The sequence below is a fragment of the Leucoraja erinacea genome, chromosome 14 (genome assembly GCF_028641065.1).
Source record: "Leucoraja erinacea ecotype New England chromosome 14, Leri_hhj_1, whole genome shotgun sequence".
In the NCBI taxonomy this organism is placed as follows: Eukaryota; Metazoa; Chordata; class Chondrichthyes; order Rajiformes; family Rajidae; genus Leucoraja; species Leucoraja erinaceus.
The window spans coordinates 39,421,401-39,534,062 of record NC_073390.1 but is presented as its reverse complement, the minus strand read 5'-3'; the positions used below and the strand labels follow the sequence as shown (position 1 = coordinate 39,534,062).

The window sequence follows — 112,662 nt, the reverse complement described above, 5'->3', positions numbered from 1 at the left end:
TTATGCGATAAGAGTTGGATCAATGGACTAGAGTCTCTCTGTAAACCAGACAGAGAATGGCCAAAGCTTGGGCTGGGATTTGAAATCTCTGCTAATGATCCGGAAATTAAATCAAACGTAACGGTGAACTTTATCGCTAACAATCCTGTTATTCTCTCAAAGGATTTTCGCACTGCAACATTATTACTACAGCACATCCATGAGTTGATCAGACATGGAGGAAGAAGTTTCATGCTATCAAAACTTTGGACTTTTATGTTTGGACTACATTCTGGGTAAAATGCCTGATGTTAAGGGTTTGGAACGCACGGTACGGCTTTAAACTAAAAACGGTGTTTTAATAAGACCAATAATCAAGTTATACTTGCTTCTAGAAGGCGAAGGTGAAAATGGAAGAGTTGCTGAAGAATTCTGAATGCGGATATATAATGCATGCTATTTTTTGCTTTTGGTATATGTTAAGCCTTCATGGCTACTTTTTTGATGTTTATTAGTAATTGCCGTGTTATATACTCAGAACAATTAGGTGCGATATGTAGTGGCCATTTGGCTTTATTTTGTGTGTCATTAATTATAACATTTGTCTTTAAATTTTAGTCTGCCCGCAATGATATGGGTGGGATTTATTACGTAGTTGGGGGCATGTTTGCTGCTGGGTTCTCTTGCGCAGAAGCTGTTAGCTTGTTAGTTTAGTTTTGGAGCTCAACATGGTTAGAAGGATCTTTGGTGTAAACTACCCAAGTGAAATATGAGGTGCTGTTCCACCAATTTGCGGTGGGACTCACTCTGGCCAAGGAGGAGGGCCAAGACAGAAAGGGCGGATTCGGAATGGGAGGGGGAGTTGAAGTGTTGCGCCACCGGGAGATCAGGTCGGTTATTGCGATCTGAGTGTAGGTGTTGTGCGAAGCGATCGCCAAGCCTGCGCTTGGTCTCACCGAGGTTAATCATACGCGGAATAAACCAACCACATTTTTGTTTGGAAGTGGAAAGAAATAAAGTGTAAAAAGAGTTGAGGTACTTATTATAATTTTGCTGCATGTCATTGTGGTATATATCATGTCTTGATTGGTGAGTATGTTTAGTTTGTGACTTTATTTGAAGCAGAAATAATATGTGAATGCTTCATTGAGCATAATTCCGACTGGTAACTATGCACTTCGTCCGAGCACATTATCACACGCGTCATGCAAGCCGTCTTAAATGACCACCTAAACTGTCATTTGGCAACCTAAAAAGCTGCATAGGTTGCCCGGCTGGAAGCATAGAAAAAAAGTTAATTGAGAGCACTGATTCAATTCCTTCCATTTGGCATAGAAATTCATGACAAAGTGAGATTTAAAAATCATGTTATATTGTGAATTGGGGCAGTTTGTTATTTGGATACTTGGGCTATTTAAAAAAATATTTTTAGCCTTTTCTTAAGAATGGGATATATGTTTAGATTTAGATTAATTTAATTGATCGATGACACTGATATGATTTTTTTTGTTGGATATTTACTATTTGTTTTAACGTTACAATAATATTAAAGTTCTGATCTTGACAATATCACATTTTTGAATTTTCAAGGCAATCTGGGTGTTTATTACTATTTCCGTCTCAACGGTTAATTTTGTAATTAGGTACTTACCACCAGGGGCACCAGGGAGATGGCAGCCCTGCCGGCAGTCTGTTCTTCTTTTCACTCTTTTTGTTATTTTTTAGTTTGTTAAAAGTTTTTTGTTTTAATGTTCTTCGGTTTGTTTGTGGTGGGGGGGGGGGGGGGGGGGGGGGGGGGGGGGGGGGGGAGGGGTTCAGGGGAAACTTTTTTTCAAGCTCCTACCTTCCCAGAGATGTGATCAATTTTCAGATCACATTCTCCGCGCTCTGCGGCCTACCATCGATGGAGCTGGAAGCTTCCTCGAACAGTCGTGAACCCTACCGCGGGGCATGGACTTACATTGGAGCTGATCCATTGCCTGGGATCGCTCTCTCCGCGACCACCGTGGACTTACCATCAAGAGCTCGCAGTCCCGGGAGAGGCCAGTCGGGAAGCTCCAACGTCACGGAAGGTTCAACCAGCCCCGACGTGTAGTTCGATCACCCGGCGTGGGGGAACTGACATCCCCTCGATGCATGAGCAGATCGCCTCGATGCGGAGGGCCAAAATCCCGCCAGCTACGGGAGTCAAGATCGTCCAGTCAACGATGACCACGACCGAGGAGGAACTAAGGGAAGGACTTGAACTTTATTTTGCCTTCCATCACAGTGAGGAATGTGTAGGAGTCACTGTGGTGGATGGTCATGTTAAAATGTGTTTTTGAGTGATCTGTTACTTTTAATTGTATGACTGACCTGGCCAATGTTGCAAAACATACTTGGCGAATAAAGTGTGATTCTGATTAATTAGGTAATTAACTAATTATATACTTTAATTTCAGGCCATCCAAGTAAGATGTTTTACATTTGTTTCAGAATGCTTCAATCTATAATAACTGAAAATTTCATTCAATTTCTTAATTTTTAAGAAATTCATGAGATTTTATGTCAATTGACTGCCCTCGATCACAGCTTTTGTGTTGTCAATGGAAAACCAATAAGGAACAAGATGCTCATTTCCAAGTATGAAAGTGACCGTAACCTTTTTAATACTGAAGATATGAAAGTGAATTAGGCATCGAATTAAAATTCTTGTCATGCTTTATCTGATGGGATAAATTACAGGTTTCATTTTTTAAATCTTAAAATTTTGTAACGTTTCTAATCTCTGGCGAAAAGGACCCAAAATGTCACCCATTCCTTCTATCCAGAGATGCTGCCTGTCCTGCTGAGTTACTCCAGCGTTTTGTGTCTATCTTTGGTTTAAACCAGCATCTGCAGTTCCTTCCTACATAGTTGTCTGAAATCCTTGTTCTGTTGTGAACTCGGCAATGTTGCCAGGCCGAGCCCCACAACACAATAAATTAGTTCTCATTGACCGTTCCATGCTGAAGTCTTCCAGTCACATTATTATCTATAAACACACACACATATATATATATTGTGTATGTATGCGTGTGTACGTGTGTGTGTACGCGTGTGTGTGTATGCGTGTGTGTGTGTACCATACATACATCCACTCAACTGCAGATGTCGGTGTAGATGCTGTCACTGTTGTAATGTAGTCACTGTTCTGTCCGTGTTGTAGTACGAGCTGCTAACACCACCATCAGTGAGAGTGAATGCTGACCATGAGGGGGGTAGGGTAGATTTGACCCAGAAACAGGGAAATCAAGAACCAGAGGACACAGGTTTAAGGTGAGAGGGGCAATTTTTTCCAGAGGGTGAGGATATATGGATCGAGCTGCCAGCGTTAGTTGAGACAGGTACAAAAGAACATTTAAAAGGCACTTGGACAGGTACATGGTAGAGTTGCTGCCTTACAGTTGAGTGGTAGAGTTGCTGCCTTACAGCACATACAACGCTAGAGACCCGGGTTCAATCCTGACTACGGGTGATGTCTGTACGGAATTTGTACGTTCTCCCCGTGACCTGCGTGGGTTTTCTCCGAGATCTTCGATTTCCTCCCACACGCCAAAGACATGCAGGTTTGTTGGTTAATTGGCTTGGTATAAGTGTAAATTGTCCCTAGTGTATATGGTAGTGTTAGTGTGCGGGGATCGCTGGTTGGTGCTGACTCGGTGAACCGAAGGGCCTGTTTCCGTACTGTATCTCTAAAACTAAAAAAAAATAAAGTCCTAACGTGTCCAACCTTTCCATACAGCTCAGGCCCTCGAGTCCTGATAACATCCTTGTACATCTTCTCTGCACCCTTTCCAGCTGAATGACACATTTCCTAAAGCAAGGTGATCAAGACTAAAACCAATACTCCAAGTGCAGCCTCACCAACATCATGTACAACTGTAACACAATGTCCTCCTTAACACCCTATCTATCTCTGACACGACTTTCAGGGAACTATGGACCAATACTCCTTGAGCCCTCTGATCTACAACACCCCAGAACCTTTGCATTCACTGTAAAGCTCCTGTCCAATTTAACTGAATTAATTGCCATTTGTCAGCCCACTTGCTTAGCTGATCAAGATCTTGGAGTAATTCTTGATATCCATCTTCACTGTCTACAATACCACCTATTTTAGTGTCACCTGTAAACTGACTAATTATGCCTTGTACATTCTCATCCAAATCGTTGATACAGATGTCAAACAGCAATGTTGGAATTGTTTAAATTTAAATATATTCACAGATAATGCTTGGTCATTCATTGCCAATCTGGATAAGGGCTGTATCCTATCCTTGAAAGATCATTTAAGTTGATCATTTTTCAAAATTTTATGATCAGAGCAAGTTTGAGCATGGGATTAAGTAATCAGTATGTACAGAAATAAAAGGTCAACTCTTTATCTGAACTAATTCAATGCTGGTAAAAGATTTATAATTTGGAAATGTAGTCATAAAAGGTTGATTTTCAATGAAGTATCATTTTTCACCAAATGTTCTGCTGACAATGTGAGTTCTCCCACTCCGCACAATTCACAGGCTGACCAACAAATACATTTTAGATTTGTTAAAAAAAATGTATTCTTACAATAAATGATAAATAGCAGAATTTACAGGCCTACTATCATGATAACAATGGAATTCTTAAGAGCATTATTTTGTTAATTAATGCTCGTTAATTAAATTACTATCAAATATCTACATAAAGACATAGCTACATCGAATATTTTATACATCAACTTTTCAAGTAAATCAAAATAAGTAGTATAAATTAGATAGAAAATTTCAAGTGTATGTACAAAAATTGTAAAAGATCACAATGCTCAAAATGTGAAACATGTTGGAAGGGTAGAATTGGTTTTATTTGACAAAGTGATTTGGGCATTATTTGCAATTTATAGTTTTGAGCCTGGATGGCATCCAAATTATTACACATCTAAAATTAAAAAAATCCCTGAGGGACAAGGTTAGCTGAAATATCTATTCTCAACATTGTGGCAATTGATCATTTTCATTATTTATAACATTGTTTCTGCTGTAAATTTGTAGATTATTGAATTTCTTTGCTCCCATTATCCTCCAAATAAACAGAGTAAGCCCAATAATTAATTGCCCAGGAGACACAGTTCTTATTCAATATACTTCTTATTTATCAAAAAATACAATTTCCCAAAATTCTAGTATAAAGTGAAAGAGCAATTTTTTGAACAGAGCAGCTGGCATTGAACTGGTTTGTAAAAGTAAAATACATCACTTAAAACTGAAAAACTACGTTGATGGTGTTCAAGTGCGGACACTGACATTTAATACAAAAGGTCAAAAACATAACAAGGGGGAATTGGTCTGAATTTTAAATAACATTTCAGAAATGCTTCTGTACTGTAAGGATATCCAGTTGCATTTAAGATTCAAGCCAAAATATACGATCATCTTTCACAACAGTACTGAAGTTATTCCAATTGTTGGGATCAAGTCTTGATGCTTAAACCATTAAACACATTTATTGATGTGGGGTGGAAAAGATGAAAAAATACCCTGTTGTCATCTGGGGGTGCACTTACTCTCTCTTCCATCACCAGGTGATGAGTAATATCAGAACACTTTGACCAGCTGAAACCACTCAATGCCATTCTTTTAATTAGTGATAACATTTTAGCACAAGAATTGTGAGTTATTCCAACTACTTAACTTCTGAACACTTAGACCTCTTAATTAAGAGCTAGCATCAAAATATCGTTTCAACAGTTTCACATGAGACTAGCAATCTCTACCGACATAAACAGCAAACCTCTCACCAATTTACTGGAGCCTCAGGGAAACTTTAAAGACAATTCAACAGGAAGGCATGAGAGGCAGCAAGTCGGATCAATGAAGGCCCGGTCACAAAGTCAGCGTGAAGGACGTTTCACAGGAGAGATGCACAAAATGGTATGTAGGCAGTTGAAGGCACAGTCTTCATTGGGGCAAGAAAATATTCAACATAGGAGGGCAAAGTGATAGATGGACAGTAAAACACACAACTTACTGGCACAAAGCTCAATATCAGTCATTCAGCACTCAGACAGCAGATGTTTGGATTCGGTTCAAAGGTGGAAGTTTGGCCAAAGACATCAGAATAGCTAAATATGAAGGTATTCATGGTTTAGATAATAACTTCGGTAGAAGATGAGTTGAGGAAAAGGTATGATGTTACAAAGATGGATCAAGAGTTTTATTGTCATGTGTCCCAGATAGAACAATGTAATTCTTACTTGCAGCAGCACAACACAATATGTAAACTCACTGTTGCCTCTCACTGCTGGGAGTGGGTCAGTTGTTGCAGAATGAGTGGGAGGGAACAGAATGTGTGGTGGCTCCCGATAGACATTGGAGCAAGTTCACATCCTCACTGCTACCACAAAAACTTGCTGTTTGGTCTGAACTCACCAAGTAAATCAATTCACATTCAACCTATTAAACCACTTTAAAATTAGCACTTCTCTCTTTCCTATGGGATATGGGGAGAAAGCAGGAACTGATTATGGATGATCAGCCATGATCATATTGAATGGTGGTGCTGGCTCGAAGGGCTGAATGGCCTCCTCCTGCACCTATTTTCTATGTTTCCTCCCGATTTTTAGATAAATGCCTAAACAACAAATATTTTTGCATCTGTTAACAGTCACAAATACTTCTGCAATTTGCTGGCGTACCATAAGTATGTCCACACACGCTGTCCCTGCCCTGTTCAATGCTGGCTGCAGGGGGGGCAACTTTACTTTGCGGCACTAATTACCCAATCTGTCCATTTCATCACAAGACTCGCTCACAGGAATAACATTGAAAAACTGATCATGCCCACCTTAATCTTCCACTAATGAAGGTTGATAGACGACAAAGTATGGATTGCACACTGTGAGAGTTGCATAATTGCTAGCACCATTCACCCTGTGCACCTGCTAGATGACAGTACAACGCTGGTGGATCGAACAGGCTTTGGTAAAGATAATCACTGTGAAACTCCTGCTTGTGTGTCAACTCTTGCATGGGAAGCACTATATTCCAAAAAAGGACAGCACAAAATAATGTTGTATTATTCCCAGTGACTGAAAACTAGCCTCGGCTTTCTATTTGTAGAAATTGAACTGGTATTCAGAGTTTAGTCGACTGTCTGCTGCCCTGGAACTTTCTCTGCTTCTCTGACTTTCAGCACTCGTTACTCTTAAAGTATTCCGATCTGCTATCATTTTTCAGCCTGAACACTACTGAATGAGGGGAAAAAAAGACACAAATTGCTGGAGTAACTCAGGCAGTATCTCTGGAGATCATGGGTAGCTGACGTTTTGGGTCAAGACCCTTTTTCAGACTGGGGAAGGGTCCTGACCTGAGATGTCACTTCTCCAGAGATGGTGCTTCACCAGCTGCGTTACTCCAGTACTTTGTGTTTTTTTTTTGTTAACCTTTTTTGTCTCCACATTAATGGAGAAATCTTGTTATGGATGTTATTCCAAACTACAGCTTATGCCGTCCATGATTAATTTACCCCCCCCCCCCCCCTAGATATTACACAGTGCTATAGTTTAACTATCGTGTCAGCAAATTTACTGAGTCTCAAGAGGATGCAGGAAGTGACTGCAGGAAGGCAGTTGGTGAAATACCAAGTGGGAAAGCAGTTTGTATCAGCATTGCTAGCCCCCCCCCCCAATATTATAGACTACAGCTACAATATCTGCCCATACGCTCTCCACACACTGACATCTGCCCTGCCTGTACACTACCACGCCGGGCACTCATCTGAACCTTGCCCTCCCCACTGACAGTGTTCCTGACCCCACTGACACAGTCCCTGTCCCCATTCCCCCTCCAGCCACGATGCTGTGTGTGGAGAGGGTAGTCATCTCTGGGCCCACGTTGTACGAACCACTCGCGCCGAGATGGAAACGCATTGACCGTCGGACCGTAGACTTGAACTGATAGATGATGATTTCTGATATATACACCAGTGTTATCTGCACAATCCTCTTCTCCCTACACCACCCTCCCCCCAATTAATCCCAAATAGCTAGTGTTGCCGGTATGAAGCGCAGTTATTTGGAAGTACTTAGTGTTACGTTATTGTAAGGATTTGACATGCGCTATTTTCAGTGGAGGGTTTATTTGCTTCTGTGGTGGTCTTGGGTTTGGGAGGCCAGTTGGGGTCGACTAGCAGCTCCCGCGCCAGGTACCGATATCTGGCCTTTGGCTTTCGGCTCCCACCACCGAGGACAGATGAGAAGCAGCTCTTGTTCCCTTGCTCCAGCACCTCCTTCAAAAAGACAGAGAATAGGTGAAAATTACGATGCTGATCTTTAGTAAAAGAGTCACGTTTCAGCTAAATGTAGACACGAGGAATTACAGGTGCTGGTTTGCAAAAGACAAAGAGTGCTGGAGCAACTCAGCGGGTCAGGCAGCATCTCTGGAGAACATGGATAGGTGACGTTTCACAGAGCGCTGGAGTAACTCAGCAGGTCAGGCAGCATCTGTGGAGAACATGGATAGGTGACATTTTACACAGTGCTGGAGTAACTCAGCGGGTCAGGCAGCATCTGTGAAGAACATGGATAGGTGACGTTTCACAGATTGCTGTAGTAACTCAGCGGGTCAGGCAGCATCTGTGGAGAACATGGATAGGTGACGTTTTAGAGTGCTGGCGTAACTCAGCGGGTCAGGCAGCATCTGTGGAGAACATGGATAGGTGACGTTTCCAGAGGGCCTTATGGCAGCAGGTTTAAACTAATTTTCTGTATGGTGATAAAATAGTAGATCAAACTATATTTGTAAAATTAAATTAATAGGATTAAGATTAGCAATTAAATGCAGCTAATATAACTAAAACCAATTCCTTTTGACTATGAAAAATATTTGGTTTGATAAACAAAGTTTCCCTGCATATCCATAAGCCTATCTAAACGCCTCTATGGTATCGGCCTCCACCACCACCCCTGGCAGCGCGTTCCAGGCACCCACCACCCTCTGTGTAAAGAAAAATCTGCCCACACATTTCCTTTAAGCTTTGCCCCTCTCACGTTAAAGCTATGCTCTCTAATCTTTGACTTTTCCACCCTGTCTCATCCACGCCTGCATCATCTTTCTCAACCAACTTCACTTCCAGGGCAAAACAGAGAGCTGCCCTTTTATATTTCGTGACAATATATTAAACACAGATATACTGAGCTTCTACACGTTATAAAATGCACAAATGGAAATGATGCTAATGCAGAAGTACAGCCTGTAAAAGGTGAAAGCCTGGTCATTTCCTTGCTTTAACTCTGCACCTGACAACCAAGATCAAACAGAACTCACATTCCGTGGGGCTGTGTAATGTGGGGGCCATCACCAATGCACAGTAGGGGGGAAATCATCCTTTGTTTGCACAACAATTTAACAAATTAAATCAAACCATGAGAAAAAGGAGAAGAGCAACCTGCTGATTATTGGCCGTGTGCTGGTTCAATCCCAGCTCCTTCCTCTTGAACAGGAACTTCCACGGGGCCAGATCCAGCAGGACAACCTGAGTGGTACAAACGGCAAGTAAAACGGAGAATTAAAACATTATCTTCCTGAAGTAGCCCAACGTGTTATTACAGGAATAGGGCACATTTGGCAAATGTCTGCAGTCATGTCTTTGGTGAGATTTTGCATTTTAATTTGGGGTATTAAATCTTTTCAAAAGAGAAGTATTGCCAATTAACTTTGGTATTGAGCTGTAAAGAGTCAAGCACCAGAAGCTGCTGCCCATGGAGGCAAACTGCTGGCAACATTGACTTTAGAAACTATCTGATAATTAGAGTTAAGATTCATCAAAGATACATGACTTTAATGAAACAAAACGGAAAAGAGTGTTAAAAAATTGCAGACAATTTTTCCTTCAAAAATTCATTTGGGAAAGCCTCCACATTTAAAAGACATTTGGTGCATAGATGGGAACAATATGGGCCAAACGCAGGCAGGTTGGGCTAGTGCAGATGGGACATCTTGGTTGGCTTCAACAAGTTGGGCCGAAGGGCCTGTTTCCGTGCTGTATGCCTCTATGGTTAAAAATGTAGTGAATGCCAGGAAGAATCACACATGGGTCTCCTTGTTCCATCATTTTTATAGTCAGCAGAGTTTTACAGAGAAAATTAACTGCATCAAAGATCAACCAAAACAAAGGATATGCATGGGTAAACTAGATTAGCAGTAGGGCATGAGGTGCTCTATGAGTTTATGGTGGCTCTCATTCTGCCGCAAGTGGTGTCCATTGTCAGTTATTTAGATAATAATAACAGACCATGTCATTATTATCCCTAGACTGAATTTCCACACAAAGTTAAGTAGAGAAATAATAATATTTTAAATCTTGCAAAATTCTTATACATTTTGTGGTGCAGTATTAAAGCAAATAAAAACATAATTCATGCAAAAATGGAATGGAGCTTAAAGGAAATGGCCAAAAAATATCTCCATTTTATATAGATTTCCACTTTGTACTAACTGAAAAAGATGATAATTAGATCTCACATTATTTAAAATAGATGACAGCACCATAATTTAATGAACTATTTTAGAAACATAGAAAATAGGTGCAGGAGTAGGCCATTCGGCCCTTCAAGCCAGCACTGCCATTCATTGTGATCATAGCTGATCATCCACAATCAGTAACCCGTGCCTGCATTCTCCCCATATCCCTTGATTCCGCTAGCCCCAAGAACTCTATCTAAATTCATCCAGTGAATTGGCCTCCACTGCCTTCTGTGGCAGAGAATTCCACAAATTCACAACTCTCTAGGTGATAAGGTTTTTTTTCTCACCTCAGTTTTAAATGGCCTTCCCTTTGTTAGACTGTGGTCCCTGGTTCTGGACTTCCCCCAACATTGGGAACATTTTTACTACATCTAGCTCGTCCAGTCCTTTTATATTTTTATAAGATACCCTCTCATCCTTCTAAATTCCAGTAAATACAAGCCCAGTCTTTCCAATTTTTCCACATATGACAGTCCCACCATCCCGGGGATTAACCTGGAGAACCTGTGCTACATTCCCTCAATAGCAAGGATATCCTTCCTCAAATTAGGGCACCAAAACTTACCTCAGTGACAAATGACACAACGGCATTTATTATGATTATTATGAGCATTCGAATTCTCCACTTGTACGGGACACACACCAGCTGAAAGATAATTCGATTCATTTTAGTTTTACTTTCCATAAACCATTTCCATTTACTCCCAATTCATTTCTACTTCATCAAATACCTTTGTTTATTGATTAGAATTTGTAGATTAAGAGTTAAGTAAAAATGCCAATCACATATATTTACATATATTGCATAAAATTAAAGATGAGATAAGTGTTGTGATGTGTATCCTGTTCCCCTACGCTCAATACATTGTTGATATCACTTTGGAAATGGAGTTAGCTCATTTATAATGAATGAATGAATGAATGAATAAGTTATTGACCAAGTATTCACAAACAAGGAATTTGCCTTGTGCTTTGCCCGCAAGTGACAACATGACACAATTGTGTTGGTATCATTGTGTAAATGCCCTGCTGCTGCAGTAGGGATATGAATGGGGGTACATAACAAGCGAATAAGAGTCACTCGTTACAATTTCAATGGCCAAGACACTTCTTGAAATAATCACCATTTTAAATAGTTTTACCCTTGATAAACCTAAAGAGCCTGTCCCACTTGGCGATTTTTTCAGCGACTGCTGGCATCATTGACTGACCTATCAGGTCACTGAAGAATTTGCGGCGTGACAACGTTTGACGCGCGTGTTTTTACAAGTGTCACAACATTTTTTTGTCGTAGCTGGATTTTGAAATGTTCAAAATCTTTTGGCGACACTGATATGATGCCGGAAGTCGCTGAAAAAATCCAAAACTCTCCAAGTGATCTCCCCACCTTCCCCCAGAGCTAGATTTGGTCCTTCGAGCCAGCACCGCCATTCAATATGGTCATGGCTGATCATCTAAAATAAGTTCCCCGTTCCTGCTTTTCCCCTTCTCCCTAGATTCTAGCCCCAAAGAGCTAAATCCAACTCTCTCTTGAAAACATCCAGTGAATTGGCCTCTGTGGCAGAGAATGCCACAGATTCACAACTCTCTGGAAACATCGTTTTCACTTGCTTAATGATGAGGGGGGAAAAACCATACTAGCGAGTTCTGAGGCCAATATTCTCATTAAAGCAATTGAGAAAATACTATTATTTCAAGGGAGGAATTGCATGCAAATAATTTTGGACTGGTTTAAGTCAGCTGTATTCTCAAATAAAACTAAATCCAGCTTTCATCCTTACCTCAAGAATCCAATCAATGACTTCAACGGGATACAGCATTATGAACAGCATAAAGATATAAAGAACCATCACCGTCACCACAAAAGGATCTGTTACAACAAAGAAAAGCTGCATGGAGTTCAGCCGGCAACTGCAACCTTTAAAACGTGAAGCCAATCAAAGAAAACAATACAAGTGAGTGAAACCATACTCTTCAAAGAAAAGCACGGCAGAAGGGTGGAGATCAGGTGCGTCCATAGTGGGGTGAAACATGTGTTACACAGAGGTGGGAGGGAAAGCTCTCTCCAAAGTGTAAAATGGCTGGAAGTGAGGTTGAGATGAAGCTATAACTTAAAAACTAACAGTAGCTACAAGAATACTCTGGTATAACAATGACACCAAGTCTGATGGGCTGACATGACTTCAAGCAAGAGCATCAGTTCTGGGTGGGTTTGCAATATCGCAGCCAACAGCTTTTAATCACGTAATCCCATCTACTAATAGATTTGCAGGAATAAAACTGGAAAAGGTTTGGAAAACAAGTGTGAAAAATTAAAAATCTCGGAGCTGCTTGAGCATGTGACTTGGCAGATCAGTTCAGTTGAGTTTACTTTATTGTCACGTGTACTGAGGTACAGGTAAAAGCTTTGTGAAAGGCAGGTCAGTCAGCTCAGGGGCAATGAGTGAAGAGAATCTGGTCAAGGTTAGGACATGGAGGTAAGAGTTTTCATCAGTTTTATTAATGTTATGCATTTCTTCATTTACCAACATTAACAAATGGTTCACTTTATCCATCAACAGAAAACAGGCATTCTTTTGGTGAGTTTAACCAGGAGAAACTTATACCATTACAAAAGATCTCTAGCTTAATTTAAGAGCTAAATCAATCATGCTACTTACAGTTTTCATAAGAAGGCTGCCGGAATGGTTTTCCTTTGGAAAACACAATGGCCACTATGAGGTACTGAAAACAGGAAATGAAAAACACAGTGGTATTTTCATAGTTCTTAATATTCCTTGCATCTTCAATATCTGTGCTATTGTACGTTAGCGTGATATTCAGCTTTGATGAACTGCAAGTACTGTAATTAAACAAAATACATTTCAATGTTAACACCATGAGGTTGAAAATGACACCACTGAATGAGATAAGTGAACTGTATGTGATCACCAACAAACCTTTTTGGTTCAACATAAAGCAAAGGAAATTATTTACCAAGATCCTATTCTGAATCACTTAATCTGATCTTATGTTAACCATGAAATATTAAAGAATGTGTAGGAAGGAACTGCAGATGCTGGTTTAAATCGAAGATAGACACAAAGTACTAGAGTAACTCGCGAGGACAGGCAGCATCTCTGGAGAGAAAGGAATGGGTGACGTTTCGGGTTGAAACTCTCTCGAGATGCTACCTGACCCGCTGAGATACTCCAGCATTTTGTGTCTATCTTCACTTTAAACCAGTGTCTGCAGTTCTTACACACCTGCACTATGAACCTCATTTCACAAATACAGCTCTACTCCAATGTAATCATTTTGGACTTACTCTGAATTTGGTGTCCAGACCTCATACCAGGTTTGTTGTTTGACTGCAAGGAATGATGTTACCTGGAACACCGCGCTGATAACAATTTGGGACAGTACTGAAAATAACAGTGACGCAGAGATAAGGCCAGACGGAAGCTTTTGTGGAACCAGCTCTTTCCAGGCCGCATTCAAACTCACTACATCAAAAGGGAAGATTAAAATTAGTTTTCTCCACTGCTCAAAACATGGCAATTAAATACAAGATATCAAACATCTTTCAGTCCAGTTCCTTTCCTGATTCTTGGATAGTCGTCTAAGTAAATACTAAAAATATTTTATAATAGGTTGAATTTAAGTTTTCCAATGAAGAAGAAACTACAGGTGCTGGTTTACAAAACAAAGACACAAACTGCTGGAGAAATTCAGCAGGTCAGGCTGATCCACTGAGTTACTGCAGCACTTTGTGTCTTTATAAGTTCTCCAATGGTTATTTAATTGAAAATAAGTATTATTTAACGTGATAAACTCCAGACAGGAAGATCCCAGGAATGAGTAGGTTAACCTATGATGAGCTTTTGTCGGCACTGGACCTGTACTCGCTGGAGTTTAGATGAATGAGGGGTCCTCACTGAAACATACAGAATAGTGAAATGCTTGGATAGAGTGGATGTTTCCACTAGAGTCAGAGAGTCAACCAGTATGGAAACAGGCCCTTTGGCCCAACTCGCCCACACCGGCCAACAATATTTCAGATCAGTCACTAGTGGGAGAGTCTAGGACTAGAAATCACAGCCTCCAAATTAAAGGATGTTCTTTTAGGAAGGAGATGAGGAGGAATTTCTTTGGTCAGAGGGTGGTGAATCTGTGGAATTATTTGCCACGGAAGGCTGTGGAGGTCAAGTCAATAGATATATTTAATGCATAGATATATTCTTGATTAATACAGGTGTCAAGGGTTATGGGGAAAAGGCAGGAGAATGGGGTTACGAGGGAGAGATAGATCAGTCATGATTGAATGGCGGAGTAGACTCGATGGGGCCTAATGGCCTAAATTCTGCTCCGATCACATAATCTTATGATAATCTCTGATTATCTGTGTAGATTTTATTCCTTCACCAGGCCTGGTGTCATTGGCAAGTCTAGTAGTTATTACTCTAACTGGCCAGTGGTACTGGCCACCATCTGGAGATGCCATTGCCACAGTTCTATTGAGAATAGAGTGCCTGAGTCAACCACAATGCAGATATAACTAAGTGTTTGCATGTTGGGATGATGTGTGAGTGAGGGGCAGTACTGGCGGTGGTATTTACATGAACACCACATCCTCGCTCTGACAGGTATCTGTGCATTGGCGAGCATCTATTTTACTGTATTTACAGCCATTAGAGTGATACACTGTGGAAACAGGCCCTTCGGCCCAACTTACCCACACTGGCCAACATGTCTCAGCTACACTAGTCATAGAGTGATACAGTGTGAAAACAGGCCCTTTGGCCCAACTTGCCCACACCCGCCAACATGTCTCAGCTACACTAGTCCCACCAGCCTGCGTTTGGCCCATATCCCTCCAAACCTGTCCTATTCATGTACCTGTCAGTTAGTACATGGCCACTATAAAGTAAGAGAGTATTAGGTGAATGCAGCCACTGGAATGACACTCAGTGTATCCTGAATAGTGCCAGCATCTGGTGGCTGCCCTACACATCCCCCTCACTCACACATCATCCCAACATGCAAACACTTAGTTATATCTGCATTGTGATTAATTCAGGCAAAGTATCTGCACTGGGCTCTTAAGATTCACAATGTTTGGAAAGATCTTACACTGAGCCATGATGTTATGAATTGTTGCCAGATATCTAATTTCACCCTCTCACTTTATCAAAAGACACAAATTATTTGTCATAATATCATGTGATAGGAGCAGAATTAGGCCACTCAGCATGGCTGGTCTATCTCTCCCTCCTAAACCCATAGATAGGGCTCTTGAAGATAGCTAGCTAGGGCTAGATAGGGCTCATGAAGATAGCTAGAGAGAGCTCTTGAAGATAGCGGAGGGGATATGGGGGAAGGCAGGAATGGGGTACTGATTGTGGATGATCAGCCATGATCACATTGAATGGCGGTGCTGGCTTGAAGGGCCAAATGGCCTACTCCTGCACCTATTGTCTATTCTCCTACCTTCTCCCCATCACCCCTGATTCCTGTACTACTAATACTTGTACATGCTTTATGACTAAATAAAAACAAAGCTGGGAGTAATATATCCATCAAAATAATGAATATACCACCGAGTTCTGACAAAATCATTGACTATGTCATCTATTAAAAGAATCAACAAACTATGTAGTTTGATAAATGTAGCAGTTTTACCATACTCACTAGTAAACACAATGACCAGAATGATAGCCAGGTCGATGAAAAGGAACTGCAAATCTCCAAGGTTACTCAGCTCCTGGTTGAGGTAGAGAGAGCAATTAAACAACCTGACTCCAGACAAACATACTAGTATGTATTCTTTATTTAACAATTCTCTAGCATGTTAGCTTTCATCTAAAATCAATACTTACAGAATAGAGTAAGGTTACGCTGAGATATTGAATGATACTGTACAAGGCCATGAACTTAAACACACAGAAAGATGTCATCAAAGCTGCACGTCCTTCCCTGCTGGACATAAAATAAAGAGTTATCTTCATCTAAATACAGGCAGCAGAACAAGCAAACTGTCAACGTGAAATACTGTATATGCTGCAAATCCTTGGCTAGTCAGGCAGCAAATGTGCACAGAAGTGCTCCCCAAAACTGAAATAGCACAATAGTCATACTACAAACTTATTGAATGCAGTAGAAGCTGTTAATGTGTAAAGTGGTCACTAAATGTTTCCACGATGCTTCTGTCCACAGGTGAACAAGCTGGAAGCTTGTACTTCAATCCTATCCTGGAAACTGGGGATTTTAGATAAATCTATAATAAACACATATTCCCATTCACCATGGCCTTGAGACTGCTAGATTACACAAGATAACTCGCTCACTGATAGTCCTTTATGAAAACAGTTCAGCTAGCCACACCATGAATGGTCTGTCGGCAAACATATGAAAAGGGAGCGACAATAGACCATTTGTTCTTGCGATAAAATTTAATTGACGATCTTAAAAATGACATTTTCAGAGCCCATTGCCACAAGATCAGGGGTGATGGTGGAGACAAAGAACAGTACAGGAGCAGACCCTTCGGCTGACAATGCCTGTGCTGAACATGATGCCTCTGCCTGCCACTACATTCCCTGCATATCCACGTGCCTATCTAAAAAAAAAATTTGCCCCGCTCATCTCCTTTAAACTCCTAAAAGGTGGAGTAAAAAGTAGTAGAAAACCTACTTGACTTTAGCAGTCATACGTGATAGTAGAATTAAGCCATTCGGCCCATCAAGTCTATTCCGCCATTCAATCATGCCTGATCTATCTCTCCCTCCTAACCCCATTCTCCGGCCTTCTCCCCATAACCTCTGACACCTTTAGTGCAGTGAGTGGAAAAAAACTCAACTCAACCAAGAAGAACAACATATCAAGTCTAGGTGGATCTATCCAGGGAACTCTTGGGCGCAGAAAGTTACCTGATGAGATTAGGGACGCAGGCAATGTTTGCAAACTTCGATGTGAATGGAGATGCTGCAGAAGCTTCCAGTTCTGACAGCGAGATTCCACCGTGGGCTTGTTTGAGGGCCTGGAAAACACACGACGTAAGCATTGTTAGACATTGCAGCAAATGCAGGTAGACAGAGTGATAATGCAAAGCCTGATGAAGCCACTTACCCCACAGTCATTGGCACCATCTCCACACATGCCCACATAGTAGCTGGTGGGATCAAGGCAGATAACAAAGGTCAACATTCACAGTTTACTAGATATACATTTTGCTGATGAAGCATTGAAAATATTTGGATCACACAAAACAAATACTTTAAAATAGTCAATAACCTTTTCCAATTGGGTAATGGACTATTGATGGGATTTGCATCAAAACTGATGGTTTATCTAGAAAAACCCAGTTAACGTTTACATTTGTATACAGAACCAGGAAAAAAATAAAAAGACACACAGAAGACTTAAGATTGAAAAGGAAATTAATTCCAAAGGATCTAGAGACAATAATGCTATAGGCTTAATGTATATATGGTAACGGAATGGTGAACCAGTAAAACACGATCCCTGTATGTTTAGTTTTAGTTTAGTTGAGATACATCGCGGAAACAGGCCCTTTATCCCAAGTCCGCACCGGCCAACGATCCCCGCACATTAACACTATCCTACCTACACTATGGATAATTTATATTTATACCAAGCCACTTGACCTACAAACCTGCACGTCTTTGGAGTGTGGGTGCAATGTACAAACTCCGCACAAACAAGCACCCCTAGTTGGGATCAAACCAGGGTCTCTGGTGCTGTAAGCTTTCTAAGACAGCACTCTACCGCTGTGCCACCGTGCCGCCCTGTGCAATGTGAAAATGCCCTGTGCGTTACTTACTCCATGTTCTGGAACTCTTCCACCAGCTGTGTCTTTTGATTGGGAGCCATGCGAGCAAATACTGTGCCATGTAGTAATAACTGCAATTAAGAAGACTTCATTTAGGTGCATAAGGCGAATGTTATCCCTCGTTACAATGACCCTGAAAACATTGTTTCTCAATGACTTACCTTTGAAAGTAGATCCTGAAAATGCTCAGTGACAACAGAGAAAGATTTGCCGTCCATAGCAAAATGGTAATGGTTCTTCTGATGAGGCCCATCGCCTGAACCCTTATTTTCCATTTTAATATCAATGATCTGGAAAGGAAAGGTATTGGAAATGAACATCGATTTATAACCTATTTTATTATATTCTATTTAATATATGAATACACCTTTCTAAGGTATTCATTAGGAGGCAGTTCACTTCACCAGTTGATTTTTTGATTGATGAGACATTTATTCTACAACATGTCCCTATCATATTTGACATCTTCCTTTTGTCATTAATGTGGCTGTTCATCAGGGTCAAAGGGAAATTCCATCTCCATGCAGCAGCCTGGGGCTCGGCTGGACCAAGCGCTGCTCCAAGAGTCCCAGCACGTGGACCGAACGCTGCTCAAACAAGCCCAGCACATGGAGTCAGCGTCACATTTAACGCATCAAAACTCAAATATTGGGAACTAGTTTGATATCTGCGGCGCAACATCTATACCCACAGCTCGTCTCAAGCTGTCCACTGAAATAGGGTGATTCAGTGATGTGTGGCAAGATTTCAACAGTGGAAACACTACGTCTTTGACCAGATTTGAGGAAAATCAAATAAAATATTATTACACAAAAAACAAGTGTTCAGATTGCTTTTGCTGAGACTAATCCTGGTCGTGACACGCAGGATGATAATGGTGTGGTAAAGGTATTGAAACCCTTGTCCATATCTTTGCAGTCCACATTGTTACATTTGATAAAGCATTCACTGATCTATAACTATAAAGAGTTTAGTTCCTTCCTTTGAATTAATTTATACATTTATTGTGAAGGTTAGTATTTTGGCCCAGTTGTCACACCTCTGTAGCCGACTCTAGATGTTTGGAAGCATTGTCCGTGTACAGCCAATGGATCTGTGCAACTTGTCCATCTTTAGGAGGTAGAGCCTCTGCGATGATCACTTCATCCTGTGGTAAAATCATCCCGCAGTTCCTGGCCACAGAGACAGCTGTTAACATGTTGTCCCCTGGAAAAATATAGAGCGGTGTTAGAACAAGTGTACTCCCGCACCATTCACTCAGACAATACAAGGCAACAGAATCCTTCATTTTTTAATCTTTAAATACACCTCATTTTTATTTTGTTTCACATTTAAAATGTATTTTTGGTGCTGCCGAACAATCCTTATACGAGGCATTTCCCTAATATAAACGCAGGAAAGAGCTGAACAGTCCCGTGGACTATCGCAATGTCTCCTCGAGGCTTTTGAATAAAACATCAAGGTCTTTGCTGACTGGCCATCTGGGTTCCTCCAACACTTTGTAGGTCTTTAGTCATTATTATCTTTGAGTTTGGTCTTCGTTCCTCTTCACTGGTCTTCACTCCTCAGCTCCCACCTGCTAGTTGTCGTTAGGGTGAAGCAGGTCAGGCCATTTATTCCACTAAATGCACCTTGTTTGACACAGCAAGACACCATTTAGCTGAGGACCCACAGCCACTACCAAGGAGCATTCTCACCAGTCCCAATACACCCGCTGTATTTCACAGCTGTCCCTTTCCAATGCCCATCCACTCCCCTTGAATTACTTTAGCCACTGACCTACACAAAGGGACAATGCTTACAGCGGCCAGTTAACCTGCCAGCATATATTTGGGATGAGGGAGGAGACACAGTGTGTCTGACAGAAACCCATGCTAATACAGGAACGTGCAAACTTCAGATAGATAGTGCCTAAGGTTAGCATTAGACCCAGGCCCCTGGAGTAATAAAGCAGCTGTTGTAGCTGTGTGCCACCAGGTTCCTGTAGCGTGGCATTTATATATATAGCAATGTTACACACTGGTCACTGTGAGGGACACGGTCGTTATCGAGGTTCTGTACCTGAGGGGAGAAGGCAGGAGAACGGGCTAAGGAGAGAGAGAGGTAGATCAGCCATGATTGAATGGCGGAGTAGACTTGACGGGACGAATGGCCTCATTCTGCTCCTATCACATGATCATATAATAAAGCATGGAGTACATTACCTGTCACCATAACAGTACGAATGTTAGCTCTTCTGAGTTCTTTGAGCACTCTCGGTGTATCAGGCTTGAGTTTATTTTGCATAATAATGAGTCCCATGAACTCCATGTTGCTTTCAATGGCGTCCCTGTTGAAAACACAGCCTTGAGTGAGATCTCCATGTAAGTTACTGGAGAGTATTATGAGGGATAGGATATACAGGCATTTGGATGGGCAAGGGCTGATTAGGGATTGTCAGCATGGTTTTGTACGTGGGTGGTCGTGTCTCACAAAACCAATAGATTTGTTTGAAGACGTGACCAAAAAGGTTGATGAGAGCAGAGCCAGAAAAACCAACACTATTACCTGCTGACATTCTGTACTTTATGCCACGTTAGCCTCGATCCTAATTTCTTGTGGGCAAGTGCTATGACTCTAAATCCTTGTTTTGTATATATCTTCAGCACCTCAGTAAAACATTCAGGAACTGAAAAAATAAACAAAGCCACCATCAGAATATTAATAATCAATCTATTTGCAAGCACAATATAAACAAGTCTACATACAATGCCTGCTTAAATGAGGAATTAACTAATTTGAAACAAAATAGATCAACGTCTTCATTATGGTGCAGTCAAATGGAACATATTAAGGATATGTAAAGTAACCTTTATTCTAGTAAACAGTGCGTTTTTTGTGACGATACGTTTAGTTTAGTTTAGTTTAGTTTAGTTTATTGTCACGTGTACCGAGGTATAGTGAAACATGTTTTCTTGCCTGCTATCCAGTCAGCGGAAAGACATGATTACAATCGAGCTGACAAGAGTACAGATACAGGATAAGGAAACTAACATATAGTGCAATATAGTCAATTCAAGTCAGATTAAAGACAGTCCAAGTGTATCCAACGACACAGATGGCAGCTCAGGATCGCTCAGCACGGTTTTGGCACAGCGCACTAACCGCTCCAAATTACCAAGAGATTTTCCATTTTTTACCATTTTTAATATTACAAAAAGATGAAAGGTCAAAAAATAAAATGTATATTAGGCGGTCAAGCCCATAAGCACCTAACGGGATGACATCCCCACAGATACCAGCAGCAAAGGAATGTTATGCTGACCATCTACTAAACAACCACTGCTTGGAACTAGCAGCAAAATGAAATACCAATACATTTGTGTAAGTTTAGTATCATTTACAGTGCTTAGTAATAGTTAAAAGGAGTTGGCAATTAACAGTTTGAACGTTACCTGTCTCTGCTTTGCATAAGTTGGCAATGACTTCAGGAGCACCTTTTAAGTAGGCGTCCATTTGTTTTCCACCCAGTACCCTGGCTACAACACTCATTCGTTGCAGAGAGGAGGAGAATGGAAACTGCCTTACTATACCTATTTCATACGTTGTCTGAAACAAAAATAGTTCAAATATTCAACATCATTACTGCTTAGAAATAAAAATAACATCTGATAATTCTTTCAGTGTTATACTTACTGGGAGATCAAACATTTCCTGGAAAAACAAAGAACGTTGGTAAATATATTGCATTTCCAATTTCCACTTAACACACCTTTGAAGAAATGCTGGTTAAATTTATTGTTGAGTTTAGTTTATTGTCACATTGTCACAGGTACAGTGAAAAGCTTTTGCAGCGTGCTAACCAGTCAGCGGAAAGACTACACATGATTACAATAGATTTATATTCTGAATGTGGAACAGAAGAAACATATTCAGAGTATGGGTTATAATGGTAAAAACCTTCAGGCTGTTTTGTGCAGTCTACACTTTATGTTTAATCGGGTAGATTAATAGTTGAATTATTAACAAGCTCAAAAAGTACAAGAATACATTTTTCAGGGATACACAAGAAACTAGATGCTAGAACCTTGCACAAAAATAAAAGGCTGGAGTAACTCGGCGGATCAGGCAGCATCAGTAGCGAGACTGGACAGATGATGTTTCTGGTCTGAACTCTTCTTCAGAACGTTTTTTTTAATGTTAAATCAATGTTAAAAATATTTTAAGCGTATCGATCATCAAACAATGCTTTAATCATTAAAGATAAAATGCCCGGCATTCGGAATATATGTTTATTGTGGTATTAGAGGGAAGATGCTCGATGTAGACAGTGGAACAATACGAGTAACATCACTGCTCTACACAGACCACTGGTAACATTAGTGGGCTAGAAAGCAAATAGAACTCAAAACAATGAGCACATGCTAAACATAGCCAGTATGCAACATTCATAGAAAAATTAATGAAGGGCACAAATAGAAATGAGTGAACGCAATGCAGTCGCCATTACAGAGACATGCCTGTAATTGACAAAGGCTGGGAATTTGCAGACATGTGTACTCGCTTAGAACATATGTCCACTGATATGACAATGGACTAGTGATAAACAGAAAAACAGATGAGGTATGAAAAACCAAAAAGATTAGCTAATGTGGGACCCTTACAAGATGAAACCAGGTAAATGACAATACTGGGGAATGGTGGAGAAATGGGGAAAAATAACTTGTTTGGGCAACACAGAAGATGACATAGAAAAAGGCCCAGCAATACATCAATGGGGCTAACACACATGAGAGTTCATAGAAGTTAGTAATTGGCAAAGATTGGTATGGGAGGAATGAATGGAACTGAAAGGTGACCCCAGGACCCGGTGACTTGCATTACATGGATGCAGCTACGGAGATGGGTGGATGCATGGCATTGTGATGAGAAATTCCAGAGATTCTGCTACGGTTCCAGAAGAAAGGGAGACAACTAATGTAGACCCACTATTTAAGAATAGAGAGATCAAAACAGGAAGCTATGGACAGCAGTGCAGGTTGTGCTAACAAAGCGCTACGTTTTTATGGGCAGCTTGGTGGCTCAAAGAGGTGGAGTTGCTGCTTTACACCATTTACAGCACCAGAGACCTGGGTTCGATCCCGGCTACGGGTGCTCTCTGTACGGAGTTTGTACGTTCTCCCCGTGACCTGCGTGGGTTTTCTCCGAGGTCTTCGGTTTCCTCCCACACTCCAAAGACGGACAGGTTTATAGCTTAATTGGTTTGAAATATGTTTTAAAAAAGTGTCCCTATTGTAGGATGGTGTTAATGTGCGGGAATCGCTGGTCGGCGTAGATTCGGTGGGCCGAAGGGCCTGTTTCGGCACTGTATCTCTAAACTAAACAAAATCACTTGGCACACGGTATGACTATTCTCCTCAACTCTTGTCTGTTAAATCTTTCCGTTCACATTGATGATCCTCATGCTTCAGTCCATCTTCTGCAGCTTTCCGATGATTCTGTCGATGCAGCCAGCGAGACAGGGAATGACATGCATATGAAAACGCTTCATGATTTGCAAGTGGACATTAGGTCATCTAAGGAGTTAGAAAGATCTTCACAGCACCTCAGGATTTGTCAAATGACTGCCCTTTGCTTGGCTCCAGTTTACAAATGCAACATAGCTCTTGCATATTATGGGAGTTAACAGATGCTGGAATCCATTATCAGAGAAGAATTTACAAAGTACAGGCACCATGTTCTACGTATGTTTGAGTTATGTATTTTGAAATAACTCCTTTGTTCCTTTCATCTGGAAGTTTGATTTATGTGCATTTAGAATGACGTGCTCAAATTTACAGCTGGCAGCATAGTCGTGTAGATGCTCCCCGATTTACGATGGCACAACTGCTGGGCAACGGCAGCGAGCCGCAGCTCACGTCCGGTCACATGATCAAATCGTATTACATGCATTTTTGACTTGCGATATTTTCGATTTACGCTGGGCTTATCGGAACATAACCCCATGGTCGATCGAGGAGCAGCTGTATATGTTTGATTTGCGTGTTTTTGAATTACGCACTGTTTTTCAAACGCGTAAACCCCGGCGTAAAACGCAAGGTGCCCTTCCTTGGCAAAAAAAGCAGGACTGGGCAGAGTTGAAGGCAACATGGATCTCGGAAAGGAAACTTATTGGAAACAAAATTCAGTGTGAATTTGTAACTAGCAGAGTTAATAAACTGTTAATGAAAGAATTGAAAAAGGGTGCTAGTTAGTCTGGCATTTATAAAACATTACATAATTTCAACAAACACGATCATAAACACTGTAATCAATTGGCCATATGACTCCTAAAGCTCCATCAAAAACGTACCATTTCACGATCCATGCCTGCCTCAGCTGCAGGGAGAGGTTGTTTCGAGGGTCGAACCACGGTGGGCATGATCTGATTGTGTAAAGCAGTCTCTTCTTCAGTAGCTTCCTCAAGAACCTTGAATGGAAAGTGTCAGGAACAATATTAACATTGGGCTCACATACATAAACAGTTCGGTGTTACAGCCAGTATCGCCAGCATTGCCACATCTTGGTGCTAGGCTCCTGTATCTGATGACGTGCAAAGCCGTCTCTCTCCCACCCTCCCAACAGAGCAGAGGCTGTGTGAGCTCAGCAAGCAGCTGTGTGGATACTCCACTGTGGAAACTGTACAGACACACAGACTCTTACCATGCATGTTAGAATATTTAGACGAGAGAGAAAAAGATGGCATTAAGCGAGAGAAGTAAAAAAGAGAAGTAAAAACGAGATTCTGGTAGGATACATTTTCCAGCCAGAGGATTTTAGCCAGCAATTTAGTCTTGCCAATCTATTTAAAATTAAGTTTGATTTGAAGTAAAAGTTGCCATTTTGCAAGAGTTGTCAGCCTCTCTACATCGATGAGACCAAGCATAGCCTTGGCGATCGCTTTGCGCAATACCTCCGCTCGGTTCGCAATAACCAATCTGATCTCCCGGTGGCTCAGAACTTCAACTATCCCTCCCATTCTGAATCCGACTTTCTGTCCTGGGCCTCCTCCATGGCCAGAGTGAGGCCCACCGTAAATTGCAGCACCTCATATTTTGCTTGGGCAGTTTACACCCCAACGGTATGAAAATTGACCTCCAATTCCAGGTAGTCCCTGCTTTCTCCTCCGCTTCCCAGCTCTCTCTCAGCCCACTGTCTCCGCTGGTTTATAACACAGACACAAAATGCTGGAGTAACTCAGCAGATCAGGCAGATAATTGTGCTCGATCATAGATGCTGAGGTTATAACTCGTCTCCCCATTCCCACAATGATCTTTCTGTCCAGGGTCTCCTCCAGTGAGGGCACTGGCAAACTGCAGGAAGTACACCTCATATACCGCTTGGGTAACTTACAACCCAGCAGTATGTACATTGAGTTCAAGTTTAAGGTAACTACAACCCCCCACCCTTCTCTCCCCTGCACCCCACCTAGACTCACTCCTAACTCTCTCCTACCTGTCCATCCTCTTCCACCTGCATTCCTTCCTCAATAGCTTCACAATTTGCAACCATTCAAATCTTTTTGTCTCACACCTTGTCTTTTCACCTCTGACCTTTGTCTAAACATTTGTCTCTCCTAACCTCATCTCACCTGCACCGAGCTGTTACTTGCCAGGCTTTGCTGTGCCCTTCCCCTATTCCAGCTTTCTTCCCTCCCCCACCACAATCCCTCTGAAAGGTCCTGTCCTTTAATACTCTGGAGTTTAGAAGGATGAGAGCGGAACTTATTGAAATTTGGCTGATTTTGTTTCAATTCCAGAACAAAGGGTCACAGTTTAAGGATAAGGGGGAAATCTTTCTGGACCGAGATGAGGAAAACATTTTTCACACAGAGAGTGCTGAATCTCTGGAATTCTCTGCCACAGAAGGTAGTTGAGGCCAGTTCATTGGCTATATTTAAGAGGGAATTAGATGTGGCCCTTGTGGCTAAAGGGATCAGGGGGTATGGAGAGAAGGCAAGTACGGGATACCGAGTTAGATGATCAGCCGTGATCATATTGAATGGCGGTGCCGGCTCGAAGGGCCGAATGGCCTACTCCTGCACGTATTTTCTATGTTTCTATAAGATTACTAGACTAAGTGGGACCCGTTGGGTTCCATGTTCACCCGGGAGGGCTGGTCCCCCGACGCAATATTCCACCTCTCCACCAATTCCAATATTGGTGGCCAGTGGGGGGGGGGCTTTCTGGAGCACAGGTATGGGTGTTGTTGGCTGCAGGGACTACTGGTCTTCAGAGGGCTAGTATGGACATTGTGGGCCAAATTGATTATTGGGGTGGCAGCTCAGTCCCACAAGCCTGATGTGCTGGCAACTCACTCATGGCTGGTGGGCTGGCAGTTGACTCATGGCTATTCCTTGAAATTTCATTTCAAGCAGGGTGCAGGGCCACCAAATTCAAATCCATTTCCCTACCATTTCAAGCAAGATGCAAGGCCACCGAATTCAAGTGCAGTTTCCAACCACTTCAAGCAGGGCGCAAGGCCACCAAATTCAAATGCAGTTTCATACCATTTCATGCAGGGTGCAACGACACCACATTCAAATGCAGTTTCATACCATTTCATGTAGGGTGCAAGGACACCACATTCAAATGCAGTTTCATACCATTTCAAGCAAGGTGAAACCACCATAAAACCACACAAAACACTACACTCACAGTTCAGTAGACATTCAGTGTATTCAGTTGATTCACAGCTCAGACAGAGTTGTGACCTCTCCCTCCCCCATCATGCAGAGACTGAGCCACACCTACACTTCCGGGTTTTATAATCCCTCCCCCTCCCATCGGAAAAGGTGTGGACCTCATGGCATGATTGACAGGAGAGAGATTCTCAACACTTTTTAAACACCAATAACACTTTTATTTTTCATTGATGAGAAGAATCCTCTGCGCCTGATCAGCAGAGGGGGACTAAGATGGGCAAAAATTACAGCCGTAAGTGGTAGCGTTTTACCTAAAATCAATATAGTGCAAACAGGAAGTTGTCAAGTTCAGACAAACAACCCTTTGCAGCGCATTTTCACTTCAACCCAAACAACCATTTGCAGTGCATTTTTACTTCAACGCAAACAACCATTTGCAGTGCATTTTTACTTCAACCCAAACAACCATTTGCAGTGCATTTTTACTTCAACCCAAACAACCATTTGCAGTGCATTTTTACTTCAACCCAAACAATCATTTGCAGTGCATTTTTACTTCAACCCAAACAACCATTTGCAGTGCATTTTTACTTCAACCCAAACAACTATTTGCAGTGCATTTTTACTTCAACCCAAACAACCCTTTGCAGTGCATTTTTACTTCAAACCAACCATATTTTCATTTTCAAACCACTAAGGGCACTCACAGTTGAGTAGACATGTGTTCAGTGTTATTCAGAGCTCAGAGAGACTTGACCCTCTGGCTTCCTCCATCTTGCAGAGACTGAGTGAGGTACACCACTTCCTGGTTTTATAGTCCCTCCCCCTCCCTCCAGCAGGGGCAGCAGAGAGAATGGCGATTTAAAAAAAAACATTAATATTTCTCTGATTTTTCATTGATGGGAAAAAGCCTCTGGTCCAGGAAGGCGGAGGGGGACTCTGAGCGAGGTGGCCAAACGTGACGGCCATAGGTGGCGGCGTTCTCTCGGAAATCACAGCACAGTGAGACAAAAGCGGTCAAGATCAGACTTTTAGTAATATAGAAGATTAAGGGTTTGGGCACGTTGGAGGCAGGAAACATGTTCTCGATGTTGGGGTCCAGAACTAGGGGCCACAGTTTAAGAAAAAGGGATAAACCATTTAGAACAGAGCCAAAGAAACACTTTTTTACACAGAGAGTTGTGAGTGTGGAATTCTCTGCCTCAGAGGGTGGTGGAGGCTGTTTCTCTGGATACTTTCAAGAGAGAGCTAGATAGGGCTCTTAAAGATAATGGAGTCAGGGGATACGGGGAGAAGGCAGGAACGGGGTACTGATTGGGGATGATCAGCCATGATCACATTGAATGGCGGTAAAGGGCCGAATGGCCTACTCCTGCACCTATTGTCTTTTGTCTAGTGACCCGAAATGTCACATATCCATGTTCTGACCCGCTGAGTTACTCCAGCACTTTCCTTCTTTAACTTCATCAGCAAATATGTATTCCCCGTTCCAAATGTAGTAAACACTCTGTGTACAGGTCAGTTATTTGTGGTTAATAAATGCAAGACTCACCCAACCAGTTTCTTCAAAAATCTTTAAATCCAATGGGTCACCAGATAACTTGCCCTCGATTCTGGTAAGTGTGTGGCAGACAGCCATGCAAGCCACAAACTGCGACTTCACCAGGCTCTCCCTACAAATGTTATGTTCCGATGGCAAGAAACTGAACACAAAATGAAAACCGGTTCAAACTTCCATCTTCTGCTTTTAAATGCATTCAAATGGACAGATTTCAAAAGTCAAATCCCAAAATAAATATGCATAACACCAACAAATTGATGAGCATTGAATGCTGCTAAATTCAAATTTGTAAAACCCACTTTTCTCTCAATGAAACTCTCAGCTACTGAGAGTAGTCATAGACCAAGCCCACGTCAATCGTTGAGTAATTTCGAGCATTGTAAATAGTGAGGGAGCACGACGATATGTTCGGTTTCCTCTCATCAGAGTAAATGAGAAGATAAGCTGTGAAAAGCAAAACGTCACGTACCAACGCTCAACTCCACAAAGGTAAGCAACTACCAGGTGGTTGGTTCAACAAGCAATGTCCCAGTTTCCATTCACATGCAACAGACACATTTACACCGCCCAACTTTCACCCAAACTCACAAACTCTCACAACTGTATGCAATTCATGACGGTTTTGTGATTGAAGGAGTCTTGACATCTAACTTTCAGACCTATTATCTTCCACTCTTTGAATTCCCCAAATGTTCAGACCTTCTTCGGTAAGCGTTCCAGTCTAGAGCCAAAGAAAGGACAAATTATTTTAGAAACAGGTGCTCTAAACCCAAAATTTAAAAAAGTAAACGCTGGAATTGGTGAGAAAGTCTAGCTTTCCACAGATGCTGCCTGACCTGATATTTCCAGTGTAGGAAGGAACTGCAGATGATGGTTTAAACCGAAGACAGACACAAAATGCTGGAGTAACACAGCGGGACAGGCAGCATATCTGGATTTTGGGTTGAGACCCTTCTTCGGACTTAGCCCACTCCTTCTCTCCAGAGATGCTGCCTGTCCCACTGAGTTACTCCAGCATTTTGTGTCTATCTTTCTATACCCAGCCAGGTTCCTGCTATCCCTTTATAACACCTCATTTCACTCTTTCTTTGTTATCATCTAAAACTTTTGACTTGGATGCCAATTATTTCTCTTGTTCGAAATAAGATACTAGATTGGAAGTAATTCATCTTTTTAACCTCTTTTAAAGCTAGAGTTTCATTTTGTTCCTCTCTAATAACCATCAGTAAAGGATAACTGGAAAATGTTAGATGTATTCATTTATATTTGTTGAACAAGGTGCGGTGCCTGCATGTTTTACCCATACTAAATCTACTGTTGAAACCCGATGCCTTCCCCATCAGCATTTCAATCGTTTTAACAGAGTGCATGAAATTCTAACCTTGTCAAAACAAATGAGATTAAGTTGCCCGCAGATATTTATTCTTTGAGGGCTGATGCAGGAAATGCCCAGTTTCTTCAGTCGTCTTTGTGCAAAGACAATGCCAGCAGTCATGGCCGCAGGAAGGGCAGGGGGAACTGTGATGGTGATGATATCAAGTGATTTAATGATGATTGTGGCAATTATCACCTGCAGAATAACAGAACAACATCAACAGGTCATTTATTATGAGTTCAGCAATAAACAAAGACAAATAACAATGTGCTGAAGTGCCCGTTGAGCAACATTTTAAATTTATTTCTTATCACTGAGGTTATAATTAGGTTTTAATAAAACTGTCACAACCAAGTTCCAGATTCTTCCCAGCAACGATCAGACTCTTGAACAATGCACAGTGGACTATGGACTTCAGTTCTGTCACTATTATAGATACCAAGTATTGCAGTTATTCATTGATTGCACTCTTTATAATTATACACAGTCTCTTTGTTATTGAGATAACAGGCTTGGTAAGCTGCGGTAAGTAGGAATGGCATTGTTCCCTTGTTGGTTCACATGACAATTAAAATCTCTTGAACTTGAAAAAGAACCAAGACATACCTTATTTAAAATACTGTGGATAATAGTGTAGAGGAAGCCTATTGCTGCCACACCCACGAGGCAGAGCAGAAAGAGGTAGGCATCTCTGTACAGTTTAAAATCAGTCGGCTTTGGATACAGGATTGAACGCACCAGTCTCCCCTTTGTGGTGCTGAAACCTTAGTTTAAAACAAACATGGTCATTGCATCCCCACCCTCATGCATTACACACTTTGCACCAACATTCTCATAAACATATACTTTCTGAACATTGTGGTACAAGTACTAAAGTAGAATGTAATATATGCAACGGACATTAAATATAAACAGTAGAACTGCATCGTCTTCAACATGTTTGGGTGCAATCCCACTGCAGGTTCCCATGTTCCTGGGAGCTGGCGATTATACCTCAGCCATGAACGTCCTTGCCCAGAATCCCACTGTGTTAAACTTGCGTCAGTATTGTTCTTCAGATCTCACAGTAACGTTGATCTCCAATGTTGTAATGTGAGCAATGGTCAGTGTGTGGTGAGTTAGCAGATTGAGCTTGGATAGTGTAATAATGTAAGTGTGCAATCATCAATGGCTTTGTCAAACAGCCTGCTGTCTACACCCACTCTGTGCTCACAAAGATCAGCCAATGAAAGCACACCTGTAGCCACAAGGATTCAAGGTAAAGGTGCAAGGTGTAGATTAAAGGACTGGGCAAAGAGCCCACTTCACCGCCACTTCGAGGCTGCACATCCAGCCATGAACAGTGGTCTGGACGCATTATGTGCAAATCACACAATCATTCTGGAAAGTTTCAACTCTGAACTTATGCGTGGTGACGGTACACACTAAAGCAGGTTTATAACAAGTCTATTTTGGAGACACACTCTACCTGTTCTCACTACAAGAGCTTTAACACGTTCTCCAGAATAAAACCGTGTCTGGATGACCGTGGTGCCACAGAAGAGCGTGTGCCGTTTATGGTTTTCCGGGCAGTAGATTTCATCATCTTCTAGACCTTTTGAAGTCTTCATAGGATTTGGCAAACTGATTTTTGTTTGAGGAACACTTTCACCTTAATTAAAAACAAAAGCAGAATCAGCAATTTGGCACATTTCAAGCCACCTCCAAATGGAGTTAGTAATGTAACGATAGATGAGCTTTTCACTGTACCCGTGACAATAAGCTAAACTCAAATACCTAATTATAATTGAAAGATACAGCATAGAGTGATAGTGTGGAAACAGGCCCTTCAGCCCAACTTGCCCACACTGGCCAACATGTCCCATCCACACTAGTCATAGTGATACTGACCTGGTGATACTTCAACATAGTGTGGAAACAGGCTCTTCGGCCCAACTTGTCCACATGTCCCAGCTACACTAGTCATAGAGTGATACAGTGTGGAAATAGGCCGTTTGGCCCAACTTGCCAACATGTCCCAGCTACACTAATCCCAACTGCCTGCGTTTGGCCCATAGATTAATGAATAAATTACGTTAAAGAAAGATTGATGAATCAATAATGGGCAGCGTCAAGATAAATCTGGCGGATGCTCTGTTTGCATCCTGTAGTATGGTGGTTGTCTGGATCAAACATGCATGGCTGTAGCTACGGCAGCAGCTCCACTCCTTGTGCCACTGTGCATGGGAGATGAAAGAGGGCAATGACAAGTGACGTGGCAACCACACCAAGCTTCACCTGTACAATTCCTCTAAATACACCCACACTACGACACCATCTATCACAGCCGCCGGACCTGGACATGTACCCGATGTTGGGGGAGTTCAGAACCAGGGGCCACAGTTTAAGAATAAGGAGAAAGCCATTTAGAACAGAGATGGGGAAACACTTTATCACCCTGAGAGTTGTGAGTCTGTGGAATTCTCTTTGATGACCTTCTTGGTCAGCATGGACAGGTTGGGCCGAAGGGCCTTTTTCTCCACTCCATGACTTTAATGAAATAACACTCTTTGTCAAAGTTGAGGAATGTTCCTGATACTTAAAACACGGGGGGAAAAATGAATAAACCAATACAAAGATTAGAAATGTTCAAAGCAGTAAAAAACAAACCCGATTGTTTAATATTTAAAGCATTGAAGTTAACACTAAATAAAAGTTGAATATACTCTTACTTGCCCGAGACCCCCCCAATACCCAGTCAGTAAATAGGCTCGACCAGACCAGACCCTCAGCTGGTGCACCCGGTCCACCAGCTGAGGGTCTCCAGCAAGGGACGGCATGGTGGCGCAGTGGTACATTTGCTACCTCATAGCACCACAGATCAGTTTCCATCCTGACTACGGGTGCTGTCTGTGTGGAGTTTGCACGTTCTCCCCGTGGCCACGTGGGTTTTCTCCCCGAGCTCTGGTTTCTTCCCACCCTCCAAAGACGTACAGGTTTGTAGGCTAATTGATTTTCATTTGATTTTGATTCAATTTATTGTCATTGTCTTAAGTAAGAGACAACAAAATGCTATTTCCCATAGTCCTATGAATATTTAAAAAAACACAGAACACAGTGGTCCACAACACAAACATCCCCACAGCAGCACCAACGTTCCCCACTGTGAGGGAAGGAACCAAAGTCCAGTCAACCTCCTCGCCGATGTTCCCCAATGTTCACCCGTGGTCGTGGCCTCCCGCACCCCCCGCAGTCGCCGCTACGGACGGCCTGATGTTCAGGCCCTCTCGACGGGCTTGGTACAAATTGTAAACGATCCCTCATGGGTGTAGGATAGTGTTAGTATACGGGGATTGATGGTCGGCGCGGACTTGGTGGGCTGAAAGGCCTGCTTCCACACTTTATTTCTAAACTAAACTAAGCTTACACAGCAAGGTCCAGTGCATTACTGATCTCCAACACAGCTTTGATCAACGTCACATCCAGGAAGATCAGAACTTTAAGCATGAGTTTAGAAGTCACTTGTACTTGGTTAAATGCCCGCAGTAGCAGGGGAAATGCCACTACAACAAAATGCTCGCCATTTACCTCAACTGTGTTGTCGCTCAACTGAATATGATTTTCCTCAGGTGTTTATTTTCATCAGAGAATTTTACTGAATGAGTCTCTGATGAAGGCCACAGGATGAACGACAACAGATTAAATGATACCATCTTCTTTAATCCACTGTATCTAATTACCTGTTAACATGCTTTCATTAACAATGCAAGTGCCGCTCAGCAGTACGGAATCACAGGGCATTATAGTCCCATTCGATGGAATGACTAATATATCACCAGGCACCAGATCTGTAGACAAAGCTTCTTCTATTTCTAAAAAAGACAAGGGATACAAAAGAGATTATTTGTTTGACAAGAGGCCAACATTTTCCATGAAATTTGAAATGCCAAACAAACCACAGCAGATGAAACACCAGATGCGGCCCAGGCAGTCACCATTCACTCTCTGTGTAAAAGACTTGCCCTGCGTACATCTCCATGAAACTTCACCCCTCACCTTAAAGCTGTGCCCTCCAGTGTTGGACATTTCCACCCTGGGAAAGAAGGTTCTGACTGTCTATCCTATCTGTGCCTCTCATGATTGTATGCACTTCAGTTACATCTCTCCTCAACTTTTGATATTCCAGAGGAAAGATTCTAAGGGGAGTAAGAGGTGACCGTGGCTGACAAGGGAAGTCAGGGACAGTATTGAAATAAAAGGGAAGACGTATAACATAGCAAAGATGAGCGGGAAGACAGGTGATTAGGAAACTTTTAAAGATCAACAGAAGGTAACTAAAAAGGCAATATGGGGAGAAAAGATGAAGGATGAAGGTAAGCTAGCCAAGAATATAAAGGAGGATAGTAAAAGCTTCATTAGGTATGTGAAGAGAAAACAATTAGTTATGACAAATGTGGATCCCTTGAAGACTGAAATAGGTGAATTTATTATGGGGAACAAGGAAATGGTAGACGAGTTGAACAGCTATTTTGGTTCTGTCTTCACTAAGGACACAAACAATCTCCCAGATGTACTAGTAACCAGAGGACTTAGGGTGACAGGACCAGATAGACTGATGGGACTGAAGGCTGATGAATTCTCAAGGCCTGATGGTCTGCATCCCAGGGTACTCAAGGAGGTGGCTCTATAAATCGTGGACACATTGGTGATCATTTTCCAATGTTTTACAGATTCTGGATCAGTTCCTGTGGATTGTAGGGTAGCTAATGTTATCCCACTTTTCAAGAAACGAGTGAGAGAGAAAGCAAGGAATTATAGACCAGTTAGCCTGACATCGGTGGTGGGGAAGATGCTGGAGTCGATTATCAAAGATGTAATTTGGATAGCAGTAACAGGATCGGTCCAAGTTAGCATGGATTTACGAAGGGGAAATTATGCTTGACAAATCTTCTGGAATTTTTTGAGGATGTAACAAGTAAAATGGGCAAGGGAATAGCCAGTGGATGTAGTGTACCTGTATTTTCAGAACACCTTTGATGAGGTCCCACACAAGAGATTAGTGGGCAAAATTAGAGCACATGGTATTGGGAGTTGGGGATTGACATGGATAGAAAATTGGTTGACAGACAGGAAACAAAGAGTAGGGATTAACGGGTCCCTTTCAGAATGGCAGGCAGTGACTAGTGGGGTGCCGCAAGGCTTGGTGCTGGGACCACAGCTATTTACAATATACATTAATGATTTTGATGAAGGAATTAAAAGTAACATTAGCAAATTTGCAGATGACACAAAGCTGGGTGGCAGTGTGAACTGTGATGATGCAGGGTGACTTGGACAGGTTGGGTGAGTGTGCAGATGCATGGCACATGAAGTTTAATGTGGATAAATGTGAGGTTATCCACTTTGGTATCAAAAACAGGAAGGCAGATTATTCTTTGAATGGTGTCAGGTTAGGAAATGGGGAAGTACAATGAGACCTGGGTGTCCTAGTACATCAGTCACTGAAAGTAAGCATGCAGGTATAGCAGGCAGTGAAGAAAGCAAATGGCATGTTGGCCTTCATAAAGAGAGGAGTATAGGATCAAAGAGGTCGTTCTGCAGTTGTACCGAGCCCCAGTGAGACCATACCTGGAGTATTGTGTGCAGTTTTGGTCCCCTGATTTGAGGAAGGACATTCTTGCTATTGAGGGAGTGCAGTGTAGGTTCACCAGGTTAATTCCCAGGATGGCGGGACTGTCATATGATGAAAGAATGGATCGACTGGGCTTGTATTCACCGGAATTTAGAAGGATAAGAGGAGATCTTATAGAAACCTGTAGAATTATTAAGGGATTGGACACGCTAGATGCAGGAAACATGTGCCCGATGTTGGGGGAGTCCAGAACCAGGGGCCACAGTTTAAGTATAAGGGGTAGGCCATTTAGAACTGAGACGAGGAATAACCTTTTCACACAGAGTTGTGAATTTGTGGAATTCTCTGCCTCAGAAAGCAGTGGAGCCCGATTCACTGGATGCATTCAAGAGAGAGTTAGATAGAGCTCTTAGAGCTAGCGAAATCAAGGAATATGTGGAGAAGGCAGGAACGGGATACTAATTGTGGATGATCAGCCATGATCACATTGAATGGCGGTGCTGGCTGGAAGGGTCGAATTGCCTACTCCTGCATCTATTGTTATGTAACTATGTAAGTTTGGCCAACCTCCCCTGAAAGCTTCCAGCCTCTGGCATTCTAGTACAATTCCTTCTACAAAGACTGGAGGGAGATTTATTACCAAAGCACTTAATCCGTTAAACTGGAAATGGACATGTTCTGGCATGATCAAAAGATTTGTTCAATTATTTAGTTTAAAGGGTGAAAGTTTAAAACAGAGTACCGTCTCAAATTAATCATCAACAAATGTAGTTCAAGTTTCAGGGTTACTAAAGAATACTCATGCCTCTCACAGAGAGTGGCGAGTCTGTGGAATTCTCTGCCTCAGAGGGCGGTGGAGGCAGGTTCTCTGGATGCTTTCAAGAGAGAGCTAGATAGGGTTCTTAAAAATAGCGGAGTCAGGGGATATGGGGAGAAGGCAGGAACGGGGTACTGATTGGGGATGATCAGCCATGATCACATTGAATGGCGGTGCTGGCTCGAAAGGCCAAATGGCCTACTCCTGCATCTATTGTCTATTGTCAAAACTTAAACATTCACTTACCATTGTCTGCTCTGCAAACTGAAACTCTGACAGTACTGTGGGCCGCTACCATGTCATGTAACATCACGTATTGCTGAAAGAATAAGCAAATCAATTCATTAAAATGCACTGTATCAAATATTTATAAATATATTACAAACACACGGATTGTGAGCAATCTGCTGTGGTGGATGCTTATGATAACGTTTATGTAGTTGTGTGTCTTGTCACTTTTTTTTTTTCATATGGCTGTATGGTAATTCACATATCACTGTACCTTAATTGGTACACATGAGAATAAAGGACCTTTGAAACCTTTAGTTTAGAGATACAGCCTGGAAAAAGGCCCTTCAGCCCAACAGGTCCACATCAACCAGGGATATCCACACTAAAACTATCCTACACACACAGGACAATTTTACATTGATACAAAGCCAATTAACCTACAAACCTGTACGCCTTTGGAGTGTGGGAGGACACAGAAGATCTCAGAGGAAAACCACGCAGGTCACGGGGAGAACGTACAAACTCCGCAAACAGCACCCATAGTCAGGATCGAACATGAATCTCTGGCGCTGTAAGGCAGTATCTCTACCGCTGCGCCACAGTGAGTGATATTGAGTTGGAAAGGGTGCAAAAGAGATGAATCAGAGTGTTAGCTGAGCAATTGGGCTTACTTTACCGGGAGAGGTGTGATAGGGAGGAGTGTAGGAGGCTGAGGGGTGACCTTATTGAGGTGTACAAGATCATGAGGGGCACGGATAAAGTGAACGCTCACTGTCTCAAACTCAAACTCAGCTACAACTCTTCCTGCCAAGGCTCAACAATTACTTGGAGAAGCCAAAGGCATGTCACAACCTTGGTCCTTCTCAGGAAGTTTAAATGTAAACCAGACAGCTCCAAATGATTTGGACGACAATTTTATATCATGTCACTTGCAATGCATTCCTCCTCTATTACAACGTTGTTTTATGTAATTTAACATGTCAATACCTATATGTCTTTCTTGAGGAGACTTGTAATATAAATCACGCCTGTTGAGGGCTTTGCTAATCTGGACATGTCCCGCCTACAATAAATCACTGAAATAATAGCTCCCGTTCATTCTTAAAACAAATTCATATACGACGATAGACACAGAGTGCTGGAGTAACTCAGCGGGTCAGGCAGCATCTGTGGAGAACATGGATAGGTGACGTTTCACAGAGTGCTGGAGTAACTCAGCGGGTCAGGCAGCATCTGTGGAGAACATGGATAGGTGACGTTTCACAGAGTGCTGGAGTAACTCAGCAGGTCAGGCAGCATCTGTGGAGAACATGGATAGGTGACGTTTTGGGTTGGGACCACGGATAATGCTGCAGACAGATGTTTACCAATGCGTTAACCTCTTACCTTTCTAACAGTATGTAGCGTGGTCACAATCGATATAATTGACATTATGATAATTGCCACACCGTAATAATAATAGCCATTAAAACTCCAAACAGTTATACTAAATATTTGAAATATGTAGAAAGGATTGAGCACCTAAAAATGAAACAAAATGTGTATGTAAGTTACACGCAGTCCATAACACATCTCTGGATTTAACAGTCTTAAATGGACAAAACCTCAGATTTACATATATACGGCCACATCATTAACACATATCTGATCGTGACCAAATTAGTTTAAGATAGATACAAAAATCTCAAGTAACTCAGCGGGACAGGCGGCATCTCTGGGAGGCGTTTCAGGCCGAGGCGTCTGAAACAGGCCCTTCGGCCCACCGACCAGCGATCCCCGCACACTAACACTATCCTACACATACTAGGGACAATTAACACTTATACCAAGCTAATTAATCCACAAACCTGCACGTCTTTGGAATGTGGGAGGAACCGAAGATCTCGGAGAAAACTCAGCCACAGTCAAACTCCATGCAGACAGCACCCATAGTGGGGATGGTATCCGGGTCTCTAGCACTGTGAGGCAGCAACTCTACCGCTGCGTCACCGTGCCACCCGTGACAAAGTTAAATGGGAATCTTGACCTGTGAAGAATGTAGAACCTCCAAAATGATGGAGCGTTGAATTGTGTTCAATTGTTTCCTCCCCCCCCAGTAATCAGTCATGAGAGACAGGGTAATACCTCACTGGAATACAAGGGGTTTTTCTTGTGAACCTCAATCTGTTCTCCTTCATTGCCACAGATAGTCATAGAGTGATACAGTGTGGAAACAGGCCCTTCGGCCCAACTCGCCCACACCGGCCCAACTGTCCCAGCTACCCTAGTCCCACTTGGCTGCGCTTGGTCCATAACCTTCCAAACCTGTCCTATCCATGTACCTGTCTAACTGTTTCTTAAATGGTGGGATAGTCACAGCCTCAACCACCTCCTCTGGCAGCTTATTCCATACACCCACCACCATCACCCTCTGGGTCAATAAGTTACATTAGAAATGTGCATACAATTGAATACGTTTGCAATTTTTGTCCACTTGGTGTAACCTGGCGACTCTGTGCATACTTGTGAATTGTATGCAAAACAAATACTTTCACTGTAGCAAGAACATGTGACAATAAATTATCAATGCACTAGCAGAAATTCCCCAGAGACATGGAAGAGTCATTGAGATTCAGGTGATGATTAAAGTGGAGGAGCATTCACAGACAGACGTGTGGATGAACATGTGTGGCCAAACAGAACGCAAGTGGCCAAGGGTCGTCCAGTTCCAACCACTAACAGATGTCGGTGCAAGTGCATCATCTGCAGTCTGCAGGGTGGTGGTTCACACAAGGAGAATGCTTCCAAGGAGCTATAGATAGAGGCCACCCATGTACTCCAAGCCCCTGTGGAGTCTCAGTCACGTCCATTGACAGCTCTGCTTGACGTCAAGGGGAATGCTGCTGTCTCAAGAGCTCAAATGTGATAGGAGCAGAATTATGCCATTCGGCCCATGAAGTCCACGCCAACATTCAATCATGGCTGATCTATCTTTCCCTTTTAACACCATTCTCCTACCTTTGCCCCATAACCCCCAACACCCTTAAATGAGAGGCAAGAGTGTTGAATTGTCATATGTCCCGAAAAAAACACAATGCAATCCGGCCTTGCAGCAGCACAACAGTAACTGGATCCAGACTGTTGAGGAATTAGACCACGGGTCTCCAGTCTCTGATGACAGGTCCCTGCCCAAAGGGGATATCCAGAAGATGGAGAAAGTTTAATAAAGAATAGTCAGCAAGAACCAAAGGCAATGGGACTGAGTTTTTAAAAGGTTGGGTAAACTTGCATTAAATTGTGTGCAGTGATAAAGGGCATTAAAAATAACCGAGCCATTTAGAATAAGGGACGTCACGGAACACAAACTAATTAAATGACCATCCAAAAAAAAACAACTTCACATGGAGAGGCATGAACACAGATTGCATTGCCCTGAAGAACTCAAATATAGTCTTCCAGGTGTTAGAAGAGAGGATGGTAATTTAATTTAAAAAGATTATGGAGAAAGGCAGGGATTGTGTTCAATTCTAATGTGTATTGTGCAATCTTTTTTTAAGTGTATCGCTGCTGGCAAATTCATTTCACTGCACCTTCGGGTGCATGTGACGAACAAATTTGACTTTGACTTTGATTACTTTAAACAGATAGATCTGCCACAATCTATGGAGATGGTGCAGCGGGTTAGTGAGCAGATTGACCTGTTCTTGATGCCACAACTTAAACCCCAGCTACCAGTCTAACCTCTGCACCTTAACATGACAGGCAATGGGGAGACGGAAGAAACCGATCAATGGATATCAGCATTACACTACCATTTTCTCCTCATTAAGTACCCACCTCATTAATTAATAGCTTAAAAACAGAAGGAACTTCGACTTCAACTTCATTTGCTCCGAAAAACAGCTTGCTGCACAGAAATAAAATCAAAAAATATATTTAGTACAAGGAATGTAGAAAATGATAAATTAAAACGATTGTCCATAAATATTTCAAACTCACAGTGGCAATAGTCTGTGGTCATGATGTATTCCTTTTCAAGAGGGAACAACCATTTTATATTCAAAATTATCTTGGATATTAAAAGGATTTTTAAAAATATTCAATTGTACTTAATTAAGACAAGCTACTGTGCCATTCCATGAGTTACATAGTCACACATGTAAACTGGAGAGCATGAATCAATCTCTGGGAACTGCCAGAAAGTTAGGAGCGAACCTTACAATCCTTATACATCTGTTAATACAGAAAGGATGATTTCAATATGGGGAAATGTCATTTATAACAAAAGAATGCGTTTTGTTTAAGATATCGGATAGTGACACAGTACATCCCAAAGCATTTTAAGTGATTCTTGGACAGGATCTTGGCTGGCCGGAGAGGAAGTCTCCAATCTTTCAATGTTATCAGAAATCAATTGAACAAAACTCATCGCAACACAGCAACAGTGAAAACTCCACATTCAGAAATGGTTCTGTTCTTCCACCATGATCTGTTTATGATACACTAAACGTTATCCCCTTATCATAAAACATTGTACACTGTAAATGGATTGATTGTAATCATGTATTGTCTTTCTGCGGACTGGTTAACACGCAACAAAAGCTTTTCACTGTACCTCGTTACACGTGACAACAAACTGAACTGAACCAGCAGCTAAGCATTGTTGCTTTCCGTTTTGACCCCCCATTCCACAACTATTGCAGTTCCCTGTTGTGTGGAGGACGTGATATCATTGCAGTCGGCTTCTGATTGAGAAGCAGAGGTGCTGCCAGATAGCTCACCTGGCAAGATCAGTGGTCTGCCCGTGCAAGACAGGAATTACTCGGGGAAGTACACTCTTTCACAGTCCCTACGCCCACACGTTAGATGGCTTCTAGATAATACATCAACCATTGTGAAACACACTTAGCTCAATAAATATAAAACCATGTGGAATGTGAAGAAAAACAAATGGCCATCCCAAGATAACAATCTGAAGCGATCACTGTCGTTCCTGCAAAGATAGGCAATTGTGGCAAAATGCAGACATTGTTTATGCAGGAGGTGGGTGCCTGGAGTAGGGGTGGAGACAGATATGATAGTGACATGTAAGAGGCTTTTAGATAGGCTCATGTTTGCAGGGAATAGAGAGTCAGGCAGCATCTGTGGAGAACATGGATAGGTGACGTTTCATAAAGTGCTGGAGTAACTCAGTAGGTCAGGCAGCATCTGTGGAGAACATGAATAGGTGACGTTTTGGGTTGGGATCCTTCTCTGCAAGATATGCCTACTTTGAAGAAAATCAACTCCTTTCTCTGGGTCTGAAGAAGTGTCCCAACCCAAATCGTCACCGATCTTTTTCTCCAGAGATGCTGCCTGTCCCGCTGAGTTATTCCAGCACTTTGTGCCTATCTTCGTTATAACCCAGCATCTGTACAATACTTTACCGATACTCCTCCAGATCTTTACTCAGCCCGTTACTGTAATGCGTGTGTATAGCTGACCATGAAATGCCCTCAGTCAGACCCCTGGGAAATCAAAAGAGACAATCTCACAGTTTTCAATAAAAACAAAATCACATGCAATCGTGATATCGCAGGGTAAATATTTATGCAGTTATTCCTAAACTATTCAATTTGGTAAAAAAAAATCAGATTATAATTTACACAAATAATTAAGATTCTTGTAATCTGTGTAAATGATGTTGCCCATTTCTTTAGCCAGATGCTGAATATGTGGAATTCAGTGCCACAGATGGTGGTGGAGGCCAAGTCATTGGGTATTTTTAAAGTAGAGATTGATAGTAAGGGCTTCAAAGTTTACAGAGAGTCTGGCCGGTGTGGGCAAATTAGGCCAAAGGGCCTGTTTCCACACTGCATAACTCTATAACTCAATGAGAGAAGGCAGGAGAATGGGGTTGAGAATCAATGACAGTCATGAGCGAATGGCAGAATAGACTCGATCGGTCAAAGGGCTTAATGTCTACCGCTTATGATCTTATCATTTAAATGGTAAACTTACTTTAAATCTTTAAAGTTTTGTAAGTTATTGTTCCAAAAGTACGTTACACTACGGTGTTCAAAATAACGAACCTAAAAACAAAATAAGAATATTGTTATACATTGTGTATTCAAGTAAAGAATTTCACAGTGCCTAGTCACATGACAATAAAGCATTCCTATTCCTAATTAAATTCAACCAAGTATCAAAGTGAATAATGCCATTATTCTGTTGCGAGTGTGGAATTCTCTGCCTCAGAGGGCGGTGGAGGCCGGTTCTCTGGATGCTTTCAAGAGAGAGCTAGATAGCGGAGTCAGGGGATATGGGGAGAAGGCAGGAACAGGGTACTGATTGTGGATGATCAACCATGATCACATTGAATTGGCTCGAAGGGCCGAATGGCCTACTCCTGCACCTATTGTCTATTATTGGCTGGTACGGATCTTCCCTCCATTGACGAACTGTACACTGCAAGGGCCAGGAAGCGAGCGGGTGAGATAATCTCTGGCCCCTCTCACCTGGCCACAATCTCTTTGAATCACTTCCCTCCGGAAGGCGACTCCGGACTGTCAAAGCTGCCACAGCTAGACATAAAAACAGCTTTTTTCCACGAGTAGTAGCTCGCAACAACCAAAATCTGTAGCCTCCTGCTCTGGTATTATATTTCATTATAATGTTTTATTTTCAATTGTCCACTGTATATCATGTTGTTACTTGCGAGCAAAGCATCAAGGCAAATTCCTTGTATGTATACATACTTGGCTCATAACATTTATTCAAATCAATCAGTAAAGGCATGAAGGAAAGGAAACCAAGTTTTCTAATTGGACGCACAAGGATAAAATTCATAAAGAAGGAATAAATGTCTAAAACTCTTTACTACTAGCTGGCAAATCAAGAGGGCACAGACTCAGGAGTTCTATGTGAATAAAAACAAAGATGAATAGTAGATATCCCCCACTTCCCCAGCACCCAAAAGGATTATTACAATACCAATTATAATATAAACCAGCATTTGCACTTCCTTGCATCAACCAACATTATAATGCGACTGAAGCAGATAATATACCATTATGTAATGTAGAACTATGCAAGCATAGAATAGGGTAGTTAAGGGCCTGTCCCATTTAGGCAGTTTTTCAGTGCTCTGGCGGCGACTGTAAAGTCCGTGGCACTCGCCTGAAAAACTGGAACGGCGAGTGTCAGTAGTAAAGTAAAGTAAAGTAAATATATTTATATAGCACGTTTAAATCAATTAGAATCAATTGAAGACATCACAAACGCCATTGATAATAAATTATATGCAGCTGGGATATTTATTGACATGAAGAAAGCATTTGATACAATTAATCACAATATTTTATTAAAAAAATTGGAAAGGTATGGAATCAGAGGAATAGTACTGGACTGGAAAAAAAGCTACTTAAGTAACAGGCAACAGTTTGTGAATCTGGGTAGTCATAATTCTACATGTTTGGATATTGTTTGTGGTGTACCACGGGGTCAGTTCATTAATCTTACCCTACTTAAATCATTGTGCAGAAGTCTGGGGCAATAACTATAAAAATTCGATACACTCATTAACCATGATGCAAAAAAGAGCAATTCGTATTATACATAATGCCACGTATCTGGGTCATACGAATCCATTATTTTTAGTCAAAATTATTAAAATTAGAAGATTTGGTTACATTCAAAACAGCTCAGATAATGTCTAGGGCCAAAAATAAAAATTTACCTGGAAACATTCAAAAATTATTTAACGAGCGTGTGGGGGGTTACAATTTAAGAGGAATATTTAATTTTAAGAAACAAAGAGTCCGTACGACTAGAAAAACTTTTTGTATTTCGGTTTGTGGAGTAGGAGTGTGGAACAAATTGAACGAGGAATTAAAGCAATGTACAAACATGAATCATTTTAAAATGATATATAAAAAAATAATTTTCAAGGGGTACCGGGATGGAGGGGATGGTTGACAAGTGGGGGTTAATGTTTATCTATTGCTTTACAATTGTTTACTTATGTTTGGTTACTTCATATATGAAGTTTGTATGTGTATAATAGTTGTATGTATATATATGTCTGTAGGTATTATGGGAAATTGCCTGGGGTAGTATTATTATTAATTAATTGATTTTTAAATATGGTAGAAGTGTTGGGGAAAAGGGGTGAGATTTAATAAGTTATTCTTCTTCTCACTCCTTTTCGAGCTTATACAGACACAGAGTTGGACATTGGAAATTTGCTTTTTGTTCTTTTCATTGCTTGTAAATATTGATTGTAATGTCCAATTGTTTGATAATTTCGATTTTGTTACTATTAATGTCTTTAATGTCTTTACTTGTTCGGAATAAATAAAATAAATAAATAAAATCAACTTGCGTTGAGACCAAAGTGCTTTACATAGAAAAAAATAATTAAGTTTCCGTACATCCATAGAAAAATTAAAATTAAGAAAAATTACACAACATACTGTATAATTCAACACAAACGTCCCCCCACAACAGAATAAAGAATTTCCACTGTGGGGAAAGGCATCAGAAAGTTCAGTCCTCTCCCTCTGTGATCACCCGAGGTCGGGGCCTATTTGTGGCCTCTGCAGCCAGTCCGATGTTTTCAGGCCCTCTTGCCAGAAAGCTGGAATGCCGGCATCGGGTGAACACTCCTCGGCGGCTTGGAAATGTCTGGAGCGGCCGCTTCCTCCCCGGAGACCGCGGCACCCGAAGTCTTCAGATCGCGCTGGTTGGAGCTCCGACTCTGGTGATCTCGAATCCCAGGCTCCGCGGTGTTTAAATCCAGCGCCGCCGCCTGCGACTGGACGCTCCGCAGCCACAGCTCCTCGGATGTTGGTCGGCGGTCACAGTACTCCGGAGCTTACCGCACGGTGACCCGGTAATCCATCACCCACTCCGTGTTGGTGTCCCAGCGCTGCACCGCTGCCGAAGCTGTAGTCCCGGTCGATCCCGACAGGAAACGCTGCAACAGTCTGATGGTAGGCCGCAAGGAAGGGGCGAAGAAGCAGCTCGGAGGGAAACTGTCTCTCCGACCAGGTAGGGACCAGGAAAAGTTTCCCCCCACCCACCACATAAAAGACCTCCAACAAACATTTTGTAGTAACAGGACTAAAAATAAAAATTAAAAAGGGTGAAAGGACGGACTGCAGGTGGAGCAGCCATACACGATGGCGCCCCACTCCTGCAGTCCGCCATCTTCCATTTCATGAAGAGTGGAAAACACACACACCCCCCAAAGGCGGGGACCAGGGAAAGCGGGGGAGCGCTGTCTGAAATCCACACGGTAAATTTTCCCCAAATAGCTATTCTAAACTTTGGACAAAGTCAAGGTGATACAGACACACACCGCGATAAACAGGAAGGTTAAGACGGTTAGCACACTGTACGGTAAGTCCTTTAAAAGAGGGGGGTGGGGGGGGAGAGAAGTGAGGAGAAGGGGTGTGGGGGGGGGGGGGGGGGGGGGGGGGAAAGAGAGAAGGAGTGGAGACACTTTTAAGAAGCCAGACAATTTTTAATAAGCCAGAGATACACAGCTGTGAAGTTCGGCGAGCATTTAACATTACCGGTTGGTTATCCTTGGTTCTGAAAACTCGTGCTTATGTTTTTTTCCCCCAATGAGCCAATGAAACTGCCCAGTCAGCAAAGGCGATGAACTAAAACCACCTATGACAACCTCGACTACCTATAACTACATGGCGGCCCCACTATAACTGCACCTATGCCTACAGGTTTATCGATTTTCACCATGGTGACCAACATGTGAAAAATTTGCGTTGACCATACTGAGGCCGCGACTAGTTCCCAGAATGCTGGAACTCCTTGCGACCATGAAGGAGACTCACCAGAGACCACCAGCGAACATGTGGCCACCATGTGGCGAGCGCAGAGTCTCTCCCACTCGCCTAAGTGAGACAGGCCCTTTAATCTGTGGAACTCATTGCCACAGAGGGCTGTGGTGGCCAAGTCAGTGGATATTTTTAAGGCGGAGATAGATGGATTCTTGATTAGAACGGGTGTCAAGCGTTATGGGGAGAAGGCAGGAAAATGGGATTAGGAGGCAGAGATCAGTCATGATTGAATGGCGTAGTGGAATCGATGGGCCGAATGGCCTAATTTTAATCCAATAACTTGTAAATTTATGAGTACAAGGGATTTATGATTAGAGCAGATATTCATTAAATAGTTAGCAGCAGCGTGTTCCCTAGGGGAACTGGCTCTTTTAAGTTTGAAGTTGGTGATTCTACAACTTCTTACCATCAGTGCTTGATTTTCTGATATTTTCCTGAGAAGCCTCTTCTTGCTGTGTTCAACATGATGCTGACCGGTGCACAACTCTTCATCGTTTTTCACTGACTTACTGATTTGGGATTCGGAATTTTCCATTGGGTCCATTCCGGTGGTCAATAACGTGTAAACCTTTGCACGGAACCAAGTCCTAAATTCATCCTGAAACAAAATAAGTAAATTTTCCCCAAATAGCTATTCTAAACTTTGGGCAAACATTAACGTTCGCAATCTTCAATGTTAAAAGAAATGCATCTGAAAAAAACATCATATTTCATACGGGGTTGTGCAACAGTAGAGTTGCTGCCGCTCTGCTTCAGAGACTCCAGTTCGATCCTGACTACGGGTGCCATCTGTACAGAGTTTGTACATTCTCCCTGCGACTTGCGTGAGTTTTCTTGAAGTGCTTTGGTCTCCTCCCACACTCCAGACATACAGGTTTGTAAGTTAATTGGCTTGGTATAACTGTAAATTGTCCCTAGTGTGTGTAGTGTGTGGGGATAGATGGTTGGCGCGGACATGGTGGGCAGAAGGGCTTGTTTCTATATTGTATTTGTAAACTAATTTCAAGCACAACAGACCAGTAACTTGAAGAGGAAGAGACGACCGACCCATGAATCACAAGGTTGCTGGCAGCTTCTGGCTAAAAGGCACCACTTCATTATTAGCTTCATGGATAAATCAATTGACTGCGATTGTATATTAAGTTGTTGAGTAAAGTCATTGAAGAACGATTCATCATTTCAATACTTACAGTGGTTCTCAGTAGCACTATTTGAGCCTCTTTGAGGGCTGTTTTGGTGCAGGTTGCTTTCACACTCCACTCAGGCATCCAGTAAAGTAGGAGCAGAAGGGAACCACCAGAGCAGACGACCCCAACAACAATCAGAAGCAACTTCCACACACATCGTTTATAACCGTAGATCTCCTGCAACAAACATACAGCATCATTATTTGGGAATAAGACTCTTTGTTGCCCAGATAGTGCAATGTATTTAAACAAACAAAAATAAAATGCTGGAGGAACTCAGCAGGTCAGGCAGCATCTGTGCAGGAGATTGGAGGAGAGCAGATCTTTTTTTAGAGAAAGTGGTTCATGTCACTCATTGTGAAATTCCCAGCTTCACTCTGAAGACATTTGTTTTCTCCTCGAGTGCTTTCATTTTAACCTTTATTACACAGAATGTTCCTTCCAACATTTCTAAATTAGAGGCATAAAGAATTGATGAGAGGCCAAACGAAAAGGCCCATCAGTTTCCATGGCACTGCTTTCTAAACAAGTTATTTCCAGGATCCTGAACAATACTATCTTTCAGCCAGATTCCGCATTGATATCTCACTGTTATTATACAGCTACTTACAGGAGCTTGTTGTGTACAGTCAGTGCTTTGTTTTCATTATGGGAACTCGATTAAGCTGCAACACACTATGAGCTGGCAATAAGGTTGTGCAAGAGTTTCTATAAACACATCACACCTAAAAGCCTGGAAGACTTTGATGTCAGGAAATGAATTGCTTCAGTAAATGAACAGATTGACACTATGTCGTCTTCTCGACTGTGGGGCCGCAGCTGTGGACTGGGAACGCGGCCGGAGGCCTTTATCAAGGCGCCACGGTCTCGATGCCTCCCGCATCGCCGCGTAGAAGCCCGGGTCAGGGCCTCACGGGCCGGTGGAGCGGACGACGGAGCCCACGGCTGGGGCCCGGGTCGGTACCACGGAGGCATGAAGTGCAGCATCGACAGCAGTGAAGCCACGCGAACATGGGGCCTTGGCGGTGGCAAAGCCTCGCAGGTCGACCCATGGTCGATGGCTGATGATAGTTTGGAGGACTGCCGTGAGGGGGGAGGGGAAGAACAATGGAGGGCCCAGTGTGGGGCGACTGCTTTGGGGGGGGGGGGAGAACAAAGGAGGAGCCGGCGTGCTTTGTAACTCTATCTCTGAAGCAGAGGCTAGTACAGAATGTCTAGTTTAGCTATTTCAAGCTCCTCAAATATATAAAAGAAACAATAATCCACAATATCCACACCCTTCAAAATGACACTACTAAAGAAATCAAGAGAAAAACTAGTTCAAGATTCAAAATGTGCATACATTTTAAATAGTTTTACAACAAAAATGCAATGTATCGCCCGACAGATTTATATAAAAGGTGTTGAAAGGTAGATGGGGTAAAGAAAAGAAAGCAGAATCAGAAAGGTGGCAATCTGGCACGTTATTTTACCATCTCATCTTCACTTTCCTTGTTGACATAATTCTTCTCTTCTTTTCCCATTTTGTCCAACAAATCCAGCTTCTCTCATTTGATAACTGCTGGAAGAAAAATAATATTCAGCAAATTGTCAATGCAAGTTTAGCACGATACAACATTATAACTGTACCACAGTAATAGCCTTGTCTATGATAATTTTATGATATTTTACACCAGCTTTAAGAACCATCGTATAAGCACCAAAACTGTAGTTCAATATTTTATATTCAAAATATTTCACTGGAGACTGTAAAACCACCATCCAAACCGGTTGCAATTATGCAAATGAGGATATAATTCTCCAGTAGTCTCCAGGCGCTTCTACAGTGAAATGTAAAATCAATTGGGGTTTTTTTTTTAATTGGTAAATTATCTTCAAAGCAATCGAGCCATAGAATTCTCGGGTTACAGCATGAGATTCAGCCATTCGGCCCATCGTGCCCATGCTGAATGTCTACTAGCACAACTCTCTGTTGTACTCATTGGAACCATCTTCATTGCTAGAGTGAAGCCACACACAAGCTGGAGGGGCATTTTGAAACAATATGGCCCCACTCCGTCTTGGTTTTGGTAACATTGGCGGTAGGTGGACGGAGCAAGCTGCCAGAGGACAGAACAGGAACTGTCCCAACATTCAAGAAACAGTTAGACAGGCACATGGGTAACACAGGTTGGAGGGATATGGACCAAATGCGGGCAGATGGGACAAATGTAGCTGGGACATGTTGGTCGGTGTGGGCAAGTTGGGCCGAAGGACCAACTCTATAACTCTGACTCTCTTTGAAGAACCCTTTCATGATCTTGGTTGCTTCCCACCAATGCATTGGGGAGTAAAAAAGGATTTCCTTAATGTTCTCTGGGGTCTTTACGTACAATTTCCACATCCTCTGTCTGTGTGCTGTTCTTACTATAGGTAACAGCCAGCCCAAAAGAAGCATTCTCACTGAAGAATGCCAGTGTGGGTACCTGAGACACAAAGAGGATGCCCATCCAAGATCACAATGAGCCATCCTGTCCCAACCATGTGAATTGTTGCCATCTGAAGACGGATCCTGACCGGAAACGTCACCTATCCATGTTCTCCACAGATGCTGTCTGACCCGCTGAGTTACTCCAGCATTCTGTGAAACGTCACCTATCCATTTTCTCCACAGATGGTGCCTGATCCGCTGAGTTACTCCAACACTCTGTGAAACGTCACCTATCCATGTTCTCCACAGCCTGATGCTGCCTGTCCCGCTGAGTTACTCCAGCACTCTGTGAAAAGTCACCTATCCATGTTCTCCACAGATGCTGCATGACCCGCTGAGTTACTCCAGCACTCTGTGTCATTGAATTGCTGCCGTGCTCCTGATCTGGCCAGATACCACAACATAAGCCAACAAATATCATACGTAGTCAGAACTGCCTTTTTGATCACTCTCTCCCCCCTGCTGACTTTGGTCTATTTTATCATGAACCTCTGAGATCTCTAACCTCATCCTTTATAATGGTTAATTTGCATTTGGAGTATTGCGTGCAGTTCTGGTCATCTCATTACAGGAAGGATGTGCAGGCTTTGGAAAGGGCGCAGAGGATGCCTGGATTATGGGGCGTCAGCTACAAGGACGGGTCGGACAGACTTGGATTGTTTTCTCTGGAACGCTGGAGGGTGTGGATCTGCTTGTGCATTCTAATATTCTGCCACCGAGTGCTTACAGCAATTGAACAAGACTGTGGTTGTACAACCTTGTATCGCTTCTTAAAAACCATTTATATCTTATTTCAATAAAACAGAAATTAGCATTGGCTTTTATTGTTGCCAGTCACAATGGTGCTACAATTAGTAGGTTGGTCCGTTCCCTTTGACTTGCTGTCATACAACTTCGGATTTTTAAATCATTACTGACGTCTATAAACAGATTTCAAATGCCACTTTCACCAAATACGGTCATATTTGTGTTGGCACCACATCTTTTCAGACAAATTCTCGTACCAAAGAACATATGTACTCAGCATCTTCCGTGCCCCCAATACGACACGCTTTAAAAATCAATTATTTCTGATTCTCCATTGCAGTAGCTAATTCGCAGCCTGGGTAAGTGGTGAGGCCAGGCACACTCAAAATCCATCCCATGAATCACCCACACGTGGAAGCCTACATACCTGGTGCTGGTAAATGGATTAGTATCTATCTATTGATGGTCAGCATGAAGAGGGTGGGCTGAAGGGCCCGGATATGTTCATAAGTTCGTACGTGATGGAGCAGAATTAGGCCATTCGGCCCATCAAGTCTACTCCTCCATTCAATCATGGCCAATCTATCTCTCCCTCCTAACCCCATTCTCCTGCCTTCTCCCCATAACCCCTGACACCTGTACTAATCAATAATCTATCTATCTCTGCCTTAAAAATATCCATTGACTTGGCCTCCATGGCCGTCTGTGGCAATGATTCCACAGATTCACCACCCTCTGACTAAAGAAATTCCACCTCATCTCCTTCCTAAAGGAACGACCTTTAACTCTGAGGCTGTGGCCTCTGATCCTAGACTCTCCCACGAGTGAAACAAGCTTTTCACTATTCAGTAATATCATTTACATAGCTTCTTCCCAGCTACCGTTACCACTCTCCACAACACTAACCTCAGCAAATGGACTGTGTCTATGGTTGCACCAAAGATAGACATAAAATGCTGGAGTAACCCAGCGGGTGTATGGAACAAGCTGCCAGAGGAGGTAGTTGAGGCAGGGACTATCCCATCGTTTAAGGAACAGACAGGTACATGGATAGGACAGATTTGGAGGGATATGGACCAAATGCAGGCATGTGAGACTAGTGTAGCTAGGACACGTTGGCCTGTGTGGGCAAGTTGAGACAAACAGACACTAAGACAATGACTCTAGGACAATTTAAGACTGGTCACCTGGTCACAGACAGGTGCAGAGTGCCCAGTTACAGCGGTATCTGCGGCAACTTCCCGCTTCATCCACTGTCTCACTGCCGTGCATTTCTCCAGAGGTGCTGCCGGACATGCTGAGCTACTCCATTTCTTTGTGTCTCTCTGTTTCTTTGAGGAGAGCAAGTCTAGGGAGGCGGGTGCAGAGGGGAATGGGCCCAATGCGTGCAGGTGGGACTAGCAGAGATGGGGCATGTTGGACGGTGTGGGCAAGTTGGGCTGAAGGGCCTGTTTCCATGTTGGAAGGAACTGCAGATGCTGGTTCAAACCGAAGATAGACACAAAATGCTGGAGTAACTCAGCGGGACAGGCAGCATTCCCGGAGAGAAGGAATGGGTGATGTTTCAGGTCGAGACCTTTCTTCAGACTCAGACTTCGATTTTGCATTATTATAGTTACCTGGTAATACGGCGATTCATTGATTATATTGTTGTATAATTATTATCTCTGCGTTATTGTGCTTACGGGCCTGCCAGGCTGCAGCAAGTTAGAGTTTCATTATTTTGTTGTGGGCACACATGACAGAACAAGAGCAATGAATCATTTGTAACCTGTCAATGATTAGCCACAATAAAAGTATGCTGACATAAAGGCTTCTGTGATCACCATTAACACAGCTGAAGTGCTCATTCAAGAAAAGACACAACATTCATCATCTTTGAAAACATTAGCGACACAGTGGTGCTGGTTTCCAACAGGAACGGTGACACACATCTCTGTCCTCCAGTTCCTGCGGACTTCCGCTGCTGGAAGTACAGGGTATAGGGTTTTGGTGTATGTGCTTTTATCGTCATACCTTACAATGCTATGTATGACAGTGAACGCAATTTCTACTGAAGTGTGGATGACTGTTGGCTCGCTAGAAGCCCATCCGCCCTTTGACAGGTCTTGTTTTTGGTCCTGCTGGGGGTCCACAGCTCCCTCCTCACCTGGCAAACCAGGTGGGGGAGACGGTTTAGTCTTTAGTCATTGACAATGCAGCAGGTAGCACAGGATTACATGGTACCCGTGGCAGGCGAGAACTCCCCCCGACCTAACCTGGAAAAGTGCTGGAGTAACTCGGGGGAACATGGATAGGTGACTTTTCGGGTCAAGACCCTTCCTCAGGCAGGGTCCCGACGGAAGTGATGATTCCTTGCTTCATCCTGAATCCCAAACTCCAGCTGGGGGGGGGGGGGGAAGAGAAGAGTGGGACAGGGGGGGGGGGGGGGGAGAGTGGGGGTGGAGGGGTGGGGATGGGGCAGAGGGAGCGTTGGGGAGGAGTGGGTGGGTGGGGGAGGGAATGGTGCGGGAGTGTAGGGGTGTGTGGGGGGGGTAGTGTGGGGGTGGGGTAGAGTGTGGGGAGGGGGGGTAGTGTGTGGGGGGTGGGTGTGTGTGGGGGGGAGGGAGGTAGTGTGGGGATGGAGAAGAGTGTGGGGAGGGGGGGTAGTGTGGGGGGTGGGGGGGTGTGAGGTGGGGGGGGGGAGAGTGTGTGGGGGGGGGGGGTAGTGTAGTGTGGGGGGTGGGGAAGAGAGTGTGGGGAGGGGGGGTAGTGTGGGGGTGGGGGGAGAGAGAGTGTGGGGGGGGGGGGAGAGTGGTGGGGGGGGGGGGCAGTGTGGGGGTGGGGAAGTGTGTGTGGGGGAGGGGGGGTGCATCCTCATGGACAGTGCGGGCACCTGACCCTGCGGTGAGCTGTGTGCGTGTGTGTGTGAGCGGCGGCTCCTGGCTGATCCGTCCCCATTGTCCCCATCGCCTCACCCACCCGCACTGCTCAACAATCCGTGTGTGTCTGTGCCATAAATACACCCACTGACGTGGCCGCCACGGCCGGAGATTCACCCCGACCCCGGCCCTGGGCTGTGTGAAGGGCCGGCACCGACCCGGCCCTGAACCCCCGCGATGTGAGGCCGCCGGGCTCCGGCCCCTGGTCACCGGCCACCCCACCCCGTGTGTCCATCCCTCCTCCCGGCCCGGCCCGGCCCCCCTCTCACTCACCGCGGCCCTGCAGTCCTCCCGCTCCCGCCGCAGCCACCGCCGTTATCCGCTGCCCACCATGTTCATGGCCACGTGCGCGACCCCGACACCATGCGTTCGCGTCACCGCCTGGAACGTAGACAAAAGCAAAGATCCTATAGCAGCGCAAGATGGGTTACTCTCACGCAGACGCGAGGTACGCTCATGGGCGGATTCATGGGTGATTATAGGACACATTTTAGCAACCTGACTCCGCTTTCTTGCTCCGGCCTTCTTGCTTCCGGTCAAAGATTGGATCCGCAGCGGGCAGAAGCAAAGATTATAGAGGAGCTCCTCTAGGATCTTTGGCCAGAAGGAGTGCGGGGCCCGGGGCAGCGGGGAGAGAGAGTGCGGGGCCCGGGGCAGCGGGGAGAGAGAGTGCGGGGCCCGGGGCGGCGAGGAGAGGGGACATTGTAGTAAGGGGGCAGGCCAGAGAGTGCCGGGGGGGGGGGGAATAAGGCCTAGTGTGTGTGAAGTTGCAGGGAGGTTTACAATGTTTCTTATTTACAATGTTTCTTATTTAATGTCCCTTGTCTAGTCTGAAATAAAGTTCATTATTGGATTAGAAGAAATATAATTGTGTGTGTTATATACATTTATATAATTTTCATGTATGTGTGTTTATAAACATTTTATTCTTTAACAAGAATCAACAGAATTATGAACTAACAGAATTATGAATCTAACCCTATAATCACGCACAAAAAGTCCCCCCCCTGTCAATCACCCTGCGAGTCGGGTCGGTTCCGGTTACTACAAAATCAACTCAAACACTGTGAGCCATTTAAAAAGAAATGATTTAAAAAACATTAAAAAAAGACAATTACCAGAATCAAATGTTATTCTTGACAAGAAGTTTGAACTGACAGACTTATGAATCTGACCCACACAAACTGTTGCCCCGCAACATTGATTACAGTGCGAGTCGGGTCGGGTTAGGTAGGCTCAGGTTGCTAAAATGCCCATGATCCCCTCCATAGCGTACTACACGTCAGTCCATTGCATTTAGCAGGAGTAGCCTATCTTGCTCTGCTATAGGATCTTTGGACAAAAGTAAAGATACTCTAAAAGCAAAGGCTCCTCTAGTATTTCTGGACTAAAGTGCTGGAGAAACTCAGTGGGTGAGGCAGCATCTATGGAGCGAAGGAAATAGGTGACGTTTCAGGCCGAAACCCTTCTTCAGACCAAAGATTATGGAGCTCATCTATAATCTTTGCTTCAGACTGATGTGACCAGGGGGAGGGGGGCGGGGAGAAGGAAGAGGAGGAAACAGTGGGCTGTGGAAGAGCTTCATACCGCTGGGGTGTAAACTGCCCAAGCGAAATATGAGGTGCTGCTCCTCCAATTTGCGGTGGGACTCACTCTGGCCATGGAGGAGGCCGAGGACAGAAAGGTCAGATTCGGAATGGGAGGGGAAGTTGAAGTGCTCTGCAGTTGTATAGGGCTCTGGTGAGACCACATCTGGAGAATTGTGTACAGTTTTGGTCTCCTAATTTGAGGAAGGACATTCTTGTGATTGAGGCAGTGCAGCGTAGGTTCACGAGATTGATCCCTGGGATGGCGGGACTGTCATGACGAAAGATTGAAAAGACTAGGCTTGTATTCACTGGAGTTTAGACGGATGAGGGGAGATCTTATAGAAACATATAACATTATAAAAGGACTGGACAAGCTAAATGCAGGTAAAATGTTTACCGAGTCACCAAACCAGGCCGTGATGTAACCAGTCAATCTAGTGTACACCTTTGGAAATCAAAATGAGTATTTGTTGGCTTACCAAATCTCCTCCGTTTTCTCAGGAGAGGTGTTGATGAGCTTTCTTTACGATTGCATTGATGTGCTAGGTCCAGGACAGATCTTCACAGATATCCATGTCCAGGAACCTGAAGATGTTCACTCTCTCCACTGTCAAACAATCAATGAAGACAGGTTTATGGATGCTTGGCTTTGTTTTGCTGGTTTCCAATCAGCCCCTTGGTCTTGCCAATGTTGAGAGCAAGGTTGTTCTTGTGGCAGTACACAGTCAGCGTTTCAATCCTCCTCCTGTACTCATCATTACCACTCAGAGGTCCAGTGGGTGAACACATCACAGTCGCTAATGCACAATACATTTCCACTGTCACTTGATTTCAGCAAGTTTTCCATTGTTTATGTAAAAACAAGTGTTATTTTCATTCAGGATGGAAAATATTTTGATTTCCCAATGTACATTTGGGGTGGAAGATTGCAACCTTCACGTGGCAATCTGCCCTGTTTCGACTAATGCAATCAACTCGACGTGCACAGACGGAAGATCAAATAGAACAAGTTGTCCAACAACTTTAGGCTATGTACGCCACATGAAAGAAGAAGATGTACATTTGAAGCACGTTTCACCGAGTAATGATAGGATCAGTATTTAGTTTTTGCATTCAAATCTAACCCATGCTAACTGTGAAAGACAGATGCGAATTTACATAACGCCTGTGACTCGAGTCTTTGACTGCTTGGCCGAGTGCAGCTCGATGTTTACGTCAGATATTAGCAGAGCTGGCCAGATCAGCAGCAATGCTGAGACGGAGTAGGGTAACACATGGGGACTGAGTGTCACCATCACCTTGGCTCCAGCACCATGAGAGACTTGCTCTCCCTGCACCATCACTGTTTGTCATTGGCATCCAATTGGTCCACTTGCCTTGGATCCCATGGCTCCATTCACTGGACCAGCCTTCATATGGGATCCCATCATTGGGCCGTATTGAACAGCCATGTAGACGACTGCAGCCCCACTGTCCACTTCAAGATATTTTGTGCACTTCAGGATCTCCCACTCATAAGGTCATTCGTGATAGGAGTAGAATTAGGCCATTCAGCCCATCAAGTCATGACTGATCTATCTCTCCCTCCTAACCCCATTCTCCTGCCTTCTCCCCATAACCCCTGTCACCCGATCTTCTGTTCTCCACTTGTCCCCCTCCCCACCTCTGGCACCATCTCCACCCTTCCCTCCCCCACCCGACTTATCTGCCAATCCACCCCTCCCCACCTGTCACTTGCTAGCTCTTGCTGCACCCCTCCCCTCCTGCACTCTATTCTGATGGTCTCGACCCAAAACATCCAGCAGCCTCCTGCTTCTGCTGCAGATTGCAGCCTCTGGTGCACCACTGACACTAACACAGGAGGGCAGGGCAGAGAGGGCAGAGACAGAGAGAGGGCAGCCATGTTGACTATCTCTGATCACTCCGACAGTCCACGTGCACAGAAATCCTGTCCTTCAGATTTATTTCCAATACAGTCCCTCACACTGATGTTAGACTCACTGGGCCTTAAAACCCGGCAAATCCCTGCTGCTGATGGGACTACACGAGATCCTGCTTTCATCTGGGACCTCGGCAACTCTGCCTCAGTGATCTATGGGAAGTCTAACCGGGACCTAAGCAGTGAATGCAAAGCCTTAGTAAGTCATAGTCAGAGAGTGGAAACAGGCCCTTCAGCCCAACTTGCCCACACCAATCAACATGTCCCATCTACACTAGTCTCACCTGCTTGCATTTGACCCATATCCCTCGAAACCTTTCCTATCCATGTAGCTGTCCAAATGTTTCTTAAACATTGTGATAGTACCTGCTTAAACGTTGCCATAGTATCTGTGTTGTAGAGCTTGCAGGTACATAGTTCCCTGAAAGTGGCGTCACGGGTAGATAGGGTGGTCAAGAAGGCTTTTGGCAAATTGACCAGGTATCAATCAGGGTGCTGAATGCAGGAGGTCATGTTCAGTGGTACAGGACATTTAGTCAGGGACAAGCAAAGGATGGTGGGTAAATGTAATGAGCTGCCAGTGTAAGTAGTTGAGGCAGGTATTATCATAACCTTTCACAAACACTTGGGCAAGCACATGGATAAGACAGGTTTGGAGGGACATGGACCAAACGCAGGCAGGTGGGACTAGTGTAGATGGAGCATGTTGATCGGCGGAGGCAAGTTGGGCCGAAGGGTCCGTTTCCACACTGTATGAATATGACTAAGACCTAGTCTTAGCTCACTGTCAGATTCTCCCATGCACAACTTTCCTATCCCTGCTACTCTGTATAATCCCAACAAATATCACATTCAACTTCTCCAACTGGTTGGCTTATCAGCCGAACGTTCAAGATACCTTTTGAAGATATTTTTCTCTCAATATTTTTACAGTAATTACAAATTCCAAAAGTTTCAGATTTATCACAAGAGCATGAGTTTAGTAACAATCTATCTTTGAAATCATTAATTTCTTTGAATGCGGCCTTCAGAAGTCTAGGCTTGCATTGACCACTGCTGCACTGCCCACTGCAGGCAGCTGTGACCACTGCACTGCCCACTGTTGACTAATGGCCATTGCTGCTCTGGCCACTGCAAGGTTACTCCTGTGAGACTGGGAACCAAACACTCCCATAACTACACCTGAAAGATAATTATTTCACTTTCTTTACCGTTTTTCACAATTATAAACAAAAACAAGAGAAGTAATTTCCAAAACATTTCTGTGACTATTTTTGAAAGCAGATGATTGTGCAGCTGAGCGTTGATACAATGAATATTAACGGCCAAGGAATGAAAGTACTCAGAGTGCAGGAAGCATTGCAAAGTACAGCGTTAACTGGTGTGAAATTGTTCGCTCGCTACAGATCAGTAACCAAAACTATTTAGTGCACATAAACGCTTCTTGCAAAACATTATTGCTGAGGGTTCAGAGTCTTCCTGACGACCTGCTGGTGTTATAGGTAAACCCAGTGTAGATTAACCCTTACTAATCCATGCCGTATATAATCTCCACTACACGTACGTGCATGCCACCCTTTACATGGTATTACGGTACTACAAGGTCAGCCAAATCTCAGTAGCCACACCAAGCTGGGTATGAATGGCTGGCAGTTTTAATGTTCCAGATTACTTATGGAATAAAGATGAACTTTTCAGCATGTATATTGTCGTGGATCATTCACAAATACCCCGTTACAAAAATAAACACATAAAAGACAGGAGCAAACTGAAAATAAAATATGTGGAGGATTTAAGATTTATTTGCTTCCCTTGTCAGGAATGAGACTATGAAGAGATACCCAAATATATTAAATGTAGGAAGGAACTGCAGATGCTGGTTTAAACCGAAGATAGGCACAAAGAGCTGGAGTAACTCAGCGGACAGGCAGCATCTCTGGTGAGAAGGAATAGGTGACGTTTCGGGTGTGAAGAAGGGTCTCAACGTCACCTATTCTTTTTCTCCAGAGATGCAGTCTGACCTGCTGAGTCACCCCAGCTTTTTGTGCTCAACTATATTAACGTTGGTCAGTGGACAACAGGAAAGCAAAAAATAAATCGGCAAACATTTAAAGATGCACATTTTTATCAAAAAAGGTCATTTATTTACATTAAAGTAATCAAGATCTTTTTTTTCTTTGTCCAGTCCCGTTTACCTCTTCTTCATATTGCGCCAAAATTGCTGAGGTTCTCTCTTCAGTGATGATTCCTGTGTTCAAGAGGCAGAAGATTGTAGATATGAACAGCAATGAACAGAGAGAATTCATGTACTGATTGCAGGTGCGTGATCGTGACAACCAATGTACTGATTGTGGGTGTGATCGCGGGTGTGATCGCGGGTGCGCTGATCACGGGTGCGTTGCCTGACTTACCAGCACTCCCTGGGCTGTGTCGTAAGGAATTCTCTTCTGTCTCCTTACTCATCCTCCAACGTTCCGGCATGTCTTCAAAATCCCACTATAAAAATAAAACACAGCGATGTAATGGGAAGCTTCCTTTATTAAAAGTGGTTCCATTCTTTGGCATTAAAACCTACAAATATGCCACACATTTGAGAGATTTAAATAGTGACAGTTCTCATACAGTCCAAGACATTCGGCTTTAAGAAGCAGCTGCTAACTTGAGTGGACAAACCCCATGTGAAGGCTGATGGCTGCCAGGTGCAGAGCTGAGGAATGTGTGCGGGGGGGGGGGGGGGGGGGGGGGGGGGGGGGGGGGGGGTACTAGCCAGGTGCAGCCACTGGGGAAGCACTGCAGTCTAAGGCTCACTCACCTGGCCACTGAGAGCGGGGCGCTGTGTAAAACACTGCAGACACCCGACGAGGGACATTGTCTCAGGTGGCCACAAATGACAGAGATGTCTTGTACATGGAACGTGTTCATGAATTGGCCACACCTCAAACATAATGTGCAGGAAGGAACTGCAGGTGCTGGTAGACACCTGGCATTTTGTGTCTCACCTGTCAAGGATTACACTGTGAAAGCAGAAACTGGGTGATCTGTGAATGTAATGGGGACCATATACTGTTTTGTATTCCGTATGTGCATATTTTATGATTTAAGTTTGTTTAAAATAATTGAAATAATTTAATATACAAATATTTATAAACCATGAAAAATACTCACACTGAAACAGCTTTGGATAAATGGAGTTTTTAAATATCGCACGTGTAAAATAAAATTATGAAAATGAAAAACTTCTCTCAAGCATTTTCTTCATGCTTGAAAAAGTCCAGAATCTCATAAAATGAAATGTTATAAATCCGTTTATCGTAAGCAGACAAGCAGGTGCAGTATTAGCTGAGGCAGTGTGAATCTAGTCCGCGATCTGGTTTGAAACATTTATAGGTGCCAGTGGACAGTACCAGCACATACGGTCACAAAGAAAGCACTGGCATCAACTGATGGGCATCATCTTTACAAACAGCCGGTGTCATTGACTGACGTATCAGGGTCGCCGAAAGATTTTCAAAATCCAGCGGCGACAAAAAAATGTCGAGGAAACACCGCGTGTCAATACGCCGTCACGCCGCGACTTTTTCGGTGACCTGATACGTCAGTCAAAGATGCCGGCAGTTGTCGAATAAAAATCATCGTGGGACTGGCCTTTTATTTCTTGTGCATTGCTGTTATTTGTGTAGAAATGGCTCCAAGCAATTTCCCATGGATGGACATTGAACAGTCACAGTAGTTTCTCACTCGCCGAGACTGTATAAAGTTTTTTGTTTTGACAATCAACCTTATTTCTTAAAAAAAAAATGAATGAAGCTTATTCATAAAGAGCAGCAAAGCTTTCTCGTACACAATCGGGAGGGGAAAGCTGCCCCTTTGTTAGGTTAGTATCGAGTGCAGTTGTATCGGTTCATACCTGTTCTGAATTTAGGGCCTCCAAGTACTTTTGCTGCAGAGTAAAACACATCAACAGAACTCAACAACTGTGGTCAGCACCTTCAACGCAGATTCACAGCCAGATGACATTTCAGTGACATTAAACACAGCTGGAACTCAGCATAACAGTAGCTGCACCCTAGTTTATCCCAGAACCCCAGAAACCCCACTGTGAACTCACAATCTCAATTGAATATTTTCCAAAGTGCTTGTCCATGAGGAATTCCGATTAGTCAACGCAGACAGAATGTTCCCCACATTCGGAGTCATAGAGCCGAGCTTGCCCACGCACAGCTTGCCCACACCCAGCTTGCCCACGCCCAGCTTGCCCACGCCAACCAAGATGTCCCATCTAAGCTAGTCCCATTTGCTCATGTTTGGTCCAAATCCACTAAACCCTTCCTATCCATGTACCTGTCTAAATGTCATTAAAATGTTTGATAGTCCCTGCCTCAACTACCTCCTCTGGCAGCTCGTCTTATACACCCACCACCCTGTGTGTGGAAAAGTTGTATTTGGGTGTTGTCCTGATCTAGGTGGTGATTATGTGAGTAACTGCGTTCCATGTAAGAACCACACTCGGGATCCAGGTCAAACATATAAATCACCACATTTCATTCTGTTTGGCCAGTGGGAATTGCACGAGATTGAGATGATCAGAAGTCAACATTAAATATTTGTTGTTTATGAAACAACACAGATTAAAAATCCAAATATTTGTGAACTGTATGTTTGGCAATTTAGAAAATTAATATCATCACTAGATTTTATAAATAAAAACTAATTAAATTTGAAAATTAAACATGCTATCAGCACAAATCCGGAAGTGGCGGCGCTGGTGAACGGCTGCGGCTCGCCTGCAGTCCGTTTGTTTTTTTTTTTTTTTTGTGTTGTTTTTTTTCGTTTTGTCTAGCTAAGTTTTTGTTTTTTTTTAGGCTGTGTTTATGTGTGGGGGGGGGGGGGGGGGGTTGAAACAGGGCTTGCTGTCTCTCCCTTCGGGGGAATGCGACTTTTTTGTTGTATCCCCCTTCTCTGCCTCCGTCTGCGCTGAGGCCTAATGGCGGAGGTGGCGACCTCGAGGTTCCGGAGGCAGCCTGTCAGGACTCGCCCTGGGCTCACTCCCGTGAAGGCAGCCCAGCTCGGGGCTGGAACGGCGCTCCCGTGAAGGGCTGTGACGCTCCCGTGAGGGCGGTCTGGCGAGAGGCTGAGACGCTCCCGTGTGGGCGGCCCAGCCCGAGGGTAACGGCGATCCCGTCGGGGCGGCCCAGCTCGAGGGAAACGGCGCTCCCACGAGGGAAACGGCGCTCCCACGAGGGCGGCCTGGCGCAGGGCTGAGACGTTCACGTGAGGGCGACCCGGCTCGGGGCTGGAACGGTGCTCCGGTGGCTGAGACGGCATTCTGGTGGCGGCGGCCTGAGTCTGGGGTTCGGCCGCGGGCCAGTGGTCGACGTCGTCAACAGCTGTGTCCGCTGGACTGGAGGGCGGCAGCTTCAACCACCCCGGGCCGCGGTGTTTGAACCGGCCCGTTCGCGGAGCTCAGTGAGCCGCGGGACTGATTTACCATCGCCCGGTGGGGAATCGCCTCAGCGCAGAGGGAGAAGAGGAGGGAAGAGACTGCAGCCCTAAGATTTTTGCCTCCATCACAGTGAGGAGGTGCTTGGTGGACTCACTGTGGTGGATGTTAATTTGTGTTTACTGTCTGTTCTGTTGCCTATTATTGTATGTATGACTGCAGGCACGAAATTTCGTTCAGACTGAAAGGTCTGAAAGACAATAAAGGAAATTCAATTCAATTCAATTCAAATTTGCATTTGGGAATATATTATTTGTTCAAACAGAAATGAAGTCAAAACTAAATGAATTTAATATAAAACAACACAACACAAAGATGATGAAATAGCCGTCCATGGAGATGAAACTTACAATCTTCAAAATGGTAATCCAAAAGATTTGTTCAAACAGGAAGTGTTCCTCAAACAGGAATCGTTACATAATTCTGCCCCTTAACTAACAACGTTGATAATAGCAAAAAAACATACTTAATTTTGGAAAAATACAACTATACCAACGCTCAAAATGTGGATTATAAATATGTTGGACACAGCACATCTTGAAGAAATACGACTCCTCCTAATAGATAAACAAGATCAATTCTTAACGAGTTGGTCTCCATTTATTGATTTCTTGGATTCATGTGGTGCAACTATCGTAAAAAACAATTGTTTCAGGTCTGGGTGAAAGATGATCAACAATATAAAAACTCATCTCCTATCTCCTATTTGCTAATCTCTCTCCTGCTCCTTCTTCTTTCTTCTCTTCCTCACTATCTCTTTCTTTTTTTTTATACACACTACACGTTTTTCTACTCTCTATTATCTTTCTCTCGCATTTCTTTCTTTAAAAAAAAAAAAAAAATGAAGTTGTACAGAGAATGTATCATGTCAACATATATTTGGCACCTGAAAAAAGGTACCACTGTATTGTACTTACCTCTAATAAATAAAATAAAAAAAAAAAAAAAAAAAAAAAAACGCCAAACGATGCAACCGTTACAAATCCAATCCAATTCAATTCTCAAATTCAGCCCAACCTCATAGCCAGCAAACTTCAACTAAAACTGAAAACCTTCAGTCCGAAGAAGGGTCTCAACCCGAAACACCACCCATTCATTCTCTCCAGAGAAGCTGCCTGGCCCGCTGAGTTACTCCAGCATTTTGTGTCTACCTGAAAACCCACAAACTGATGTCATTCACATATCCCACTGCCCCATCTTTAACACTGCAGCCTCCAGCATTGCATAAAGGTGGGCAGACTGAACTGAGACCCCAGGACAAAGTATGGCAGTAGTGGAATGGTGCAAGATGACACTCAAGGACAATCTGTTTCTTGTAGAATGAACACACAGTACTTACTTCAAGTTCGGAGCTGATGGAAGTGTCATCGGATGAGCTGCAGGAAGACGGCACATTTGCGTGGATGACGTGTTGTGGAGGGAATGTTGGAGGCTCATGGACAAGCAAGCCGTCCATTTTAGACTTTCTCCCAATACATATCTGCCCATCTCCGGGTAATCTCTTAATACCAAATCCAATCTACAAGTATAAACAGCAACAGCTCACACAGCTAACGACTGCCGATTGTCAAGATCAGGATTGCAATCAAACTGAATTTGAAACAAATAAAAATGAACAAACAAATGTTCATTTTAAGTGTTTGTGATCCAATTTCACTTCCCCATTTACTAATTTTTAATAATACATGAATTAAATGGATTAATTATTGGGATTGAAATAATATCTACAACAACATCAAAGATGCAGAGTAACAAAGCCTTTTCTATAAGTGTGTCCGAAGTCTTGTGCCACTTTTTTTTTCCATTCAGTGATATCTTGGTTATAGCAACGTTGGTTCAAATTGGCATTTAATGAATAAAGGTTAAATAAAGCAGAAGCAACAATCTACAAGGAAGTCCCTGGGCTTGTGGTCTTGAGTTACAGGGAGAGGGTGGATAGGCTGGGAATGTGTTCATTGGAACGTTGGAGGCTGAGGGGTGACCTTATTTAGGTGAACAAGATCATGACGGGCACGGATAAAGTTTGGGTCAGGACATGTTTCCGATGTTGGGGGAGTCCAGAACGAGGGGCCACAGTTTAAGAATAAGGGGTAAGCCATTTAGAACAGAGATTTTCACACAGAGAGTTGTGAGTCTGTGGAATTCTCTGCCTCAGAGGGCGGTGGAGGCCGGTTCTCTGGATACTTTCAAGAGAGAGTTAGATAGAGCTCTTAGGGATAGCAGAGTTAAGGGATATGGAGAGAAGGCAGGAACGGGGTACTGATTGGGGATGATCACATTGAATGGAGGTGCTGGCTCGAAGGGCCGAATGGCCTACTCCTGCACCTATTGTCTATTGACCTAGTCTGGCTTTGTTCCATCGTCTGCCCATTCCCCCACAGACGCCGCCTGACACACAGATTTCCTCCAGCACTTCGTATTTTGCTCAAGATTCCAACACCTGCACTTTCCTGTATCCCCATCGTAACCTAAAGCAAAATGAAATAATGACAATAAAAGCTTCCCCCCCCCCCCCCCCCCCCCCCCCCCTGAAGATGTGGTTGGGGTTGAGATTGACTCCGAGATCATTACTCTGGCATTCCGCTCTGCATAAATACTTCCCCATTGGTAACACAGTTGGAACATTGAAAGATAGTGGTGACAAGTTTTCCGACACCCCTTGTTCTACACACTCGCCGGTCTGTAGCTTCACAAAAGTCCCCGGTATTACAGGTGCATTTAGCATGCAGGAAAGTACAGGCAGGCGTGGCAACAATCTACAACAGCATTACAAGTTCAGTCCACCAACATTTTTCAGTGCAGGAGTCAGTGTGTGTATTTAGCTGCAGGAACACCACCTCCTATTGCACGGGCAGTTTACAACCCGGCAGTATAAATACGATGTCTCTAACTTCAAGTAACCCGTGCTTTCCCCACCCTAGTTCTCCGACTAGTTTCACTGTGGTACCTGTACTGACTACATTTCACAGATTGTAGGCCTCCTTGTCACATTCCCCTCAACCAACAATGATCCATTCTACACTTTCCTTGAGCAGAGTCTGCTTTGATCTGTCGTCTTCACACCTCACCCTTCCATTTCTCTGGTAGACAAAAATGCTGGAGAAAATCAGCGGGTGAGGCAGCATCTATGGGGTGAAGGAATAGGCGACATTTCGGTTCGAGACCCTTCTCCATATCTCTAGTCTCCCTCTCCCCTGACTCTGTCTGAAGAAGTGTCTCGACCCGAAACATCACCTATTCCTTCTCTCCAGAGATGCTGCCTGTCCCGCTGAGTTACTGCAGCATTGTGTGACTATCCGACGTAAACCAGCATCTGCAGTTCCTTCCGACACGTTATTTTCTCACCTCTTGAACGGGCTCAATGCTCAGATCCAGGTAGTGGCCTATTTCTGCCATCTTGCGTAGGTATCTGTTGTTCTGAGGTATGTTGAGCGGCACCCAGTCCGTGCTCTGCAGGGAATCACAAACAATTATCTCACGTCTATTCTACTCTCAGCTGTAACCAACAAGGGAGCTCAATTATATTTACAATGGCAAGATGAATACATCTCATTTAAAATTGGACTAGGAATGAAAATCCCCCAAAGAAATGAAATTACTTTATTTAAATCATAATATTTACCACTTCAAGTGACTCTTTGTGAAGAGTCTGGAGTGTTTTATTGCCATGTGTACATGGAACAAGCACACTGACAATGAAGCTATTATACTCGTACTTGCTGCAGCTTAACACGCCCACTAACTCAATAACACACAGATATAAATATATATACAATAATCAACAACACACCTAATTAATAACTAGTTCATTGTAATAAATAATTTGGTGGGCGAAGTCTGGCCCACCCTGTCCGCACTGACCAACAAGCCAATCTAAATGAAGAAGGGTCTCGACCTGAATCGTCACCCATTCCTTCTCTCCAGAGATGCTGTCTGTCTCAGTCTCTACTATACTCCATGTACACTCACAGCTACATGGCCAAATTTGGCCCTAACTACATCTACAAGTTTGCAGACGACACCACTGCGGTAGGCCAGATAATGACCAGTGGATAACAAGCAAAACAAAGCATTTTCCTTCCCTCTCTAATGAAATTATCCATCGGGCATCTTATCCGACACGAATAAAGTCAACTGCCGGGAAGTGTCAGTCGCAACTCAGCTTTAGACTTTACCTTTAGATTTTAGAGATACAACACGGAAACAGGCCATTCGGCCCACTGAGTCCGCACCGACCAGCGATCCCTGCACACTAACACTATCAGACACACAAGGGACAATTTACAATTTTTATCAAAACTCATTAACCTACAAACCTGCACGTCTTTCGAGTGCAGGAGGATTGGATGTCAGCATGGATTTACGATGGGGAAATCATGCTTGACTAATCTTCTGGAATTTTTTATAGATGTAACTAGGAAAATGGACAAGGGAGAGCCAGTGGATGTAGTGTACCTGGTCTTTCAGAAAGCATTTGATAAGGTCCCACATAGGAGACTAGTGAGCAAAACTAGGGCACATGGCATTGGGGGTAGAGTGCTGACATGGATAGAGAAGTGGTTGGCAGACAGGAAACAAAGATTAGGGATTAACGGGTCCCTTTCCGAATGGCAAAGCTGGGTGGCAGTGTGAACTGTGAGGAGGATGCTATGAGAATGCAGGATGACTTGGACAGGTTGGAGGAGTGGGCAGATGCATGGCAGATGACGTTTACTGTGGATAAATGTGAGGTTATCCACTTTGGTAGCAAAAACAGGAAGGCAGATTACTATCTAAATGGCGTCAAATGGGGAAAAGGGGAAGTGCAACGGGATCCGAGGGTCCTTGTACATCAGTCTATGAAATTAAGCATGCAGGTACAGCAGGCAGTGAAGAAAGTAAATGGCATGTGGGCCTTTATAACACGAGGAATCGAATATAGGAGCAAAGAGGTCCTTCTGCAGTTGTGCAGAGCCCACCTGGAGTATTGTGTGCAGTTTTGGTCCCCTAATTTGAGGAAGGACATTCTTGCTATTGAGGGAGTACAGCGTAGGTTTACAAGGTTAATTCCCGGGATGGCGGGACTATCATATGCTGAGAGAATGGAGCAGCTGGGCTTGTACACTCTGGAGTTTAGAAGGGTGTGAGGGGATCTCATTGAAACATATAAGATTGTTAAGGGCTTGGACACACTAGAGGCAGGAAACATGTTCCTGATGTTGGGGGAATCCAGAACCAGGGTCCATAGTTTAAGAATAAGGAGTAAGCCATTTAGAACAGAGATGAGGAAACACTTTTTCTCATAGTGGTGAGTCTGTGGAATTCTCTGCCTCAGAGGGCGGCGGAAGTAGGTTCTCTGGGTGCTTTTAAGAGAGAGCTAGATAGGGCTCTTAAAAATAGCGGTCAGGGGATATGGGGAGAAGGCAGGAAAGGGGTACTTATTGGGGATGATCAGCCATGATCACATTGAATGGTGCTGCTGGCTCGAAGGGCCAAATGGTCTACTCCTGCACCTATTGTCCATTGTCTATTGAAACCGGAGAAAACCCACGCAGGTCACGGGGAGAACGTACAAACTCCGTACAGGCAGCACCCGCAGTCAGGATGGAACCTGGGTCTCTGGCGCTGTGAGGCAGCAACTCTACCGCTGTGCCACCGTGCCACTGCTAACATTCCTGCTGCCACGTCGTTAAGCAGAAGGTAATTGATGTGATAAATGAAGAATGATCGGGGGGGAGGGGGAGGCCAGTTTATTATTTATTTAGACAGTAGACAATCATACATTATATGCAATGTATTTTATGTAATGTCATCTCTTGCCTGGACCTTGATTCTGAAATAAAGTTTAATAATAAAATGATAACGTTTTGGGTCGAGACTCTTCTTCAGAGTGCCCATAATATATATAATAATAAGACATGATTTATTCACCTACCTGTGTCTCAGTCTGCAGCTCATCGTCTGCCCCCTGCTGGCCAGGTGGTGCCAGCAGGGAGGCGGTGTCTGATTCCACCATCATCTCTAATCCCCACTTCTGCCGAGTGCCTTTATCCCTCAGCAGGCACAGCAGGTACAGCACCTTGCAGGATTGGTGAAGGAAATCTGCAACTGTTCACCAACTCAAAGAATCTTAAACCAATATGTAGAGGAACCGACCAGAGGGCAGGCCATCCTAGACTGGGCATTGTGTAATGAGGAAGGATTAGTTTGTGATCTTGCTGTGCAAAGCCCCTTGGGCAACAGTGACCATAATATGGTGGAATTCTGCATTAGGATGTAGAGTGACACGGTTAATTCAGAGACTAGGGTCCTGAACTTAATGAAAGGGGACTTTGAAGTTATGAGATGGAATTGGATAGGATAGACGGGCAAATTATACTTAAAGGGTTGAGGTGGAGATGCAATGGCAAAGATTTAAACTACAAAAATTGTTCATCTCTATCTGGCGACAAAATAAAACAGAGAAGACAGCTCAACCGTGGCTGACGAGGGAAATCAAGGGGAGTGTTAAATCCAAGGAAGAGGCAGAGGAATTGGCCAGAGGAAGCAGCAAACCGGAGGACTGGGAGACAATTAGAACTCAACATAGGAAGAAAAAGGGGTTAATTCAGAGGGGGGAAAGGAGCATGAAAGAAAGCTTGCGGCGAATATAAAAACCGACTAAAAGTTTATTTAGATATGTTAAAAAAAAAAGTAGTGAAGACAAATATAGGTCCCTTACAGTCAGAGACAGGTGAATTTATAATGGGAAACAAGGAAATGGCAGAACAGTTAAACGAGTACTTTGGTTTTGTCTTCACTAAGGAAGACACAATCTCCCGGAAATCTAGTGGGAGGGAGGAACTGAAGGGAATCCACATTAGTCAGGAAATGGTGTTAGGTAAACTGTTGGGACTGAAGGTAGATACATCCCCAGGGCCTGATGGTCTGTATCCCCGAGTACTCAAGGAGGTGGCCCTAGAAATTGTGGATGCATTGGTGATCATTTTCCAACCGGAAGAGATGTATCAGCAGAGCCATCTCCATCATTAAAGACCCTTACCACCCATCGCATGACATTTTCTCCATCCTGCCATCTGGGAAGAGGTACAGGAGCATTAGCTGCAAAACCAGCAGGATGCTCCTCAGCTTCTTCCCACAGGCTATAAGACTGCTAAATGGACTTTGCCCCCTGCCAAGTATCGCGCACAAACCCCCAACCTGGACACACTGCAGCAGAGCCACTGTTGTGCCGCTGCCGGTCGGAACGCCTGTTGAATGTTTAGTAGAGTGTTAAATTTGTTCATGATACATGTATTTTTTATTTCTATTTATTTTTCATGCACACTGAATGGACACTGGTTGAGAAACGTTTTTTTGTTTCCTCTGGGTATGCGAATACTCAGGAAATGACAATAAAGATATACAATACAATACAATGTTCTCTCGACTCTGGATCAGTCCCTGTGGACTGGAGGGTAGCCAATGTAACTCCACTCTTTAAGAAAGGAGGGAGAGAGAAAATGGGGAATTATAGACCAGTTAGCCTTTCATCGATAGTGGGGAAGATGCTGGAGTCGATTATTAAAGATGTTATAGCAGCGCATTTGGAAAGCAGTGACAGGATCGGTCAGTCAGCATGGACTTATGAAGGTGAAATCATGCTTGACTAATCTTCTGAAATGTTGTGAGGATGTAACAAGTAGAATGGATAAGGGATATGGAGAGAAAGCAGGAACGGCGTACTGATTTTGGAGCCATGATCATATTGAATGGCAGTGCTGGCTTGAAGGGCCGAATGGCCTACTCCTGCACCTATTTTTCTATGATTTTCTAATGTTTACTCCATGCTCCAGAGCTGCTGTATGAAGGTTTGGAGGGACATGGGCCAAACGCAGGCAGGACAAGTGTAGCTGGGACATGTTGGCTGGTGTGGGTAAGTTGGGCTGAAGGGCCTGTTTTCACACTGTATCACTCTATGACTCTATAACAGATTATAGACACAAAGAAAGACTGAGATGGATTTTGATAGAGAGCTGCTGTGGAGAAGTTGTTTTCATCTAAAGCAGAACGAAGGATTATGAACAAATCATCTCTACTGAATCCAATATATAATTAATCTCTGCCTTGTGTACAGAGTGCTACCTTCCCACCCATCTCTGAAACCTGTTTGCTGAGAGACAGGTTGGGATGTGGCACCCTCCATACCACAAGGATCAATGAAGCATAAACAAAAGTGTCAGACCAGTAAGAGGGTCTATTTTCAGTGTAAACCAGCATCTGCAGTTCCTCCCAGCACAGGGAATAAAGGGAAATGTTGATGGGCTTTGAGGAAGAGCAGTGCTGTTCCTCGATTCACAGTGCTGTGATCACAATCACAATCACAGTCTACCCCATGACAGAAGGGGGAGGAGTTGTAGCAAAGGATCTCATGTGACTTTCTCTCTCTCTCCCCATCCCGCCTCGATCCGAGTTCACCGAGATGCTGCCTGTCCCGCTGAGTTACTCCAGCACTCTGTGAAACGTCACCTATCCATGTTCTCCACAGATGCTGCCTGTCCTGCTGAGTTATTCCAGCACTATGTGAAATGTCACCTATCCATGTTCTCCACAGATGCTGCCTGACCCACTGAGTTACTCCAGCACTCAAGTCAAGTTAAGTTTATTTGTCACATACACATACGAGATGTGCAGTGAAATGAAAGGCACTCTGTGTCTATATCTGCAGTTCTTTAACGTTCCTACATTTTTAAAGTACATCTTTCACTGTTGAATCAAAAATGTCAAAACACATTGTTCCAACATATCAATTTTCAACTATGCCCAATAAGGGGTAGGCCATTTAGGACTGAGATGAAGAAAAACTTTTTTCCAGAGTTGTGAATCTGTGGAATTCTCTGCCACTGAAGGATTCACTGGATGTATTCAAGAGAGAATGTTTCAACAGAATCAAGGGATGTGGGGAAAAGGCAGGGACGGGGTACTGATTTTGGATGATCAGTCATGATCATCTTGAATGGCCGGTACTCCTGCACCTATTTTCTATGTTTCTATAAGGAATAGGAGTAGATTAGGCCATTCGGCCCATCAAGTCTACTCTGCCATTCAATCATGGCTGATCTATCTCTTCCTCCTAACCCCATTCTCCTGCCTTCTCCCCATAACCTTTGACACCCGTACTAATCAAGAATCTATCTAACTCTGCCTTAAAAATATCCACTGACTTGGCCTCCACAGCCTTGTGTGACAAAGAATCCCACCTCCTGTTCCATTTGTGTACAGATGGTGTCTGAAGGATACAGAGATGTCCACAGCGGCCCCTCCTAGGTAGATGAGCAGCCAGGGCACAGCTCGCATGATGTATGCAGGCGTTTTATCCCAACTGAGAATGGCCACTGCGTAGAACACGCTGGCCAACATCGTCATGATCAGAGAACTCTTTTGGACGCAGTCGGTAATCTGCCCCTTTGACTGATATTCAGTGGGAAGAAAAAAATCATTTCAAATGTTAATATCATAAAAAAAAACATTTGATATATAATAAATGGGAAAAGCTGTTGGTCAGAATGTGAACTGTAGAAAGTTTCCAACATAATAATGATCAATATCATCACAGACCCTCTCCACCCTGGCCACTCTCTTATCACACTGCTACCGTCGGGAAGAAGGTACAGGAGCCTGAAAACCGTGACCTCCAGGTTCAAGAACAGCTTCTTCCCAACAACCATCAGCCTCTTGAACACCGCACAACACTAACCCCAGCAACTGTGATCGTCTATCATAGCAAGGAATGGAGGGGCTATGGATCGCATGCAAGCCAAGGAGATGAGTTTAACTTGGCATCATGTACAGTGGCTTGTAAAATTATTCATACCCCTTGAACTTTTCCACATTTTGTCACGTTACAACCACAAACATAAAAGTATTTTATTGGGATTTTATGTGATAGACCAACACAAAGTGGCGCATAATTGTGAAGTGGAAGGAAAATGATACATGGTTTTCAAATTTTTTTACAAATAAAAAACTGAAAAGTGTGGCGTGCAAAAGTATTCAGCCCCCTTTACTCTGATACCCCTAAATAAAATCCAGTGCAACCAATTGCCTTCAGAAGTCACCTAATTAGTAAATAGAGTCTACTTGTGTGTAATCTAATCTCAGTATAAATACAGCTGTTCTGTGAAGGCCTCAGAGGTTTGTTAGAGAACATTAGTGACAAACAGCATCATGAAGCCCAAGGAACACACCAGACAGTTCAGGGATAAAGTTGTGGAGAAGTTTAAAGCAGGGTTAGGTTACAAAAAAATATCCCAAGCTTTGAACATCTCACGGAGCACTGTTCAATCCATCATCCGAAAATGGAAAGAGTATGGCACAACTGCAAACCTACCAAGACATGGCCGTCCACCTAAACTGACAGGCCAGGCAAGGAGAGCATTGATCAGAGAAGCAGTCAAGAGGCTCATGATAACTCTGGAGGAGCTGCAGAGATCCACAGCTCAGGTGGGAGAATCTGTCCACAGGACAGCTATTAGTCGTGCACTCCACAAATCGGGCCTTTATGGAAGTGGCAAGAAGAAAGCCATTGTTGAAAAAAAGCCATAAGAAGTCCCGTTTGCAGTTTGCCACAAGCCATGTGGGGGACACAGCAAACATGTGGAGGAAGGTGCTCTGGTCAGATGAGACCAAAATTGAAGTTTTTGGCCTAAATGCAAAACGCTATGTGTGGCGGAAAACTAACACTGCACATCATCCTGAACACACCATCCCCACTGTGAAACATGGTGGTGGCAGCATCATGCTGTGGGGATGCTTTTCTTCAGCAGGGACAGGGAAGCTGGTCAGAGTTGATGGGAAGATGGATGGAGCCAAATACAGGGCAATCTTGGAAGAAAACCTGTTAGAGTCTGCAAAAGACTTGAGACTGCGGAGGTTCACCTTCCAGCAGGACAACGGCCCTAAACATACAGCCAGAGCTACAATGGAATGGTTTAGATCAAAGCATATTCATGTGTTAGAATGGCCCAGTCAAAGTCCAGACCTAAATCCAATTGAGAATCTCTGGCAAGACTTGAAAATTGCTGTTCACAGACGCTCTCCATCCAATCTGACTGAGCTTGAGCTATTTTGCAAAGAAGAATGGGCAAAAATTTCAGTCTCTTGATGTGCAAAGCTGGTAGAGACATACCCCAAAAGACTTGCAGCTGTAATTGCAGCGAAAGGTGGTTCTACAAAGTATTGACTTGGGGGGGGGGGGGGGGGATGAATACTTTTGCACGCCACACTTTTCAGTTTTCTATAGTAAAAACATTTGAAAACCATGTATCATTTTTCTACCACATCACAATTATGCACCACTTTGTGTTGGTCTATCACATAAAATCCCAATAAAATACATTTACGTTTGTGGTTGTAACGTGACAAAATATGGAAAAGTTCAAGGAATATGAAAACTTTTGCAAGCAACTGTACAGCACAGGCATTGTGGACTGAAGTGCCTGTTCCTGGGCTGTACTGTTGCATGTATGCTCTATGGACTGTGTCGTTGGTTACACTATGGACTCCCAAGCCTTTCCTGACGTCCACTGAGCGAGGGCTATATGTATATATGTATGTAGTTTGTTTGTTTATACTATTCTTATAACAAATGTAAAGCACTTTGGCCAACGAGAGTTGTTTTTTAAATGTGCTATATAAATGTGACTTGACTTCATTGTTACCCAATATTATTTATTCATTCAGCATCGTTTTGATGATCATATATATATATATATATTTATTTGTGTGTGATTGCATTAATGGGCCTGTAAAGCTCCAGCTTGTAAGAACATCATTGTTCTCTTGCCAGTACACATGACCATTAAACACACTTGACCAAGTGGGCAAGTTACTGCAGAAGACCAGAGACAATCTCAACTATTGTCCACTCCCCATCACGGGGACAGAGACTTCATTCGCCTGCAGTTAGATCATGTGATAGGAGCAGAATTAGGCCATTCGGCTCATCTAGTCTACTCCGCCATTCAATCATGGCTGATCTATCTCTCCCTCCTAACCCCATTCTCCTGACTTCTCCCCAAAACCTCTGACACCCGTAAAGTGTCTGACACTAGATAAAGTCAGATTAACCTTATCTAGTTTAGTTTAGTTTAGCTTAGAGATACAGCGCAGAAACAGGCCTCACCCACCAGCGATCCCCGCACACTAACACTATCCTACACACACTAGGGACAATTTACATTTACACCAAGCCAATTAACCTGCAAACCTGTAAGTCTTTGGAGCGTGGGAGGAAACAAAAGATCTCGGAGAACGTACAAACTCCGTACAGACAGCACCCATTGTCGGGATGGAACCCGGTTGTCTGGCGCTGTGAGGCAGCAACTCTACCGCTGAGCCACCGTGCCACCCTGGTCTACTTGAAGACAAGTCACAGAAAAAGACATAGCCTCAAGATCAAGTATAAAAAGATCATATGGACAGGTGGTGATACACTGCACTGTATTTAGTAATCCCACTTCATGGAGAAACAAAGTTATGGCGACAGTCGGGGCCCCCCCCCCCCCTCTGCTTCCACTTACCGCCTTTATCACAAGAGGTAGCTTTGATGTCCAGCCAATTAAAATCGCAGTCACACCCAGTGCATATCCAATGATTTCTGTGCCATCCTATAAATAAATCAGAGTTTAGTTTAGAGATACAGCGCAGATACAGCCCCCTCAGCCCACCGAGTCATTGCCGACCAGTGACCACCCTGTACACTAGTTTAGTGTAGAGATACAACGCAGAAACAGGCCCTTCGGCCCACCGCGTCCGTGCCGACCAGTGATCTGCATACATTAGTTTGCTCCTACACACACTAGGGACAATTTACAGAGGGCCAATTAACCAACAAACCCACGTCTTTGGAATGTGGGTGGAAACCGGAGCACCCGGAGAAAACCCACACGGCCACAGGGAGAACGTGCAAACACCATACAGACAGTACCCAAGGACAGGATTGAACCCGGGTCAGCAATGCGGAGAGGTAGCAGCTCTATCCACTGCACCACCGTGCTGCCCGTTAAATAAATAAAACCATTCATGGAAGAGGCACGTCACAGGGCAACGACTTCACTCCAAGGGCAGTCTGTAGCAGGGGAGGCGATAGAAGAGTAGACAGAAGATATATGGACAGCATGGGTTTAGAGAGCTATGGACGGGCAAATGGAACTAGCTCTGTGTACCAACTTGGTGGGCATGTACGAACGAGATGGGCCGAAGGACCTGTTTACATGCTGTACACCTCGGTGACCCGTCCCTGCAACAGATCGGCCATCACGCTGCCCTCAGCACCCAAGTGGCTGAAGAACGGTTCCAATCCATAAATACCATCTGTCCATCTTCTCCACAGATGCTGCCTGACCTGATGAGTTCTTTCACCACTTTGTAATTCACCCCGCTCACACTTTGTTCAAAGCAAAACACAAAGTGTGTTGTTGATAAGATGTGGACTACTTGATATTCTAAGCACCCTGTGAAGTATCCTGGATCACTGCCAGATCTTTCCCCTGTACAATATTTAAGCTTGGTCACAGTACAGTCGGAAGCAACTTCTTCACACTTTGATGGCCTGCTTTGTCAGACGGCCACTTGCATAGCTGGGCCAGGGGCAGGTTTCACCTGCGATCTGGCGAGCCCGTGGGCACTGACCACCACGCACGCTTTACCTGAAGTAACGAGGTGAGTAACTTCCTCCCTGGGCCATGGACATCCACCAGACCAACAGGAGAAGGCCACAGGTAGTAACCTGTGCCCGCAACAAAAGGCAGGCAAACTAGGAGCAGAGTAGTCCGTCCCTTCCTCTTCCTCCTGCGTCTCGATCGCCCTGAGCGTGAAAACAGGATGAGAGAGATGAGAACCTTCCCTTACCATTGTAGTCCAAGCACAGGGCATGACACACATGTGCCACACGCAAGTGTACATGGGTACAACATATGTCGTCAACACGCAAGTGTACATGGGCAAAACACGCAAGTGTACACGGGCATTCTGCATGATGCAACTCACTGGAATGGCATCGGGTAGTCGCAGGGGAATTAACCAAAACTTTCTTCTCTTGACTAACTTACATTTTTCTAATTCTCTTTAGTTGCCTCCTTTGATAGATGACAGAGGCTTCAGTGCAGAAGCCATAATGTACACAACAGACATATCTGGGGGTCCCTAAAGGTGGCAGGTCAAGTGGGCAGGGTGGTGAAGAAGCTGTTTGGCATGCTGCCCTTCATTGGGAAGGGTGTTGGTCACAAGAGTTGGGACTTCTGTAATGGCATTTCTTACATATCTGTCCAATTGTCTTTTAAAATAAGTAACTGTACTGTGAAAGCTTGCCGACAAAAAAAATGCTGGAGTAACTCAGAGGGCCAGGCAGCATCTCTGGAGAGAAGGAATGGGTGATGTTTCAGGTCGAGACCCTTCTTCAGACCGATGTCAAGGGAGTGGGCAGGACAGAGATAGAATGTAGTCGGGGACAGTAAGACTGGTGGGAGAACTAGGAAGGGGGAGAGGATGGAGAGACAGGGAAAGATACAAGATACAAGAGACATTTATTTGTCACATGTACCAATTGGTCCAGTGAAATGTGTGGTCGCCATACAGCCATACGAATAACAAAGAGCACAGAACACAATAGTTTTTAACACAGACATCCCCACACAGCGGGATCAAAGTTTCCACTGTGAGGGAAGGCTCCAGAATTCAGTCATCCTCCTCTGTTGTCCTCCAGAGCAAGGGTTATTTGAAATTAGAGAAGTTAACGTTTATACCGCTGGGGTGTAAACTACCCAAGCGAAATATGAGGTGCTGCTCCTCCAATTTGCACTGGGCGTCACTCTGGACATGGAGGAGGCCCAGGACAGAAAGGTCAGATTGGGAATGGGAGGGGGAGTTAAAATGCTGAGCCACCGGATGATCAGGTTGGTTAAGGTGGACTTAGCGGAGGTGTTCAGTGAAACGATCGCCGAGCCTGCGCTTGGTCTCACCGATGTAGATACAGTAGATGAGGAACAGCGGATACAATAGATGAGGTTGGAGGAGATGCAAGTGAACCTCTGCCGCACCTGGAAAGACTGTTTGGGTCCTTGGACGGGGTCTAGGGGAGAGGAGGGTGGTTTTTGTGGGAAGGGACGTTGACCAGGGAGTTGCGGAGGGAACGATCTCTGCGGAAAGCAGAAAAGGGGTGAAGATGGGAAGATGTGGCCAGTAGTGGGATCCGTTGGAGGTGATGAAAGTGTTGGAGGATTATATCTTGTATGTGATGGCTGACGGGGAGGAAGGTGAGGACAAGGGGGACTCTGTCCTTGTTACGATTGGGGGGGGGGGGGGGGGGGGGGGGGGGGGGGGGGGGGGGGGGGGGCAAGAGCGGAGCTGGGGGGGAGCAAGCTGCAGCTGCATATCGAGGAGGACCCCTAGTGAGAACCTCATCTGTAATGGAAGAGGGGAACCGCCGTTCCCTAAAGAATGAGGACATCTCCGATGACCTGGTATGGTAAACCTCATCCTGGGGCCAGATGCGGCATAGAGGGAGGAATTGGGAGTAGGGGATAGAATCTTTACAGGAAGCACGGTGGGAAGAAGTGTAGTCTACATAGCTATGGGAGTCAGTGGGTTTGTAATAGATGTCAGTCGATAATCTGTCCCTTGTGATGGAGACGGTGAGATCTAGAAACGGTAGGGAGATGTCGGAGATGGTCCAAGTGAATTTGAGTACAGGATGGAAATTAATTATGAAGTTGATGAAGTCAGTGAGTTCTGCATGGGTGCAGGAGGTAGCACTGATACAGCCATCAATGTAGCGGAGGTAGAGTTTGGGGATAGGGCCATTGTATGGCTGGAACAGTGATTGTTCGATGTACCCTACAAAGAGGCAGGCATAGCTGGGGCCCATGCGCGTGCCCATAGCTACGCCTTGGATCTGGAGGAAGTGGGAGGAGTCGAAAGAGAAGTTGTTGAGGGTAAGGACCAGCTCTGCTAGGCGGAGGAGAGTGTTAGTAGATGGAAATTGATTGGTTCTGCAGTCGAGGAAGAACCAGAGGGCTTTAAGAACCTTCCTAGTGGAGGATTGAGGTGTAGAGTGACTGGACACCCATAATAATGATGAGGGAGTGGGGGCCTGCAAAACAGGTCATTGAACAGATTAAGGGCGTGTGAGGTGTCTTGGACATAGGTGGGGAGGGATTGGACTAGGGGGATAGGATGGAGTCGCGGTTTGTGGAAATGAATTCAGTGGAACATGAACAAGCAGAAACAACGGCATTCTAGACTAGTCCCATTTGCCTGCATTTGGCTCATATCCCCAAAACTCCTCCTATCCATCTTTGACAGTAGAAAAATATTGAAAATAGACTAGACAATAGGGTGCAGGAACAGGCCATTCGGCCCTTCGAGCCAGTATCGCCATTCAATGTGATCATGGCTGATCATCCCCAATCATTACCCCGTTCCTGCCTTCTCCCCATATCCTCCTATTTTTAAGAGCCCTATCTAGCTCTCTCTTGAAAGCATCCATAGAACCAGCCTCTGAGGCAGAGAATTCCACAGAATGAAGGAATTACACACAATACTGCAAATGCTGCCTCACCAAAGTTCTATAAAGCTGCATCAGGACTTCCAGCCTTGACCGATGAAGGCAAGCGTAACGTATGCCTTCTTCGCCGCTCTGTCTAGTTGTGTGGTCACTTGCAGGGTGTTATGGACTTGGACTCCAAGATCCCTTTATACATCAATACTGGTTAGGGGTCGCGCAATTAATTATATATTTTCAATTTATATTTGAGCTCCTGAACTCATCCTGTTATTTCCTGTTATTTCTGCCCCTTGCTGTAGATGATCGATATCCCGCTGTATATTTTGACAGCCTTCCTCACTGTCTGTGACCTCAGCAATCTTGGTGTCATCCGCAACCTTCCTAACCAATCCATCTAATCAATAATGTTTTATTATTAATGTTTAATGTTTTGCGTATCATTCCTAACTGTCACTGTGTGCCATGTTGTCACTTGCAGGCGGAGCACCAAGGCAAATTCCTTGTATGTGAATACTTGGCCAATAAACCTATTCATTCATTCATCTACGTTTACATCCAAGGTAGACAAAAAATGCTGGAGAAACTCTGATTCTACCTGATTTTGACCTTGAGCCACAAACGGGGAACAGAATCAACACAAAATGGAGAATGTCCACGGCTGCCATATAAGCTGCTGTAAAAACCTGCAAACAGATCAAGGGACAAAGTATTAGTCTTCTCAAAGAAGTGTTCTTTACCTGTGCCCTGCCTGAACAGCACGAGGGTCGAGGTGTCCATGTTTGCTGACTGGGGAAGTGAATGTTGGGCAGGCTCAAGGAAGTTCCCTCGATCATGTCGGCTGCTTTCCCGAGGCAGCGTGAAGTGTAGATTGAGTTGATGGTGGGGAGTGTGGTCTGTGTGATGGACTGGGCTACATCTACAATGGTGGTGAGTGTGGTCTGTGATGGACTGGGCTACATCTACAATGGTGGGGAGTGTGGTCTGTGTGATGGACTGGGCTACATCTACAATGGTGGGGAGTGTGGTCTGTGTGATGGACTGGGCTACATCTACAATGGTGGGGAGTGTGGTCTGTGTGATGGACTGGGCTACATCTACAATGGTGGGGAGTGTGGTCTGTGTGATGGACTGGGCTACATCTACAATGGTGGGGAGTGTGGTCTGTGTGATGGACTGGGCTACATCTACAATGGTGGGGAGTGTGGTCTGTGATGGACTGGGCTACATCTACAATGGTGGGGAGTGTGGTCTGTGTGATGGACTGGGCTACATCTACAATGGTGGGGAGTGTGGTCTGTGTGATGGACTGGGCTACATCTACAATGATGGGGAGTGTGGTCTGTGTGATGGACTGGGCTACATCTACAATGGTGGTGAGTGTGGTCTGTGATGGACTGGGCTACATCTACAACGGCAGGCAGTGATTAGTGGGGTACCGCAAGGCTCAGTGCTGGGACCCAACTATTTACGATATATATTAATGATTTGGACGAGGGAATTGAATGCAACATCTCCAAATTTGCGGATGTCACGAAGCTGGGGAGGCAGTGTTAGCTGTGTGGAGGATGCTAGGAGGCTGCAAGGTGACTTGGATAGGCTGGGTGAGTTGGCAAATGCATGGCAGATGCAGTATAATGTGGATAAATGTGAGATTATCCACTTTGGTGGCAAAAACAGGAAAGTAGACTATTATCTGAATGGTGGCCGATTGGGAAAGGGGGAGATGCAACGAGACCTGGGTGTCATGGTACACCAGTCATTAAAAGTAGGCACGCAGGTGCAGCAGGCAGTGAAGAAGGCGAATGGTATGTTAGCATTCATAGCAAAAGGATTTGAGTATAGGAGCAGGGAGGTTCTATTGCAGTTGTACTTGGTCTTGGTGAGACCACACCTGGAGTATTGCGTACAGTTTTGGTCTCCTAATCTGAGGAAGGACATTCTTACCATAGAGGGAGTACAGAGAAGGTTAACCAGACTGATTCCTGGGATGTCAGGACTTTCATACGAAAAAGACTGGATAGACTCGGTTTGTACTGGCTAGAATTTAGAAGATTGAGGGGGGATCTTATAGAAACTTACAAAATTCTTAAGGGGTTGGACAGACTAGATGCAGGAAGATTGTTCCCGATGTTGGGGAAGTCCAGGACAAGGGGGTCACAGCTTAAGGATAGAGGGGAAATCCTTTAGGACCGAGATGAGAAAAACCTTTTTCACAGTGGTGAATCTTTGGAACTCTCTGCCACAGAAGGTAGCTGAGGCCAGTTCATTGGCTATATTTAAGAGGGAGTTAGATGTGGCCCATGTGGCTAAAGGGATCAGGAGGTATGGAGAGAAGGCAGGTACAGGATACCGAGTTGGATGATCCGCCATGATCATATTGAATGGCGGTGCAGGCTCGAAGGGCTGAATGGCCTACTCCTGCACCTATTTTCTATGTTTCTATGTGTGGTCTGTGATGGACTGGGCTACATCTACAATGGTGGGGAGTGTGGTCTGTGATGGACTGGGCTACATCTACAATGGTGGGGAGTGTGGTCTGTGATGGACTGGGCTACACCTACAACTCTGTGCAATTTCTTGTGGTCTTGGGCAGAGCTGTTGCAAAACCAAGCTGTGATGCATCCCGATAGGCTGCTTTCTATGGTAGATCTATTGAAGTTGGGCAAGAGCCAGTGAAGACATGCCCAACTTCCTTGGTCTTCTGAGCAAGTAAAGGCATGGGTGTGTTTTCAATGTAGTTGGTGCAGGACAACTACATGCCTGGGATCTGAAAAGTTCTTGACCATCTCCACTTCAACACCGTTGATAACAGGGGCATGTATACCACTTGTTTCCTGAAGTCAGTAACTAGCTCATAAGATCATGTGATAGGAGTAGAATTAGGCCATTTGGCCCATCAAGTCTACTCTGCTATTCAATCATGGCTGATCTATCTCTCCCTCCTAACCCCATTCTCCTGCCTTCTCCCCGGACACCTGTACTAATGAAGAATATATCTATCTCTGCTTTAAAAATATCCACTGACTTCTGCAGCAAAGACTTCTGCAGATTCACCACCCTCTGACTAAAGAAATTTCTCCTCATCTCTTTCCGAAAAGAACGTGCTTTAATTCTCCTTCATCTTGCCAATACAGGGAGGGGTTGTCTTGGCATCATGTTACCAAGCTGTCTATCTCTTCCTGTACGTGGTCTCGTCATTGTTTGACTTCCAGCTTCTAGTTGGTAATTACATTTTCTTAACATACACACCCAATCTTTCACATCAACCAGTTATCAGTACATCTGTGTCCAAAACAGTTAGCAGAATAAATCCAAGATCTGTGAGCTTCTGAAGAGAAAATGTCTGCTCCAGAAACAAAATAATTAATTGTCATAACCAGCAAGAGCTCCACGAGGAAGAGGAAATGACTGAATGTTTCTTTGCCAAAACAAGACTTAAATCAGAAGGAGTTGTGATAAGGAAAACAAAGGCAGTGGAACTGGTTTTGGAGAAACTAGAAACAAAGGTTCTTGGAGAAACTGGCGAGAGAAATCTTGTGGAAAAGGATCAAGGGAGAGGAAACCAAGTGGAGATTTAATGAATGATAATCACTCACCTGGATACTCAGCTGATTTGCCAGAAGTGCCCCAAGCATGTTGCACACATTGCCCAGAAAAGCATAGATGACACAAAACAAGGACTCGTGCTTCCAAAGACTCCGTTTGCAACGGAAATAGATCATCCTGGAATTAAACAAGACAGTGACTGCAGCAACTCCAGGAACAAGCAGGAAAGACACACCTGTTTGATCATCGCTGCAGTGTGAAGGTGCGTCTGTAACACAGGCACGATTCACCTGGGCATTACCTACAGCTTTAGAGTGAGAGGGGGCAACGTTTATAGATATACTGGGCAACTTTTATACACACAGGGTCATACGGGATAGTAGAATTAGGCCATTCGGTCCATCAAGTCTACTCCGCCGTTCAATCATGGCTGAAAAACTTTTCCACACAGAGTGTTGTGAGTGTGGAATTCTGTGCCTGGTGGAGGCCGGTTCTTTGGATACTTTCAAGAGAGAGCTAGATAGGGCTCTTAAAGATAGTGGAGTCAGGGGATATGGGGAGAAGGCAGGAACGGGGTACTGATTGTGGATGATCAGCCATGAAAACATTGAATGGCGATGCTGGCTCGAAGGGCCGAATGGCCTAATCCTGCACATATTGTCTATTATCTATCTCTCCCTCCAAATCCCATTCTGCTGCCTTCTTCATACAACACCTGGCACCCGTACTAATCAAGAATTGATCTATCTCTGGGTGGTGGGTGCCTGGAACGCGCTGCCAGGGGTGGTGGTGGAGGCAGATACGATCGTGGCGTTGGAGAGGGTTTTAGATGAACACATGGATGTGCAGGGAAATGTGGGGTTTGGATCATGTACAGGGGGAGGAGATTAGTTTAACTTGGCTACCAGTTGGGCATGGATATTGTGGGCCGAAGGGCCTGTAACTGTGCTGTACTGTTCTGCTCTATATTCCAAATACATCACACTAATTGAGCCATGACCATTCACCAGGGAGGTCTCCGAGTTCATGCTTTATTCACACTAACTCAAATTGGAATGAACCTCATTACCAGTTTAGTTCAGAGATACAGCGCGGAAACAGGCCATTCGGCCCACCGAGTCCGTGCTGACCAGCAATCCCCGCGTATTAACACTACCCTACACACACTAGGGACAATTTACATTTATACCAAGCCAATTAACCTACAAACCTGCACGTCTTTGGAGTGTGGGAGGAAACCAAAGCTCTCAGAGAAAACCCACGCAGATCACGGTGAGAACGTACAAACTCCGTACAGACAGCACCCGTAGTCAGGATCAAACCCAAGTCTCTAATGCTGCAAGGCAGTAGCTCTACTGCTGTGCCACCGTGCCGCCCTAGTTGTAAGTGACAGGCAAATGGTTAGCAACTCCTTCGTCCCAAGTTACAGTAAATACTGAATGATGCTACTGGGGAAACTGTGCATGAAATCAGCATGGGTGCGACTCACACAAGGCAAACATTGCTTAAAGAGCTGTAGCACATGATGGGAAACCACACATGGTGGAAACCGGAGCTCCTGAAGAAAACCCACACGGTCACAGGGAGAATGTACAAACTCTGTACAAACAGCACCCGTAGTCAGGAATGAATCCAGATCTCTGGCGCTGTTAGGCAGCAACTCTACCAGCTGTGCCATCCTTATGGCTTTGATAACACTGCACAGGGCTCCTGTACCTTCTTCCCGATGGCGGTGCTGAGATGAGTGTGTGGCCAGGATGGTGTGGGTCCTTGATGATTTTGGCTGCCTTTTTGAGGCAGCGACTACGACAGACTTTTGATGGTGAGGAGGTCAGAGCCGATGATGGACTGGGCAGTGGTCACAACTTTTAGCAGCCTTTTCTGCTCCTGGATGTTCAAGTTGCCGAACCAGGCCTCGATGCAGCCATGTCAATATGCTCTCTACTGTGCACCTGCAGAAGCTCAGGAGAATACTCTTTGACATTCAGAATCTTCTCAGGAAATAGAGGCGCTGATGTGCTTTCTTTACAATTGCATCAGTGTGCTGGGTCCAGGAAAGATCTTCGGAAATATACACGCCCAGGAATTTGAAGTTATTGACTCTCTCCACCTTCGTCCCATTGATATAAACAGGATTGTGGGTCCTCATCCTTCCTCTTCCAATATATCTTCCAGGCAGTGAAGAAGGCGAATGGTATGTTAGCATTCATAGCAAAAGGATTTGAGTATAGGAGCAGGGAGGTTCTGCTGCAGTTGTACGGGGTCTTGGTGAGACCACACCTGGAGTATTGCATACAGTTTTGGTCTTCAAATCTGAGGAAGGACATTATTGCCATTGAGGGAGTGCAGAGAAGGTTAACCAGACTGATTCCTGGGATGTCAGGACTTTCATATGAAGAAAGACCGGATAGACTCGGCTTGTACTCGCTAGAATTTAGGAGATTGAGGGGGGATCTTATAGAAACTTACAAATTCTTAAGGGGTTGGACAGACTAGATGCAGGAAGATTGCTCCCGATGTTGGGGAAGTCCAGGACAAGGGGTCACAGCTTAAGGATAGAGGGGAAATCCTTTAGGACCGAGATGAGAAAAACTTTTTTCACACAGAGTGGCGAATCTTTGGAACTCTCTGCCACAGAAGGTAGTTGAGGCCAGTTCATTGGCTATATTTAAGAGGGAGTTAGATGTGGCCCTTGTGGCTAAAGGGATCAGGGGGTATGGAGAGAAGGCAGGTACGGTATACTGAGTTGGATGATCAGCCATGATCATATTGAATGGTGGTGCAGGCTCGAAGGGCCGAATGGCCTACTCCTGCACCTATTCTCTATGTTTTATTACAAATAAAGTTCATTTTGATATAACATGGCAACTCGAACAACCAGGAACAAAGGTGACTACAGAGTGGTGGACACTGGCCGCTCCATCACGGGTACTCACCTCCCCACCATCACAGGGATCTACAGGAGGCTCTGCCTCAAAAAGGCAGCCAGCATCATCAGAGACCCACACCGCCCTGGCCACGCTCTCATCTCGCTGCTACCATCGGGAAGAAGGTACAGGAGCCTGAAAACCGTGACCTCCAGGTTCAAGAACAGCTTCTTTCCAACAACCATCAGGCTCTTGAACACTGCAAACTCCAACTAAACTCGCTACTTCCTTCAGTTTCACCAAGTACTTGGATAGAGAGGAACTGCAGATGCTGGTTTAAACCGAAGGTAGACACGAAAAGCTGGAGTAACTCAACGGGACATGCAGCATCTCTGGAGAGAAGGAATGGGTAAAACTTCCAGTCAAGAAAGGGTCTCGACCCGAGACATCACCTATCCATGTTCTCCACAGATGCTGCCTAACCCGCTGAGTTACTCCAGCACTCTGTCTGACTCATGACTTAGGGGTTTGTTTTGTTTTTCAACTAGAGTTTTCTTTAATGTATTGAATGTTTTGTTAATGCTATCTATTGAGTCCTGTGCTGTGTTTACAAACCTGTTATGCGGGTTGAAGCAAGAATTCCACTGTTCCGTTTCGGTACACAGTGAAACTTCCCCTGATAAGCGGCGCGGCTCTCTGCTAATCCTCACTGTACATCAAACCAACCCCATATCTCCCCCCCGCCCCCACCAGTTGAAGTACTCACATGATGTGCGCGGTTACCCACAGCAGTTGAGACACAGCCCAGATCGCCAGGTAGCTTCCCAGCCGCTCCTGCACCCAGACGCCCCAAGTCCCGGGGGGAGCCGGGCCGGGGAGACTGGGGTGGGGGAGAAGAGAGGCGGCTCCCATCCTCAACGCATCTCCTCAAACATCAGCCAGTTCCCAGCTCCGCCCGGGACCCTGATTACAAGCGCTCCGGGTGCAGGGGGGCGGGGGAATGTAGACGGGGTCTGGAGACCGAGTCCCGGGCACGGCCGCCGCTCTCTGTCTGCCCCGCCGCTCGCTGTTTATCCCGCCGGCTCTGTCCCACCCAGCGCTCCCTTCCTGCAATGACGACAGTTGCCCTGGATCCACCGTGCAGGCGGCGTCTCAGTCTCAGTCTCAGTCCCAGCCACTCCCTGTACTCGCATTCCTCCGCAATTAACAATCCAATCTCAATAAAACGTCCAGGTTGCTTCTCCCCAACAACCACGGGCTCCACAACCACACAACACTTCCCACAACTTGTGGATCTATAACACTCGGAGACACACCAACCACAACTATGCCTTCTCTGGACAGTGTCTTTGGTTGTAGTCCACTGCGAAAAAGAGAGGAAAAACTATTTTGTGTTTAGAGACACTGCATAGAAACAAACCCTTCGGCCCGTCTAGTCTGCACTGACCATCGATCGATCACCCGTTCACACTAGTCCTTATGTTTCCTCATCCACTCCCTACACACTAGGGCCAATTAACCTACAACCCCGCACGTCTTTGGGATGTGGGAGGAAACTTTTAAGAACTTTAAAACTTTGCTGGTGCCAGTCACAAGTTGTCTTTTTGTCTACCTCCTTGTAATCTATTCTACTTATTTACGCTTATGCACTTATAGTAGGATTTTACCAGATTGCCCACAAAACAGATAATTTCACTGTACCCGAGTACACGCGACAACAAACTGTCATCGAATTATCAAACCCACGCGGTCACAGGCAGAACGTGCAAACTCCACAGACAGCATCCGAGGTCAGGATCGAACCTCGGGCGCTGTGAAGCAGCAGCTCTACCCGCTGCAACAATGTGCTGCCCAGTTTTATCCCAACTCAGTTTGAAAATCCCCATCCTAATTGTGAATGCAGCAGAGATTTACTGGCATGTGTTATCCGGCAACAAACTACATTTCCTATGACAACTACAATATATCTAATGAAGCTAATGCCTTTGGAAATAAATAGCAGCTTCCGGCTTCAGTAACAAACAGCAGTTGATGCATTTGGTAACAAATTCCTCTGACTTTTTACAAAGATATACATTACATATTATGCGTGCGGTAAATATTTACAAAAAAAGACAACACTGCCAAAGCATTATGCAATTGTGGGAATACACAGTGGTTGTCAGGCACCTACACAGTGGCAGCCCGACTCCAGACTGATGTCACTGTATCCAGTAGATACAAAATGCTGGAGTAACTCAGTGGGACAGGCAGCATCTCTGGAGAGAAGGAATGGGTGACGTTTCAGGTTGAGACGACTTCTTCAGACTGATGTCAAGGGATACAGTAGATAAGGAAGTGTAAGGTGTGAACATAGGACAGTGGGAATGAAGATCAAGGAACATGTAGAATTTGTAGAACAAGAGGAAGAAGATTGAACTTTATTGCCTTCCATCACAGTGAGGAATGGGGAATCCACTGCGATGGATGTTTATGTTAACTTTTATGTGGCTGCGTGTCTTGTTGATTTTCACTTAGTATGGCTGTATGGTAACTCAAATTTCACTGAACCTTAATTGGTACATGACAATAAACTGACTTTGAAACCTTGTTAGCTGGGAGAAGGTAACAACAAAGCAAACAGAGATAAAATGTAAAATAGACACAAAATGCTGGAGTAACTCAGGTGGACAGGCAGCATCTCTGGAGAGAAGGAATGGGTGACATTTCGGGTTGAGACCTTTCTTCAGACCAAAGATCCTAAAGATCCCATAGCAAGATGGACCACTCCTGCTAAATGCAATGGGCTGACTTGTAGTACACAACGGAACGGAACGTGGGCCTTTTTTTCATCCATTTCCGTAACCGGACCCGATGTGTGTGTTTGTGGCGCATGTGTCTAAAGTAGACAAGTATGGTACAGTCATTTTCCAAATACAAGGCGTAGCTATGGGCACACGCATGGGCCCCAGCTATGCCTGCCTATTTGTAGGTTACGTCGAGCAATCCTTGTTCAATACATACCAGGGCCCCATCCCCGACCTCTACCTCCGCTACATCGACGACTGCTTTGGTACCACCTCCTGCACCCGCACAGAACTGACTGACTTCATCCACTTCACCACTAACTTCCATCCGGCACTCAAATACACCTGGACCATTTCCGACACTTCCCTACCATTCCTTGACCTCACTATCTCCATTGCAGGTGATAGACTTCTAACCGACATACACTATAAACCCACTGACTCCCATGGCTATCTGGACTACACTTCTTCCCACCCTGCTTCCTGTAAGGACTCCATCCCCTACTCCCAATTCCTCCATCTACGCCGCATCTGCTCCACGGATGAGGCGTTCCACACCAGGACATCTGAAATGTCCTCACTATTCAGGGAACGGGGGTTCCCCTCCTCCACCATAAATGAGGCTCGCACCAGGGTCTCTTCCATACCCCGCAACACTGCTCTCTCTCCCCATCCCCGCACTCGCAACAAGGGCCGAGTCCCCCTAGTCCTCACCTTTCACCCCACCAGCCGTCACATACAAAAAGTAATCCTCCGTCAGTTTCGCCACCTCCAACGTGACCCCACTACTCGCCACATCTTCCCATCTCCCCCCATATCTGCCTTCCGCAAAGACCGCTCCCCCCATAACTCCCTTGTCAATTCTTCCCTTCCCTCTCGGTCCACCCCCTCCCCGGGCACTTTCCCTTGCAACCGCAAGAGATGCAACACTTGTTGCTTTACCTCCCCCCTCGACTCCATCCAAGGGCCCAAGCAGTCTTTCCAGGTGCGGCAGAGGTTCACCTGCACCTCCTCCAACCTCATCTATTGCATCCGCTGCTCTAGATGTCAGCAGATCTATATCGGTAGACCAAGCGGAGGTTGGGCGATCGTTAAATAGCGAACACCTCCGCTCGGTCCGCAATAACCAAGCTGACCTCCGGTGGGGTACCCCCCTCCCACTAGCCTCCGACCTCTCTGTCCTGGGTCTCCTCCATGGCCACAGCGTGACCGGAAATTGGAGGAACAGCACCTCATATTCCGTTTGGGGAGCCTGCACCCCGGGGGCATGAACATCGAATTCTCCCAATTTTGTTAGTCCTTGCTGTCTCCTCCCCTTCCTCAGCCCCCCTGCTGTCTCCTTCCCATCCCCCAGCCTTCTGGCTATCCTCCTTTTCCCTTTCCTGTCCCCACCCACCCCCGCCCCCGATCAGTCTTTCGGCCCGAAACGTTGCCCTTCGCTCCATAGATGCTGCTGCAATTTCTCCAGCTTTTTTGTGCTTATGGTACAGTCACGTCAGCTGCTCAGCAATTTAACGGATGCTGAACCTGTCAAACTGGTTATGTCAAATCTCTGGAGATCTTGGATAGGTGACGTTTCAGGATGGGACCTTCTTCAGACTGATGGAGTAAGTCTGGAAGAGAAAGCTGGAAGAGAGGAGAGGGCAGGACAAAGCCAGGCAAGCGATAGGTGGATATGAGTGAGGGGGAGAGGGGTTGGCTGGCAGACGAGTGGACAAAGGCCAGAGATGAGGGAGGACCACTTTAAAATGTTGCTTCTGAAGACCTGGAGCATTACCATCATCCCTGTTATTTAGAGATTCTCCATAGGTTTCAGCTCAGCTTAGACAAAATCAAAGAGGTGCTCACTGGATTGAATGGGGCTGAAGACAGTGAAACTTTTGGAGCTACTTTAAGGTTACAATAGCATGCTGGTTGCTGCTGAAACAGCATTCAGAAGCCAGGACTATTATCATGAACCGTGAAATATTCAGCATCTGAAAAGATCTAGCATTAATTTACCTTTCAGTGGACCATTTCTGAAGAAGCGTCTCGACCCGAAACGTCACCTATTCCTGCGCTCCATAGATGCTGCCTCACCCGCTGAGTTTCTCCAGCATTTGTCTACTTTTGCTCCAGCGACGTGTGTCTGACTCCCGTCGATACAAGTAGAGGACTTTATACTCACATGATTGAACATTCAAAGCCTGTCCCTCAGAATGTCTCATGTCATTAATTAAATCTGTAATACAAAGCTTGATTTGGTAATAACTCCAATAACCAGACGTTGGGTGTCAAGGAGCAGTGGTGGTGGAAGTGTTGGTGAGGAACCCTTTGCCAACATCAACCACAAGTCTGTAGGATTTATATGTGATGGGAGCAGAATAAGGCCATTCGGCCCATCGTCAACTCCGCCATACAATCATGGCTGATCTATCTTTTCCTTTCAACCCCATTCTCCTGCCTTCCCCCATTACCCCCCGACACCGTACTAATCAAGAATCTATCAATGTCCACCTTAAAATATCAATTGACTTGGCCTCCACAGCCGTCTTTGGCAATGAATTCCACAGATTTCCCAACCTCTGACTAAAGACATTCTTCTTCATCTCCTTCCTAAAGGAATTGCCATTTATTCTGAGGCTATGACCACTAGTCCTAGACTCTCCCACTAGTGGAAACATCCTCTCCACATCCACTCTATCCTGGCCTTTCACTAGTCGGTAAGTTTCAATGAGGTCTCCCCTCATCCTTCTAAACTCCAGCGAGTACAGGCCCAGTGCCGACAAACACTCATCATATGTTAACCCACTCATTCCTGTAAACCTCCTCTGGACCCTCTCCAGCGCCAGCGCATCCTTCCTCGGATATGGTGCCCAAAATGGTTGACAATACTGCTAATATGACCACCAGGGGCACTGGGGAAATGGCAGCCCTGCCGGCAGTCTGTTCGTTTTTTCATCTTTTTGTTATTTTTAGCGTTTGTTAAAAGTTTGTTTTAATGTACTTCGGTTTGTTTTACGTGGGGGGAGGAGGGAGGGGATTGGGGGAAACTTTTTTTCAAGTTCCTACCTTTCCGGAGATGTAATCAATTTTTTGGATCACATTCTCCGGGCTCTGCGGCCTGCGGCTGAACGCTTAGACGCAGAGGGCCCGAACGCCGCCGGCTACGGGAGTCAAGACCGTCCCGTCAATGGGGGGGCTCGAGGCCCCCGACCGAGGAAGAACAAAAGGAAGGACTTTAACTTTATTTCACCTTCCATCACAGTGAGGAATGTGTAGGAGTCACTGTGGTGCATGTTCATGTTAAAATGTGTTTTTGAGTCTGTTGCTTTTAACTGTATGACTGACCTGGCCAGTGAAATTCCTCATGTTGCAAATCATACTTGGCGAATAAAATCTGATTCTGATTCTGATTCTAATACAGGCTGACCAGCACCTTATGGAGCTTGACTTTGAGGTAAGCATGGACAAAGTGAAAGTTGGAGCTGGAGTGAGTGGTATTGGAGTGGGTGAGTCTGGGACCGGGCTTGGTGTGAGTGTATTGGCAACAGCTGCCAACGTGCGGGTACAACATCCTGTAAGTGGTAAGCGTTTACTAGTGCAATAATAAGAGTGAGCATGTCTCTGTGAAGGTAGGAAGCAAAGCAGGTGATCATCGAGAATGTTGGCATTGGAAATATCTTCCTGACTGTACGACACATGGTGAGCAATCAAAGATTCCTTGGCGGGCAATCCGGGTCTGTCCCTCCGTCTTTCTCAATCAATGTTGTGCCACATCCAGGCTTTCCTTCAGAGGACAACAGGAAATGTTTGACCATTGGGTGGGGGTGAACAAATGAGCGTTGCTGAAATATGATGTTTAGTTACAGAGTCAAGCACACTGGTCCACGAGTCTGGCACAGAGAATGCCAATACGGGCACAGAGGTGGGTGGAAATCTATTCCAAATGGTCCCCCAAAGTACAGAGATGTCTGGAACCATTCCAAGAGAAAAAATACCACAGCCCTTCTTGGGGGAACAAAACATAGAATTTCATATGATCTGTAACAGGTCAAAACATTCTTACTGTCTCCATCAGGAAATCAAGGACAATTAGTACATACTATTTATGTTGTATTCTTTTTATATTAAATTCACATCTTTGGAAAAACAAATTTAGTCAAAATGGTTGTAAATTTCAAATTAAGCTCAGTTACATTAATTTGGTGCCTTGTGTTTTATGCACAATGCATTGGTCGTAACACTTCTGTCTGACGTGTTGCTTAACCCACCATTCTGGCGTCAGTGTGCTCAAGAGAAGCAGGGGCAGGCCACATCATTGATGGTGTTGATGGGGCAGGCCGAGTCATTGATGAGAGATGGCCATCATTGATGGTGTTGGTGGGGCATGGCCATCATTGATGGGAGATGGCCATCATTGATGGGATATGGCCATTCATTGGTGGGATAGATGCCCAGTCACAGCTGGGATCACTTTCACTGGTCCAAGTGCTTGCAGATTCTGCGGGTTTTCTCCTTCTTGTTCCTGTTGCCGTGCTTTTTCCAGGGTTTCCCCGGCCCTCCATCGACCGGCGTTGCCTCTGTGCCGAGCCTGACTCCCATTGCAGCTTGAGCACCTTTTGTGAAAGCGCGCACGTTGTCCTGTAACAAGCAGTATGTGCAGAGTTCACAGGAAACAAGGGTGAGGAAAGATATAACAAGACTCTTCGTGTTTAAAGATCTCAAGTACCTACATCCTGAAAATATGTAGGTACTTGATATATAAAGGAAAGTGTTTTAAATATTATATTTTCAGAGGATTCTATTAGGAGAGAGAAAGACAAAGGACAACCAAAGCCTTTTAAGCACCTTGGGTTGACAATGAGAGAACATCTTCACACAGGGTATATGGAACAGAGGAGGTACCGGAGGCAAGTACGACAACAACATTCCAGACATTTGGGCAGGTCCATGGATAGGACAGGTTTAGTGGGATATGGGCCAAATACATGCTGTGGGCCTAGTATAGGTGGCCCTGGGGAGGCATGGGCAAGCTGGGCCGAAGGGCCTGTTTCCATGCTGTGTGCCCATGTTTCTACTATAATATACCCCTCTTAATATCCAATTATATTGTCAGGTTAGTGTACCTTCCTTTTGTGGATTTATTAAAAAACAGAGTTAATATAAACACAACATGCATCTTATTAATTAACCGCAGCTTTGCAAAGTCTTGTGTTATCCACACGAGGCTCAGGCCATTTAAAACCCATTCAGAAATAAATATTCTCCCCTGCCCACTGCCTCTTACCTGGTGAAAGAAGTTTTTGTCCACGTCATTTTCAATTTTTTTCACTTTATTTTGCTTCCCCTTGAGCTTTGTGCTATTTCTGTCACAGGTAGCCACCTGCTTAGCGTGGTGGTATTGGAACTGAGTGGAGTCCACACCAGGGGGAGGGTGGCAGTACAATAATTTCCCCTGCAGTTAATGACACAGGAAAACACAAGCCTTCATCTCCACTTATCCATTACACACCCAGACTTTCACCAGAATAACCAACCCAGAACAATCCACAAAGCAGTTTGGCACATGCACACAGACAGACAGACACACACACACACACAGACAGACACACACACGCAGAGACACACACACACACACACACACACATGCACGCAGACAGACAGACACACGCACACAGACACACGCACACAGACAGACACACACACACACACACACACACACACACACACAGACACACACACGCACGCACACACACATATACACACACACAAAAACGCACACACATATACACACACACAGACACACAGAGTCTACTCCTGCACCTATTGTCTGTTTCTATGATGTGTCTGGTTGAGGAATCTCATTGGTGGTGAGAGAATCTTCCAGAGGATTATCTGTCAAATGCAAACTGATGAGGAGCTGGGGAATCGTGCAGAGCAGGAAAGGTGGTGAGAGCAGAGGTACAGACTGTGAGCGAGGGCTCCGTCAATAATGTTAGCGAGGAAGCCACAGACAAGGGAAAAGGACATTTCAAAAGCGCCAGTAAAGGCACGTAACAGATAAACTGGGAGAGTGGAACAATGTGTGTGGGAGGCAGCGTGAGAGGATGTACACTCTGGATAGTTTGGGGAATCTCATTTTGAACGAAGACCAGATGTAAACCTTGCTCCACAGATAAGCCCTTTGGCCTGCACCTTCCTTCACCATATCACTGGCCTTGCTCCACTGATAAGCTCTTTGGACTGCACCTCCCCTCACCGCATCTTAAAATAAACCATTTCCCACTTTCCCAGTTTAGGCAAGGGGTCTACAACCTGAAACATTAACTCGGTTTGAACAGACGCAAGAAGCAACTCAACTAGAAACATCGTTTGTCCAGACTAAAGGATCCCAACCCAAAACATCATCTGCCCATTCCCTCCATAGATGCTGCCTGACTAGCTGAGTTCCTCCAGCACTTTGTGTTTTCTACATAATTCCAGTGCATCCAGTTCACTGTCTCTCTTAGATATACCTACAATATTTCCCTTCTGAAGTCCACTATAACACAATTACATCAGTCCACTGGTACGTATTTTATAACTCTGGCAGGAAGATGCAGAGGGAAGGCACTGATTTACTGATATTCATTCACCATGACAAACCATTACACCCGCAGTTACATTACTCACCGTCACATAATCCTTCAGAATGTACCTGGCTGCTCTCGGCTGGTCTGGCTGTCCATGGGCAGTCATGAAACCTCTCATGTCTGTGGAATAGCAAGGTGTCAGGCAATCACTAACCATCAGTGGAACACCAATGTGTCAGACAATCAATAGCTGTCTGCGGAACACCAATGTGTCAAACAATCTGTGGAACTTCTCAGTTCAAGGGATTCAAAACAAACCATTTCATTATATTTTCATCAAGCTGTGCATCGAATATTAAATATGAACATTGTCTCGCACGTTCATCTCTTTAAACAACATGATAAGTTCAAGTTCAATTTTCTTCAGACATTTTCAACACATTTCACCAATCCACATTCGAGCAAAGTCTGGGGTAAAAATATACTTTTCCTTTCAGAAGAACAAGTACAAGAACAAGAAACACAGTTTATAAATCCACAATCTAAAGGTCAGTTAACTCCATTGCCCGAATATGGAGGGCAACAGGTCACTATTCAATCTCACTGCAGAGCAAAGATGCTGCATGTAAAATATGATGAGACCAAAGTTGTTATTCTGAATACGGCCTTTTTTTGTCAGAACTTAACATTGGATCTTAAAATGAGGTGGCACCAAGACCAACTAATAGAGGAACAACATGCAGGTTAGACACAGAGTGATGGAGTAACTCAGCGGGTCAGGCAGCATCTGTGGAGAACATGGATAGGTGACGTTTCACAGAGTGCTGGAGTAACTCAGCGGGTCAAGCAGCATCTGTGGAGAACATGGATAAGTGACGTTTTGAGTCGGTACCTTTCTTCAGACTGGGAAGGGTCAAGACCCAAAACTTTACCTATTCATGCTCTCCAGAGATGCTGCCAGACTCGCTGAGTTACTCCAGCACTTTGTGTACTTTGTATGCTAGCATCCATAGTTCCTCGTGTCTACATACACAGTAATACATTAGATATCACACACTCACATCCGTAGGCCGTTAAGAACTCTTCACAAGTAGGATGCCTATTTGGATCTTCATCCTCTCTGGGTCTAATGATATTAATTCCATACGTGGCTTCCAAAACGTGCCTGGGAATATGCTGGCAGACATAGCCCAGTCAAGGAATACAAGACAATTGTAAATGTAACACAGAAATGACCAATGCAGTTAATTGTCCTACAACATAGAAAGGACAAAGTATTAAAAAATACAAATGGGGATGGCATAATGCAGGATGCTGTTGTTCCCAGGAAGAATAGTTCCATGAAGACCCCATCTCCCGTGTTCTACATTCAGCTCTGGGTCACATTGATGACAGGAACACCATGTGAAACACTGCAATAAAGCTGCAGCTACACATCATTCAGGCACTCACACTCATTCACCTCCTGACCAAAAATAGATCAATATTTAGTCTGCTTTAGTTTAGAGATACAGCGTGGAAACTGGCCCTTCGGCCCACTGAGTCCATGCCGACCAGCGATCCCTGCACACTCCCTGCAGACAAGCACTCATAGTCTGGATGGAAACTGGATCGGAGGTACTCTATTGCTGCGCCACCGTGCCATGCCGCCCCTATGCTGTGCTTAAATCATCAATATATTTCCCAGTTTTTTTGGTATTAATATCCTCAACAAATCCTTGGCACTCAAAACCTTTCTGCCAGCGTGGATATTTCCAACACTAGAGGGCAGAGTGTGGCTGGAAACATGCTGGCTGCCAGGAGTGGAGGTGGAGGTAATGTATATTCCCCACACTAGAGGGCAGAGTGGGGCTGGGAACACACTGGCAGGCAGGGTTGGAGGCAGATACCATGGTTAGGGGAAGAGGCTTTTAGATAGGCACGTGGATATGCAGGGAATGGATGGATATGGTTCACGTGCAGGCAGAGGAGTTGGCCACAAACATTGTGGGCAGGAAATGTTTGCTTGTCCCTGTGCTGTATGGTTGTAAACCCCATGCTCCAGACTGGGCTGTACCCCAAGTAAACGGAAACACACAAGGTCATTGGTTTCAAGCCTTTCAACACAATTTTTTTCATTAGAAAAGTGAACATAGGTTTAATATAAAATATCCAACCACTGCTTAGAACGGTGGTTGAGCTTTTCCCTCAAATAATGGGTGTTTGTACCCTGCAATGCATAAATCCCAATGAAGAAACACAAGCATAAGGTCATTAGTTTCATAGGTACCAGGATTATAAATATATATATATTTAAAAACACAATTTTTTTTGCGGAGTTTTGTGTTATTAGAGCGATTGAGGGTCTTATTTCCTTTCTTACTTCCTTCTCTAGGGGCTTTCTTCTCCCAACACTATAACGATTCTTGCTCACTATCCAAAAGCCGAAAAAACTAAGTGGTACAACAAAATGTAATAAAATATATGTGATGTGTATTACTGTAATTTACTGTACTTCTAATAAAAATTAAAAAAAATAAAAAGATCCAGATATAGAAAGCTTCCTGGGCTTAGCGGAGATATTCCTCTGATCCGTATGAAAATCCACACATTTACATTGAAAGGGATAGCTTCAGTTTCAGAAGTGAAATATATGCTTCCACCCTGGCACCAAACTACAAGCCCACACACATGGGGTGTGTAGTCAAGTCTTTTTCACAGATAGTTGTGAGTCTGTGGAATTCTCCGCCTCAGAGGGTGGTGGAGGCCGGTTCAGGGGATATTGGGAGAAGGCAGGAACGGGGTACTGATCGTGGATGATCAGCCATGATCACATTGAATGGCGGTGCTGGCTCGAGGGGCTGAATGGCCTACTCCTGCACCCATTGTCTATTGTCCATTTAATGTTAAAATGGGATAGCATAAAAACTAACACAGGAATACTTTAAAATAAAATTGAAAGGAGCAAATTTTTTTTTGGAATTGGGATGAAGCAGGTGATTGGAACATAACAGTAGCAATGTACATCTCAACAGTGACAGTTCAGCAGAAACTAGCATCATTCAAGCACATTATTTTACTAGCCAAGGGTCAGAAGAATGAAGGCCTTCCATGAGATGTGTTTTTGATTAAAATAAATATGAAAATTAATTATTTCCCGTGTAAAACTTCTTTCTCGAGTGTGTGGCCAAAGGGGTTGCGTTTCTCAAAGCACACATTCTTTTGTAGTTAACACATTTACATGAAGTGAATTTACTCGCTTTAGATCCGTGACATTGTGAAAAGGATATCAGAGACACAGGCGGCACATGGTCCCTCATCTGATCCACGGGTAAAATCCCACAGCAGACCATTTCTGCTTTGGTGGACACAAAGGATGGCATGACGAGGCCAGGACAGTCGCAGAGGCACAAACCAGTCTCCACGTACAACGTCTGTGGGACAAAACGTTCCATATTAGACATCAGCTGGTCCCTTCAAAGGTTAGCTTCCATTTCCCCAACACTGTCTCAAGCAACACCTGCTCAATGTTAATGACATTGAAACATCCTGTATCTGTACACTGGATTGTAAATGTGTATTGGCTTTCCACTGACTTGGTGGCACGCAACAAAAGCTTTCCACTGTACCTCAGTACATGTGACAATAAATTAAACTACATCACACGCTACACACCTGCATTCCCACGATATGACATTTGTTAAGTGGAAGATTCTGGGAAGCATCAACAAATGAGAAACTTGATGCATAACCTCAAGCCAAAACTTTGCCCTTCTCCACGGAATCTAATGCCGGCTGGACGGACGGAATCTAAAGCAACCTCGGAGATGGCTACAAATCCTGTAAATGCATCAAGATGATTCCGTTCCTTGTTCGTGAGTTCATGTTTCATAGTTGCCACTTTCAAGTACGAACAGCAGCAAATCTGACAACATTCAGCAGCTGCTGAAAGTCAGGTGAAACTAATAACATCAAACACAGCATAAACCAACTAGCAATTGATCCAGAAATGCATGACTTCCCCGCAAACATCCAGTAACATTCCACTTCCATCCTTCATAGTTTAAAATAATTATATAAAAGTTAAATACCAAGAGCGATGGGCATTACCTGGAAATGTTTGGTGTGACCCGGCGTTGCAGATACAGAGACTTTCTTATTTTGGAAGATAGTATTTATCGTGGAACTCTTCCCCACATTAGGATAGCCCACCTGTTAAACAAAACATAATGAGTGTCTGCACAGACACCACGTCGCTGCATAAATCCACTCAGTCGGCAAACTCATCACACATAGGAAACATTTCGATGTCAAAAGACCACGGTGTATGGAGTTTGTTTCTTACCCCAACAAGTATTGCACACAGTGTATGATGCACAAGTGCCACATTTGGAAATACTAGAAATTAAAATGTTTTAAAAAAGGGAACTAAAACAAGAAATAGCTTTGGCATGAAGTTGGCAACTTTACAGACGACGCTTTTCATGCAAGAACGTAAACCTACGCGGGAATAAAACAGAAGCGATTCACTCACTAAGCCAACAGTGATTTCCATATCTTTCACACGTTTTCCTTTGTGTGACGTTTTAAAAATCTCCAGCATTTCACTTCGCTGCAGGAGGCGACTCGAGTTCTTGACACTTTGTTTTGGAAAGGTTGGGTTGGAGCTGGAAGCAGGTGCAGTCCTGTCATTGTCCACACAAGAGGGTGGCCTTATCTCAGCTCCCTGCAGGTCAGCAGCAGCAGCAGCACACGGCGTTATGCTCTCCTTCTCATCTTCAGAACAAGTTTTCCAAAGCTCATCATCTTCGCAGTCTTCATACTGACTGTTCTCACCTTCATCTGTGAGATCTGTGGGCCTCACATCCCTCTGAGCTGTATCAGCATCACTTTCACCTGTACTCTCTTCACTTCTCTCTCCTTGATGCTCTTCTCCCTTTGTGAAAACAAATAAAAAATCATTTACAACAGCGTAGCTACTTGCGACAGGGAGGGGGAGGAAGGAAAGAATATAAGGGGTGCAGTAATAGAGGCATGATCTACCTCTTGCCTAAGTCCCAACATCGCATCAACTACATACCTTTGCCTCAGCGTCGAGCCGATTCCCTTCTGCTGTGGCTGACCAGAAGAGCACCCGCACACCTTGCTCAGCAAAGTATCTGGCCCAGAGCCTCCTCTGTGCACGGCTCAGCAGATCCGCTTTGTTCAGCAGCATCATGTTGACCTTATCCGCCCGCATTTCCTTCACATACCGCTCCTGACACAAAATAGCACAAGCTTCCATAAATACACTATAGCAACAACGTTCAGAGGATATTTTGACGAATGCATTCAAAGACGAGAAGCTTTACTCTGGTGCTTTCTATTTCTCTGGAGCCCATGTTCATCTCATCAATATTTGTGCACCTTTCTGTTCATCTTCACTAATTCTCTCACCTGTTCCTCTGTCCCACCATCTCATTCTCACTACTGCCCGAATTTTCAATTGGCTTATCTCAGTGTAAGTAAAACATTCTGTATTTTGCAGACAAAACTACTTCACAATCTGTAGTCCAATACAAAGATTTGTAGGCAGCATCTCCGGAGAGAAGGAATGAGTCATGTTTCACAGAGTGCTGGAGTAACTCAGCGGGTCAGGCAGCATCTGTGGAGAACATGGATAGATGATGTTTCACAGAGTGCTGGAGTAACTCAGCAGGTCAGGCAGCATCTATGGAGAACATGGATAGGTGACGTTTCACAGAGTGCTGGAGTAAGTCAGCGGGACAGGCAGCATCTCTGGAGAGAAGGAATGGGTGAGGTTTCGGGTAGAGACTTCTCCAGCATCTGCAGTTCCTTCGTACACACACTAGGCTGTTTGATCAAATACATTTAGAGAATGGATGAGCTTTTCTCAGTCGGGACATTGAGTGTCAGAGTTAGGAGGTCATGTTGCAGCTGTTTGAAACTTTGGTTAGACCACATATGGAAACTACAGTGAGCAATTCTGGTGCCCCCATTACAGGAGGGATGTGGGGGCTTTGGAGAGGGTGCAGAGGAGGTTTACCAGAATGATGTCTGGATTAACAATAAGGAGAGGTTGAACAAACACGGATTGTTTTCTCTGGAGTGTTGGAGGCTGAAGGGAGACCTGTTAGAAGCTTATCAAATTATAAGAGGCATAGATGAGGTGGACAGAGGGTGGAAATGTCAAAGACCAGAGGGAATATAGCTTTACGGTCAGAATGGGGATTATTAAGAGATTTGCTGTGCAAGTTATTACAATACAGCAACTTTTATTCTGAGACTTTAACCTTTGAAATAAACGTATTTATTCCATTTCAACAACATAAAAACTGTAAAAATATAACCACACAGTATTAGTGTAGGCGCTTCAGCGAAGTGCAACATCGCAAAAAGGACAATGATGTCATTTGAACAATTTCTGAATTTTAGAATAAGGAAGGTCATGCAGTTTGCAAAAAAGCTAAATCTGAACATACCAGATCTTCACAGCGGAAAAGCAGAGGGTTCCTGGCATCAACAATCTGAACAACGATGTCACTGCACAAACCAAATTAATGCAACCAGTTAAAATGGACAACAACTGCAGATTTACAGTATTTGTAAAAATGACACAGGACAAATGTGGTGACACGTATAAAACGTGCAGCTGTGTTCAATTACGGAACATATTAACCCTCAACGTCTGCTCACACATACACAAAACCAGTTTCACTCATACATTACAGGTATCCCTGTCCCTAACATCACAATAAGTTCCCAGCCGGAGACAGAAACTTCAGGGCAAGTGCCGCGATGCAGGTGCAAAGATTTGTAGGCAGCATCTCCGGAGAGAAGGAATGAGTGATGTTTCACAGAGTGCTGGAGTAACTCAACGGGTCAGGCAGCATCTGTGGAGAACATGGATAGGTGACGTTTCACAGAGTGCTGGAGTAACTCAGCGAATCAGGCATTTGTGGAGAAGGTTACACAAAAAAGCTGGAGAAACTCAGCGGGTGCAGCAGCATCTATGGAGCGAAGGAAATAGGCAACGTTTCGGGCCGAAACCCTTCTTCAGACTGAGAACAAGAAAGGAAAAAGGAGGAGGAGCCCGAAGGCTGGGGGATGGGAGGAGGACAGCAGGGGGACTGAGGAAGGGGAGGAGACAGCAAGGACTAACAAAATTGGGAGAATTCGATGTTCATGCCCCCGGGATGCAGACTCCCCAAACGGAATATGAGGTGCTGTTCCTCCAATTTCCGGTGCTGCTCGCTGTGGCCATGGAGGAGACCCAGGACAGAGAGGTCGGAGACGGAGTGGGAGGGGGAGTTGAAGTGCTGAGCCACCGGGAGGTCAGCTTGGTTATTGCGGACCGAGCGGAGGTGTTCGGCGAAACGATCGCCCAACCTACGCTTGGTCTCACCCTTGAAGAAGCATTTGTGGAGAACATGGATAGGTGACGTTTCACAGAGTGCTGGAGTAACTCAGCGGGTCAGGCAGCATTTGTGGAGAACATGGATAGGTGACGTTTCACAGAGTGTTGGAGTAACTCAGCGGGTCAGGCAGCATCTGTGGAGAACATGCAGGTGATGAAAGGGAGTACAGGGGAAGTTCCTCTCCATGCACGTTACATTAATGAACTTGTTGCAGAGTGAGAATATGAGGGTGAGATTGTGCACAATCCAATAATTACATTTTATACACGATAAATTCATCCTGGCACGCTGGAAATTTACCAGAAAGAAGGCGAGATCTGTACGGAGATCATTCTTTAACACCTGATGCAACCTTTTTTCTTCCAGCAGTAAATATATTTCAATGGTTCCCACACTTGACACAATTCAGAACCGAATTACAAAAATACATTTAATCGAAGCAAATGATGAAATACAAACAACAGGCTCAGAATGCCGAGACCCTGGAGATAAACAATGTGGTCAATGGACTGATGATGAACGAATAACGAGTGTGGCATCCTGCAGGGATGAAGTTCCCACATACTGTACCTGCGCTCAATAACTCGCCACAGCTGACGCCAGAAGTCCAGGTTCCTTTCAAATGGCGTGAGGATCAGGTTTCTCTCCTCTTCCAACCTGGACAAAACAAACAGCCTGTAAATGTGTCTTGGTATAAAGCCCTAACACACTGGACCTCAATGTCATCATCTGAGGATGTGACTCTCTCCAGAGATGCACTATTAGTGTGTGAGTGAGTGTGTGTGTGTGTATATGTGTGTGTGTGTATATATATCTGTGTGTGTGTGTGTGTGTGTGTGTGTGTATATGTGTGTGTGTGTGTGTGTGTGTGTGTGTGTGTGTGTGTGTGTGTATATATCTGTGTATGTGTGTGTGTATACGTGTGTGTGTATATATATATATATATCTGTGTGTGTGTGTGTGTGTGTGTGTGTGTGTGTGTGTGTGTGTGTGTGTGTGTGTGTGTGTGTGTGTGTGTGTGTGTGTGTGTGTGTGTGCGCGTGCGCGTGCACAATGAACTTTTTTTCTCTCTCGTTTATTATATTGTTTACAGTGTATTATATTTACATATTATGTTGTGCTGCAGCAAGTAAGAATTTCATTGTTCTATATGGGACACATGACAATAAAACACTCTTGACCCACTGAGTTACTGCAGCTTTTTGTGTCTACCTGCACCAGATGCATGCTTCTTGCACTGACAAATGTAATGTTGGTTTGGTAATGGTATAGTCCTGACATTAGAGCCCTCAGCCCTCTTCTGTGGTCACACCCACTAATGTCAAGGTGAAAATCATCTATGTTGCTTCCAAGTTACAAATGTGAAATTATCCCTATACAGAATCTTAACTCAAAGTTTATCCTGCAGTTTAAACTGGTAAAAAAGGCAGTTCATTGTCCATTTTTCTTAATCTTACATGTAGAAAAGCAATGACGTTTACTGACTCAACACCTTTTTAAAAAATGGTGTGCATATTATAAATATGGGAACGTTGATTTATCATGCATTGAATGTGATGGAGAAAATAGACGCCAGAATTAACGGCAGTCCCAAATCACTGGCTGATGAAATTTTGTTTAAAGGTTGACAGTGGTAACTAGCAATATTTTCAAGGGCAATTCTATACTAGTCTGTGATTCAACAAGGAGGGGTGACTTCAGGCAAAACCAGACATCATCAGTGGCACTTTCAATGTGTCTAACATTTATTGACATTGTTTTCCAGGCTTCCTTCACTAGTTACAATGGGAGATTTGGTCGTCACACCAGATCTGTAAAGGACAGGAGCTGGAGCCAGTATTCTGCTGCTGAAAATGTCCAGAACTCAGGTTTGAACAAAATTCAGAGACAAAGTCATCAAATATAAAAACCATGCACCTTCTCTGGATACTTTCAAGAGAGAGCTAAGGGCTCTTAAAGATAGCAGAGTCAGGGGATATGGGGAGAAGGCAGGAACGGGGCACGGATTGCGGATGTTCAGCCATGATCACATTGAATGGCGGTGCTGGCTCGAAGAGCCGAATGGCCTATTCCTGCACCTATTGTCTATTGTCTTCCCATGCCTGCAGGAAGTGCAGAAAGTCTCACAAAGTCTCGTCAATGCAGGAAGTCTCACAAACCAAACACAAGAGTAAAGGTGTAAAATAATTCAACTGCAGGACACATCCCAGTGATTGCTGCTCCCCCTCTCTCTGGTGGCTTCAGACGCAGGTCTAAGGGGGTGCAAGACCGCTCTTCGTGGCAATATTTAAATACATTTTAAATACAAAAATCAGTATTCAACTCCTTAAAAAAGTTACCCAGAACCTGAGCACATCAGCCAAGTTCCAGGTTGCATGACGTGGCAAACTCACTGAGCCAACTGTCTTCTCCACTCCAGGAAAGTTTCCCTTTCAGCCAGCTGCAGTTCCTCTGCCGCTGTGTTCTCATCCCAGTGAGGTCTACAAGAAACACCATCAAAGGACCAAAGATCAGCAGAAAACCACAACTTTTAGTCTAGTTTATTGCCACGTGTAACGACGTACAGTGAAAAGCTTTTGTTGCATGCTATCCAGTCAGCAGAAAGACAATACATGATTACAACCGAGCCATTCACAGTGTACAGATACATGACAAGGAAATAATGTTTAGTGCAAGGTTAAACCAGCAAAGACAGATCAAGAATAGTCCAAGGGTGAACAGAGGTAGATAGTAGTTCAGGACTGCTCTCTGGTTGGGGTAGGATGATTCAGTTGCCTGATAACAGCTGCAAAGAAACTGTCCCTGAATCTGGAGGTGTGTGTTTTCACAGTTCTATACCTTTGGCCTGATTGGGAGAGGGTAGAAGAGGGAGTGGCCGGGGTGCGATTGGTCCTTGATTATGCTGCTGGCCTTGCCGAGGCAGCGCGAGGTGTAAATGGAGTCAATAGAAGGGAGGTTGGTTTGTGTGATGGTCTGGGCTCTATTTCTCTCCAAAGGCATTAAATCAAACTGAAGGCAAGGCAAGTTTATTTATATAGCACCTTTCAACAACAAGGTAATTCAAAGTGCTTTACATAAAACATTAAAAGCATTGGAAAGAAACACATATAAAATGACATTTAGATGTAAAAGGATTATTAAATTATTCAGATAAAATAATTACAAAATTAAAAGTAATCAAATAAAATATTTAAAATAGAATAAAACCAGGAATAGAAGTTACAGTGCAGTATAGGTAATTAATAAATTGTATTGTTTACTGAAAGGCAGCGGCAAACAGAAAAGTCTTCAGTCTAGATTTAAAAGAGCTGAGAGTTGCAGCAGACCTGCAGTTTTCTGGGAGTTTGTTCCAGATATGCGGTGCATAAAAACTAAATGCTGCCTCTCCATGTTTAGTTCTGACTCTGGGGACACAGAGCAGATCTGTCCCAGACGATCTGAGAGGTCTGGGTGGTTTGTAGCTAAGCAGAAGATCAGAAATGTATTTTGACCCTAAACCATTCAGTGCTTTGTAAGCCAACAGTAGTATTTTGAAATCAATTATTTGACAGACAGTAAGCCAGTGTAAAGACCTCAGAACTGGAGTAATGTGATTTCCTTTTTTAGTCTTAGTGAGGACTCGAGCAGCAGCGTTCTGAATTAACTGCAGCTGTCTGATCGACTTTTTAGGGAGACCTGTAAAGACACTGTTACAGTAGTCGAGCCTGCTGAAGATAAATGCATGGACAAGTTTTTCCAAATCCTGCTGAGACATAAGTCTTTTAATCCTTGATATATTCTTTAGGTGATAGTAGGTTGACTTTGTGACTGTTTTTATGTGGCTGTTGAAGTTCAGGTCTGAGTCCATGACTACTCCTAAGTTTCTGGTTTGGTTTGCTGTTTTTAGCATTACCATTTGAAGCTGGGTGCTAACTTTTAATCGTTCTTCCTTGGCTCCAAAAACAATTATTTCAGTTTTTTCTTTGTTTAATTGGAGAAAATTCTGGTTCATCCAATCGTTGATTTGCTCAATGCATCTACTCAGTGCTTGTATTGGACTATAGTCTCCTGGTGATATTATTATGCAGATTTGTGTGTCGTCTGCGTAACTATGGTAACATATTTTGATGTTTTTCATGATCTGAGCCAGTGGAAGCATGTAGATGTTAAACAGAAGAGGCCCCAGAATGGAGCCCTGGGGAACTCCACATGTAATTTTTGCACGCTCAGACGAGAATAAACTCAGTGATGCTCATCATAGTAAAATGACAAGTGCCTGGAATGTGCTGCTGGAGGCAGATACGATAGTGGCATTTAAGAGACTTTTGGATAGGCATATGGATATACAGGGAATGGAAGGATATGGATTATCTGCAGGTAGATAAGAGTTCGTGTTAACAACATGATTGTCACAGATATTGTGGGCAGATGCGTCTGGTCCTGTACTGTACTGTTCTATGTTCTATCTTCTAAAATAAAAGAATATCAAAAATAACCTTTGAGAAAAGGTTCTCAATTGTAGCAGGCATACTTTGTGATGTGATTGTTAAGAGGAAAGGAGCAGACTAAGGCTAGAAGGCAAAGAGTTAATGTAAAAGGATCATTGTGGAGAAAGCGACAGATTCATAAAGTACCGGAAGCTTCCTTCCTGGAAGAAATTCCATGAGCAAAACATTTTTGTTGCATTCCTATTATATCAAACTGTCTGAAGAATAAATAAAGGAATGCTTGCCCACCTCCTGGGAATGCAGAGAAACTGCTTGTTCTCCTCGTGGAGTTTCTTGATCTTTTTGCTTTCTTCTGTCGTTAGTAGCCCAGTTCTGTCTTCAGCAGAAATAATCGTGATATTAAGCTTCTCTGTAGAAAAAGGAGTTATAACTGGACATTAACACCAAAACACAGCTCCTCATGAAGTTATACGTTAGATTGTCAACAAAAAAACGATTGGCATTGCAGTGTTGGTTCACCCTTAGACAAATAAGCAGTGTGAATAAATAAGAGATTTGCTACATTTTTGTGCATAGAAATAAAAATGTTAATCAGCTCTCATTAAAATGTTACATATATGCAACTCCAGTTTGACAATATCAAATTTCTCTCTGCATTACATATTTATAGCAGCTCTGTCCATGAATAGATTCCTCACAGATGCAAATTTCCTTCATCATTTGATGATTGTTTGGAGATCGATTCTGCCAGTGTTTAAACCGGGAAGTAGGAGAGAGAAGCTGTGAAATAAATAATTTCATTGAATAGCAGAGCAGATTCAAAAGACCCAAAGACCTATTCCTGCTCTCATTTGACATGTTCGTCTGCAGGCCAGTCCTCATCTGCAAACTCAAGAGAACATTAGTGAACCGATTATTTTATCTAATCTGTGTAAGAAGGAACTGCAGATGCTGGTTTAAACAGAAGAGAGACACAAAATGCTGGAGTAACTCAGCGGGACGGGCAGCATCTCTGGAGAGAATGGGAGACGTTTCGGGTCAAGACCCTTCTTCAGACTTTTATCTAATCTATTTGTTTCACGCTCACTATGAATGAGACTGTTCTCTCGTAGATTTAATAACTGAGCTTAAAGTGCCAAGCATCCATGATAGGATTTGAACTCAAGCCTCCAGCTGGCAAACCTAGGAATTATGCAACCATAGTGTATTATTTGTAAATATCAAAACTGAAGTTCTTACCAGCAACAAACTCTGTGCCTGCCAGTTGTGCAGTGGCGAGGAATTCGTCCAGAGTGCTTTGCTCTGTGACTGACTGCAGGTTGAGACGTCCCCAGTCATAACCATCATTCAGCTCGCTGGTGTGAAGCTGCAGGCCATACAACAACAGAGTAAGAAGCAGAAGCATCTGGTAAACCCCCTCTACATACATCATCCCTGTAATGGGAGCAACCAGAACTCTACACAATTGATCCATGTTAGATCGCATGTGATCCAAGGAGAGATAGCTGAATGGATAGCAAATTGGCTCCATGGAAGGAAGCAGAGGGTGATGGTGGAAGGTTTGCTTCTTGGACTGGAGGCCTGTAACTTGTTGTGTGCCTCGGGGTTCAGTGCTGGGCCCGTTACTGTTTGTCATCTACATCAATGATTTGGATGAGAACATACAGAGCAAGATTAGCAAGTTTGCTGATGATACAAAAGTGGGTGGTTTTGCAGATATTGAAGATGGTTGTGAACTATTGCAGCAGGATCTGGATCGATTTGGCCAGGTGGGCGGAAATGGTTGATGGAATTTAATACAGAAGTGTGAGGTGTTGCATTTTTTGGACGTCGAACAAGGGCAGGACCTATACAGTGAATGGTGGGCCTCTGGGTAGTGTTGTAGAGCAGAGGAATCTAGGAGTACAGGTGCATGGTTCCATGAAGGTCGAGTCGCAGGTAGATAAGGTGGTCAAAAAGGCTTTTGGCACTTTGGCCTTCATCAGATAGATTATTGAGTATAGGGTGATTTCACCAAAGGTCAAATGAGCGTAGATCCCCCCTCACGTGACTGAAAATTTTAACTGGAGGACATCTCTCAGTTTGGTACATGTAAGTGAATGGGGAAACACGCACTTTCCCACCCGTTAAAAACATGGAAAATATCGGGAATTATCGCGTTTGCTCGCTGAATTTTATCAAAAGTAAGGCATTATTAACTTAGTTTTGATGAAATTCAGTGAGCAAACGCGATAATTCCCGATATTTTGGATCTTAAATTCACCACGGCAATTGTCAGCTGTTCACTTCCGCCGCTTTCTACCTTCAGTTCCCTCTTGTAATTACCTCACTTTCTATCTTTTTTTTTGCCTGAAAATTTAGGTCGCTGTGCTTCACGGTCACCCCGACTAGCACAGAAAATTTCAGCTCAAAAATCGGCCGTTTTCCATGTTTTTAACGGGTGGGAAAGTGCGTGTTTCCCCATTCACTTACATGTACCAAACTGAGAGATGTCCTCCAGTTAAAATTTTCGGTCACGTGAGGGGGGATCTACGCTCATTTGACCTTTGGTGAAATCACCCTATAGAAGTTGGGAGGTCATGTTGTAGTTGTATAAGACGTTGGTGACACCACATTTAGAATATCGTGTTCAGTTCTGGGCACCATGTTATAGGAAAGATATTGTCAAGCTTGAAAGAGTTCAGAAAATGTTGCCAGGGCTAGAGTGTGAGCTATAGGGAGCGTTTGAGTAGGCTGAGTCTCTATTCCTTCGAGCGCAGGAGGATGAGGGGTGATCTTATAGAGGCATATAAAATCATGAGAGAAATAGATCGGATAGATGTTTAAAAAAGAACTGCAGATGCTGGAACGATCGAAGGTAGACAAAAAATGCTGGAGAAACTCAGGGGGTGAGGCAGCATCTATGGAGGGAAGGAATTGGCGACGTTTCTGATTGAGACCCTTCTTCAGACTTCGGGTAGATGCACAGAGTCTCTTGCCCAGAGTAGGGGAATCAAGGACCAGAGGACATAGGTTCAAAGTGAAAGGGAAAAGATTTAATAGGAATCTGACGGGTAACTTTTTCACACAAAGGGTGGTGGGTGCATGGTACAAGCTGCCAGAGGAGGTAGCTGAGGCTGGGACTATCCCATCGTTTAAGGAACAGTTAGACAGGTACATGGATAGGACAGGTTTGGAGGGATATGGACCAAGCGCAGGCAGGTGGGACTAGTGTAGCTGGGGCATGTTGGCCGGTGTGGGCCAGTTGGGCTGAAGGGCCTGTTTCCACACTGTATCACTCTATGTTACACACCCCTGTCAATGGAATCTAGAATGTGTCGTGATGGCCGGGCCCGAGAGAGGGGAGAATATCGCGGGGAGTATCAGGGTCTGGGGGTGAACCTGGGGCCGCTCTACCTCCCCCTCCCCCCGCTCACCCATCCGCCGGCTGTCCCCAGGCTCCGGCCCCGGCCCCGGCTCCAGCTCCGGTTGAGGGCCCGGCCCAGACCCGCCGCCTGTCTCTTGCCCATGGCGCCTGCTTGGTCCGTCCCCCGCCCGCTCCGCCAGCCCCGCCAGCCCGGCCCGGCCCGGTCGCACAAACCCTCCGCCGGAACCCAGCGCCGCCACCAAGGTTCCGGGGCAGATGCTGCTTTACACACATAGAGAGTAACTCAGCGGGTCAGGCAGCACCTATAGGGGACATGGATAGGTGACGTTTCAGGTCGGGTCCCCTCCTCAGACAGTTATGTTTTTGCTCCACAGTTTTACATTGTACACTCCTACTCGAGTTCATGACATTTTAAATCTGTCATCATCCATGTTTCTTCTGTTCATTGAGTTACTCCAGCATTTTGTGTCTTTACAAAAATTATATTTAAAAGACGTATCACTTTACCTGAATGTACATAATCACAGGCAACATTACAATAATTTTGTTCTTATATAGGAATGGAGGATGTCATGAATTAGAGTAGGAGGGTAGAAGGTAAAACTGAGGGACAAAATCAACCAGATAGCTGTAGCATCATTATCTGAAGCAGAAACCAAAGTTACCCAAATGCAGTTCATTAATTTTCATGCATATATTATTACTATTTGGATTAAAAGAATCAAACTCGACTTATACATCCTCCATTCCTTCATAAAACCAAAAAGATTGGCATGTTGCATGTGATTATGTAGATTCTGGTAAATGAGATGTCTTTTAAATATAATTTGTTTTAAAAGACACAAAATGCTGGAGTACCTCAGCTGGCCAGGCTGAAAGAGTTAGTTATTAAGTTATGATTGTTGTCATATTTAAGCTTTCCTGTTGTAAAAAGCTAATTGTATTGCATGATGGGATTTGGCAAAATCATCATGACGTTGAATAGTTCACACATCTCTTACAAGTTTTTTATATGTTGAAGAGGTTAATCCGATAAGAAGGGGCCAGAGGATGCCATTGGGATGACTGGCTTTTGGCAAAGAGTGTAAAACAACTCCATATTTGGAGGTTGCTGATGGTTACATTACCTCATGCAATTGGTATTATGTCTGTAGGTATATTAACCCCGGTTTTCTGTTATTTCTTTGTGTGTGCTGCTGGAGTATTCAGACATAAAACTGTTGCCTCTGGGTCTCTAGGTCCACACCCGTCAGATGTTAAATTAAAGCTTTGTATGTACTTAAGAATTTGTACTATGTCTATCTTTTTAAGTGAACTTTTACATAGGCAGCATTTGTGGAGAACATGGATAGGTGACCCGCTAAGTTAATCCAGCACTTTTTGGCTGTCATCAACTCTTGACCTGACTTCATTTCACTGTCTCAGTTTAGTTTCTTCACTAAAGGTGAAGCAACTGATGGCTGTTGCAGCCATCCTACAGTCCCTGTACCGACTCCTCCATCACAATCCTGGGAATGCCACATTCCTCTCCTTGATCCGATCCAACAATGGGAACCACAGGGAGCGATCCAGAACAAACTGGCCCCAGGGAGGGGGTGTAGGATTAATTCCAGGCATGTAGCAGTGTTGTTCACTGGTGACTGAGGGCAGGAAGCCAGATACCAGTGGGAGGTGTTGCTGATTGCAGCATTCACCACAGTGAAGAATCTTCTGGAGTAAGAGGGGGGAGTTGGACCCTCACCCTGAACTTCCCCATCCCCCAAACAAACCAATCATTAAATCCAGACTGGCAACAGGCACAGAGAGAGGACAGATATATGGATTATCTATAAGAAGATATTCACAAAATGCTGGAGTAACTCAGCAGGACAGGCAGGGTGATGTTTCAGTTCGAGACCCTTCTTCGGACTGATATATATACTGTGTATATACAGTAACAGTATACTCTGGCAGATACTTCCCATCCTTCCCTAGTGCTGGCTTCTTTGCCTCTGACCATTCTGGCTCAATGCTAAAGGACGCTGGTCATAAAGAGAGGTGGGCATGTGGCCAGAAGGATGGATAAAGTGAGATACCTTGTCTCCCAGCCACTGCAGACCGGTCCATGATGGAACACATGCCCTGTGAAATTAGTCCCAGCCTCACCTGAAGGACAAAGAGTCATGGAGCTAGGACACACGCCATTCGGCCCATCTCGTCCATGTTGACCAACTCCTATCAGCCTGCATTTGGCCCAGAACCGTCTAAACCCTTCCTAACCATATATCTGTCCAAATGTTTTTTTAAGTCATTATTGTATCCACTTCTACAGCTTCCGCTGGCAGCTCGTTCCAAATATAGGCTACCCTTTGATTGAAAAAGCTGTCTCTGAGGTCCCTCTAAAATCTCTTGCCTCACACGTTAACCCTGTGCCCTCTAGTTTTAGAATCCTC

General features: G+C 44.2%; 3 protein-coding genes across 8 annotated transcripts; all 3 read right to left on the bottom strand.

The window, feature by feature from the left end:
- Positions 1-4,368: 4,368 nt before the first annotated feature.
- On the bottom strand, positions 4,369-54,259 carry atp13a3 (ATPase 13A3). Of its 3 annotated transcripts, none has more exons than XM_055646221.1 (33): positions 54,010-54,259; positions 49,071-49,159; positions 47,602-47,775; positions 46,818-47,009; positions 42,570-42,640; positions 41,996-42,076; positions 40,407-40,476; positions 37,977-38,111; positions 36,606-36,678; positions 33,651-33,782; positions 31,400-31,582; positions 30,538-30,695; positions 29,938-30,126; positions 29,216-29,277; positions 28,548-28,698; positions 24,665-24,781; positions 22,009-22,026; positions 21,768-21,921; positions 20,881-21,001; positions 20,538-20,662; positions 19,373-19,539; positions 18,495-18,623; positions 18,325-18,404; positions 17,610-17,652; positions 17,411-17,520; positions 16,361-16,460; positions 16,173-16,245; positions 13,810-13,987; positions 13,163-13,344; positions 12,284-12,372; positions 11,068-11,148; positions 9,424-9,510; positions 4,369-8,265 (listed from the first exon to the last, which is right to left on the bottom strand). In XM_055646221.1, exons 2-33 carry the CDS (start codon positions 49,119-49,121, stop codon positions 8,068-8,070), a joined length of 3,774 nt encoding a protein of 1,257 aa, XP_055502196.1. In that variant the 5' UTR covers positions 49,122-49,159; positions 54,010-54,259; the 3' UTR covers positions 4,369-8,067. The 3 variants fall into 3 exon arrangements, with proteins under 3 accessions (XP_055502196.1, XP_055502195.1, XP_055502197.1); XM_055646220.1 differs by having other exon boundaries at positions 49,071-49,156; XM_055646222.1 differs by having other exon boundaries at positions 16,361-16,457; positions 49,071-49,156.
- Positions 54,260-59,371: 5,112 nt separating this feature from the next.
- Positions 59,372-86,818, bottom strand: tmem44 (transmembrane protein 44). 4 transcript variants are annotated; one of them, XM_055646216.1, is made up of 12 exons: positions 86,466-86,818; positions 82,883-83,009; positions 79,882-79,969; positions 76,432-76,589; positions 75,304-75,390; positions 72,023-72,193; positions 68,679-68,822; positions 66,110-66,214; positions 64,104-64,283; positions 61,172-61,204; positions 59,676-59,760; positions 59,372-59,512 (listed from the first exon to the last, which is right to left on the bottom strand). In XM_055646216.1, exons 1-12 carry the CDS (start codon positions 86,609-86,611, stop codon positions 59,424-59,426), a joined length of 1,413 nt encoding a protein of 470 aa, XP_055502191.1. In that variant the 5' UTR covers positions 86,612-86,818; the 3' UTR covers positions 59,372-59,423. The 4 variants fall into 4 exon arrangements, with proteins under 4 accessions (XP_055502191.1, XP_055502193.1, XP_055502192.1 ...); XM_055646218.1 differs by lacking the exon at positions 64,104-64,283; XM_055646217.1 differs by lacking the exon at positions 61,172-61,204 and having other exon boundaries at positions 86,466-86,817.
- A 5,754-nt stretch (positions 86,819-92,572) lies between these two features.
- lsg1 (large 60S subunit nuclear export GTPase 1) lies at positions 92,573-110,410 on the bottom strand. The gene is made up of 14 exons (XM_055646215.1): positions 110,280-110,410; positions 108,103-108,229; positions 107,152-107,272; positions 104,830-104,916; positions 103,007-103,093; positions 101,501-101,561; positions 100,099-100,275; positions 99,553-99,954; positions 99,129-99,230; positions 98,309-98,452; positions 96,101-96,224; positions 95,140-95,219; positions 93,755-93,922; positions 92,573-93,108 (listed from the first exon to the last, which is right to left on the bottom strand). Exons 1-14 carry the CDS (start codon positions 110,370-110,372, stop codon positions 92,944-92,946), a joined length of 1,938 nt encoding a protein of 645 aa, XP_055502190.1. The 5' UTR covers positions 110,373-110,410; the 3' UTR covers positions 92,573-92,943.
- Between the last annotated feature and the right edge of the window lie 2,252 nt (positions 110,411-112,662).

What these genes read in the sequence shown, in the direction of transcription:
- atp13a3 (XM_055646221.1), bottom strand. Translation starts at nt 49,121, where the DNA reads ATGGGAAAAGAAGAGAAGAATTATGTCAACAAGGAAAGTGAAGATGAG. An exon ending in CAAAACTTTAAAGATTTAAA is followed by an intron (nt 42,077 to 42,569) that starts GTAAGTTTACCA and finishes TTGATTTCCCAG; the next exon opens with GGGTCTGACTGAGGGCATTT. An exon ending in TTTTTGAAGAAACTGGTTGG is followed by an intron (nt 24,782 to 28,547) that starts GTGAGTCTTGCA and finishes TTTCCATTCAAG; the next exon opens with GTTCTTGAGGAAGCTACTGA.
- tmem44 (XM_055646216.1), bottom strand. Translation starts at nt 86,611, where the DNA reads ATGGGAGCCGCCTCTCTTCTCCCCCACCCCAGTCTCCCCGGCCCGGCT. An exon ending in TACTCACCTCGTTACTTCAG is followed by an intron (nt 75,391 to 76,431) that starts GTAAAGCGTGCG and finishes ATTTATTTATAG; the next exon opens with GATGGCACAGAAATCATTGG. An exon ending in CCATCAGCTCCGAACTTGAA is followed by an intron (nt 61,205 to 64,103) that starts GTAAGTACTGTG and finishes TTTACTCTGCAG; the next exon opens with CAAAAGTACTTGGAGGCCCT.
- lsg1 (XM_055646215.1), bottom strand. Translation starts at nt 110,372, where the DNA reads ATGGGCAAGAGACAGGCGGCGGGTCTGGGCCGGGCCCTCAACCGGAGC. An exon ending in AGGCACAGAGTTTGTTGCTG is followed by an intron (nt 107,273 to 108,102) that starts GTAAGAACTTCA and finishes CTTTTTCTACAG; the next exon opens with AGAAGCTTAATATCACGATT. An exon ending in TTTTCCGCTGTGAAGATCTG is followed by an intron (nt 100,276 to 101,500) that starts GTATGTTCAGAT and finishes ATTTTGTGTCAG; the next exon opens with GAGCGGTATGTGAAGGAAAT.